Source organism: Pinus tabuliformis, chromosome 4_2 (assembly GCF_031772625.1).
Source record: "Pinus tabuliformis cultivar Carrire ecotype Pingquan chromosome 4_2, CPIR1, whole genome shotgun sequence".
In the NCBI taxonomy this organism is placed as follows: domain Eukaryota; kingdom Viridiplantae; phylum Streptophyta; class Pinopsida; order Pinales; family Pinaceae; genus Pinus; species Pinus tabuliformis.
This window is the reverse complement of record NC_142304.1, coordinates 933,876,320-934,020,498: the sequence shown is the minus strand read 5'-3', so window position 1 is coordinate 934,020,498 and position 144,179 is coordinate 933,876,320.

The following is a 144,179-nucleotide window of genomic DNA, read 5'->3' as shown; positions in this document are numbered from 1 at the left end:
ACCGAACTATTATTGATGAGGAGGCATCTACTTGCATTATGTCCATGAGCTACTGGAAAACACTTGGTTCACCGTCATTGTCACGATCACCGACCACGTTGAAAGCTTTTGATGGAAGAACATATACTCCATGTGGGATTTTGAGTAACCTGCAAATTGAACTAAGGGGAAAAACATTTATTGTTGAAGTTGAGGTAGTCGACGGACCCCTCGATTATAACATTTTACTGGGAAGGCCTTGGGTATATGATATGGCTGTTGTGGTTTCCACGTACTTTCATACTATTGCATTCCCTTTCAAGGGTGGAATCACAGTCATTGATCAGCTAGCCTTCTTTGCTAATAGTTCACATGCTATGGGAAGCATTCCATTGGTACACGGACCCCCGTTTTCACTTCAAAATGTTGGAGTAGGTGTCTTTAAAGATCCTTCCCTAATGGGTACTTTTACCCTACCGTCACCATCTCATTTGGCGGAAGTGGCAAGAGTAGAGACTGGCAACATGATTTCCTCCACCTCATATGATTTAAGGAGGATTACCAACAAAGTTGAAGTTGATAGTAATATTGAGGTGATGCCATTAAGCCCCATTGAATCATCATAGCAATCAATTTTTTGGGCTTGTGTGGCAAACCCAAATCCATACTCAACAATTGTATGGGTAGATCGGTCGTTAGAATATGGTACCTCTTTGGATCCTTTTTCATCTATACATTCTACAGACGAAGGAATCATCCAATCGATGATGATAGGAGAGGGATCATGGGAGGATTATCATCATCGTTACCATCTTCCAGATGACATAAAAGATTATTCAAATGAACTAAACCACCCATCAGTCGTTGATTTCCTATCGAATTCAGTTTTCATAGACACAATTGAATCTCAGCAAAACCTGTCAAATATTGAAGAAATGATTTCTAGTAATATTTCAACCAAGCCTAATACTGTAGAGAACATTCATGTCGGCAAATCTTGTTCTCCATTGGAACACGATAATTACCGTACACTCTTTCATCTATTTATAGACATATTTGCATGGTCTTATGAGGTGATGCCAGGCATTGACCCTAGTATTGTTGAACACAAAATTAAAATGTACCCTGATGTTAAGCCAGTTTGACAGCGGTTTTGACCTGTTCATCCAAAGAAAGCTACTGCAATTAAAGCAGAAGTTGAAAAAATTTTCCGGCCTAGTTTTATTTACCCTGTTCCTCTTACTGACTGAGTTTCCAACATTATTCTTGTCATGAAGAAACAAGGAACAATACGAGTGTGCATCAATTGTAGGGATGTAAATGAGACATGTCCAAAGGACAATTATCCTACTCCTTTCATCAACCAAATTATTGATGAATGTGCCGGATGCGAAATATTCTCATTTATGGATGGATTTTCCGGCTACAATCAAATCAATATACGCCCATAGGACCAATTGAAAACAACTTTTACTTGTCCATGGGGCACATTCGCTATAGGAAACTCCTATTCAGTTTGAAGAATGTTGGGGCCACATTTAAGAGGGCAATGAATTATGCCTTCCATGACATTAAGCCCATTGTTCAAACTTACCTTAATGATTTACCTGCTCATTCACGAAAGCGGGCTGATCACCGACAACACTTGAGAGCAATATTTTTACTGTATCGACACAACAAGATTCAATCAATCCACACAAATGTGTGTTTTGCATTGGTTCTAGTTGCTTGCTTGGATTTGTATTGTCTCATGAAGGGATTTGACTGGATCCTTTAAAGGTTCAGGCAATTCTGGATTTGCATCCACCTTCAAATCTTTTACAGTTATAGAGACTCCAAGGGAAAGCCAACTTTTTGAGGAGGTTCATTCCTAATTACGTTGAAATGTCTAAAGGTTTTACACATCTTTTGAAAAAGGAGATACCCTTTTATTGGGATTAGGTTGCGCAAGCTTCTTATGATGCTCTTAAAGATACCCTAATTAGAGCTTCATTAATGTATTCTCCAAATTACCAAAATGACTATTACATGTATCTCGCCACTGCAGATACAACCATTGGCATGGTTTTAGTCCAGGAAGAAAATGGGATTGAACATCCTATTTATTACATGAGTCATAATCTCAATGATACAGAAATTAAGTACCCTTATGTTGAAAAACTAGCTTTGGCAGCTGTGCAAGATATTCAAATATTTCCCCATTATATCTTGTTACGGAAAACAACTTTCATTTCAGATTGCAACCCTATGACATACATTTTGTCACGTTAATTGCTGGGGGGGGGGGGGGGGGGGGGGGGGGGGGGGAATATTCAAAATGGATAGTTATTCTACAGGAATTTGATTTAGAATTCATCAAGTCTAAATTGAATAAATCTCTAGTTTTTGCTGAGTTACTATGTGACCTTCCCTCGACCTCCATCGATTCAACATCTGAACCATCAATTTTGGATGAGTCTCTATTTCTAATTTTGTCACTTGACGCCTGGTATGGAGATATACTAATTTATCTCCAAACCCAAACCTTCCGGTAAGATACCTCTTGCTCGCAACAACAATGTATTCATTACCAAGCCAAAGATTATCTAATCATTAGCGACACACTTTATCATCATAGTATTGATGCGTTTTTATGGAGGTGCCTCATGCATGAGGAGGCTGAGAAAACATTGAATGATTGCCATTCAGGTGCCTGTGGTGGACACTTATCTAGATATGAAACTGCACAAAGGATTCTTCGTGCTGGTTACTTCTGACCAACTATATTTAAAGATTGTATTATTGCTATCAGAAGCTGTCATGCATGCCAGATATATGGCCGAAAAACTAGATTACCAGTTGCACCATTTCATCCAATTGTTTTTGTTGGCCCATTCGCCAAATGGGGAATTGACTTTATGACATGTAACCCCACCTCGGCCAGGGGGCATCGGTATATTATAGTTGTCATTGACTATTTTACCAAATGGGTTGAAGCGATGCCAACATTGAACAACGGTGGCGAAACGACTGCTCTATTCTTTTTTAACCATGTGGTTGCCCGGTTTTGTGTACAACAAGCCAAAGTTATGGACCATCGGTCGCATTTTGGCAATCACATGATGGTTGAGTTGACTGCTAAGTTAGGACTGTCACATTGTAGTTCTACCCCATATTACTCGCAAGCGAATGGACAAGTTGAGGCCATCAACAAGGTCTTGAAGCAGATGTTGCAAAGAATGATAGGGGTTCATAAAAGAAAATGGCACTTAATCCCGTACTATGCCTTGTGGGCATATCGAACCTTGGTGAGAAATGCGACTAGATTTACACCATTTCAGTTGGTGTATGGTTTGGAAGCAATCTTACTGATACAATGTGAATTTCATCGCTCAAGCTTGCGATTGACCTGTTACCCGACACTTTTGAAGTAGAAGTGCGTTTCTTGGAATTAATCCATCTAGATGAAACCTGTCATGATGCCGCATTGGCTAATGAAGTGCATAATAAATGTATTAAGGTGCAATATGATAGGAATGCCAAGCCTCATATCTTCTCAGAAGGAGACCTGGTCTTGGTTTACGATGAGGAAGCTGATAAACTTGGACCAGGGAAATTCGAACCAATGTGGATGGGTCCTTATGTTTTCAAGTGTGTTTTGGCAAAAGGAGCCTACGAGTTAGTAGATTATGATGGGGTTCCATTGTCACAGCCTCGAAACGAGTTGTACCACAAACATTACTATGCTTGATTAGGTGTAGTAAAACTCACTGTATATGTGCTTTCATTGCATGTGTGTGTGTGTGCGTGTTTTAGAGATTTTTATCTGTTTAGTAATCCGATTTGCATTTATTGCAGATGTTAGAGTCTTCAGAACCTTTTGTTGGTTACGTCGATGGTGCTAGTCATAGTACACAGAATTTGTCTTCTGCAGCATGGGCCATTTTCGCTCCAAGTGGCGAGTTAGTGAGTTTTCAAGGGATTTGTATTGGTCAGTTGACAAACAATATCGCTGAGTATAGAGCATTGATTGAACTACTCTTTGATGCCATTTCACTTGGCATTCGCCGAATCATCATTAGGCTGGACTCGCAACTTGTTGTACTACAACTAATAAACATTTATACTGTCTGAAATCCAACAATTTTTCGTATGTTCCTTAGAGTTCATATTTTGGAAATACATTTTGAACACATTCAATATCAACATATTTCCATAAATCTGAACACATTAATTGATTCTCTAGCAAATTATATGTTAAATAGACATTTGCAACATATGTAAAAGTAATGTTTTCAATTCACATCATCAGTTGAATAGGATTGCATATAACCATAAAAAAAACTATAAAAGTAAAATAGATAGGTGTTTTAAAAGTTTTTACAAAACTTGTGCCCAAGACAAATTTTGTCATCTGACCCAAAATCTCAAAAATGCATACAAAATATCTTAAGTAGATCTAGTGGTGCTCATGGTAACAGGCCACAACCTGTGCTATCACATGCAAAAGCCTATCCCAATGGTTAGGAACACCAATAGTGTGGCACTGCAGCCTCATAGGTAGCTCCACGATCCAGATATCTAGAATACCAAGGGTTAATTCATTTATGTGATCCCGCAACTCTGCTAAGGTCTCGGCCAAATCCAAGTCCTGGAGAACTGCTCTCCTGATGTTTCTCTACACTAGACCACCTACAACCTGTTGGCATACCGTAGGTCGAACAGTACCGACATCGGTATGCATGAGAGTAATTTTAGTTTAGTCTTGGAAACAATAAAAAAAACAAAAAACATGTAGAAAGTTAAAAAATAAAAAAACACTTTGGTAAAAAAACTTACCCATAGCACCCCATTGTGCTCCAACTGGTAGAATCAAATCTAGATCTCCATGATAATCCATCCCTGAGTATGGATGCTTCTCGATAACAACATGTTGTTGTTCAAGCTAACTAAAAAATGCATGGGAGAAAATGATTGTTGACTGACCAGCATGTCGAGCCATCAATTCAACCCACATCTGCATACGTGGATCTTTAGGACCAACCACACTCAGTCATACATGCTGTGGTTGCATCAATGGGATTTTCTCTAAGGAAAAAGTAATCAAGATCGAACCATAGTAGAATTTATTCGCCTTTCCACTTTTTACCTTAGTCAGTTGTTCTTTCAGCAGTGAAAGTACAACCTCGCTCCAGTTGAAAACTTTTGGCTCTAGACACTCCATTGCATACTGCATATAAGATATGTTTGCCAGATGTATTGTCACACTTCCAACCAATTTTTCAATCGTGAAGAGGATCATTCTTAAGGTCAAATCACTTGCATCCTTGATATTTATTTTCCCATCCTTGCTAGGCTGTGTACCTGGCCGACAAAACTGTCTGATGTAATCTCTCACTGATTCACTTCCACGGGCAAATCCAGAAAGTGAGATGGGGCACCTTACCTCGATAGTCCGGTAATAAAGTAAATATCCTCAATAGTAATAGGGACCATCTTGTCCCTAATGTGAAACTTTTGATCTGTCAGATCCCATGCACGAACAAGGAACTGCAATAGTTCTATTTGTTGCCTCATTCCAGACAACTTAAAGTATTTGAGTAACCCGCAATTCCTGAGGGCCTCAACTATACCCGGGTTGTTTAGGGCAACCATGTCTTGTTCTTCATGCTCTCTTTCTTGCCATGTAATCAACATTCTGATCTGATGAAAGCCTGAAACACAATCATAAGCTAAATTAGGATCCTTTCCATGCAAAAAATAGGACAAATTTTGGAGCTAACAGCTAAAACAAACTTGGGAAACTCACCCAGCACAGCCCAGGCACAGAGACAGTGCATTACAGAGCATTTAGCCTTCTATCTGGGTGCTCTTCAGTGCAGTTTTCGATGTGAAAGGCTGCGTTGATCCCAGGGAAAAAGAAATGAAACCCCAGGGGCCCCAAAAAACCCTAAAATTTGCATGAAATGACAAAAGAATGGATTGAAAAGAAAGCAGAGAGGTTTAGTTCCTACCTAGTTCGGACGGCTCGAGAAATGGTCCACAAAATTAGCTCGTGAAGTTTGAGGTAAAAACTGAGCTCAAAGCACAAAACTGAATGGTAAGTTCCAAATGGTAAAAATGTTATGGTAAAAGCTTGTTTTTTGTTTATCTCATGTTAATTAATCAACTAAACATTAGTATTTGCCTATTTTCGCCTATGAAATAGATATTTTTAATCCATTTGGTGATGTTTTGAGCACGTTTTACAACTGATTTGTAAAATTCAATGTGCTCGATTGTAAGTTGTACTTTTGACCACAAAGTACACTTTTATCTCTTTCTCAAGCTTTGTTAAAAATGAAAAAGGAACCACCTTGGAGTCCTCTTTAAGATCTTTTCAGACTCTCTAAACATGAAAAGATTGCCAAGCGCTTGTCCTTTCCAATTCATTAACGGATTGATAAAGATATCTCTCTTGTATTATTTTACTTGAGAGATTAATTTACGAAAATGAACTTGTGGAGTTTTCTTTTTGTACCTTTTCAAACTCTCTAAACATGAAAAGGACCAAGTTATCTTTATCTTTAAACTCATTAAAAACATCAAATAGAGGAAAACTTGTCCATCTAGACAAGACCGCGTTTCACCTTCGCTAGACTCGTTAAAACATCAAATAGCGATGGATTCTCTTGAAGCATGAAATTATACAACAAGCACATTTTATCCTCCTCAGGCTTGCTAAAAGAAAAGAGTTACTGGTCAACAATGACTGGGGAAAATGGAAAAAGGGGAAAACCACTTTATGGTAGCAGGTCGCTCTTGAACATGACACTTTCACTCCATCACCGTGACTATCTGGGTTGGGTTATTAACTTGATGGTTATCATACCATTGGTCTATCATACGATCCATCACTTTGTTTTGGGTCAATGCTACCAATTCACTTTAGTGTCATAAACATGTTCAAGAGAAGTCATCCAGTCAAATCCATCTTTTGCAATACCATAAACCTTCATTTTCATGACCGCCATTCCTGAACCTTGTGTTGTCGGTTAAATTTCATCTATAAAATCACTACACTCATTTCGTGTCATTGATGTGGGATACAGTAAGGCCCTCCTGCGATGAGTTGCTTCTTGTTGACATCAACTCATTATCCAAGAAGTTGACTTAGAAACACCCATTCAGTATCTTGACGCTTGCATACATCAATGGCAGATTTCTCACTTTCGGCGATAGGCATACATCAATGGACTTCAACCAAAAGGCTTTGTATGGTGTTTGACATCAAATCATCCATTCACACCATGCAGAATCTACTGCAGTACCTTCAGGATCATTATCATTATCAGTGATTTCTCTCGCATTTGTTAACAGCTTACATCGTCGGCTGGTAATCAGATGGTGTCTTCCCATGTTCAACTTCAGATCACATATTCACATGGTCAGACTCGTACTTGAGCAAATGGTTGAATGAGATTGAAGACCCCAGATCTAGTTTCATCCATCCGGGTTGCGATATCAGGAGTACTAAATCATATGTACAATGGATTTACATTGATAGTCATTCTGATCATGGGTATATATCTGTATACAACTGTTTATGTACATGTAATGAAAGTTTATAAGCTAAGCATGGGTATGACTTCCCTCAGGAATTCATGTAAAATCAAATATCATGATATATGTATTGTAATTGATGCAGGTCACCTTCCACTTCGATACCTCCTCATCACATCGTAAAGCATTTCATTCGACATTGGACTCTTTCCGACTTCATGCTTTACGAGGCAGTTGTTATAGATCCATTTAAGCACATAAAATCCCAAAATTTAGGTTAGTGTTTTAGGGTTCATCATGTTATCACTCAGGTTGTCCTTAAAGCTCCTTAAAGGATACGGCCGAGGTAACCACAAACCAATCTTTGGACTGCAGGTCCTAGCCTACCTGCAATCAGAGAGGGCTCTCTCTTTATAATTTAGCTTTGTTGAAGATGATATTAGGCTAGCTAATGAGTTCAAGGGGGTTTTTTTTATGTTTGGTGGGATGGGAGATTCTTTCAAACAGAGTTGGGATGCATAGTGTGAGAAGTTCAAACCATTGGGCATGGAGTCGTGGATTAGGCTTGTTGTTGCGTTTTCTTGGTCACAAGAGGAATACAGAGCAGGATAGCTACACATAAAACAATATCAAGCTGGAATAAGGATGGAATGAAGGTCAGTGAATGAAAGGAAACTAAGTAGCTCTCATTATGCTAACAGACGGAAGGTGAATGAACATTTATATAGGAGCAATCAAGGATTCCTAAACAACATTCATATATGAAGGAACTAGTGTAAATATGAGCCAATCAGTATTCATATTCAGTACTAATTCAGAGGAAAACATAGATAAATCACAGAAATTGAGAACAGAATACAACTAAGTGAGCTCTGAACTATTCTTTCTTTCTGCTATTTAGATAGTGAAACAATGATGGCATAAACCATATAAACTATAAACAGAGATAAGAAACACATATTGGGCTATGTAGAAGCATTAGGATTCCATAGTCACTCTTTAGTCATTAAAACACAATAGCCAGTTCATCTCCCAAACATTCCAGTGATCTTTGATTATAGAGACTCTCAGAAAATACAGTGCAAGTCTAGAGAGGAAGTTATCGACCAACCAACCCTTAAAATAGTGCAGAGGGTGGTTTAAACAGAAAATATTTACAAACGTCCCTTGAACAGGTGTCAAGGGAGAAAATATCTCAAAATATATATCAAAACAGATTCAAAGGGATCTATGCAATAATTTCTTCTAATGCTAAGTTGTGCTGGAAATAAATGCAATAAAATATATAAAACAGCTGCACATGAGGGAGCAGCCTCATCAAAAAGGCTCTTTAGGGCTACACAGGGTCCTGTAGCTTCAAAAATGCACTGAAAGAGTGCCTTGAGCCACGCGCTGTCCTCTGTGTGATAACTGCGCAATTAAGGAAGCAGCGCTGCTCCAAAAATATGACTGGGAACAATGTCTCTGCAATAACTCTGCCTTGAAAGCCTTCATCTATGCCTTTAGGTGGCTTTAAGGCAACAAAAGAAGTGTTGGTGAGCCTTAATGGCTAAATGATGCTTTGTTGAATTTGCTGGGCTTGCTTTGCTTTCATCTGCTTTGAAAAACTGGACTGATACTCTTTGCCGCATCCTGATACATTTTGGCACTGAATCTGGGCCTTTTCTCACCGCTGATACTCTTTAAACTGTCCCATCGCCCCCTTCTGCCTTTTAATGCAAAAATAACTGCTGCTAATGTCCTCCATGGCCATTGGAATGCTATTGGCGCTCTGGCCGATCGAAACTAGCTTTAAACTTTGAAAAATGGTGCAAACAGGAGGAAAAAGTCTTGCCGACTGTGCCGAGGCCGAAACTGGCTATCTGAAGCAAAAATGGGCCTTGGAGCGATCTCAGAAAACTTAGGGATGCATGAATTCCCCTATCAGGAGCCGGGCGAGGGCATATATGTGAAAATATGAACAAATGCCTCCTTTTCTTTTACACAAAAAAAGACCAATTTCTATGTAAAATTCGTGAAAAACATAGGCGGGAGCGGCACTGTAGCGGAGATTAAATCCTGGCCGTTGGATCGCACGAAGGCAGATCCAAGGGCTGGCGCTAACTCGCATCGGGGCGGACCATTGGTCCCAACACATAAAACCTCCGAAATGCCACGGACCCGAAATGCTTATATGCCCTTTCTTTATGGAGATCGGGTCCGGCCCATCGGAGCTTTCATATCGGCGGATTTGGTAAAAATGGGTAAGCGGACCCGAAATACTATATGCTGCACTTCATAGCTTTTCGGCTCCGGGATATAGGAGCACACAATGCGGACCCTTCCGGACCCGATATGCCTTTATGCCGTGCTTTATTACTTTTTGGCTCCGCTGGTCGGAGCCATATAGGAGTGATGCGATTAAATATGGGCCGTTGATCTCTGGGTCTGAATGGGTCGCTGAGATTAACTCGGCAATTTGCTATCGGCGGGGTCATGGGGTTGCCACATAAAAACGCTGAAACCCATCGGACCCGATAAGTTATACAGACCCTCTTTATTTTATTTCGGGTCCGTCCCATTGGCGGGACCCAAATCGGCGGTTTTAACAGTGGAATGGGTCTGCGGACCCGAAAACCCTTAACACTGCATTTGATAACTCATCGGCTCCGCCAAATCGGAGCAGTATATGGGGCGATGCAAAGTGGGGGGCCGCGCGACAAGATCTGGATCGTCAGATTTGGGGCCCAAAAATGGATGGCTGCGATTATATCAGGACTTCGGCAATCGGCGGGGTAGAGGGTTGACATATATGTGATCGCCAAACTGCGCGGACCCGATATACTATTACCGGTCCACTTTATATGTTTTCAGGTCCGGCCCATCGGCGCTATGCCCCATGCCTTGAAACTTAGCCATTTTCGCTTATATATGCCACTGCCCCCTCCCGATAGCGATATCGCACCAGAGGGGGTCCAAATGAAACTTTATTATATCGGACCCATGTTTTTGTGAACTGCCAAGCCTTTTGGGAAATCGGAAGGGTTCCTTTATAGTTTGGCATGGATTCTAAGGCATCGGAAGGGGTCCGATAGCCAAAAAGGGAGGATTTTATCATTTTTTGAAGGTTCTTCATGGTTTTTGCATGGTTTTTGTATTCTTATGCCTTGGAAGGAGTCCAAAGGCATTTAGGGGGAAAGTGATGTGGTTTTGAGAGGGGTTTAGTGACCAAAGAGGGTTTCATGCCTCATAAAGGCAAACCAAGGCCAAAGAGATGATTTTTATACATATGAAGGGAAACTATGCAAAGGAATGAGTCCTTATGCATTTGGAAGATGGTCAGAGGGGTCAATGAGGGTTCTTGCTGAGTTTCAGATAAACTTAGCAATTCCCAAGGATGTATATGGTTATTTTTCAACCAAGGGGAGGGGATAAGTATATAGGGGAGTTATAGAGATAGTTTTAGTAGGGGAAGGGAAAAGAGATAGGGAGTTACATAATAAAGTTAGTAGGTAATATGATAATGATGAGAAAAAGCGCTAAGAATGAAGTCTTAGGCTATCAATGGGGGAAAATGACTGATAGAAGAAGTGTGAACATTCCTTTAGTGAAGAAGATCTTCACCAAGGTAGATGATATGGAGAATGATGAATCTAAGAGGTATCAAGTAGATCTTGACCTCTTTAGGGGAAGTTAGTGAGTGATTTGGGAAAGAGGGAGAAGGGGAAGTTAGACATGCATTTCTTGAAGTCCTCCAACTGAAAAATCACCTTCAACTTGTGATATGATAGATATAACACTTGACAATATGAAATGGATCACAAGACATGATTCTGTAACCACAAAGCTACCTACCTGGCCTATTCACCTAGCATTTTCTCTTCTTTTTGGTTTGGGTGCACTTGAAGTAGCATACCCAGCTTTTTGTTCTTTTCTTCTTGCTGTCCTCCTATCTACAACTACACTTATTGCATCCAGGGGCTCAGATTAAGCTGTTGAGAACCCTTGTTTCTCTACCTATTTACAGATCTGCCAAGATTAAACAGTTTGGACAGATGTTCATTCTTTATATTCTACAACAGGAAATTGAAACCTAGGGAGACCAAGATTAAGCTGTTTGGACCTCCCTTAGCTGAAAACTCATCAAAATGGATCAACCATAAAAAATGGAACACAGCAGTGGCACTTAGAATAGCACACTCTCATGAACACATATCTGGCCATTTGTAGCAAATATGGAGCACTGCAGCAAGCAAAGTATGACATATTTGGCATGTAAAAATGTCGATCATGAAAGATGATTAACCTGTTGCAGCAAGAGGCTAACAGTGGCTCCACTTGGGGATGGCTTTTCCTTGTGACAAGCCAAGAATAGTAGGTCAGAATGCTTTGATCCTCTGTAGTTGCTGTTAATTGAAAATATCTTCTGTGCTAACTGCTGAATGACTAAAACTTAATCTTCTGAATGCAGCACTCCTCCTTAACTGAAACACTATGAAAAATAAAGCATCGCCTGCTTTCTTCTGCGTGCTTGATATTGCATACACTTTTTCTTGAGCACTGCCTTGTGAAATTAACACAAAAAAGGGAATAAAACTGGAGCTCTTCTTTTGTTGTCTTTGAAAGGGTGCTGAAGTAAACTGAAAATCCTCCTTTCTTTTTGATACTGTTGACTTGAAGACTACAAGCTACAAACAGTTTCTCTTTAACCTAAATCACTGTGACATGACAGTGCTACTCTTGCTGTTTTGCTGAGATTACTGCAGAGATAGAGCTTAAAAATAGAGGACTTGCATCGGCTGTGTCTTCAAAAACTTTGTTGCTGCTCCTCTAACAATCGGACTGTTTATACAAAATAAAAACAAAAGTGTTGATATATACAAATATCACTGTACAAAGAGATATATACAAAGCTGCGTTATGTTCAACAAAGGGGATCATGATAATGCTTCAGCATACGGCCATTTACAGGGCCTTCTTCAGCAGTGCTGCCCTCTACAGATTTGAGGAAATATGTGTTATTTCCCTGAACAGCAGAAATAACAAATGGCCCTCTCCAAAGGAAATAAAATTTTGCATGTTTTCCCTTGTCTTCTCTTCGTGAGTCCCACCTTAGAACTTTGTTGCCAACACAGAAATTCTCAGCCTTAGTCCTCTTATCAAACATCCTTTTGAGCTTCTCTTGCATAATTTGAGCTTTGTCATAGACCTGCTCTCTTGTCTGCTGCAAATGGATTGTTTGGTTTATCCTCCTTTGTATATCATTTGGCTCAGCTTGAATCTCTTGCAGCAGCTTGATAATAGGAATGCCCAGTGATGAAGGAAATCTAGCCTCCATGCCATATACTAGCTCATAAGGGCTCATCCCAATGGATTTCTTGGTTGACAATCTGTCTGCCCATAGGGCATTTGTGAGCTGTCTATGCCAGTTCTTCTTGTTTTCCTCTAAGATCTTCTTGGTAATACTGATCAGGCTCTTGTTAGATGAAGCGGCTAAGCCATTACCTTGAGGGTAATAGGCTGTGGAATGGCCTAAAGTGATATGGAATTTATGGCAAAAATTGATCATCTTTTTGGATTTGAAAGCAGCGGCATTGTCAGTGATGATCTTCTCAGGGCAGCCAAATCTAGACAAGATATTGCACTCAAGGAATTGGATAATGGTGGTGTCATTGGACTGCCTACATGGAATGGCTTCAATCCACTTGGTGAAATAGTCGGTGGCAGTTAGAATCCACTTATGTTGGCCAGAGGAAGAGGGATGGATTTCTCCAATGAAGTCAAGACCCCATTGTTGAAAAGGTTTTTTGGTTGAGATGAGATTAAGAGGCAAGGGCAACAACTTTCTTTTTCCCTCAAAGATTTGGCATTTGTGACATGAGATAGCAAACTTCTTTACATCTGCAAACAAAGAGGGCCAATAGAAACCAGCCCTTAAAATTTTATCAGCAGTGGACTTCCAATATAGATGTCCGCCACAGTCCCCTGCATGGAATTCTTTCATGACATTATTAGTTTCATTCATGGTCAAACAATTAAGCAATATGCCTTCATGATTTTTCCAAAATAATGCACCATCTAAGCCACAAAATTTCAAAGCCTTCATTCTTAAAAATCTCTTCTTGGTCGTGGACAATCCTGGGGGAGCAAACAGGTTTAACAATACAAAGCATATATGAGCATACCATGGGGATTGCAAAAAGGTGTCACTGACCTGTGGAGTCGCCAACTCCTATTCATTGTCCAGTTGGTTGATGTCTAAGGCTTGAAAGTTTGTTTCAGACATCATTTTGGCTAAACCTTGTCCCTTTATTAGCTTGGTTGGTTTTATTTCTATGTCATACTCAAGAATGTTAGCAATCCACTTGCCTCTTTTGCCTTCTAATCCTTCTTGGGTTAATATGTCTTTTACAACAACATTTGGGACATAGGCAATCATGTGTGAATATAAAATGTAAAATCTGAAGTCTTTGATTACTTTAACAAGGGCATAGGCCTGCTTCTCCATGATTTGGTACTTCAGGGGTGCATCTCTTAAGGCTCGGCTGAAAAAAGCAATTGGCTTTTCATTTCCTTGGTCATCCTTTTGCAATAGGACAGTAGCTATGGTATTATCAGATGCAAATGAAAATATGATAAAGTCCCTATCAAATTGAGGACTTGTGAGGACTGGGGCTTGAGTTAAGGCAACTCTGATACTCTCAAATGCTTGCTTGGTTTCAAGAGACCATTTTACCTTGGCATCCTTCTTTAACATGTTGCTCAACCGTCTTATCAGCTCGGCTAGATTTGAGATAAATCTCCTTAGGAAATTGATCTTTCCTAGGAATGCTTGCAGCTCTTTTATGTTTCTTGGATATGGGATTTGGAGAATGGCTTGGATCCTTTCCGGATCAATTCTAATCCCGTCTTTTGAAATGATATGTCCAAGTAATTTGCCTTCTTCAAGGCCAAATAAAGACTTCTTGGGGTTCAAGGAAATGCCATATTTCCTACATGTTAGGAACACTTGTCTCAAATGTCTTAGGTGCTCTTGATCAGATTTGGAGAAAGGGGTAAGATCATCAAGATAGATAACCAAGAAATCATGGATCTCCTTGGCAAATGCAATGTCCATGGCCCTTTGAAAGGTGGCACCTGCGTTCTTTGGGCTGAAAGGCATTTTCACATATTTGAATGTTCCCCACGGTGTGGTAAAGGCTGTCTTGTCTTGATCATCTGGGTGAACCAGTATTTGATTAAAACCTAAAAAGCCATCTAGCAAAGAGATTCTAGATGACCCCACTACTCTTTGTAGGATGTGGTCCATTTTGGGCAATGGGTAGTGGTGTTTAAGGGAGACATGGTTTAGGTTTCTCAAATCTACACAAAGCCTAATCTCACCTGTTTTCTTTCTTGTGGGAACAAGATTGGATACCCATTCAGAAAATCTAATGGGTGCTATGATACCTGCTTCAAACATTCTTTTCACTTCTTTCTCAATTAAAGGGAGAAGCACAGGATTGATTCTCCTTAGTTTCTGTTTGAAGGGATTTTGATTTGGCTTTAAGGGAATGGTCTGTTGAATAATTGAGGTGTCATAGGACATCAAGTCCTCATAACTCCAAGCAAATACATCTTGGAATTATTTGAACAAATCCACATACTTTGGTTTTTGATTAGGCGGCAAAGATTGAGATAGTTTGATCATTTTGGGCTTCTCTGCTGTCCCAATGTTGTATTCTTCTATGGCAGTGTTTATAGGCTGCATTTTTGGCTTTTTGGGCACATCATTTGCATCAAACATGTCTTCTAGTGGAGTGAGGCCAACCGGGAGAAAATTGTCCTTTAGATCAATGATTTCGGCCTCCGTTTTGGCTATTTCCTCCAAATGCATCTGTTTCAGCTCTTATATGTTTTCTTCATCAAAGATGGTTAGCTGTAGCAATTTTCTAGCTGTTTCAGCTGTTACAGTTTGCTGGATTTGGTTTATTGCTTGCAGTGGATCATCCATAGCATCCATATCAATGTTTAGGCCTGAAAAATCATGCTGTAAGGTAAGAAAATTGTTGATTTGAGCATCATCCTCAAACACTTGCCAATCTTTAATATTGTTAGGGACAACAGGCCTGTGCTTTATCTCAGCAGTAAAGTGGTGATTGGGCTCAAAAGGAAGCTTGCATGTACTAGCGAAAGTGGCTAGGCTGTGAGCATGAATGTTATGATTTCTTGAAATCTTGGCATGCTTGGATTCAATGAATGTATCAAGTATTGCAGTGGCAGCAGTCCTATAAGCTCTTAGCCTTCTATCATTGGTAACAAAGTTGCCTTTCATTTGTTGGATTACTAGGTCTGAGTCACCTAGAATGGAAACTTTGGCAGCTCCTAAAGCTTTGAGCAGCTTAAGGCCTAAAAGGAGAGCTTCATACTCTGCCATGTTGTTGGTGCATCTGAAATTCAGTCTATAACCATGACCCTCTACATGATTGTTATTTGTATTGTGAATCCATATTCCTGCCCCTGCTCCTAACTTGTTAACAGATCCATCAAACTCTAAATACCATGTGATTTCTTGCTTGTGGTTAGTATTAAGAGTTTCAATCATTTTAGGATTGGGCGAACCCGAGTCTTGTGTTTCGGGAGGTTTTTCTTGTGTGCTGGTTGCATTGGCTATTGTAACAGTCTCATGGGTATGTGCAACCGATTCTTCATTGATGTGCGCTTGTTGTACTAAATCCATAGGCTTATCATCAGTTGGAGGACTTGTTTCATCATTAAACAAAATAAAAGAATCCATATCAGAATGGATTGAATAGATAGGGAAATTCTGGGGCTTTTCCTCACTACTTACCACATACTTCATCAGTGTTTCTCTATACAGTCTCTTTGGTTTCCCAAAGACTGAAATAGTGGCATAGGAGAGGTCTAATTGGAGAGATCCTTGGAGTTTTGCCCCCCAAGATCTTGACAACAGCATGCCATACTTTGGTGGAATGTCAGCAACCACCACATCCATGAGGATTGTCTTGTTTGGGTATTGGACTAAGGAGACACACAAGTCTTTGATGAGGCCTAAACATTTGACTTGACTTGAGTCAAAGGAGAATAGATCTTTGTAGGGTCTTGTTACATCAAGGTTTAGCTTCTCCATTACAGCTTTGGGCATAAGGTTGTGTGAGGCACCTGAGTATAACATTGCATTGTGTAAAACTTTATCATGTATGTACAGACTGACATAAAAGGGGAGAACAGCTCCATGTGCTGATTTGCCATCAACTTATGGGCCAAAAAGCAATTCAGGTGTATCATCTAAAACACTCACATCATCCCTATTCTTTGGCATTTGCAGTGATCTTTGGATTTGTTGCCTATACACATCATGCTTTGCAAGTTCAGATAAGGGGATAGAAATCTTAAGTTTGCTTATTTCTGCTTCTAAGTTGAATGGTTTCTCCAATGGAGTCTTTGTGTTGGCAATAGCAGATTTCCCCTTTTCAAGTGTATTTTCTGCGTTTTCCTCTTGATTATCAGTGTTATGGTGAGTGATACCTTGCGGTATTTCTATTTTGGGAAGGCTTTTAGGAGTGCTATTTACATTTTCCTTTGAGGACGAAGGTAGCAGAGGCTGATCATTAGAGGGCTGCATGTCTGGTGTGTCCTCTACAGTCACTTGGTGTGGGTTTGGGACAGTTATATCAGCTGTTTCTGTTATAATAGCCTTGCCTCTAATGTGGTTGGGTTGTTTTCCCTCCTTTGGTTTAACTTTTTCGGGCACATCTATGGTTCTTGTCCTCAGCTTATACTATTTGTGGACTTCATAAACTGCTGAATCATAACCTTGTTTGAAGTCAAAAGACTCACCAGAGTTAGTCTGAAATTGATTTGTCTCATGGTCATCTTGGTCTTCTTGGGTTAGGAAAATTTGTTGCTCACCCTTCAAATCCACCAAGTTCATATGAGTGTCCTCTATGGCATCACTAGATGTGGATGCTTCTATATAATTTTCTTGCAAAGGAGGCCTTATATCATGGTCTGGGCTAGACCTACTAGCGTTTGGATTTTTAGTTTTCCTGAAATTTGGGTTGCTTATGGTGTTGGGCTGTTGCCCTTCCCATGATGATTTCCTCTCAACACTCTCTACTCTATCTCCCAGCCTGTGCATGCCATTGATAATAACATCTAGCTTTTGATCTAAGGCTGAGGGCTCTTCCTTGAAGGTGGTTCTTCTCTCAGTTCTAGCTCTGTTTCTTTTGGCAATTAAATTTGCCTCCACAGTGACGGCCACATTTTGCATGTCTGCAAGGCTGTTAGGGGATCTTTCTTTTAATTGGTAGGCCATATCTGGGTCGAATCCATCAGGGAATTTATATAAGGCAAGGTCAGGTGGGGGCCTTAAGTTTTGTGGGATAGCATTATAAACGCTATTGAACTTTGCACAATAGTCCAAGACTGTTTCTTGTGGACCTCTTTTGATTGTATCATATTCAGCTAGTATGTGCAAGGGGTCTTTATTTTTCTCCCATCTATTGATAAATGACTGGTATAAGGCTTCTGGGTCTGCTATGGAATTAGCTGGGAGTGCTCTAAACCAAGTCCTGACATCGCCTGTCAAACTTTGGACAAAAATCTTCTTTCTTACACCATCATCGTCAATCTCATAGCTTTCAAAGTAATCCTGCATTTTCTTTGTATGCTGAAGGGTTGTGCAGGTACTTGTGCCATCAAAATATGTGATTTTAGTTTGGTAATCCTGAGGCATAGCCTCGGGATTTGCAGGCAGCTGTAAAGGTGCATATCTATTCACCATGTTGGCAGGGATAAATGGAACAACAGGGATAAACGGAATAGCTAGAACAACTGGGATAATAGGAGTAGTAGTGGTAGTATGTGTAGTAAATGGAGGTGTGGAAGGAGTGCTTTGAGAGGTGGATGAAGAACAAGGGGAACTAGGGGTTGAACGAAATAAAACATTGACAGGGGTTGGGCCACAGCGTGGGTGAACTGCTTCAGGACTATTATCAGCAAAATCCTCTCTTCGCTCTAGCTTCATGAGGTTCCTTGGGATTATATTGGGATTTTCAAAAGCTGTTGGGGGATTTGGGTCTGGATTTGACCTTGTATAACGTGAATTCTTTTTGGGAGACAGCTTCTAGCTTGTTTTTTGGGGAATTTCTAAGAATATAAGGGTTAGAAAGAAACTTTTGAATGTCTGGTTCCTTCCCAGTGGAGCTTTCCACCTTGATTTTGTTAGGATATTCCGACACATAGGATATAGTCAAGTTCAACTTGGTCTAGTATAGAGTTAGGTATAGAGTTAGGTAAAGTGTCTTTCTTTACCGTTGTACATTTTGTAACTTACAATCCGACGGTCACGATATGTAGTGATCCGACGGTTCACTCTCACCTCGGTATTACCGACACTTGATCCGTGGCTTGACACCCGATTGGTCCATGAGTTCTATTTAAAGCGCATGGAGGGTCATTGTTCGGGTAATCCGTGCATGAGAGAAGCTTATGTAAATTTTCATTCTTTGATTAATAAATTGCCTGTAGTACCCACGTTGGGACAGGCCGTGGACTGTTTCCCTCCTTGCACTTTGAGGGTTTTAACCACGTCAAAAATACTGGTGTATTGATTTGAGATCTGGTTGTGAGCGGTGTCCTTTTGGTATTCTTTCTGAGGAACTTACCCTGTAAATTCCTACATGGTATCAGAGCTATTTGAGGGCCGCGTCCGTTGGTGATCCAAATCTGAAGCCGGTAGAACTGCATGCGGCTGTCGTTTCCTAGATCTGCTGTTTCTGACTGCTTTCGGGCCGAGAGGACTGCTCTGTTGCGTTCGGAGCATCTGTTCCAGTGAGGAACCCCTTTCGTTTCACGCGAAAAGGTTTCCGGTAGCCCTAGCTGCGTCATTTTTCAGATCGGGAGGTATACAGTGTTTTTTGCAGTTTACTGTTATTTTCTCTCTGCTTATTTCGGTTTCGGTTTATTTAGCCTTTTTTTTAACCGGATCTATACCTTTCATTTCTGCGTATGCTCTTTGCCCTGCGACTCTGTGCGATCTGGGCAAATCAGAAACAGAAAGGAAGGATTTTTCTCATGCGTATGCTCTTTTCCCTGCACCTTAGTGTGATCTCGGAAAATCAGAAACATTGAGAAAAATATTTAGTTTTTCGGCTAAAGCTAACTTTGAGATTTTTTTTTTTTAAATTTCTAGTTTTTTGGCTAAAGCTAACTTCGAGCCGCAAGGTTCGTTTTTCTTTGCATATTCGTGTTGGGTTTTGTGTTTTGTGTTTTGTAGGGAAAAAGAGCTTTCTCAAGGCAAGCACGCAAACCAAGGCCCCCCCCCCCCCTCTCTCTCTCTCTCTCTCTCTCTCAAATTTTTTGTATAGATCAATTGGTTCAAAGCTATTTTAAGAGAGTAGAGGTCTTGGGTTCAAGTCTCCATTTTGTGGGGGCGGATTTTTTCATTCCCGCACATTCGCGCACTTTGCCGGCAACGTCAACAATTTTTTTTCAAAAAGCCATAACTTCTTCATCCGGAAGCCTTTTTCAGAGCCGTTTTTTTTAAAACCGCCTATTTTTTCGAGATCTATCCATTGGAACACTTACTTTCAGCATCTTCAGCTTCAGTTTTTTTAAAAAAAATGGAAAGTCCATGCCAAGTCATTCTTGACAGCACTAACTACTTCCAATGGGTAGCCTACATGGAAGATTTACTTAGAAGTAAAGGTCTCTTCAGAATAGCCACAGACCAAGAGAAGAAACCAAAAGATGAAGACAAGGCTGCAAAATGGGAAAATAGACAAGATCAAGCACGTGGTTTGATAGGGATGTCTATTTCTCCTGATCTTAGATTCCACATTGCAGAACTTGAGACTCCTCATGAAGCATTAGAAAAACTCGCTAAAGTTTTTGGGATTAAAAATGAAATTAGAGCCCATCAACTTGAAAATGAGTTGCTTACTTTGGATCCTAATAATTTTTCTTGCATTGAAGATTTCTTGTCCAAATTCAAGACCCTTAGATATCTCTTGGAAGGTGTTAAAGTTAAGAAAGAAGATGGTAACCTTATTTATTCCATCCTTACTAAGTTGGGACCAGCCTACTCTGTATTTGTTTCCACTTTCCATTCTACAAGGGAAGCTTTCATTTGTCAAGGAAAAGACTACAAGGCCCCTTCCTTTGACTCCTTTTGTGATTCCTTAATAAGAGAACAAGAAAAACTCTTACACCTTGGTCTTCTTAATCTTGGAAACTCTTCCACGAAAGCGTTAGCCGCCCAGCAGCAACCAAATTCAAAGAATCCTAAGAAGTCATATCCTCAAAAGAATGGTCCTAAACCAACTCAGCCTCAAAATGAAAGATCATTTCAGCAAAATGATAAGACCAATAAAAACAAATGGAAGAAGACTGATAGACATTGTAACTTTTGTAATCGAGATGGCCACTTAGAATCTAAATGCTTTAAGAAGATGGAAGCCTTGGAAGCCGCAATGAAGAAACATAACATCCATGTGGAGCCTACTTCAACTTCAACTTCCGGAATGGCACTTTCTGCATGTCGTTGTCAATCATCTCAGTCTGGTTATGCATTAAATGTATCTTCTTCTTCTTCTCATTCTCATGAGTGGCTCATTGATTCTGGAGCCTCTTATCACATGGCCAAAAACCAAGCCATGTTTTCTTCTTTAAATGATTGTAACACCAAAAATATATATGTTGGTGATGATAGATCTCTTAATGTTGTAGGGACTGGAACTGTTCATCTAGACAATGGTCAGTTTAATGATGTATTATGTGTTCCAACCTTATCCTGCAACCTTCTATCTGTCTATCAGATAACTCATTCAGGTGAAGGTAAAATTGTTGAATTTTCACCTCATGATGTTGTAATCAAGGATCTAAAAGATCCTAAACAGATTCTAGCTACTGGTCTTGCTGATGATTCCACAAGGTTGTATAAGTTTCACAACTTTGGGTCATCAAATCTTCCCTCAGTATTTGTTGCTCATAATGATGAAGTGAGCAAACTTTGGCATGAGCGATTTGGTCACTTAAACTATCGCTCCCTTCAGCATCTATGTAAAGAAAATATGGTGACAGGTCTTCCTATGGTATCTTGCAGAGATGGTGTTTGTTCCGGATGTGTACTCGGAAAACATCATCGGGACAGTTTTGACAAACGTGCCTCTTGGCACGCCTCAGCCCCTTTACAGCTTGTGCACAGTGATTTATGTGGTCCTCTTCCTGTTGCTTCATTCTCTGGCTGCAAGTACTTCTTAACTTTCATTGATGATTTCTCCAGACGCACTTGGGTATACTTCTTAAAACTCAAGAGCGAAGTATTTAACACATTTTTGGCCTTCAAAGCCTTTGTTGAAAAACAATCTGGACATCAAATTCTTAAGCTAAGAACTGATAATGGTGGAGAATATGTTAAAAACACATTCATCAACTTTTGCACCGAAAATGGAATTCAAATGCAACATACTGTTCCATACACTCCACAACAAAATGGTGTAGCTGAAAGGAAAAATCGCACCTTAAAGGAAATGGCTAATTGTATGCTGCAATCTAAAGGACTCAGTCTTAGTTTTTGGGCCGAAGCAATTAATTGTGCAAATTATATAATCAATCGCACTCCTACTAAGGTTCTAGAGAATATCACTCCAGAAGAAGCTTGGAGTTCCATTAAACCAGATGTAAGTCACTTTCGTGTGTTTGGAAGTGAAGCATGGGCCCATATTCCAGATGAAAAGCATAAAGCTTTAGAACCTAAGAGTGAGAAATGTACTTTTGTTGGATATTCTGAAGATGTAAAAGGTTATAGACTTATTCCATTTAAGTCCAAAAATGTTATCATTAGAAGAGATGTAAAATTTGATGAAAATAAATCGGCCTGCGAGCCTAGTCCGGCGGATGTGCCACCTCTTCCTATCTCTTCTACTTTTGAAAACATTTCTTCTTCAGATGATGAAAGTGAGGATGATAATCCTCCCCCACCTTCTCAGGATCCTCAACTTCCAAGATGGGTCCGTGCTACTCGGGATGCAGCAGGTGATCTTGCCGGTGATCCTACAGATCAGCGACGTACACGTTCTCAGTTTGAAAGAGCCTCTTCTTTACTGGCTCAAGCTCCAGTAAATCATGATCCTGACACTTTTGCAGAAGCTTCAGGCCATCCACATTGGGAAGCAGCTATGAATGAAGAATATCATTCATTGTTGACAAATGATACATGGGATCTTGTTCCTCTACCAAAGGGACGCAAACTTGTTAGATGTAAATGGGTTTACAGAACCAAGTATGGACCAGATGGGAAAGTTGATAAACATAAAGCTCGTCTTGTTGCTAAGGGCTTTTCACAGGTTGAAGGCATTGACTACACTGAAACCTTCTCCCCTGTTGCCAAAATGAACTCTATCCGCCTTGTTCTTTCCCTTGCTGCCTCTTTAAAATGGGAAGTCCATCAGATGGATGTTAAATCTGCCTTCTTGCATGGGGACTTGCAGGAAGAAATCTATATGGAACAACCCATTGGCTTCATACAAACAGACTCCAGCCTTGTTTGTCGACTTAAGAAATCCCTTTATGGTCTCAAGCAAGCTCCTCGGGCTTGGTATGCCAAAATGGATAGCTTTCTTTTAGAATCTGGCTTTTCTAGGTGTCATTCTGACAATACTGTCTACACCAAGAAAGTGGGCAACTCTCTTATCATCCTTGTTCTTTATGTTGATGATCTTATTCTTACTGGTAGTGATCCCAACCTTATAAACCATGTGAAGTCCAGCCTTAAAAAGAAATTTGAAATGACAGACTTAGGACACTTACACTATTTTCTCGGTCTTCAAGTCTTGCAATCCAAGGAGGGTATTTCCCTTTCCCAGTCCAAGTATGCTTGTGATATTCTTCGTCATTTTCACATGGAAGACTGTAAGCCAGCCCCTTCTCCCTTTCAGTCTGGAGTCAAACTTTCAGTCTCTTGTACTTCTCCTGAAGTTGATGCTACCTTATACCGTCAACTTGTAGGAAAACTCTTGTATTTAACCCATACTCGTCCTGATCTTTCCTTTGCTGTTGGCCTTGTTGCTCGTTTTATGCAAAACCCCCGTGAAAGTCATTGGAAAGCAGCTAAAAGAATACTTCGTTATGTTCGAGGTACAGTACAGTTTGGGATTCATTACAGTGCCAAAGCAGCTCCTCTATTAGTTGGTTTCACTGATTCTGATTGGGCTGGTGACCCTGATGATCGGAAGTCTACTGCCGGTTATGTCTTCACTCTTGGTTCAGGACCTATTACATGGGCTTGTAAGAAACAGGCTGCCATTTCTCTTTCGTCAGCAGAAGCAGAGTATCGTGGTGCCGTGGAAGCTAGTAAGGAAGCCTTGTGGCTTCGTCAGATCCTATCAGAGTTTGGCTTTGAGCAGCAGCATCCAACCACACTTTGGTGTGATAATCAAAGTGCCATTCAGCTATGCAAAGATCCAGTCCAGCATCAGCGCAGCAAACACATTGAACTACACATGCACTTCATCAGAAAGCTCATTCATGACCATGTTCTTGAAGTGCAATATTGTTCAACAGATGATCAGGTTGCAGACATCTTCACAAAGGCTCTCACAGAGGCGAAGTTCACTAAACTTCGATATATGCTTGGAGTTCAGGAAGTTGTCACTAAGGGGGGATAGGCTCTAGTGCCTCCTTCCTTCTCCTATTGTGTCATATTTGTAAATCCTTCAATCCTATCCCAAGTTGTTCTTAAGGGGGGATGTTAGGATATTCCGACACATAGGATATAGTTAAGTTCAACTTGGTCTAGTATAGAGTTAGGTATAGAGTTAGGTAAAGTGTGTTTCTTTACCGTTGTACATTTTGTAACTTACAATCCGACGGTCACGATATGTAGTGATCCGACGGTTCACTCTCACCTCGGTATTACCGACACTTGATCCGTGGCTTGACACCCGATTGGTCCATGAGTTCTATTTAAAGCGCATGGAGGGTCATTGTTCGGGTAATCCGTGCATGAGAGAAGCTTATGTAAATTTTCATTCTTTGATTAATAAATTGCCTGTAGTACCCACGTTGGGACAGGCCGTGGACTGTTTCCCTCCTTGCACTTTGAGGGTTTTAACCACGTCAAAAATACTGGTGTATTGATTTGAGATCTGGTTGTGAGCGGTGTCCTTTTGGTGTTCTTTCTGAGGAACTTACCCTGTAAATTCCTACAGATTTGTGAAATTATCTGAGGATGGTCCCCAGTGGAGTCGCCATTATGTTATCACTCAGGTTGTCCTTAAAGCTCCTTAAAGGATATGGCCGAGGTAACCACAAACCAATCTTTGGACTGCAGGTCCTAGCCTGCCTGCAATCAGAGAGGGCTCTCTCTTTATAATTTAGCTTTGTTGAAGATGATATTAGGCTAGCTAATGAGTTCAAGGGGGTTTTGTTTATGTTTGGTGGGATGGGGGATTCTTTCAAACATAGTTGGGATGCATAGTGTGAGAAGTTTAAACCATTGGGCATGGAGTCGTGGATTAGGCTTGCTGTTGCGTTTTCTTGGTCACAAGAGGAATAAAGAGCAGGATAGCTACACATAAAATAATATCAAGCTGGAATAAGGATGGAATGAAGGTCAGTGAATGAAAGGAAACTAAGTAGCTCTCATTATGCTAATAGAGGGAAGGTGAATGAACATTTATATAGGAGCAATCAAGGATTCATAAACAACATTCATATATGAAGGAACTAGTGTAAATATGAGCCAATCAGTATTCATATTTAGGACTAATTCAGAGGAAAACATAGATAAATCACAGAAATTGAGAACATAATACAACTAAGTGAGCTCTAAACTATTCTTTCTTTCTTCTTTTTAGATAGTCAAACAATGATGGCATAAAACATATAAACTGTAAACAGAGATAAGAAACACTTATTGGGCTATGTAGAAGCGTTAGGATTCCATAGTCACTCTTTAGTCATTAAAACACAACAGCCAGTTCATCTCCCAAACATTCCAGCGATCTTTGATTATAGAGACTCTCAGAAAATACAGTGCAAGTCTAGAGAGGAAGTTATCGACCAACCAACCCTTAAAACAGTGCAGAGGGTGGTTTAAATAGAAAATATTTACAAACGTCCCTTGAACAGGTGTCAAGGGAGAAAATATCTCAAAATATCTATCAAAACAGATTCAAAAGAGATCTCTGCAATAATTGCTTCTAATGCTAAGTTGTGCTGGAAATAAATGCAATAAAATATCTAAAATAGCTGCACATGAGGGAGCAGCCTCATCAAAATGGCTCTTTAAGGCTGCACAGGGTCCTGCAGCTTCAAAAATGGACTGAAAGAGTGCCTTGAGCCACGTGCTGTCCTTTGTGTGATAACTGCACAATTAAGGAAGCAGCGCTGCTCCCAAAATATGACTGGGAACAATGTCTCTGCAATAACTCTGCCTTGAAAGCCTTCATCTATGCCTTTAGGTGGCTTTAAGGCAACAAAAGAAGTGTTGGTGAGCCTTAATGGCTGAATGATGCTTTGTTGACTTTGTTGGGCTTGCTTTGCTTTCATCTGCTTTGAAAAACTGGACTGATACTCTTTGCCGCATCCTGATACATTTTGGCACTGAATCTGGGCCTTTTCTCACTGCTGATACTCTTTAAACTGTCCCATCACCCCCTTCTGCCTTTTAATGCAAAAATAACTGCTGCTAATGTCCTCCGTGGCTATTGGAATGCTATCGGCGCTCTGGCCGATCAAAACTAGCTTTAAACTTTGAAAAATGGTGCAAACAGTAGGAAAAAGTGTTGCCGACTGTGCCGAGGCCGAAACTGGCTATCTGAAGCAAAACTGGGCCTTGGAGCGATCTTAGAAAACTTAGGGATGCATGAATTCCCTTATTGGGAGCCGGGCGCGGGCATATATGCGAAAATTTGAACAAATGTCACCTTTTCTTTTACACAGAAAAAGACCAATTTCTATGTAAAATTCGTGAAAAACATAGGCGGGAGCGGCACTGTAGCGGAGATTAAATCCTGGCCGTTGGATCGCGCGAAGGCAGATCCAAGGGCTGGCACTAACTCGCATCGGGGCGGACCATTGGTCCCAACACATAAAACCACTGAAATGCCATGGACCCGAAATGTTTATATGCCATTTCTTTATGGAGATCGGGTCCGGCCCATCGGAGCTTTCATATCGGCAGATTTGGTAAACATGGGTAAGCGGACCCGAAATACTATATGCTACACTTCATAGCTTTTCGGCTCTAGGATATAGGAGCACACAATGAGGACCCTTTCGGACCTGATATGCCTTTATGCCGTGCTTTATTACTTTTCGGCTCCGCTGGTCGGAGCCATATAGGAGTGATGAGATTAAATATGCGTCGTTGATCTCTGGGCCTGAATGGGCGGCAGAGATTAACTCGGCAATTCGCTATCGGCGGGGTCATGGGGTTGCCACATAAAAATGCTGAAACCCATCGGACCCGATAAGTTATACAGGCCCTCTTTATTTTATTTCGGGTCCGTCCCATCGACGGGACCCAAATCGACGGTTTTAACAGTGGAATGGGTCTGCGGACCCGAAAACCCTTAACACTGCATTTGATAACTCATCAGCTCCACCAAATCGGAGCAGTATATGGGGCGATGCGAAGTGGGGGGCTGCGCGACAAGATCTGGACCGTCAGATCTGGGGCCCAAAAATGGATGGTTGCGATTATATCGGGACTTCGGCAATTAGCGGGGCAGAGGGTTGACATATATGTGATCGCCGAACTACACGAACCCAATATACTATTACCAGTCCACTTTATATGTTTTCGGGTCCAGCCCATCGGCGCTATGCCCCATGCCTTGAGACTTAGCCATTTTCGCTTATATATGCCACTGCCCCCTCCCCATAGCGATATCGCACCGGAGGGGGTCCAAATGAAACTTTATTATATCGGACCCATGTTTTTGTGAACTGCCAAGCCTTTTGGGAAATCGGAAGGGTTCCTTTATAGTTTGGCATGGATTCTAAGGCATCGGAAGGGGTCCAATAGCCAAAAAGGGAGGATTTTATCCTTTTTTGAAGGTTTTTCATGGTTTTTGCATGGTTTTTGTATTCTTATGCCTTGGAAGGAGTCCAAAGGCATTTAGGGGGAAAGTGATGTGGTTTTGAGAGGGGTTTAGTGACCAAAGAGGGTTTCATGCCTTATAAAGGCAAACCAAGGCCAAAGAGATGATTTTTATACATATGAAGGGAAACTATGCAAAGGAATGAGTCCTTATGCATTTGGAAGATGGTCAGAGGGGTCAATGAGGGTTCTTACTGAGTTTCAAATAAACTTAGCAATTCCCAAGGATGTATATGGTTATTTTTCAACCAAGGGGAGCGGATAAGTATATAGGGGAGTTATAGAGATAGTTTTAGTAGGGGAAGGGAAAAGAGATAGGGAGTTACATAATAAAGTTAGTAGTTAATATGATAATGAAGAGAAAAAGCGCTAAGAATGAAGTCTTAGGCTATCAATGGGGGAAAATGACTGATAGAAGAAGTGTGAACATTCCTTTAGTGAAGCAGATCTTCACCAAGGCAGATGATATGGAGAATGATGAATCTAAGAGGTATCAAGCAGATCTTGACCTCTTTAGGGGAAGTTAGTGAGTGATTTGGGAAAGAGGGAGAAGGGGAAGTTAGACATGCATTTCTTGAAGTCCTCCAACTGAAAAATCACCTTCAACTTGTAATATGATAGATATAACACTTGACAATATGAAATGGATCACAAGACATGATTCTGCAACCACAAAGCTACCTACCCGGCCTATTCACCTAGCATTTTCTCTTCTTTTTGGTTTGGGTGCACTTGAACTAGCATACCCAACTTTTTGTTCTTTTCTTCTTGCTGTCCTCCTATCTACAACTACACTTATTGCATCCAGGGGCTCAGATTAAGTTGTTGAGCACCCTTGTTTCTCTACCTATTTACAGATCTGCCAAGATTAAACAGTTTGGATAGATGTTCATTCTCTATATTCTACAACAGGAAATTGAAACCTAGGGAGACCAAGATTAAGCTGTTTGGACCTCCCTTAGCTGAAAAATCATCAAAATGGATCAACCATAAAAAAATGGAACACATCAGTGGCACTTAGACTAGCACACTCTCAAGGACACTTATCTGGCCATCTGTAGCAAATATGGAGCACTACAACAAGCAAAGTATGACATATTTGGCATGTAAAAATGTCGATCATGAAAGATGATTAACCTGTTGCAGTAGGAGGCTAACACAGCAAACCCTAAATTTAGTTGTTTCATGCCCTAAACAAGTCAACCCTTTGAATCCCTCCTTCCTAGATAGTTTCATGACTTGAAGACATCCAAAAATTGCCTCTAGAGGGACTAGCGTAGGTAAGCCCTTATGAAGGTGTGTTGCAAAGCAGTTGAGTCCACTGCTAGGGTGCTCTGCAGAGAACTTAGGCTTCCTTTCACCTGCGCTAGGCAAGAATGAGCGAAATTCACATAGGGTTTGGGGAATATTCTTATATTTTGGAGTTATCTAGAATTTTCCTTATCTTATCAACTCTTATGAGCTCGAAAATGGATGAGGAATGAGTTAAGGAGCATCCTATCCTCTCATCCCTTCCTCCATCGAACTAATTCCAAGTATGGGAGGCCATTCAATGTCACCATTAATGACAAAACCTCCTTTATCTTCTTATAAATTGACCACTCATTTAAGTGATCAGGGGCTGGATTATGTTGAATTGTAAGGAGATAATGTTGCTATGAGACTTGACTTTGGAGCAAATGATGTGATGCCACAAGCTTGCCTTGCTTTTGATGTGATGTGGATGGGATCCAAGCTGGAGGAATGACCTTTAATCAGACACTGATGGTTGTAATTCCTTCTTCTATCTAATAAAGTGTTTTAACCTTTTTCCATATGTTGTATTCTTTCATAATTCTTATATGTATGAATTGCTTCTGATTCCTTTTATTTATATTCAATGGATCGTATGCTTTGATTAGTTGTTGTCTTCTGTTGTGTTTACAAGGTACTTCTCAAGAAGATTAAGTACAGGAAGGAGTGACAGAATCGATACAAGGGAGACAAGAGGAAAGCAAAACTACAAGTAGGCCTTCTATCCTCTCTTCTTATCCATTGCTTATATGAAAAGTATAAAACACTTTAAACTATTGTTCTAGGCACAACTATTTGTCTAGTGAGTTTGTGTTTATCTGTAGATGCTAAATTCTCCAAAACAATAAGACACAAAACTACTCTACTACTCTACGGAAGTTAATTCACAATTTAGAACAAACCATTTAGGCATGCAATAAGAAATAAAACACATGCACACAATATTTTTCCCAGGGAAAGAAATCTTCTAGAAAATGCAATGCCTTCTTGCATCAATCTTATGAATATAGATGTATTACAATTTCGTTACTCAACTATGAGCAACCTGTAAGTGAATAACCTATCTCCCTCCTCACTAAAAAGCTCAAACCCAAACTTTGTCAATTTCTGCCTCTACTTGAGCCCCTATTTCCTTGTGTAATTCCTTGAGGAATTAGGCCCCTATTATTTAGGTTTTTTTCCAAAATGGATTGTGCAATTCCTAAGGTTGATCATGCGACTACATGCAACACCTGTACGCTCAAGACTAGTCTACAACTAATGTTACACTACCTTGGAATCTCCACCATAGTTGGAGAACTCAAATTCTTTGCATGCACTAGATATTTTGGTTTGACTGATCAGTTAAGTAGATGGTCACTACATTTTATGGAAGTCCCACTGCACAACTAGTCTTCCACTAGTTCCTCCAATAGTTAGAAATAGTTTAATTGAAAACAACTTGACATAATTGACTTTGATTGCTACAAATTAGAAATCAAACATTCTTAACTGAACTCAAACTCCTCCAACTCGAATTTATTGAGTAAAATGGGTGACACAAACCATGTCATACAAGCTAATTTCATCCAAGTTGTCTGCTGATGTGGAAATTCATTTTTTCTCAATTTAATCAAGGCAAAATCAAATTGAGAATTTCTTGCTCCATTTTTCAACAATCCTTCAGGCGAATTCAAACCATGTTTCCAATCTAACACAACAATGTGCTAATAATAATAACAAATGGATATAAGTAGCATTCAAAATAAATAAAAAAGTCAAAAAACACATATTAAAACACAATCAATGGAGACCCCGAAAAGTACTCAAACTATGTTACCACCTATTAATGTTCATCGAAAGTGCCTCCATCAATCCTCTCATGATGCGCACCTCTGTTTTAGCCCTCCATCATACGAAATCCCATTAGTTGTTGTCAACCTCCATTATTCTACTTCCCTAAGAACCCATCAATACTATAAAGATGAACCCCTAATCCTTTACCTTTTTTACTAGCGTGTCATATGAAAATTTTAAGACAATATTTATTTTGTCTTTAAAAATTGTCTTAAAATTTGCCTCCATGTATTAGTGTCAAATGCAACGACATACAAGTTGTCTCTAATCGTATTAATAGAGATAAAAGGGATAAAAGAGTAATTAATGTTTGGGGAATATTTCTAGGGAAAGTTTTATGTTCTTCAGAGTCGGCTATGCCCACAAAACGAAGAGCCCAACAAGTCTTTGTCTTTATATAAGATAACATGATTGGAAAGTGAAATAGTAGCGTTGGTATAGAAGTGATATAGTAGTATCCCACAAGGTGGCGGACTTAGGGTGCACCTTCAGAGTCAATTTTGTAGTTGTTAGATAATATTTTCTTAAATTGATATGTTTTTGTCTTAATTGTTAATTGTCTTAAATGGGTTTCGTCCTGAGTGGCCATTGTCTTAAATATAAAGTTGTCTTAAAATATTTTTGTCTCAATATGTTTTTATCTTAAATATAATGTTTTTCCTTAAAATAATTTTGTCTTAAACTATTTTTCTCTTAAAATAAAGTTTTGTCTTAAAATATTTTTGTCTCAAACTATTTTTGTCTTAAAATATTTTTGTCTTAAACTGTTTTTGTCTTAAATATAAAGTTTTGTCTTAAAATACTTTTTGTCTTAAATTGCTTTTGCCTTAAATTTAAAATTTTGTCTTAAAATATATTTGTCTTAAGTTGTTTTTTCCTAAAATATAAAGTTTTGTCTTAAAATGTCTTTGTCTCAAATTGTTTTTGTCTTAAATTTTATATTTAAGATGATTCATTTGATATTAAATTTTAATGTAAAATAATTAAAATAAGATGTGACTTTTTAAAACAAAAGATTTCTTTTGTCTTAAAAAAATTTCTTAAAATTGACCTTGGTGTAGTAGTGCGTAGCTGCGTGCTTGAAGTGTGTCTCTCTATCTCTATTTTTCTCATTTTGTATCAGAGCTAGTGATGTGAAGTGATATTTATTTGTTTTAGCTACTTTTTCAAGGGGAGATGACCCTCGACCTTCTAAATTTCCTGTAGACTTGTAAGCTGTAGTGAAAAATAACTGGGGAGGAGTTTGGAGCTTCTGCTCTATGCTCGGATGCTGCTTCTGGTATCAAATCCAGTTTGTATTTTGTAGAGAGTCAATGTGTTTCTTTCCGTGGATAAGTCGGTGTCTTGTTTTGAATAGTTTCCTGTTATCTTTCTGTTCACATCGATTGAATTGGAAGACTCAGGAGTTCGGTGGAAGAGTTTATGCGAGCTGCAAAGGTTCTTTGAGTACGTCCGTCTTATGACATAACAAAAAATGAACCGGGACAATTCTGTATGAAATTTGGTGAATTGAAGCGATAGTTTGCATTCTGAAAGTGAGGTAAATATGCATTGTGTACACATCTTTCAACATTGTAGATGTTTTTAATCTTGAAGGACAAAGTCCAGTCACATTAATATATTCGCCAGACACTTTTTTTGATCCGTTACATCACAAGGAATCAAGAGTCATTTCAAAAGGGACCAAGGCAATTCGTTGAAGTTTTAACATGCAAAGGTGAAGTGGATAAATTTTTTTTGTCAAAGCCCTTTGTAAATTTTGAGGGGAAAATTGTTTGAAGTCACATTGAAAACATCATATATCCTTATGAAGTTTGTATTTTGAAAAAATGATTTATATGTTATATATATAAAAGATTTATTAAGGGAGTTAAAAGGGTGTTTTAAAGTATTTTTCATATAAGGTTTATTAAGGGAGTTAAAATGGCATTTTAAAGTATATATATATTTTAAAGAGGCCACCCAAAGTATTTGTAGGGTATTTGAAAGTTATTTTTATTATTTTTTATTTTTTCCTTTAGAAGGAACTGAAAGTATTATAGTGTAAAAGTTTTTTTAAATTTTATCTAAAGATTTCAATTCCTTGTGAGAGATGGCATCGAATATCAATACTACCCAGTCAATTTCTATTTTAACTAAGAAAATTTATGATAACTAGTTTATTCGAATGAGAACATTGTTGCATTCTCATTATCTTTGGGGATTTATTACTGATGGGTATCCCGAGCCTGCTAATGAGGCAACAGAGATGGTTATTACAAATGTTGAATGAATGTTGTTGAGAGAGAACAGAAAGAAGGAAAATAAATCTCTTGGCCTTATTCAACAAGGCTTAGATGACATGATACTTTCAAAAGTCTCAAATGCAGAATCTTTGAAGACGATGTGGGACACTCTTGAATCATGTTATCATGGTGTAGCGAAAGTAAAGAACGTCAAGTTGCATAATTTGAGAAGAGATTTCGAGAATCTGAAAATGAAAGATAACGAAAATGTGGATGCTCTTATGACTGAAGTCATGAGTGTTGTTAATCAATGGTGAAAATATGGAGAATACCACTAAAACAAGAGAGTTATTGAGAAAGTCCTTTGAAGGTTTCCGAAGAAATTTTTAGTGATTGTTGTATCGATAGAAGAGTTCAAATGCAAATTGAAGAGTTCACTAGTTCATTTATTGCACATCAATCCAAGATGTCAAGATATGATGATAACACGTTGGAGAATGCCTTCAAAACTCAGCTTCAATTTCATAGAGGAAGAGGCAGAGGAAGATCGAGTAATAGAGGACGAGGCGACATAGTAGTTGGTCAAAGATGTTTGCGAGATAATTATGAACATGAAGAGAAATCTCAACAACCTCCTTCTAATTTAAGGGGGAGTTACAATACAACCTGGCATCGAGGAAATCAAAGGTATGATACGTCTAAAGTTCAATGTTATTATTGAAAAAGATATGGCCATTTTGCTACTAAGTGTTTGAAGTGGCAAGTAGATTTTGGTAAGAAATATGCCCACATCTCAGAAGAATTTAAAGATAGTCAGAACTCAGTGTTTATGACTTATAATGTGACTCAAGAATGTATGAATGGTAGTTTCTTTTCAGATAGTGGCTACAACAATCACGTGACTGGAAAGAAAGATTTGTTTTCCAATATAGGCACCAATATTTAGTCCCAATTCAATTTTGGTAACGATATTAAGGTATGTGTTAAAGGTATAAGATTAATTGTTGTTTATACTAGAGATGGTGATAAAAGAACAAATGATTATGTACATAGCTTGAAATGCAATTTGTTGAGCATTGGACAATTGATAGAGAAAAGGTATAGAGTGTTCTTCATGAATAATGTGTGTACTATCATTGACAAATATCCAAGCAAGTAGTTGATAGAAAGAGTAGAAATGAAAAAGAATAGGATGCTTCTATGTATAATGAGAAATGAATTGTATTCCTCCTTGAATGCCTACAAAACTAAGAATTTTGACGAATCGTGGTTATGGCATTTAAGATATGGTCATTTATATTTTGGTGGTCTAGATTTGTTGCAGAAGAAATAGATGGGAAAAGGGTTACCCAGTATTCAACAACCGACGAGCTCATGTGAAATTTGTATACTTGAAAAACATCATAGAGAGAAATTTGTATCTGGAGTGTCATACAACGCGAAATCTCCATTGTATATTGTTCACAGAGATTTATGTGGACCAATGTAAACACCTTCTTCAGCTAGTGATGTTTACTTTTAGACTTTTATTGATGATTGCAGTCAGAAAACACGAGTTTATCTTCTAAAGCATAAATCTAAAGCATTTTATGTATTTAAAAGAGTTAAATCTATATGGTTGGAAAGGAAAGTGGAAATCATATTAAAATTTTGAGATCAGATAGAGGTGGTGAATATATGCCAATAGATTTCATTGAGTTTTGTCAATTGCATGGAATTAAGAGGTAGTTTACTGCATGTTATACTCCAATGAAAAATGGAATAGCTGAAAGGAAAAATTGAACTATTATGAATATGGCTTGAAGTTTGTTTAAGGAAAGGCATCTGCCAAATGAATACTGGCGAGAAGTCGTAGCTTGTGTTGTTTATATTCTAAACGGAAGTCTGACTAAGAGCATGAATGATCGAGTTCCTGAAGAAGTCTGGAATGGTAAGATTTGTCGTATATCTCATTTAAGAATTTTTTTTCACGTTGCTTATGCACATGTTCCTGAAGAATTGAGAAAGAAGTTAGATGAGAGAAGTGAGAAATATATCTTTATTGGATATATTGAGGAGTCTAAAACATATAGACTTTATAATCCCATCACCAAGAAATATATTATCAGTAGAGATGTTAAGTTCAAGGAAGAAGAGTCTTGGGATGGAAGCATACATAAATCTATTGCATAGATAATTGTATTATCTCATGGAGATGATAATGAAGATGAGCAAGAAGTACAAGGTGCACAACCAATTCCATATACACATGTTGCAAGCACTTCAACAAGCCAATCACCAAGAGAGTCCATTACAATTCAGAACACCGAGAAATCATGAACATGGTGAACCATCAAGCTATGGTCGACAATAAACAATGAGATCAAAGGAAGGCAATGATTCTAATCATACAATAACTACATTGAAGAATAGAATTAAAGGTCAGAAGACTAGAAGATTAAAGTAATTGTATGAGAAGAATGATGAAATAGATCAAGTTTCAAATTTTGCATTACTTGCATATGATCCAGTAAATTTTGATGAAGTTGTGAAAGAAAAAGTTTGGATAAAAGGCATGGATGAAGAAATTGATGCTATAGAAAGAAATAATACATGGGAACTTGTAAATTGGTCTGAAATTAAAAATGCTATACGTATTAAATGAATTTACGAAACTAAATTAAATGCTGAAGATGAAGTTGAAAAGCATAAAGCAAGACTTGTGTCTCAGGGGTTCAGTGAACAACCTGGTATTGATTATAATGTAACTACTGCACCTTTAGCTAGACTTGACACAGTAAGAAGGGTATTAGTTATTGCTACAAAAGATAAATGGAAAATATATCAAATGGATGTTAAGTCAGCATTTTTAAATGTTTTTCTAGAAGAAAAGGTTTATGTGAAACAACCTCGTGGATATGAAATTGATGGTCAAGAAGATAAATTTTAAAAATTAAAGAAAGGATTATATGGATTGAAACAAGCACCCCAAGCATGATATAGTAGAATTGATGAATATCTAAAATATAATGGATTCATCAAGTTCCATGTGAGCCAACTTTGTGTACAAATGTAAATGAGGAAGGTAAAATTTTGATTGTGCGCCCCTCTCAATAGATTATTTTAAGACAAGCATGAAGAAATAATTTGATATGAATAATTTAGGCCTAATGAAATATTTTCTTGGTATTAAAGTAACTTAATCTGAAGATGGTATTTTCATTTGTCAATATTAGTATGAAAAGAATATATTGAAAAGGTTAAGGATGGAAAAATGTAAGCCAGTTGTAACCCCAATTGCAATCGATACAAAACTTAGTAAGCATGACCAAGGTTCAGATATTGATCCAACCTTGTTCAAACAATTGATTGGAAGTCTTATGTATTTGATTGCAACAAGGCTCGATATAATTTTTGGTGTAAGTTTAATTTCCAGATTCATGGACTCTCTTAAGAGTACCCCTTAGATAGCTAGAAAAGGATTTTAAGTTATGTTGTTGGAAAAAGAAATTATGGTATCCTGTATGCATCTGATTCAGATTTTAAACTAAATGGATATACATATAGTGATTTTGCAGGCAATATTGATGACAAGATGTCACATACCCCGTGGGCTGAATTTGGTAGTTACCTACCAGGCTTCCTTTTCTTAAATAACCATCAACTAAAATTAGCTTCAATAGCCTTTGAAGGAATAGTTATTCCAACATGAAAAAATACTAATCATGCAACTATACACATTCTCTGAAAAAATTTACAATATCAAAAGTAATGCACCATATCCCCTAACACCATACTGCAGTCTTATCCCATGCTTTACTGCATGCATGATGGTAATCATTTATATTAAATTATAAGGCTTACATTTAAACTCAACCTTACAATATAGTGGCATCATTCATGGCATGCAACGAATATGATTCTTGATGACTCAACATTAGAATTAATGGAACATTATCTTATCATGCCCATGGATCATGATAACAATCCTGCTAAAACCGTCGAACAAATATGGAAATATACCTTATGTAATACAAGCTTCAATAGATGCATTCCACTCTATAATTCATAACAGAGATGACCTGAACCATAGGCTTACCCAATTCAAGCCTTAGAGCGTAATTATGTATATATAGTATCTCAGGCCTACTATTGACCATCTTAAAAATTGAGATAGCACCTATGTTTCAAGATGTGCCACATAACAATTATTGTATAAAACCCATTTATTAGATTCCTTTACTAAAATTAACTTGGATTACATTTATGTGCAATAATTGTCCCATACCACCACTTATAATCATCTCATAGACATAGTTAACACATGCAATTCTATACATGCTTAGTGATCACATACAATATATCATAGCAAGGACAACTCAAGAAATTTCTCACTTATGCTAAAGAAATTGAAAATATAGAGGGTAGGAATCCAACATACAAAACATTGCATGCAAACCAAATTATCTGAAAGAATGTCACTTCAAAAATCGAGCACTGCCAACCAACCTAAAACTTGATTTCACCAATTCACACATGAGCCAAGAGTTCTTGCCATGGATCAAATGTGTCATGTTGATCTCTTCAATGGGATTTAATATTCTCTTTCATTATATGGTTTCAATTAGCGGTGTCCCACTTTTATGGATCTTTTTTTATCTATTTGCCTAAGATTTTCCTAGAAAATCTCACCTTTCTCTCCCGCGACGCTTTTCCTCATAAAATATTTCCTTTCTCTCCCGCAAGGATTTTATGTTTCTCTTAAACTTAACATATTTTTGCAGCTGAGTAACTTAAGGGATATTTATCTTGTAATCCATTAAGCTTATCTAGAATTGGATCTAGAATTCTTATCATGAAAGAATTATCCCTTCCCATTCAGCAATGGGATTTGGAAAGAATCTCATCTCTTGGTGTCTTGCTTTCCCAAGTGATTAAATTATTTTATTTATTTAATAATCAAGTATTTACTTTTCTTGTTACACATCAAACCTATATTTTCTTAGCTTAGGTTAGTCAAGTTTTATATATAATGGAGGGGTGTTACATACTGCCCCCCTTAAATTTACACTATCCTCAGTTTATTACTACATCTTACAATATTATTTACTCATTCACAGGTAGTTGTCTCTGAATTTACAGGTTCCCATGGCCTTGGAATTTGATGCACATCTTCCAATATATATCGGTTACAAAGGAGCACATCTCCTTCCATTGCTACGTGTAACATTTATTCCAATCAATTGTGTGAGAGATTTTAGATGCAGAAACTCAACTTTGTTTATCACATTTTATGTCATAACTTGATATACAATACTACTATTTGAGTAACTATGGGTTATATTGCCCGTCATTTAAATATGATTCCTCATGTTCATTGTATTTGCAGAAATGAATGTTCTGCCCCTGGATTATTCCAAAGCCTTCGTGTTCTTGCCGAGCACTTGCTTCCAATAGTTTCCTTGCATTAGTCACAACAAGTCAACTAGCACATTTGACTAATCAACGTGTATAAAATATCATATCATGTTAGCTCAAACATAATCATCAAAATCATACCTGATATGTAATCATCATAAGCAAAACCATATGTCATATGTATACTAATACAAAAGAAAAACACAATTATTTATCCTTAGTTTCCCATAGCAATTCCTAGTTTCCATTTTTATCCTACCTCTATACACACTCTGGATCAGTTGCGTTACCAGAAAATTACCCCTTTTCTTCATGTGCACCTTCACATAGTGTGCATTACACACAACTATACATGTCATATATTAGCATTCAATACATGTATCCATAGAGGTACCATATGTACCACTTGTACGTAGTACCACTGTAGAACGTGTACACCATACCGATGTCCATAGCATCACCTCCACAACGTATACTTCATCCACATGTTGCCAACCATGTTAGTGTTATGCTAACAATTCCTTCATCTGCAACGAGAGTATAACTGAATTTTTTTATGTCAAAGTATTCATGTGATTTTACTTAGCTAATCATTTTCATATATCTTGTGGTTGTAGGAAATTTTCAGCAAATGATAACATAGATGCATAATACAACTTTAAAAAACCAATAACTTTGTGTTTTGGGATTAAATATGTCACTTAGACAAGGTTTTAACAACAATGGAATATGACCTCCTCTTAATCATACAACAACTATTGACTATGATACTTAGTCTAGGATGGAATTCCTTGTTATAGTTGAAATCTAAGAACAAATTTAGCTTTCTCTTTAACCAGAAAAATCATCGCTTGGTACTCAAAAGTACTCCATACTTAAACTAATAATGTCATATGATTTACTATTGCTCTTTTTATACTTCTTCCAACACCTTGTTGGCCATGAATAGTTCAGTGTATGTCCAAAAACAATTGAACGAAAAGTGTGCAAATGCATACATTTCCCATGCTTGAGTTATAAATCAAAGTTACAATGTTTTTAATTCCACACCCTCTAAGGTTTTAGGAACTATGTGTACCACGGTGTAAATACATGTTAACACCTCATTTCAACATTAAATCACCCCTGGAAAATAAAAGTATATACTCATTTATCCATTATCAAATTCATTAACAGGAATTCCTGCATCGTTTAGGAAGTACTTGTTATGTTGTCCTATTCATAACCTAACAACACTATTAAGGCAATTTTACTGGCAAACTTCTTCAAGATTGTTTGATAGTGACACAAGATGTGCATTTCATTTTATACAGTTGTCTATATATTGGAAAAAAATTCTAGATACCCCATATCTTTATGTACAATCATCCTGATTACCAGTACCCTCTAATCATCCAATATGTTTAAAGCATCCTATTGTTTCAACAATGAGTTGTTGCATGGTTTTTTCTTCTCTATTTACATTGTCTATAACATTTTATATGTCACACTTTACTTGACGCATGAATTATTTCACTTAGACCATCATAAGTTGCCCTAATGCAAAGCCTTTTGGTTGACCAACAAATTTTTGGTTAATTTATACCATTCATGCTTCGGATCTAGTGTATACATCTGGTTAGTCATTCAGTAGCTCTGAACTACTCTACTTCTAATTCAAGTGCATCTAGCACCAACGTATATGATCTGTTGGTCATTTCATAAAACATGTATACTTTGTTTAAATATATTTTTCCTAACACTTCCCATAAGAAGTACATTTGTAAGTTCTATAATCATTCTACTAGAAGCATCTTCTTCCTACTGCAGGTTCTTATTTGTGTGATATTAACAGAATCCCATTTATATTGGATGATATACGCATCAAGGTTGTGAATTTTAAGGTTGTATAATTTGAGTTGCAATTTCATATTGGAGTTTGAGTGAACTTGAGACTGCATCCTTGAATTTGTCACTAATATTGCTTTTACACTCCATCCTTTATTTAGTCTGAATATACTTTTGGGTGTCGGTCGCCTTGAAATTCTTACTTAAATCATAAAATTATGATGTCTTCTTTAATATGTATACAATATGTTGTATTATATTTATGCACACTCTTCACAACCTCGACCCTGGTTTAGTCTAGATTGCAATATACTTTGTGCCTTTTGCATATCTTAGTTAAAATTATGTACATATTTATTTTCTCAAGAAAGATTTGTAGGGTCAAAACTATGCATGTCTATGCATAACAACCCAGTAATGTTTTGCTTCCTCACTTAATGTGTATTTGGACAATTTTCCCACTAAGGGTGAATTAAACAGTTCAACCAATCACCAATGAACCACATCCTTACCAGTATATGCCTTAATTAACACAAAATATTAAATTGGAAGGCACTTTTAAATTTACATGGTCTCATTCCACATAGAGAGACCTGTCTTTGACTAGCTTAATGATATTTCAGGAGAACTTCCTGAATAAATACAATTTTCTTTAGAAGATCTTCAAAAATTGTTCTAGGATGAAAATTAATTTACCATCAATCTCTTGTTAATGTTGATAGAATGTCATGAGTTTTCTTTCAGTGCTTTATATATATTCCCTCTATATACTTTATCTTTGACTTTTCCCCATGTTCTATGGGAAAATACTTGTTTCTCTCCCTTATCTTTCATCCTTTCTTAAAATCTCTAGGAGTATAAACTTTATTCCATTAAGTTATGTTATTGACTGGACTATCTTTACCTAAATTAGTTTGTAACTCATTAAACTATGTCCTCATAATATAATTTTAATATGAGTAAAATGATATGATGATCATATCACTAAAATCCATCAAATAACTATACTTTAGAAAAAACATATTCACCACCATCATTTATTCATAACTTTCATATCATTTATCATTTCTAGGATGGTTATAGGATTTTACTCCTCTTATGTTGAGGTGTTTAGTATTTGAGCCTTCTCTAATTCCAAGATATAATAACTCATTAACCAGGTGTATGTAGTTTCTAATACTCAATACTTAGGTATATATATATATGTATATATATATATATGTATATATATATATATATATATATATATATATATATATATATATATATATATATATGTATATATATATATGTATATATATATGTATATATATATATATATATATATATATATATATATATATATATATATATATATATATATATATAACCAGTTTATGGTTGACCCTTTTTTACTTATTGAAATAATCAATATGTTATTTATTGTCTTGTCTTTGCATTGCTCGTTTCTCCCCTAGAATTCAACATGACAACATTATTTATTCAAACATAGTTTTTCAGGGTTTCTCCTCTCCCTCATGCTACTATAGTTATCAAAAATACATAGATTTGGGCACTTGCATTGGTTATTCTTAGACTCCTCCCTTGGTAGGGCATCTTGAGTCTCAAGCTTTGTTGTTATTATAAATAGTGGGTTTCATTGGTATACCTAGCTCATCATGAAGACTTTACTTATTAAAGTTGTCAACAGAATCATAATATAGTATCATAAGCTTTTATTTTTCTTTTTTCTTCTTCTTACCCAAGATTTTCCCACATGGATAAGATATTTTTACTTCTAAGTATCATTTAACCACATAACTTCAAAGATTGCATTCACATTTTCATGGGAGGCTTTATGAAAAATAAAAATATAGCTTATGTAAACTTATACACACACATCTGTGTATCTTGGTTATACATACGTTGTACCTTCGACCATGAACACTAATTTTAACATAATTATCTAGCTATGCATCACCAAATACCATAATGCATCCACCATAATACATAGACATGCAAATTTCAAGATCAATAAGCAATGCATAATCATAACTCTGGAATTTTAAACTACCATATCAAGGATGGAAATTATTATCGTGATGCGATAGTGGAGGCACTTCATTAATATAGGCTCTAACGCCTCCTTCCTTCTCCTATTGTGTCATATTTGTACATCCTTCAATCCTATCCCAAGTTGTTCTTAAGGGGGGATGTTAGGATATTTTGATACATACGATATAGTTAAGTATAACTTGGTCTAGTCTAGAGTTAGAATAAAGTGTGTTTCTTTACTATGTACTTTTGTAACTTACAATCTGACGGTCATGATATGTTCTAGACATGAAGTGATCCGACAGTTCATTCTCTCATCAATATTACCGACACTTGATCTGTGGCTTAACACCCGATTGGTCCATGATCTCTATTTAAAGATCATGGAGGGTCATTTGTAGGGTGACCATTCATGAGAGAAGCTTATGTAAATTCTCTTTCTTTTATTAATAAATTGCCTAATGTGGCCGCATTGGCTCAGGTCATGGACGGTTTCCCTCCTTGAGGGTTTTAACCACGTCAAGAATATTGGTGTAATTATATGTGATCTGTTTGTGAGCGGTGTTAAATCTGAGGAACTTACTCTGTAAATTCCTACATGGTATCACAACTATTTGAGGGCTGCATCCATTGGTGATCCAAATCCAAAGCCGATACAACTGCATTCGACTGTTGTTTCCTATATCTACTATTTATGATTGCTTTCAGGTAGACATGATAGATCTATTGTGTTAGGAGCATCTTTTCTAGTGAGGAACCCCTTTCGTTTCACGCGAAAAGGTTTCTGGTAGCCCTAGCTACGTCACTTTTATGATCTGGAGGTATACAGTCTTTATTTGCAGTTCTAGTTATTCATCTCTCTAATTATTTCAGTCTATTTAGCACTCTTTTTTTTATTACCAGATCTATACCTTTCATTTATGTGTATGCTCTTTTCCCTGTGACTTTGTGCGATCTGGGCAAATCAGAAACAGAAAGGAAGGATTTTTCTCATGTGTATGCTCTTTTCCGCTACGCCTTAGTGTGATCTCGGAAAATCAGAAACATTGAGGAAAATATATAGTTTTCAGCGAAAGCTAACTTCAAGCCATAAGGTTTGGTTTTTTTTTGTATGTCCATTTTGGGTTGTGTGGTTTTTTATTTTGTAGGCAAAAAGAGTTTTTTCAAGTAAGCACGCACCCCAAAGCTTCAGTGACTTGAAAAAAAAAAAAAACCTTCCTCTTGTCCAAAAATTACTAACCTTTTAAATTAGAGGTCTTCGGTTCAAGTCTTCTTTTTTGTAGAGTTACTTTTTCAAAAAGCACATGTAACTTATGTTTTAAAGTTACTTTATGTAAAAGTGTTCTCACCCATTATAAAAAGTGAGTCACTTATAATTCTAAAGTCTCTTTATCTTTTATTTAAGTTACAATTTAGTGAGTAGCTCATAAAGTACCATTGTAAAAGTGACTTTCACTTATTTATAACAGTGAGTCACATCAAATCTTTTTTAATGTGAGCAAATTAGATTAAGTTTGTAAAGGGTGGGGGGGATTTTTTTAATATATAACATTCTCATTCACTTCCACACATTCACGCACTTCGTCGGCATCTTCAACAACATTTCTTCAAAAAGCCATCACTTCTTCATTCGGAAGCCGTTTTCAGAGCCATTTTTTTGAATCAACCTAATTTTTTGAGATCTTTCCATTGGAACACTGAGTTTTAGCATCTACAACTTTTGTTTATGTTAAAATGGAAAGTCCATGCCAAGTTATTCTTGACAGCACCAACTACTTCCAATGGTGGTCCTATATTGTGGATTTACGTAGAAGTAAAGATTTTTATAGAATAGCCACAGGTCAAGAAACTAAACCTAAAGATGAAGATAAGGCAACCAAATGGGAAAATAAACTAGATCAATGGATTGATAGGGATGTCTATTTCTCCAGACCTTAGATTCCATATCACAAAACTTGATACCCCTAATGAAGCAATCAAACAACTCACTAATGTTTTTGGAATTAACAATGAAATTAGAGCCCATCAACTTAAAAATGAGTTGCTTATGTTGGACCCCAATAATGTTTCTTCCATGAACATTTTTTTTCCAAGTTCAAGACCCCTAGACTTCTCTTTGAAGGTGTTAAGGTAAAGAAAGAAGATGGTAGCCTTATCTATTCCATTCTTACTAAGTTGGGACCAACATACTCTATGTTTGTTTAAACCTTCCATTCTACTAGAGAAGCCTTTATTTCTCAAGGACAAGACTACAAGTCCCCCTCTTTTTGATGCCTTTTGTGATTCTTTAATAAGAGAACAAGAAAAACTCTTGCATCTTGGTCTTCTTAATCTTGGAAACTCTTCTAAGAAAGCCTTAGCTACCCAACAACAACCAAATTCAATGAATCCTAAGAAGAAGTATCCTAAAAGGAACGGTCCTAAACCAAACAAGGGTCCTAAGAAATTTTAGTCTCAAAATGAAAAATCAATTCAACAAAATGATATAGCAAATAAAAACAAATGGAGGAAGACTGATAGACATTGCAACTTTTGTAATCAAGATGGCCACTTAGAATCTAAGTGCTTTAACGAGATGGAAGCCTTGGAAGCAACAATGAAAAAAAATAGCATCCATTTGGAGCACTCTTCAACTTCAACTTCATCTTCAGGAATAGCACCTTCTGCATGTGGTTGTCAAGAATCTCGGTCTGGTTATGCACTAAATCTATATTCTTCTTCTCATTCTCATGAGTAGCTCATTGATTCTAGAGCGTCTTATCACATGGCCAAAAACAAAGCCATGTTTTCTTCTTTAAATGATTGTAACACCAAAAATATATATGTTGGTGACAATAGATCTCTTAGTGTTGTAGGGAATGGAGATGTTCATCTAGACAATGGTCAATTTAATGATCTATTATATGTTCCAACCTTATCCTGCAACCTTCTATCTATATATCAGATAACTCATTTAGGTGAAGGTAAAACCATTGAATTTTCACCTCACGATGTTGTAATTAAGGACCTAAGAGATCCTAGAAATATTTTAGCTACTGGCATTGTTGATGATTCTACAAGGTTGTATAAGTTTAAAAACTTTGGGTCATCAACTCTTCCCTTAGTATTTGTTGCTCATAATGATGAAGTGAGCAAGCTTTGGCATGAGCGATTTGGTCACTTAAACTATCGCTCCCTTCAAAATCTATGTAAAGAAAATATGGCGACACATCTTCCTATGGTATCTTGTAGAGATGGTGTTTGTTTCAGATGTGTACCTGAAAAACATCAAGGATAGTTTTGAAAAACGTGCCTCTTGGCAGGCCTCAACCCCTTTACAGATTGTGCATAGTGATTTATGTGGTCCACTTCCAGTTGTTTCATTCTTTGGCTACAAGTATTTTTTAACTTTCATTGATGATTTCTCCATACACACTTGGGTATACTTCTTAAAACTCAAGAGTGAAGTATTTAACATGTTCTTGGCCTTTAAGGCCTTTGTTGAGAAACAATCTGGACATCAAATTCTTAAGCTAAGATCTGATAATGGCGGAGAATATGTTAACAAAAAATTCATAAACTCTTACATTGAGCATGGAATTAAAATGCAACATATTTTCCCATATACTCCACAAGAAAATGGTGTAGCTGAAAGGAAGAATCGCACCTTAAAGGAAATGGCTAATTATATGCTTCAATCTAAAGGACCCAGTCTTAATTTTTGGGCAGAAGGAATTAACTGTGCAAATTACATAGTAAATCGCACTCCTACTAAGGTTTTAAATAATATCACTCCACAAGAAGCATGGAGCTCAATTAAACCAGATGTAACTCACTTTCGTATTTTTGGAAGTGAAGCATGGGCCCATATTCCGATGAGAAACATAAAGCCTTAGAACCTAAGAGTGAAAAATGTATTTTTGTTGGATACTCTGAAGATGTCAAAGGATATAGAATTTTTCCACTTAAGTCCAAAAATGTTATCATTAGAAGAGATGTAAAGTTTGTTGAAAATATATTGGCCTACGAGCCTAGTTCGACAGACGTGCCACCTCTCTCTATCCCTTTTACTTTTGAAAATATTTCTTCTTCAAATGATGATAGCAAGGATGACAATCCTCCCCCACCTTCTCAGGATCCTCCTTCACCTCCTCAACTCCCAAAATGGGTATGTTCTACTTGGGATGCAGCAAGTGCTCTTGCAGGTGATCCTACAGATCAGCGACGTACACATTGTTAGTTCAATAGAGCCTCTTCTTTACTGGTTCAAGCTTCAACGAATTATGATCCTGACACCTTTTCAGAAGCTTCAGGCCATCGATATTGGGACGTAGATATGAATGAAGAGCATCGTTCATTATTGGAAAATGATACATGGGATATTGCTCCTCTTCCAAAGGGACAAAAACTTGTTATATGCAAATGGGTTTACAGAACCAAGTATAGACCAAATGGAAAAGTTGATAAACATAAAGCTCATCTTTTTGCAAAGGGTTTTCACAAGTTGAAGGCATTGACTATATTGAAACCTTCTCCCCTATTGCCAAAATGAAATCTATCTACCTTGTTCTTTCCCTTGCTGCCTCTTTCAAATGGGAAGTCCATCAAATGGATGTTAAATCTGCTTTGTTGCATGGGGACTTGCATGAAGAAATATCTATGGAGAAACCTCCTGGCTTTATACAAACAGACTCTAGCCTTGTATGTTGTCTTAAGAAATCCCTTTATGGTCTCAAGCAAGCCCCTCGGGCTTGGTATGCCAAAATGGATAGCTTTCTTTTAGATACTGGCTTTTCTAGGTGTCATTTTGACAATACTGTCTAAACCAAGAAAGTGGGCAAGTATCTTATAATTCTTGTTCTTTATGTTGATGATCTTATCCTTACTAGTGGTGATCCCAACCTTATAAGCCATGTGAAGTCTAGCCTTAAAAAGAAGTTTGAAATGACAGACTTAGGACACATACATTATTTTCTTGGTGTTCAAGTCTTGCAAACCAAGGAAGGTATTTCCCTTTCCCAATCCAAGTATGCATGTGATCTTCTACACCATTTTCACATGGAAGATTGTAAGCCAACCCCTTCTCCCTTTCCTTCTGGAGCCAAACTTTTAGTCACTTGTACTTCCCCTAAAGTTGATGCTACCTTATATCATCACCTTTTAGGAAAACTTTTGTATCTAACCCATACTCGTCCTGATATTTCCTTTGTTGTTGGCCTTAATTCTTGGTTTATGTAAAATCGACATGAAAGTCATTGGAAATCAGCTAAAAGAATACTTCGTTATGTTCGAGGTACAATTTAGTTTGGGATTCATTACAATGCAGAAGCATCTCCTCTATAGGTTGGTTTCACTGATTCCGATTCGGATGGTGACCCTCATGATCGGAAGTCTATTGTAGGTTATGTCTTCACTCATGGTTCTAGACCTATTTCATGGGCTTACAAGAACCAAAGTGTCGTTTCTCTTTCTTTAGCAGAAGAAGAGTATTGTGGTTCACTAGAAGCTAGTAAGGAAGCCATGTGGCTTCGTTAGATCCTATCAGAGATTGGCTTTTAGCAGCAGCATCTGACTATACTTTGGCGTGATAATCAAAGTGCCATTCAACTATGAAAATATCTAGTCCAACATCAGTGCAACAAACACATTGAACTACACATGCACTTCATCAGAAAACTCATTCATGACCATCTTCTTGAAGTGCAATATTGTTCAACTGAAGATGAAGTTGCAGACATCTTTACAAAGGCTCTCACAAAGGCGAAGTTTACTAAATTTTGATTTTTGGCTGGAGTTCAGGAAGATGCCACTAAGAGGGTATAGGCTCTAATGCCTCCTTCCTTCTCCTATTGTGTCATATTTGTACATCCCTCAATCCTATCCCAAGTTGTTCTTAAGGGGGGATGTTAGGATATTTCGACACATAGGAAATAGTTAAATATAACTTAGTCTAGTGTAGACTTAGGTAAAGTGTGTTTCTTTACTATGTACTTTTATAACTTATAATCCAATGGTCATGATATGTTCTAGAAATGAAGTGATCGAACGGTTGATTCTCTCCTTGGTATTACCGACACTTGAACTATGGCTTAACACCCGATTGGTCCATGATCTCTATTTAAAGAACATGGAGGGTCATTTGTAGTGTGACCGTTCATGAGAGAAGCTTATGTAAATTTTCTTTCTTCTATTAATAAATTTCCTAAAGTGGCCACGTTGGCTTAGGTCATGGATAGTTTCCCTCTTTGAGGGTTTTAACCATGTCAAGAATACTGGTGGATTGCTCTGTGATCTATTTGTGAGCGGTGTCCTTTGGTGTTCAATCTGAGGAACTTACCCTGTAAACTCCTACAATTACAAAGCCTACCTTCAATCCTAGCGGCCCTCATATTTCCAATTGCAAAACCACCACGTCTCAATCAAAAAATATCAGCACAAGCTAAGAAAAGGAATCCATCATTACCTTTACTCTGCCATCAAACACTGTAAGCTTGAATCATAATAAATTAAAAAGAGAAGAAACCCGTGTAGAACAAAAATCTATTTGTCCGCTACCAGACATCTTATTATTTCATTCGTATGGAATAAGAATAAGGACCTTCAAATGATATATTCCTGAGCATACAAAAATCAATATTTATGCATCCTTATTGAAACATTACTATCCTACCTCTGCTCTTTATACAGATCTGTGTGAATGTCAATCACGTTCTTATAGCTAAATGCATCTCCACACTTTTTTTTTTTAATTTTAATATTTGAATTAATGAATTGATAATAATATTTAAAATCTACCAGTGATATTTAGAATCTACCAGATTCTTACCTCTTCTTTTCTTGAGAATTTTTTAAGAGCTACCTTGGTCCTCCCAACTATAAGCTGCCTTATTTTCTTCTTGACTAGATCACCCCAAGCTCTACTCCTCCCTATCAAGGAAATATTCTAAAATATTATGTGTTTCCTTTTGAGAAACTGTTATGAAACTAGCTCAAGAAAAGATAGAAAAGATAGATCAACGCCTTAGAATTCAGCCTCTTCGAGGGGGAAACCTCCTTTACATTACATAAATGAACAATTCTTGGATGATTCAAATGACAAAACCTCCTTTCTATATATAGGAGTCTAAGGAGTCACAATATAATCCAGCCGACCTAACAATAATAATATAAAGCCACAAAAATAACAATAGAGGGATTCTATGGGGCACAGAAATAACAATATGGGGGTAATAGGGGCACAACAATATAAATAAGGGGTATAACTACAATAGTAATGGGGTAATCACTAGTATTATAGGGACCCAACATGCCCCTCTCCTTCAAAAAAGTGTTGTCCTCAACGCTTGAGTAGTTCTGGATACTTCTGCATAAAATTCTCATCCTCCCATGTGGAATCTTCAGCGGATAAGTTCTTCCACTTGATAAGATACTCTGAAATTGATCGATTTCGTAGCTGTCGAGTTCTTGTTTCTGTGACTGCTTCCGGTTCCAATATAATTTTTCCTTCCTCGTCAAGTTCTGGCAATATTGTTTGAACTGGGAGCTTGTCGCCTATAACCTTCTTTAAACATGAAACATGGAAAACTGGGTGCAATCGAGAAGCTGCAGGAAGCTCCAATTTGTATGCCATAGTACCAATCTTTTGCAACACCTTGTACGGACCATAATACTTTGGTGATAATTTATTATCCTTCTTAGCTTGCTTTAGGGACATTTGCTTATATGGTTGTAGCCGTAGGAATACCCAATCACCTACATCAAAACTTCTTTCACTGCGATGTTGATCTGCCTGTTGTTTCATTCTATTTTGTGCCAACACGAGGTTATCCTTTAAGAGTTGGAGGACTTGTTGTTGATGTTCGATGTGATGTTCCACTGCCTGAACCTTAGAATTTTCTCTTAAATATGATGTGATGGATGGTGGTTGATACCCATAAAGTGCCATAAATGGGGTCATTTTTGTTGCTGTATGGAAGGAAGTGTTATACCACCATTCAGCCAGAGGCAACCATTTGACCCATTGTGTCTGTTTATCAGATACAAAGCAACGAAGATATCCTTCCAAACATTTGTTTACTATCTCAGTTTGCCCATCAGATTGAGGATGATAAGATGAGCTATGAGCTAACTGAGTACCAAGACAAGAAAATAATTCTGTCCAAAAATTTCCAGTGAAAATGGGATCTCTGTCACTTACAATAATCTTTGGGTTTCCATGTAGCTTTTGAATTGTTTCCATAAATGCAGTAGAAACTGTACTGGCTTTAAATGGATGTGATAATGCACAAAAGTGTGCATACTTGGTAAGTCTGTCAACTACCACCATGATGACACTCTTTCCCTCAGACTTGGGTAAACCTGTGATAAAATCCATTGAAACCTCCTCCCAACGTTGGCTTGGAATGGATAAAGGTTGTAATAGACCCGGTGTCTTAATTGTTTCAACTTTATTTTGTTGGCAAACCAAACATTCCGCCACAAACTTTTGAATATCTGATTTAAGGCCATCCCAAAAAAATTCCTTCTTAACCCTGTGGTAAGTTTTTAAAAATCCTGAGTGCCCTCCTAAGGGAGAAGTGTGCAATTCCATAAGAATCTTTTGTTTTAGCTGGGAATTCTTACAGAGGTATAAGCGATCTTTGTACCATAACGAATCATTTTGCCAGCTAAATGTATCAGACGTACTGGAATCTTGTTGTAGCTTTCGAATAAGTGCCCACACTTCTTCGTCATTCTTCCATTCCTCCCTTGCTTCGTTTATCCAATCTGGTTGGATAATAGAAATGGCGCACAACAATGCTTCCACATCCTCATCCTTTCTTGAGAGTGCATCTGCCACCACATTTTGCTTCCCTTTTTTGTAGATGATTTCAAAGTCATAACCCAACATCTTTGTGACCCACTTTTGTTGCTCTTCAGAGGATAATCTTTGTTCTAAAAAGTATTTAAGGCTATCATGATCCGTTTTTACCTTGAAGTGTCTTCCCATTAGGTAGGGTCGCCATTTCTTAAGTGCATGGAGTATTGCCAACATTTCCTTCTCATAAATAGCTTTGCTTAAAAACTTTCCCTTGATTGGACGACTTTCAAAAGCAATGGGTCTTTCATCTTGCATTAGAACAGCACCAATTCCATTTCCTGAAGCATCACATTCCACAATAAAGGTTTTTGTGAAGTCCGGTGTAGCTAAGACCGGTGCTTGGCACATTGCCTCTTTAAGATGTTCAAAGGCCTTTGTTGCTTCCGGAGTCCATGAAAATGCATCTTTCTTCAATAATGTTGTTAGAGGTGCTGCTATTCTCCCATAATTCTTAACAAACTTGCGATAATACCCTGTCAACCCAAGAAATCCTCGCAGATGCTTTATGGATGTGGGGATTTTCCATTCCTTAATGGCTTTAATTTTGCTAGGGTCTACCTTAACTCCTTCATGAGATACAATATGACCCAAATATTCCACCTCCTGGACTCCAAAGAAACATTTGGATCTTTTTGCATATAATTGTTTCTCCTCCAATAGTTGTAGCACCCTGTCAACATGTTCAACATGATCCTTCCAAGACTTGTTGTAGATTAGTATATCATCAAAAAATACTAACACAAATTTTCTAAGGAATGGTTTGAAAATTGAATTCATCAAACCTTGAAATGTTGAAGGTGCATTGGTAAGGCCAAAAGGCATGACCAAAAATTCATAATGACCCTCATGAGTTCTAAATGCTGTTTTCGGAATGTCTTCAATCTTCATTCTGATTTGATGATATCCTGAACGAAGATCCAACTTGGTGAAGTAAATTGATCCATGCAATTCATCCAGTAATTCATCAATGACAGGAATGGGGAACTTATCTTTAATAGTGAGCTTGTTGAGCTCCCTATAATCCGGACACATGCGCCATGATCCATCCTTCTTGTGCACCAATACTACTGGAGCAGAGAAAGAACTTTGACTCGGTTGAATTATACCAGCCTCTAGCATTTCTGCAACCATACGTTCAATTTCACTTTTTTGGACATAGGGATATCTGTACGGCCTGATGTTTGGAGGAACACTTCCTGGAATCAGATGAATAGCATGATCATGATCACGCATAGGTGGGAGACCTTTGGGAGTCTCAAATACCTTGGAATGATTGTCCAGGACTTTTTGGAGATCTGGAGAAATAGATGATTCCAATGTGGAAACATCTAGCGAACATAATTGTGCAATTACACCTCTTTGCTCCTTTTTTAGAAGCTTTGTCATACCATTAGAGCTGATTATCTTTCCTGGTTTCCCTGCAATACCCCTTAATTCAACTTCCTTTCCTTCCGTAGAAAATTTGATGAAAAGTTCTTGAAAATTAAAAGCTATTGTACCCAAGGATTGTAGCCATTGGACTCCTAGTACAACATCAGCACCTCCCATTGGAATGGAAAGCATTGGGCTAGTCAATACATATTCTCCCATGGATAGCTTGATATTATGGCACTTTCCAGAGCAATTTATTGTTCCTCCATTTGCAATCATCACTTGACACTCTGGTGCTGGATATAGGAAGCAATTCAATTCTTTTGCTACCCTACAATGAATAAAATTGTGGGTGCTTCCTGAATCAATCAACACTATTACCTTTTTCTTCTTGATTTGTCCTTCTATCTTGATGGTTTGAGGAGTGGTAATTCCCGCCAATGCATTACAAGATATGGTCGGATTTATTTGTTCTTCATCTAGGCTTTGTTCCTGGAGTATATCCTCTTCTTTTGACCTTTCTTGCTCCTTTTCTTCTTCCTCTTCACAATCTATGTAGAATAATTTCTTCTCAGCACACTTATGACCTTTAGTGTATTTGCTATCACAACTGTAACAAAGCCCTTTTGCTCTTTTTTCTTCCAATTGTTGTGGTGTCAACCTTATAGGTTGTGGAAGACTAGGGGCAACAACACTTCCATCTTTATAGTTGTGAGTGGTATGCTTCCTGGTTGCCATAATTTTGCTTTCCATTTTTCTTGCTAACCTGAATGCCTTCTCTAATGAATCAGGTTCCCAAAGGCGAACATCATGTTGGATATTATCCTTTAAAGACCCTATGAACACATCAATCCTATGCTCCTCTGGAATATCTTTTACCCTTATGTTCAATTTTTGGAACTCCTCAATGTGCTCCATTACTGAACCCTTTTGTTTGAGACTTATCAATTGGCTAAAAAAAGTGTTGCTTTTTGTATCCTCATAATGTGCTATCAATTCTTCCGTAAAAATTGCCCAAGTGATAAATTGTTTACGAGAGCAAAGCCATTGATACCATACAAACTGATTTGGTTCCAAATATACAGTTGCCATACGTACTTTTTGTGTGTTTTGCACATTATTGAGATCGAAGAATTGCTCCATCTGTAATATCCATGTGGCGGGATCCTTGCCATCAAACTTCCTCATATCGATTTTTGGAATATGGTGAGTCTTCGATCCAACATTAGCATCTATGGAATCATGATTAACATTTCTTTTATTCTCATCATGAGTTTCCTTTAGTACCCTTTCATCCTTAGTGCCCATTTCTTGTAGCAACTTATTCATATTTATCTTCAATTCGTCCATGTCTGTCTTCAAATCTATCTTCAAATCTGCCATGTCTCTCTTCAAATTTGTGTTCGAATCATTCATCTTAGCTTCCATGCCCTTTATCTTAGATTCCACGCCATTTATCTTAGCTTCTGTTAGCTTTTGTGAGCGTGACATTTGTTGCACTTGTTCTTGTAATTTTGATATATCATGTAGCATTTCTTCCTCTTCTTCATGAGTCATGCTAGAGCTTTCAGGTTCCTTACTAGGTGTTTGCATTTTCTTTCCTCGGGGCATCAGTTACCGATAATAATGCTTTACTATGCCCTTTGAATTCCTTCAAACCAAGCTTATGCAAAAAAAAAAAAAAAAACTACACACCTTTTTTCACTTTGTAGAAGCCTGATATTGAATCTGATGTATCTCTGTAATTTTGGATCATTCAGTTCTGAAATTTTGACCTGTAGTAGCCTTCTGAGTCCTCTTTCCAATGCCACAAGTCTGACCCAAATTGGTTTCTCCAAGGAAGAGTTATGCGAAATCTCCCACAGTGACTTGCTTATAGACTAGTTCAGTAGAGCAAACTTGTACGACGTGCCACGAGTCACTGTTTCGACCTATGGATCTAAAAAATGCATAAAAGAAACTACAGTCCGTCCTCTTTCTGTACCTTCTTACGAAATTTCAATCCGATCCTCAGAGAGAAAGTTATGACGATTTTCCCCAGGTCACCTGTTTTGAATGTAATTCAGGAGTCTGCAAAAAGACCAACTTCCTCAGATCATATCTCCGAAAATATCACGCAAAAAGCTCTGAAATTCGGACCCAAGGTTCAGCGCAATTTCTTCTCAAATGGGTTTTTTTTGCGACTTCTGAAACGTCACAGAAAAAAGTTATAGCAAAAATGCCACGATGACCTGTTTGGAGCAGCAAAACCCTAGAATCCAAAGCTCTGATACCAAATGTTATGAAACCAGCTCAAGAAAAGATAGAAAAGATAGATCAACACCTTAGAATTCAGCCTCTTCGAGGGGGCAACCTCCTTTACATTACATAAATGAACAATTCTTGGATGATTCAAATGACAAAACCTCCTTTCTATATATAGGAGTCTAAGGAGTCACAATATAATCCAGCCGACCTAACAATAATAATATAAAGCCACAAAAATAACAATAGAGGGATTCTATGGGGCACAGAAATAACAATATGGGGGTAATAGGTGCACAACAATATAAATAACAGGTATAACTACAATAGTAATGGGGTAATCACTAGTATTATAGGGACCCAACAGAAACTGATTCTCCTTATCCTCTAAAATTTATTTCTTTCTTTCCTTCTGAGGTTCTAACCAATATTTCTCTCCCACTGGTTACAATTATGAATCTTTATCTTTCTCTCCCACAAGATTCTTAAACAGATCGAGAACTATGGAAAGAAAGGATATACATTTCTAGTCTTTCTAGTCTTATTCTTCTCAATAATTCCAAATGGAGAAAATTTCCTCTTTTATTTCTTCCCTCCTATCGGGCATAACTAATTCAAACTGTTTTTCTAATAGTTAGTAGTTATGATCCACTGGACAACTCTTAATGCATTGGCAATAGTGTTAACAACACATTCTTTTTAAATCTACCTAAAAGGTGAGTATTTATATATAAAATAAAGATATTTAGATCAATGACATTTTCTATACTCTTTCATTGTATTCATAACGAAAATATAAAACCATAAAATAAGTCATAGATAATTAACTAGTTGTGTCACAGATAATGAGAGTGACCCAGTTCTCGTAACATCTTGAATCTCTATCCAAACTTACTAGCGATTGAATAGAAGCATTGGTGAGAGTCAAAAAATCCCGATAACATATTTAATATCTATCCAATCTTCTTAGTGATTGAATATAAGTGTTAGCAGAGTTACATGTAGAGGTGGAGTTGTATGTACAGAAATAATTGAAACCAAGCTAGAAATTAGTGTTTAAAATGCAAGCCTAGTAGATCTAGATATACCTAACTTCATACGAATGACCAAATTTCAAGAGTAGTTCACCTTAAAATAATTATTTATTATTCATTGCCTGATGAGGGACTATAACATTGGCCTCACAGTCAAAGAGAATTGAATTTGCATAACTTGTTGTTTTTCTTGAACTTTTCACTGAAGTTTCATGAAAATTATCAATATTCCTATTTTCCTGTAAATTCAAAAATAATTTTGTGATTTTTTTCAAATCTTATTTCTAAGTTTTTATTGCCTCAACCAACTTCGATGGGACACCATTCTGATGATGGAGAAAATTTTATTTTTGGTATTTATCAGTTACTCACAATTCAATTTAAAATTAATAACAAAAAACTAATTTTCTGTGTTGCTAACCTATCGGTGAGTTCTCCAACACTGACATTGTAATGAGTTCTCTGATACTAACACTGATATGCCCGAGCATGATATTCCTCACACTACTACTTCTCTTCCCAACATTACAGGTCCTTTATGTGGTTGGGGGGGGAGGATCTCTACGAAAATCTCTACACACTGGCTTATCGCACATTACAATTCTCCACATAAACTAGTTTTGGAAAAATACTACATCTGTCATCAATATTATTATCTAAGCTATGGAGTTGTGCGAGGACATATTAGCAATTAAAAGCCTCCAAAAAGCTATTATCTTGGAACACAAAGAATCTGCACATTGACTTCCCACACATTACAATTATAAAAGACACAATTGTAACTCAATCGAGCTTTAAACTATATATTCAAATTATTAAAAATTTAATTGTGCAATGTGTGAATGGTTGTGCGGGAGGGTAGAGACAACACATTTCTCTGCAGAATCAAGTTCTCCTCACTACTAGTGTAAACTATATCTTATCCTTTATCACGCCAACGCTTAAGTTTCAAATTCCTTATTATGTTTTTTAATTTTCAAAACATGAGTAAAACAATATATTCAAATTATTAAAAATATTATTAATTTTTAATTTCGAAAACATAAATAAAAATATGTATTCAAATTATTAAAAATATAATTATTTTTTAATTTTAAAAACATAAATAAAAATATGTTTTCAAATTATTAAAAATATAATTGTAACTCAATCCAAATTAAAGAAAAATTCAAATTATTAAAAGCATAATTATATTTTAATGTCAAAAAAAAATAGAACTATATATTCAAATTATTAAAAATGCAATTGTAACTCAGTTGAGCTTTAAACTATATATTCGAATTATTAAAAGCTTAATTTAAAAACAAGTGAAAGGTTTTGTGGGAGTGTAGAGAAAACACGTTTCTTCACACAATCAACTTCTCTACACTATTAGTAGTGCAAACCATATCTTATCCTTTATTATGCTTATGTTTGATGTTGAAAATCATTCCTTTATGATGTTTATTAATATCCTAAACATGAATAAATCTATATACTCAAATTATTAGAAACATAATTATTTTTTAATTTCAAAAATATAAAAAAAAAACTATATATTCATATTATTAAAAGACATAATTGTAACTAAATCCATCTTTAAACTGTATATTCAAATTATTAAAAACTTAATTGCACAACATGACTCAATGGTTGTGCGGGAGTGAGGAAAAAACACATTTATCTTCACACTACTAATGCAAACCAATAACACATTTGTCTTCACTACTAATGCAAACCATATCTCACGATATCTCTAAGACTATTAGTATCACCAAAAGCAAACCATATCTCACGATATCTCTAAGACTATTAGTATCACCAAAAGCATAGCCCTTGAAAATTTCATACAACATTTCATGTCAATTAAACTATTGTTGAAGCTTATGCCCAAAGCTTTCACTATATAGAGATGTTTCTGCGGAAAGCTTTCACTATGTAGAGAGATGCCTATGCGACATATTTGAAATTTGAAATTGGTTATTTTGTTTTCAACCATTTTAACAATGCTTGGGCACAATGAAAATTAAAGCAAAAATATAAGTCGTTAAAGATAAAAATATAAAGAAAACTGTAAAGAAAATATAATAGCTAAAAAAATATAAAGGAACGCGTAAAGAATAGCCAATAGCTAATAATTAATTACCAGTTAATTATGAATCTATAAATGAGAACAACGCAATAGTAATAGAAAAAAAATAACAAAATGAACTATAACTTTTGATAACTTTCATAATTAAACAACAACAATAGTTTGGTGAAATTATTACATTTTTATAATGCTATAGATATTACAAGGAAACCTATTAATCTATAATACTATAGCGCTTAACTACTTTAATTATTAGTTAATAATTAATAATTTAAACTCGGCACTACAATACTTATTACATTAAACTATTATTAACTTGAGAGTTAATAGACTATTATGCATGTAATTATAGCTATTAATTCTCCGTCATTAATTCTTTCTTTCGATAAATATTTTACATGGGAAACTTTTATAATACTATCGCTATTAACTTTTCTTTATTAATAGTTAATAATTAATGAGTTAAACTCCCCACTGAGATAGTTATTACATTTAATATTATTAACTTGACTATTAATAGACTATTGTGAATTTAATTATAGCTATTAATTCTTTGGCATTTTGTAATTTTACATGGACAACTTTAGCGTTAGTGCTTTACGCTTTTCATAATTATTTTTCATGGACAACTTTTCTCCACAATGAAAACACAAATATTACTATTAACAAAAATGTTTACACTTTCATTAATAGTTAATAACTAATGCGTTAAACTCCAATACTTATTACATTTAACTATTATTAACTTGACTACTAATAGAATATTGTGCATCTATTATAGCTATTAGTTCTCCATCATTAATTCTTTTTTTTATAATTTTTTAAGGTGGACACCTTTTATAATACTATAGCTATTAACATTCTTTTATTAATAGTTAATAAATAATTAGTTAAAATCCCAATGCAATAGAAATTACATTTGATATTATTAACTTGACTATTAATATACTATGATGCACTTAATTATAGATATTAATTCGCTCACATTAATGATTTCTTAGTTGGATAATTATTTTATATTCACAAATTTTAGGAACAATGACAACACAAATCTTACTATTAAATAAAAACATTAACGTTTTCATTAATAGTTAATAGTTAATGAGTTAAACTTCCCACTGCAATACCTATTACATTTAACTATAATTAGCTTGACTATTAGTAGACTATTGTGAATTTAATTATATCTATTAAGTCTCCCACATTAATGTTCTTTTCTTTTGACAAGGTGGTGAAAAACTATCTCTGGTGTGGAGCTTTTCGTGTGTGGAAACCTTTGCAAAAGTAATGCCACACACACTACTAACTCTACGCCCATTTTCAATAGCAAAGAACACTCTTTAGCCATTCAACTTTTTAAATTGGTTTTTCTATTTCAACCATTTTAGCAGTGTCCCCAGACCACGAAAATGAAACAAAGAAAATGAAACAAAAAATTCATGATAAAAATATAAATGAAACCATAAAAAATAGATAATATGTATTAATTTATTAGTTGTTTGGAGTTAATTATGAATAGCAAAATGAACTATCACTATTATTATAGTAATAATTAAACAACAACAATAGTTTCCTCAAACTACTACAAATTTATAATACTATAGATATTACAACTAAATGTACAAACCTATAATACTATAGAGATTAAATATTTTCATTAATATTTAATAATTAATGAGTAAAGATCCATACTACAATAGCAATTACATTTAGTTGTTATTAAGTTGACTATTAATAGATATTGTGTATTTGGTTATAGTTATTAATCTCCATCACAAATGCTTTCTTTTGATAATTATTTTACATGAAAAATATTATAATACTATAGCTATTAGCGTTTTTAATAAATAATTAATAATTAACTAGTTAAACCTCGCACTGCAATACTTATTACATATGAAAATGTAATGTTTTTTCAATTTTGAAAAAATAAATAAAACTATATATTCAAATTATTAAACACTTAATTATTTTTTATTTCAAAAAGAGATTTAGAACTATATATTCAATTTTTGAAAGAGTAATTTTAAATCAAACCAGCTTTAAAATGTATTTTCAAAACATTAAAAACTTAATTGCACAATGAGTGAGTGGTTGCACTGGAATGAAGAGAAAATACATTTCTCTACACAATCAAATTCTTTGTACTACTAACCAAAATGATATCTTATGCTTTATTATGCCTATATTTGACGTGAAAAATCATTCCTTTATGATGTTTTTTAATTCCGAAAATATGAATAAAACTATATATTTAAATTATTAAAAACGTAATTGGTTTCTAATTTCGAAAACATAAATAAAACTATATATCCAAATTATTAAAAAACTTAATTGTAACTGAATCCATCTTTAAAATATATATTTAAACTATTAAAAGCTTAGTTGCTAAACAATGAATGAATGGTTGTGCAATAGTGAGGAGAAAAGACATTTCCCTGCACAATCAACTTCTCCACACTACTACAAATGATATCTCTAAGACTATCTTAATTACCAAAAACATACTTCTTGTCAAAAATTTCATGGAACATTTAATGTCAATTAAATTATTGTTGAAGCTTGTGTAGAGAGATTTGTGACTAAAACGTTCACTATGTAGAGAAATGCCTATGTTTAAGGTGTTTGACTTTTAAAAATGGTTATTTCGATTTCAACCGTTTTAAGAGTGCCTCCGCAAAATGAAAATGAAAAAAAAGATTTATTGGACATTGGATAAACCAATGCTCCCAAGAAATAACAGACTCCTATGGATGTTGTGGGTTTTGATCTAACCACAATCATGATTCCCAACAAAATCTCCACACAAAATATTAATGATACAAATACAAATGAATGCATAAGGAATAAGTAATAGCTATTAATTAATTAGTTGTTCGGAGTTAATTATGAAGCTATAACTTATAGCATCACAATAGTAATAGGAAAATTGACTATAATTACCAATAACGGTAACGACTAAACGACATCAATAGTTTCCTGAAACTATTACGTTTTTATAATATTATAGCTATTATAAGGAAACCCAATGATCTGTAATACTATAACTATTAACTAATATCACTAATACTTAATAATTAATGAGTTAAACTCCTCATTGCAATAGTTATTACATTTAAAACTATTATTAACTTGAATATTAATAGACTATTGTGCATTTAATTATAGCTATTAATTCTTCTTCATTAATTTTTTCCTTTGATAATTAGTTTACATGGCCATCTTTTATAATAATATAGCTATTAATTTTTTATTGATTAATAGTTAATAACTAATTAGTTAAAATATGCAATTCAATAGCTATTATATTTAATATTATTAAATTGACTATTAATACATTATTATGCATTTAGTTATAGTTATTGATTCTTTCACATTAATGTTTTCTACTTTTGATAATTACTTTAGATGGAAAAATTTTATAAAAATTCAAATTTTACAATTACACAAACAAGTTCACACTTTTATTAATAGTTAATAATTAATGAGTTAAAATTTTCTTTTCAATAGCCATTACATTTAACTATTATTAACTTGAATATTAATAGACTATTGTGCATTTAATTATAGCTATTAATTATCCATCATTTATGTTTTCTTTTGATAATTGTTTTACATAGAGAACTTTTCTCATCAACGAAAACACAAATACTACTATTAAACAAAAATATTCACACTTTCATTAATACTTAATAATTAATGAGTTAAGGTTGAGTGAAATAGGATTCGGCTCCGAAGATGAACCCTAGCCGCTTTGCTGCCACCTCCTTTCCTTCGATCGCCGTCTGGCCTTCGCTCGGCCCTACCGATGATGGAGATGCACGCTTCAGTCATGGAATGCTGGCTTCTTCCTTCAATGCCAATCTGCATGTTTTCCAATCTCTTCTAAGAGCTCCCCTTCCTCTAATATGTACCGCTCTGGACATTGGTGCAGCTAGATCTCGGCCCTCTGCCGCTGCATCTCGTAACAGCAACCCCCTTCAGATTGCAGATGCAACAGCTAAGGACGAACATGCAGAATATACTCCTGCTTCTCCTCAGGTGGCGGCTCTTGGGAAGAAATATTATGCTCTGGAAGGCTGCTCATCCCTATTAGTACCTCCTCTGTCCCCCCAGAATAGCCAATACTCTGTATTTCATCTTCAGAATTCTTTTAGCTTCCTGGATCTGCCTGGATGGAGCATCTGGGAGCTCTTTTGGGCGGAAAGCAATGACAGACTCAATGACCTTTGGACTCTCTCCTCATCTTCTCACAAGCCCCTGCGGCAAGTTCAAGAAAAGATGGCCCTTCAAAGCACCAGCCTCCTCTCGTCTCAGATTTGCAGAGGAAAGCAGAACTCTGATCTCTCTGCCTCGTTCCAGATCCAGATCTTGCTCATCTTTGGCAAAACACTACTACAATGGGTGAGCTCTTTGAATCTAGTGCAGGACCTCAACAATGCCCTGGAATTCAAGTTGGGGATTCCCTCTGTAGCTCAACGACTCCTCCACGAAGGTAAACAACTTGAGGATCTTTATCCCCTTTCTTTTTACAGCATTAAGAGAAATGCCTCCATTATTTTTACCCTTCGTTTGAGAGGGGGAGCTGTTGGACAGTCATCCTCAGCTGAGGCATTTTCATACAAAGATGTTGTCCATGCTCAGATGCCCAAGAAACTAGCTCCACCAGTTCAGGCTCTGAAACCTCTTTTGGTGCACAAACTAGAGGAAACCCCCTCCATTGAAATAATGCATCCAATGCTAGATGAGCAAACCCAAAAGTTTGCAGAGCATGCCATTATTTGCAGGTTCAATGGGCTTTGGCCTCGCACAACAGACCTCTACCAATGGATTCACTCTAACTGGACCAACAATTACAAGGTTCTTTTATGCTCAAAGGGTTTCTTCATTGTAGTGTTTTCTCTCGGTGAGGACTACCAAAAAGCTTTAACTGCACGCCCATGGTTTTGGGGCTCAGCAGGTTTATTCCTCACCCCTTGGTTCCCAGATTTTGATCCCTCTATAGCAATCATCACCAAGATCCCCATCTGGGTCAGACTTCCTAATCTATCGGCGCATCTATGGCACTTTGCTATATTCCAAGGGATTAGCAATTCTCTAGAGGGGAAAAGGGCTTATACACCTTCGCCAGAATCTATGCAGAAATATACATGAGCAAAGGCCTCCCTGATCAGATCAATCTCAAAATTGGAGACTTCCATTGGACTCAGACCTTGGATTACGAGAACACAACATTTCGCTGCTGAAACTGCCATCACACAGGGCACCTTCAGAGCTCTTGTCCCACGATGCCTGCCCAAAAGAAGAAAGCCAATCCTAAGCAGAAATCCAAAAGTTGGAAGCCTCATGATCCTCCCCCCATAGACGATTTTGATTTCAATTCGGATGAAGAGGAAGAGATGGAGGAAGGAATGGCAACAAAGTTGGCACAAGATCCACCCTCGTCTGGTCATGTGGATTCGTCTGTCCCACCAATCTCACAGAAAAGAACTCATGAATCCTCTCCCTCGGATTCAGACAAGGAGACCTCTCCGTCAGCCCAGCTCAGTTTGCAAATCATGCCAGTTCAGCAGAGTCCTCTTGGTTGGGTCAAAGTTGGTAAAAAGAAAGGGAAGAAATGCCGAATAGTTGATTCTACCCATGTTGGGTAGAATCCTCTGTTTTGCTCTTGCTCCTCTGTTCTTCTTGTTTCTTCTTGCTCAGCACTGCTCTATTCTCTTTTTCTTTTAGGGGCCGAGGTGGATAGCCTATCCTTTCCGGCTACCTATGTTCTTGCTTCTCTTGGTTGTAACTTCATTTTGTACCATACGTCCTCTTAATAGAATTAGTTTTTACTGAGAAAAAAAATAATAATTAATGAGTTAAACTTTCGACTGCAATAATTGTTACATTTAATTATTATTATTATTATTAATTTAATTATAGCTTCTAACTGTCACATGTTGATGTTTTCTTCTTTTGATAAAGTGGCCACAAGCTAAATGTTTGTGGAGCTTTTTGTGTGCAGAAAGATTTGCAAAAGAAATTCTCTACACACTACTATCTCTATGTTTCTTTTTAATGCCAATGCATATTCTTCATCTATTAGACTTATTAGACTTTTTGAATTGGTTATTTCGATTTCAATCGTTTTAGTGGCCACAAGCTAAATGTTTGTGGAGGTTTTTGTGTGCAGAAAGATTTCCAAAAGAAATTCTCTACACACTACTATCTCTATGTTTCTTTTTAATGCCAACGCATATTCTTCATCCATTAGACTTTTTGAATTGGTTATTTCGATTTCAATCGTTTTAGCAATGCCTGCACACAATGAAAATGAAAGAAAAATCAACAAACAAATATAAATGAAAGTATAAAGAATAGGTAACATTTATTAATTAATTGGGTATCGATAGTTAATTATGAGGCTATAAATGATAACTACAAAATTGTAATAGAAAGATGAACTATAACTATTAATAATTGTAATAATTAAACAATAACAATAATTTCTTGAAACTATTCAAATTTTATAATACTATAGCTATTACAAATAAACCTACTAACATATTATAGTGATTAACTAATTTAATTAATAGTGAACATATAACGAGTTAAACTCAATACAATAATTGTTAAATTTAAATATAATTAACTTTAGTACTTCAGTGTTAAGAGATTATTGTTCATTTCATTATAGCTATTAATTCTTAGCCATTAATTCTTTTTTTGATAATTATTTTACATGGACAACTATTATAATACCTTAGCTATTAGTTGTTCTTATTAATAGTTAATAATTAATTATTTAAACCCCACATTGTAGTATCTATTACATTTAGCTATTATTAACTTGGCTATTAATAAATTATTGTACATTTAATTATAGTCATTAATTCTCTCACATTAATGCTTTATGTTTTTCATAAATATCTTACATGGACATATTTTCACACTTAAACAAAAATATTCACACTTCCACATAAAGAAAACACGAATATGTCTCTTGATATAACCCATAAGTTGGACTTTCCATAACTTCTTATTTTATTTAATTATTGAAAAATAAATAATATTGTACTCGATAAAGTGAGATTGGTAATGTACGATCCTACAGATTTAGTTCCACACAATAAGCTAACTTTCACACAATAAGTTATAATATCATTTTATTAATATCATTTTTACTTTATTTTATTATTGAAAAGGGAATACATCATTATCAAAAAACAATTAATAAACAATTAATAACTTTTGTGTAGAAACTTTAGGCTTATAAATATCATTTGTTTTTATATAAATATATTATAATATGATATAGATATCTAAAACAATAGTTATAATTTTATTAATAAAGAAAAATTATAATATAATAAATTAAAATAAATTATTAATTTTTTTATTTTTATTTTTTTTAATGGATAAAATCTTATGTTTTATTATAAACGATATATGATATACCTTTTCATTATAATAAATCAATCCACCATTTTTAAAGTGATATTATTAATTTTGCTTTCAGAGATACTTCAAATTAGTTTGGTCAATGTTATTCAATCGTCTTCTACCATATCTTCTGGTGTTTAACGTTTTCATTTTTATTTGGTCAAATTAAATAAAGGTAAACAATAACATAAAATTAATAAATTAGTAATTAAATTAAAATAATTAATTTATCATTTATAGTTTTTGAACTCTAAATTTTAAATATAATATTTATATTTTTTAAATAAAATTAATTGATTTTTATATTAAAAATAATACTTGTTATTCTTTAAAGTGAAAATTTTATTTTTAAAAAAGAAAAAATACTTCTAAAATAATTACAGCTTTTTACTTTACACAACTTTTTACTTTACACACTAATGATCCAACCTTAACCCTAATTAGGGTTTCACATTTGCTCACACAATATATACTTATTGATTATCTTATATTTGGTATTTCATATCTCCATATTCGTGGGTTGAGGTGGAGAGACAACAAGTGAACGTAGCTGTTCTCTCCATCATGACCACACAATTTGTTTAATAGTTAAGTTATCAATTAACCATAATTTCTCAAAGGAAAAATAACACCTTCAATTCATTTGGATGGATAGTTAAGGTATCAATTAACTATAATGTTGGAAAAGAACACCATCAACTCATTTGGATGGATTGAGAGTATGGAAAGTGGTGAAATCTGACTTAACTAGAAAATAATGGTTGTGGCAAGAGTGGGTATTTTCAAAATGACGTGGAAACATGAAAAAATTATTAATATTCTATTTTGATTGGGTCTTTTACCATATATTTTCAGATATTTCAAGTTAATCTGTAGTCCTAAGAATGTGTGATTTTCGTATGGGCTATAGCTAAGGCAATAATAACACCTAGTGTTAGGTCACCAGAATTGGTAATATTTTTTTGTAGTAAAATAAAAGTAGTTATTACAACAAACTATCTCCATCCAAGTATTTTATCTATCCAACAATAGACTAAATGTCACACCTAAACACACACATAAAAAAAAAATTCATTTGTATACTTTACTTTTACCATTTGCTATATGACATTTAGCAGTCAACCTTGTTATGTGCACGAACGATTACATGGTGCTATGCAAATGTTTTCGAGTTCACAACAGTTTTATGGTATGGTTTGATCATTGTTTTAACCCCGGGTATATGACTACGTGGCCATACCACTCTGCCACATTGCTTTGTCATACGGTGGTTGTGTAAACTTTGACTTCATGCACGAGCCAGCTCTTATCCCACCAGTTCTACAGTGACTATTTTAATGAGCCTCGGGCTTGGCGGTTCTGCCGCAGCCTCTGCAGATGCCAGCTCACTCCTACCTTAATTACTTCAGTCCTCGGTGGGGCAGGTGGCAAAGCCTGGTTGTTCGGCCCATGTGAACTCTCGAACATAGGAATCTCTACTTCCCCGCTTTGGGTTCCCGCCTCGAATGGACGATCAGGATTTCTCTTCTGGATCCAAGGGCTGAGACATGAACAAGGGTTTAAGTCTTTACAAAACCCATCTCCGCGATCTCAGGGTTTAGTCATTTGCTCGGCCCTGTCTGGCTCCGTCTCGGTGTTCATTCTTTGGTTCGACTCAACCAGTGTTGCAACATTCACCTGCAGCTCCTCCGAAGTCCGAAAAACCCTTGGCATAGGTTCTGTACAGGTAATGAGTCACGCATATTAAGTTTACAGCTCTTACTTATGTGTTTACAGTGTTATTCAAGTAACGTTTTTCTTATGGTAGGTTCTCCTTTTGTTTGCAGGGCACACAGCCGGGTTACCTGAACCCCTCTGGTGGTGCCAGGGCAGATACACACTATGCTCCCACCCTCTCGGCGGTCACAGGTATGCCACAGAACATCGTTTCACTTCTTGCTCACGAGAGCCCGTGGATTTTTATTAAGTTGTTTCCATGTTGGATACGCAGACCGTCGTATGGACGAGGGTCTCTTTGCACCGGATAACGAGGTATTCTCCACTGAGAACCCTCACCGATTGTGTCTAGGTTTTACTTTGTTCTCTGGTCGAAACATGACCCGTTCTATGGAATTACTTTTCCACGGCGATAATCTTCTGAGAGCTGTTGTAGGTGTTTATGAACTTATATTTAGTTAATGCAATCTTGAGGCATACTTAGCCTACTGGTTTATCATATCCATCCCTGGATATATGCCCTCGGACCTGGCTGTAACATACATGTTTGATACGGTCCAGGTTCGTTTTGGGGTTTTCTTATTGTTAATGTGTAACAGACATTCGCTCTACAGTTCGGCCTTCGGGCTTTCTTTTGTAATTTATGCACAGGATCTTTATGCTGTCTATATTTTCATGGCAACAGAACTTATATTTTATGCCAGCATTCTGCATGTCTACAGTTCTCCGAGAATGTGTGAACGATGTTCATAATACACAGGTTCTGTTTACGGTTTTCGGTTCCTCTGTCTGCCGTTTACTATATAGTTCTTGTTTTAATGAACTCGTTCAGATTGCTTTGTTTAGAACGGGTAACCGTTTCATGCATCCTCCTTTCTTTGTCATAGCCGTAGCTTATATCTGTATATATTTCAGAGTTGAAATCATATTATGTTCAGGGTTAAATGAAGGGTTTCTAGCTTTCCCTTATTGCTCTGTGTTTTCTTGTTAATATAAATATATATATCAACGAATGTTCACATTTCTTGTAACACTAATGCGCTCGAAGGAATTATAGTTCTTGCTCTCTGTTTCATAGTTCACTTATAAGGGTTTCCAGTCGGGATGGTTCATATGTCTTTCTTTCCATATTAACAGTCTTAATGTAACAGCAGTGATTCTCCTTCCGTCAATGTGTAGGAATCCGACCACTGTCGGCGCTTCCACACAGACTTGGCGTGTTCTGATTCGTGCGGTTAACACTTAAAGGCATTGCTTGCCGCATGCATGGGCCTGCACTATTGATTTTATTGCTCACTGTTCTGATATCAGTGCACTGTCTCTATTCTTTTTCGATAAGGTTATGACATATTAATGTTTGTTTAATATCCGGTTTCCTTCTGGCTTATTTCTAACCAGTCTTTAATTTAACTGTATTTTCTACATTTTCAATGTACTATAAGGGTTTGCCATACGGCTAGTCTGCTTATATCCCGAGTGGTAACAGACCTTTCGTTCACCACCACCCTTATGCAGTGTTTAATAATACAACAGTGTTTAGGAATATATATTCTTACTGTAAAGTCACTATCTACTATGACAGTATTTAGGCAAGTAAACACAGTTCTTATTCACATGTTGTAATTTCATTATATATCCAGCAATACACACAGTCCTTTAACATACTGTAAATCTCACTGTATGTCTAGCAAATAATATAGTCTTTACTTGCATACTGTAAATTTCTCTGTATAGCTTATATTTATTCAGGGACATGCAACTAGAAACCGTACCTGGTTCACCAGTATCAGAAATGGTTTCTGCAAGCAAGTCACCTGTGTTTGCTTAGGCTCTTCCTCCCAGCCATGAGATCCATCCCTCAGACGGAATTCTCCCCCTGAGCCATCTTGCAGACCTCAAGTCCTCAACAAGATTTTACGCACTCTCTGTGCCTGGTTATCTGGTCCTAACCAGACTTAACCACTATATTTTTTCCTTTCTTCTTGGAAAAAGGTTTTTCTCTTCTGTCTGTCCTCACAGCACAGAATCCCCCCTCCCCACAGCCAGGACTTTTCCTGTTCTGGGAGGTAGTTTTCATCAATTACTATAACTGAACTCTTTCTTTTAAATATACCTCTTAGAGGCTGCCAGCATTTCAAGAAATACTTAAATTACTTTAATTAAAAGAAATAGTTTGTCACAGTTTTGTCTAAAACATAACAACAACTGTATTACTGTCTTTTACCACAGTAAACTTTCACAATTACATATCCTGGGGTCATTACATCTCCCCCTCCTGTGATTGGACATCGTCCCGATGTCTGTCACCCTTAAACAAATTCGGGTAAGCTTCTCTAAGGAGTTCTTCATCCTCCCAAGTGGCCTCTTCAGGCCCATAATGTTGCCACTGCACCTTAGCTTGGGAAATAACCCGTTTCCGCAGCTGTACTTCTCTCCGGTCAAGAATGGTCAGTGGTTCGACCAGAACCTCGCCTTCCGGCTCGACCTGCAATCAGCAACAGATTAAGTTATTTCCTATTTAGGAACATAGCTTATTTAGAATGACCAGATCAATTCTTACCCGAACATTCTGCCATTGAATCACATGTTTAGGATCGTAGACGTATTGTTTTAATACGGAAACGTGAAAAACATTATGGATCCTAATATGGCTTGGTAGGGCGAGCTGATAAGCTACCGGCCCCACCCTTGCCAGGATTTGGAAAGGCCCAAAATAACGAGGTGCAAGTTTGGCACACCCGCTCCACTGCAAGGTACTCCTTCTGGGTTGGATTCTGACAAACACATGGTCCCCAACTTGAAATTCTTTGAACCTTCTCTTTCGATCAGCAAAACTTTTCTGTCTATCTTGAGCGGCTTTTAAGTTGGTACGCACCCTTTTTACCGTTTCTTCCATTTCCTTGAGCATTTCAGGACCAATTCGTAACCTGTCCTCAGGTCCACCCCAACTTGAGGGTGTGCGGCACTTCCGCCCATACATGACCTCGAAAGGACTCAACTGTGTTGAGGAGTGATATCCATTGTTATATGCAAATTCGACCAGGTGGAGATATTCTTCCCATTGGGTTGGCTTCATCATAACACATGCTCTCAGCATGTCCTCCACAACCTGATTCACTCGCTCCGTTTGGCCATCTGTTTGGGGATGATAGGCTGTGCTAAAGTTCAGCTGTGTTCCTAGTTCAACAAACAATGTCCTCCAAAAGGCTGATGTAAACTTAACATCACGATCAGAAATGATCACCTTTGGAAGTCCATGCAATTTGAATATATTTTGCATGAAAATATGAGCGATTTGCACAGCCTTATATGTTGATTGCACAGGTATGAAGTGTGCTGCTTTACTCAACTTATCCACTACCACCATAATGGAATCATTATTCTTCTTCGTCCGAGGCAATCCGGTTATAAAATCCATGGAGATAGTCTCCCATTTCCATTCCGGAATGGGTAGGAGTTGTAGCAGCCCTGCTGGGTGCAAATGCTCCGCCTTGATTTGTTGACATTCTAGACATCGTGCTAGATACTCAGCTACCTCCTTCTTCATTTTTGGCTAGTAATATTCTTTTCGAAGAGCGGTAACCATTTTCTGGTATCCTGGATGCCCGGTGTAATGGCTGATGTGGAATTCGTCCAGAATCAACTTCTTAAGACTGTCTTCATTGGGTACATACAACTTTTTATTAAAGTACAACATTCCGGCATCATCTAGTTCATACCCTTGTTGTATTTCCTTACCAGATTGTTGCTGTATTTGCTGTTTAATTTGCTGATAAACAACATCTTGTTCAGCTGCTGTTTTTATCTTTTCCAACAGAGTACTTTGCCATTTACTGACCGAAATCTTGCACACGTACTATACCTTTCGACTTAATGCATCCGCTACTCGGTTCTCCTTCCCTTTTAGATGCTTAATTTCAAAGTCGAACCCGCTTAAGAAGTCAGCCCAACGAGCTTGTCTCGTATTTAAGGTGGGTTGGCTGAAATAGTTCGTTAGGCTGTGGTGGTCTGTTAGCAACAGAAATTTTCTGCCCAATAGGTAGTGTCGCCACATTTTCAGGGCATGAATGACAGCTGCCAGCTCCAAGTCGTAAGCAGAGTATTTCTGCTCATGTTCTTTCAGCTTCCTAGATTCATAAGCAATGACTCTTCCTTCTTGCATCAGCACTCCTCCCACACCTTCTTTACTTGCATCCGTGCAAACCACGTAATCCTTATTAGGATCAGCTATACTTAATACAGGTGCGGTGGTGAGTGTGTGCTTGAGCTGTTCAAAGCTCTTCTGGCATTCTGAGGTCCACTTAAATACTTTTCCCTTCTTTTGTAAGGAGGTGATAGGGTATGCTACCCTCGAAAAGCCTTCAACAAATCTTCTATAATAACCCGCTAACCCCATAAAGGACCTAATATCTGCCACGTCCTTTGGTATGGGCCACTCCATTATAGTTCTGATCTTCTCAGGATCTACTGTGATTCCTTCCTTTGTGATTACATGCCCTAAGTATTGTATCTCCTCCTTGAAGAAATCACACTTACTAAACTTTGCATATAATTGATGTTCTCGCAAAGTTTGCAACACCAATCTAAGGTGTTCCTCATGCTCCTTTCTTGATCTGCTGTAAATCAAAATGTCATCTATGAATATTAGCACAAACTTGTCTAAAAACCGGTGAAACACACTGTTCATCAAACACATGAAGGTAGCAGGTGCATTGGTCAGACCAAAAGGTAGCACCACGAATTCATAATGCCCATACCGCGTTCTGAAAGCGGTCTTAGCGATATCCTCCTCTTTAATTCTGATCTGATGATAACCAGATCGCAAATCGATTTTAGAGAATACCGTCGCTCCCTTCACCTGATCAAAAAGTTCGTCGATCCTAGGCAGAGGATATTTATTTTTGATCGTGAGCTTATTCAGCTGACGATAATCGATGCACATCCGAAAGGTGCCATCTTTCTTTTTGACAAACAGCACTGGGGCTCCCCAGGGTGATACACTGGGACGGATGTAATTTTTATCTAACAGCTCCTGCAGTTGCATTTTTAATTCTGTTAGTTCTGGTACACTCATACGGTATGGTGCCCGTGATACAGGTGCTGCCCCCGGAATCAGTTCAATGGTGAAATCCACATCTCTTTTAGGTGGTAATCCCGGTACCTCCTCGGGAAAAACATCTGCAAACTCCTGCACCACCGGAATGTTACCCAACGTGGCAGTTTTATCCTTCTGATTAGCGTAACCCACCTGAATAGCATAGATTTGACATTTCTTTCTGATGCATTTAGCTAACTGAGTTGCTGTAATGGGTCGAATCTGTACAGGATGTCTGATTCCTTGCAACTCCTGCTGCTCCCCACAGTCATCCTTATAGTAAATAGTTTTTGTCTTGCAATTCACTAAGGACCAGTGCTTCTCCAGCCAATCCATCCCAATCAGGATGTCATAGGAACCCAACGGTAGTATATTCAAATCTGCCACTATTGGTTGTCCTGCTATGGTTAAGGAACAATTATTTACTTTGGCCAAGACTCGTCTCTTGGCTCCTGTAGCTAATTGGACCAGCCACGGATTCCTGAACTTTTCAGCTTGCAGTTTACACTGTTCTACTATTTTTGGGCTAACATAACTTAAAGTAGCCCCTGGGTCAATAAGAACAGCTATAGAGAGGTTTGAAATTTTACCTTCAAATTCAACCATAGATGGCTAGTACTCCGCTTGACGGTCCTCCAACGCTGCATTGATTCTGGGTACACTACGTGCCACGTCCCCAACAGTCGATGCTTCATGAATCTGGGATATCTGGTCTGTCCCCTTTCGCTGTGGGTAGTTTTTAACATAGTGAGGCCCTCCACAGCCCCAGCATTGAACTGGAGGTCTGGTCATCCCCTCACCTTCTGGTCTATCAGGCTGCTCACTAACTCTGTTTTCACTTCCTGATCTAGTTCGGGGTGCACTTCTTGTTACAGATCTGTTGTTTAATCCTTTACCAGCTCCCTTGCTTCCATTGCTGCGACCTCCCTTGCCGCTTCCAACCACCCGACTGCTCCTTTTTTCGTTCCATCTTTTGTTTGAAGTATCCCCCTTCTGCTTACTCTGCTGATAGCAGATCCTTGCTTTACGAATAGCCTCATCCATGGTCCTAGGATTGTCAAACTCAATCCTCTCCCTTATATACGCAGGTAAGCTGCTCACAAACCTTTGGACCTTAGCTTTCTCCTCCTTGATGTAAGGTACATAACGTAGCAGGGAGGTGAAACGATTAATGAACTCGTCCATGGTCTGCTGCCCTAATCTTAAATCATGAAATTCCCTTGCCTTCTCATCATAGAAGCGCTCAGTCAGGTACCTTTCCTTGAAGTATTTCTAGAACTTCTCCCATGTAATGGTCCGTTCGCTGACCCCCTTGACAATCTTGATTTCCTCACCCCACAACGTTGCCTTACCTTGTAACTGGAAGATTGCTAGTCTTGCTTTCAAGTTATGGTCATACTCATACAACTGAAAATATTTATTCATATTTATTAACCAGGCTTCAGTAGCTTCCTCCTGTTCGCCATCGAAATGTGGGGGTTTAATCTTCCGGAATTCTCCCTGCAGTTCCATCCTCTGACGTTTTGAAGTTTGCTGCTCTGGTACATTGTCTGAATGATCCTCTTTGCCCTCGGAAATTTCAGGTTCCATCTGATAATTTTGTTCCTCTGTCATCCTCTGCTGCTCCGCACTGGGATTAGATGGAGGTGGATTCTGCCTGTCCGACAAGCTCTTCAGAATCCTTTCTTGTTCAACTGTTAAACGCGCGTTGTCCTCTCGCAACCGTGCCATCTCATTCTTCAATTCTTGAACCGTTTCCAGTATTGCCAGATTGGTGCTTCGTGTTGCCTCACCCAACTGTACCCACAGCTCCGGGTTCTCCTGAGGATTACTGCCGGGTCCTTGCATTTTGTCTCCTCACTGCCTTAACTTTTAACTGTTGTAATTCTGTATTTGTCCCTTCATAAACAGAACAATAGTTAGATGAATTATTAACTTACTTCCATATGCATGGTGTAGGCTTTCACAGTGAAACATGTTTGCCTGAGGCCACAGTGTTGAAACTGGGCTCTGATACCAATTTGTCACGCCTAAACACACACATAAAAAAAAAATTCATTTGTATACTTTACTTTTACCATTTGCTATATGACATTTAGCAGTCAACCTTGTTATGTGCACGAACGATTACATGGTGCTATGCAAATGTTTCGAGTTCACAACAGTTTTATGGTATGGTTTGATCATTGTTTTAACCCCGGGTATATGACTACGTGGCCATACCACTCTGCCACATTGCTTTGTCATACGGTGGTTGTGTAAACTTTGACTTCATGCACGAGCCAGCTCTTATCCCGCCAGTTCTACAGTGACTATTTTAATGAGCCTCGGGCTTGGCGGTTCTGCCGCAGCCTCTGCAGATGCCAGCTCACTCCTACCTTAATTACTTCAGTCCTCGGCGGGGCAGGTGGCAAAGCCTGGCTGTTCGGCCCATGTGAACTCTCGAACACAGGAATCTCGGCTTCCCCGCTTTGGGTTCCCGCCTCGAATGGACGATCAGGATTTCTCTTCTGGATCCAAGGGCTGAGACATGAACAAGGGTTTAAGTCTTTACAAAACCCATCTCCACGATCTCAGGGTCTAGTCATTTGCTCGGCCCTGTCTGGCTCCATCTCGGTGTTCATTCTTTGGTTCGACTCAACCAGTGTTGCAAAATTCACCTGCAGCTCCTCCGAAGTCCGAAAAACCCTTGGCATAGGTTCTGTACAGGTAATGAGTCACGCATATTAAGTTTACAGCTCTTACTTATGTGTTTACAGTGTTATTCAAGTAACGTTTTTCTTATGGTAGGTTCTCTATTTGTTTACAGGGCACACAGCCAGGTTACCTGAACCCCTCTGGTGGTGCCAGGGCAGATACACACTATGCTCCCACCCTCTCGGCGGTCACAGGTATGCCACAGAACATCGTTTCACTTCTTGCTCACGAGAGCCTGTGGATTTTTATTAAGTTGTTTCCATGTTGGATACGCAGACCGTCGTATGGACGAGGGTCTCTTCGCACCGGATAACAAGGTATTCTCCACTGAGAACCATCACCGATTGTGTCTAGGTTTTACTTTGTTCTCTGGTCGAAACATGACCCGTTCTATGGAATTACTTTTCCACGGCGATAATCTTCTGAGAGTTGTTGTAGGTGTTTATGAACTTATATTTAGTTAATGCAATCTTGACGCATACTTAGCCTACTGGTTTATCATATCCATCCCTGGATATATGCCCTCGGACCTGGCTATAACATACATGTTTGATACGGTCCAGGTTCGTTTTGGGGTTTTCTTATTGTTAATGTGTAACAGACATTCGCTCTACAGTTCGGCCTTCGGGCTTTCTTTTGTAATTTATGCACAGGATCTTTATGCTGTCTATATTTTCATGGCAACAGAACTTATATTTTATGCCAGCATTCTGCATGTCTACAGTTCTCCGAGAACGTGTGAACGATGTTCATAATACACAGGTTTTGTTTATGGTTTTCGGTTCCTCTGTCTGTCGTTTACTATATAGTTCTTGTTTTAATGAACTCGTTCAGATTGCTTTGTTTAGAACGGGTAACCGTTTCATGCATCCTCCTTTCTTTGTCATAGCCGTAGCTTATATCTGTATATATTTCAGAGTTGAAATCGTATTATGTTCAGGGTTAAATGAAGGGTTTCTAGCTTTCCCTTATTGCTCTGTGTTTTCTTGTTAATATAAATATATATATCAACGAATGTTCACATTTCTTGTAACACTAATGCGCTCGAAGGAATTATAGTTCTTGCTCTCTGTTGCATAGTTCACTTATAAGGGTTTCCAGTCGGGATGGTTCATATGTTTTTCTTTCCATATTAACAGTCTTAATGTAACAGCAGTGATTCTCCTTCCGTCAATGTGTAGGAATCCGACCACTGTCGGCGCTTCCACACAGACTTGGCGCGTTCTGATTCGTGCGGTTAACACTTAAAGGCATTGCTTGCCGCATGCATGGGCCTGCACTATTGATTTTATTGCTCACTGTTCTGATATCAGTGCACTGTCTCTGTTCTTTTTCGATAAGGTTATGACATATTAATGTTTGTTTAATATCCGGTTTCCTTCTGGCTTATTTCTAACCAGTCTTTAATTTAACTGTATTTGCTACATTTTCAATGTACTATAAGGGTTTGCCATACGGCTAGTCTGCTTATATCCCTAGTGGTAACAGACCTTTCGTTCACCACCACCCTTATGCAGTGTTTAATAATACAACAGTGTTTAGGAATATATATTCTTACTGTAAAGTCACTATCTACTATGACAGTATTTAGGCAAGTAAACACGGTTCTTATTCACATGTTGTAATTTCATTATATATCCAGCAATACACACAGTCCTTTAACATACTGTAAATCTCACTGTATGTCTAGCAAATAATACAGTCTTTACTTGCATACTGTAAATTTCTCTGTATAGCTTATATTTATTCAGGGACATGCAACTAGAAACCGTACCTGGTTCACCAGTATCAGAAATGGTTTCTGCAAGCAAGTCACCTGTGTTTGCTTATGCTCTTCCTCCCAGCCATGAGATCCATCCCTCAGACGGAATTCTCCCCCCGAGCCATCTTGCAGACCTCAAGTCCTCAACAAGATTTTACGCACTCTCTGTGCCTGGTTATCTGGTCCTAACCAGACTTAACCACTGTATTTTTTCCTTTCTTCTTGGAAAAAGGTTTTTCTCTTCTGTCTGTCCTCACAGCACAGAATCCCCCCTCCCCACAGCCAGGACTTTTCCTGTTCTGGGAGGTAGTTTTCATCAGTTACTATAACTGAACTCTTTCTTTTAAATATACCTCTTAGAGGCTGCCAGCATTTCAAGAAATACTTAAATTACTTTAATTAAAAGAAATAGTTTGTCACAGTTTTGTCTAAAACATAACAACAACCGTATTACTGTCTTTTACCACAGTAAACTTTCACAATTACATATCCTGGGGTCATTACACTAAATCAATGTAGTGTCTAGATACACTTGCACAGATCTATATTGGACTCCATTTATTGAATAGTAAAAGGCTAGAGTCAGTAAATTTTTTATTTTTCTTATTAATTTGTTTTGATATGTTTTGCATGATTTCATTGGCATCTTGAAGTTAACATGAGTAAAAACAGTGTTTAGATAAATTTTTCTTATTAATTTGTTTTGATATGTTTTGCATGATTTCATTGGCATCTTGAAGTTAACATGAGTAAAAACAGTGTTTAGATAAAATAGCTTAGGTCCTAGATTTTTTTAGTTCACTAGTATCAAAATAAGATTTTTACTAATCTTGGATTTAGTAAAGACTAATTGGAATAAAATCTCTAGTAAACCGTGATTAGATAGATTTTTTTCGTTCACTAGTATCAAAATAAGATCTTTAATAATCTGGTCCGCTTGGGGTGCCTCAAGTGGCAATCGTCGTGGAATGAAGTCTCACCAAAGCAGAGATCTTGGGTTGGAATCTTATGCTACTCTCCCCCGTAGCAAGGTGAATAATGGACATGTAAACTCAAAAAGTAGAGAATCCTACCAAGCTTACAACAACAAAAAAGATCTTTAATAATCTTGGATTTAGTAAAAACTAATTGGAATAAAAGATATAGTAAATAGTGATTAGCATAAAAGTTGTGGGAAACCTCATAGTCAATAGTATTTTGAGAGCTTAGTTATAATGTGTTTACGTTTATTAGATAGTTAATTAACATAAAATAAAAATATAAAATTAATAATTAAACTAAACTAATCTAGATTTATTTTAATTGGGGATCCACTAAGAAAATGTGTTGAGATTCAAACCTATTTTAAAATGAAAAGAGAATTAAAATAAATCTACCTCTTATGCCAAAATTAATTAATAATTATAAATAATAATAATAATAATAATTGTGTTGATGCGGATATAAAAAATGGGTTGAATTTTAAGTTAGAGAGAGTTGATTTCAAAACAAAGGTTAAGGGATTGAGGCCCCAGGTAATAATTGCAAGTGAGAAAAAAACAAGAGATGGTGACCTCAAACGTTAAGAATTTATTTGTGAGAAAGATTTACATTTAGAAAATTGTTGTTATAGAAATTTTGGAAGTTGTAAATCTTAAATTTGAGTAAAAGAAGAATCTAGGTAAAATAATGCGTGGAAGAGAAGTAATAAAATTAAAAGACTTAAGTAGAATTATTAATATGAAATATTAAAAAAAGTTGATAATAATATATTAAACTTCTTAAGTACAATACTAAATCACTTTTACTTTCTTGTTTATATTTACATTATCTTTTTAAAATAATCTTAAATTCATTCTAAAAATTATATAATTAGATAATATCATTTTGATTATTTTTTCTATTAAATTATTTTATGATTATATTTTAAAATTAAATATAATTTTTTTTTATTAATTTAAATGAATAAAATGACCTATTTTTATAATTAACCAGTAATATTATCTTTAAATGGGTATGTTACCATATGCTAAATGATAAGTAAGATTACTGGCAATATGAGTGCATCGAGTTTTGAAAATTATCTTTACATTCACATATACTTGCATATGAGCTCGTTACACTTCAGTTTAAGCCAAATCTGATCCAATTCTAGTTGCATTTGCCAAAAATACACCATACGGTGCCTTTGAAGTTTCTATCGATTTCCTGTTTCCAGTTGAAGTACAAATGGAAGTGCGAACATTTTTTTTTTTTTTCCCAAAAATATCAACAATCTGCCAAAATGAAAGTGCGAACATTTTTTTTGTCAAAAATATCAACAATCTGCCAAAATGAATCGACGAAGCCTGAAATTTGACTTGATGGTGTATTATGTATTCAGGGACGTAAGACTGGAAGTTGACGTCATGGTGTATTATGTATTTAGGGATGTATGAAATTGATATATAAAAAAATAATATTCAGATGTCATAGATGTGTTATGTAGTAAAAGTTGTGAAATTTTTTTGATGTGATAGATTATTATGTATTAGATGTTACGATAGTAGTAGGGTTTTTTTTATTTTTCGTTTTTTATTTTTACAATTTAATATTAAATTTTTTAAAATTAATCATTCCAGATAAATCAAACAATGAGAAAATAGAAATTTAAATTTAAAAAATAAAAAAAAATAAATCAAAACTCTTTAACCATAAACCAAAATCGAGGTCTGTTGTATTAATTATTTCACGTCCTCTACTGTCGCAACGGCCATGACATTTCAAGCGCCGAAGAGTCGCCGCCGACTGATCACGGGAGAAATTACTTATCTCTCATCTTTGTCTTGGTACATAAAGTCATTGTAAATTATGATGAAAATTGAAATGATGAAAATTGAAATATTTATTTAAGGTAAACATTGATTTATTTTTATTATTTTAATTTTTTATTTTGCTTATTTTTATTATTATTATTTTTTATTTTACTTATATATATGTATTATTTTATTATTTTTAAATGTAGAGCATTTGTTGGGTAAAGAAAATATATAATTTAATTAGTCTAAATTAAATTCTAACTTTAATATTGAACTTTTTCCTTCTTTAAATTTCTAAATAAAAAATAAAATTAAAATCACTCCATAGTGTAGGGACACTGCTTGTAATTAATTTAATTGGGATTGTCTATTTATTATACATTTTGGAATTTTTGTTCAGAAATCCTTTTTTTTTTTTGTGAATTCTTCATATTTGTTGTTTAAACGGGTGTTTTTTTTAAATATATATATATATATATATATATATAAATTCAGCAATCTTAAACACTAAAACTATTAAAAATTCACTCAAATTTAAAATTTCAACAAATCTCTTCGAAACGTTTTTAACCAACCCAATTTTTTTTTCAGAAAACATCTTACCAATAAACTACTGCTTTCGTTTTAGTATCATATTTACCCAAGTTTCGGCTTCGATTTGATATGCGATTTTGTGCCCATGTTTCGAGTTTGATTTTACAGTCAACCATGGTGCCATGTAGGTTCGATCGCTCAACTTGGCCAAGTAGTTTTCTTTTCAAATTTACCCATCTTCTTATTATGTTTATCTTGCAGGTTCATGCGTAGCTTCGCCCACGTTCGATTGCCAAAGGCGTTTCGTTTTCATATTACACAACCTCGTATTAGGTTTATTTTGAAATTTTTCATCGTGCAGGTTTCGATTTGCGGGTTTTTAGGAGTTCACAAGCAAAACAAAACACGCATGAAAATATCTTTTCCGTGGCGTTCTATAACAACCTCAACTTAAATTTCCTTTGTCATATTTGTCATATCCGTGGCGTTCTATAACAACCTCAACTTAAATTTCCTTTGTCATATTTGTCATATTGGAAGAACGGAGAAATTTGTCGAGGTCCATGCTTACCTCTACACAGGGAATGGATGGAACGACACTTTTCATATCAACGCTTTTTTCGGAGTAAGTCCAGAGCTATACTTATCAATTATCAATTTGCAAGAAGTTGATGAAGCTGATAGAACAGCTTCTGGATAACTGGGGTGGAGGTTGGAGCTTATGCTCTACGCCCGGATGCTGCTTCTGGTATTAAAGCCAGTTTGCAGTTTGTAGAGTGCCGCTGTGGTGTTTTGCGTGGAGAAGTCGGCGTGCTGTTTTGAATAGTTTCCTGTTATCTGTGTGCTAACATCGACTTGGAATACTGAGGATTTCGGAGGAAGAGTTTAGGCGAGCTGCAAAGGTGTTTCGAGCCGGTCTGTGGTGTGTCAGACCACACGAACGAACCAGGACAGTTCTGTATGAAGTTTAGATAACTGGAGCCTCAGTTTGCATTCTGCGAGTGAGGCATGTTAAGTGCGAAGCCCAATTCATGCAGGATTCTAGATCCTTCTACATGGTCATGAGTTTCTAGATCTCCATCTAAATCACATGCAGGATTCTAGATCCTTCTACATAGCCATTAGTTTCTAGATCTCCATCTAAATCACATGCAAGATTCTAGATCCTTCTTGAGCCTCTATAAATTTGTAATTTCTCTGGCCAAGGAAATCAAGCCAAGGTCCTTTTTATCTATTCCGTTGTTTCTCATTGAGTAATCCTATTGTTTCTCCATTTGTCAGTCTCTGAAATTATTCTTTGGTATTGCCATCTAAGTCTCCGAGTGCAAATCTGTTGTGTATTATATATGCTTTGAACTAACAACTGGTTGATGTATGCTCTGAACTAACAACTGGTATCAAAGCTAGGGTCAAATATCCACTGTGCAAGCCACTCAGTGCCATGGCCTTACTCTAGTAGAGTTCATTAAAACGTTGGGTGTTATCTATCCAGGAAATCGAAAATTGTTGCAAAGAAGACAGTCCACAAAAAGGATCTGTTTAGGAAATAGCTAAGGAACTAGCTGAGGAACGTTAAGACAGTTGTTGCAAGAAATAAAAAGGCCGTGGGCATATGGTGAAACGTGACATGAAGCCTAAAACGTGGAGTGTGTAAGTGCTTTACGTGGAGTTCATAATTTTTTTTACATCAAGCTTGCACGTATATGTCAAGTTTTTTTTTTCAAACCAACATATGTATGTGTAAAATGTGAAAAGGTTAAAACATTATATATGTTTTTTATATTTATTATGAAACATATATAATTATATGTTGGAATTTTGAAAATTATATTTTAAAAAGGAGAAGGAATTTTGAAAAGGGTATCTTAAAAGGAGGAAGGTCATTATTACAAACTTTTAAAGAGTAACAATTAAAGTTTTATTTTTTAAGTGGAGTTTTTGTTTTTGGGCATCAATATATTGAAAAGGGAGACAGTAGTTATAGATATGGAGAAGTTGAGCGGGGCTAATTTTTCCCTATGGAAATCACAGATGGAGGATATATTGATTTTGAAGGATCAGTATTTGCCGATTGAGGGCACAACAAAGAAACCCTCATCGATGACAAATGAAGAATGAAATAAGTTAGATAGAAAGGTGCTTGCAACAATCCACCAATATCTAGCAAAGAATATGTATTTCAATGTGTCTGGAGAAAAGATGGCTGAATGATTATGGAAGAAGCTCCATGATCTATATGAGAAGAACACGGCATCAAACAATGTGTTCTTGATGAAGAAGCTTTATAATCTCAAAATGAAGGAGGGTGCTTCAGTTGATGAGCACTTGAATGCATTTAATATTATTACTAATCAGCTTGCCTATGTTAAAATCATTTTAGATGATGAAGTTAGAGCTATTTTGCTAACGTGTTCTATGCCAGACAACTAGGAAAATTCAATTGTAGCTATGAGCACTTCAATAACTGCAGGGACCTTGAAGTTTGATGATGTCAGCATCAGTTTAATGAATGAGGAACTGCGACGCAAGTCAATTGCGGACACCAGGGAGAAGAAGCTCCAGCTCTAGCTGATCATGGTAGGAGAATGGATCAAGGCCAGCAAGGGTGATCAAGATCGAGAGGCCGATCAAAATCAAGGAGAGGAAGGATCATCTGCTTTCATTATGGCAAACCCGGGCACATGAAGAAATAATGTCGATTTTGGAAGAAAGGACAAAAGGATCAGAGACCGTCTAATACAAATCACAAGTCATCTAGCACAAATGAAGGTGAGACTACTGTTGTAGCCACAAATGGTGATGTGTTGTTTACTGTTTCAGTAGAGGATGCATGTGCATATACATCTAGTATTAGCTTTGATTGGATCCTTGACTCTGGGGCATCTCACCATGTAACCCCATGCAAAGATAGTTTTGTTTCATATAATCCCGGTGATTATGGTAGAGTGCATTTGGGGAATAATCATTTTTGCAGTATTATTGGAGTGGGATATGTCTAGATCAAGATGAAAGATGGACAAGATATATTGTTGAAATAGGTCAGGCATGTACCAGAAATTCGCATGAGTTTAATCTCTATGAGACGACTGCATGATGAAGGCTATTTTGCAAGCATTGGAAAAGGAGGCTGGAAAATTAGCAAAGGAGCATTGGTCATGGCCAAAGGACCCAAGGCAGGAACATTATACACATTGAAGACACTGATAGAAAAATCAGATTTGGCTGCTGTCACAAAAGAAGGAAATTCAACAGATCTGTGGCATAAGCATTTGGGTCACATGAGCGAGAAGGGCTTAAAAATCCTTGTTGGTAGAAATTTATTGCCAGGTTTGAAATCCTACAATCTTGATCTTTGTGAGCATTGTATATATGGTAGACAAATAAGGGTTTCATTCCTTAGAGGTGGCCATGACAGAAAGAAAAATGTGTTAGAATGGGTACACTCAGATGTGTTTGGGCCTGTTAACATCAAATCATTAGGAGGAGCATCATATTTTGTAACATTTATAGATGATGCATCCAGGAAGGTTTGGGTATATCCTATGAGAAGTAAAAGTGAAGTGTTTGGAATATCCTATGAGAAGTAAAAGAAGGTTTGGGTATATCCTATGAGAAGTAAAAGTGAAGTGTTTGGAATATTTCAAAAATTTCATGTTGTTGTTGAAAGAGAGACTAACAAATTGCTTAAGTGTTTAAGAACAGATAATGGTGCACAATATTGCTCAAATGCATTTAAGGAATATTGTAACAGGTTTGGCATAAATCATGAGAAGGTTGTGACTGGTACTCCTCAACAGAATGGTATCACAGAAAGGATGAATCGCACCATTATGGAAAAGGTGCGAAGTATGTTGTCCAATTCCGGTTTGGAGAAGAATTTTTGGGCTGAAGCAGTCAGGACCGCTTGCTACCTCATAAATAGATCCCCAACTACAGCCTTGGATGGCGGTATCCGTGAAGAAGTTTGGACTGGTAAGAATTTGAATTATTTTCACTTGAAAATCTTTGGATGTGAGGCATTTGTACATATTCCCAAAGAAAATAGAGCTAAGCTAGATGATAAATCTATGAAACACATTTTTTTGGGATATGTGGATGAAGATTTTGGTTATCGTCTATGGGATCTAGTCAAACATAAAATTATTAGAAGCAGGGATGTTATATTTAATGAGTCAGAAATGTTCAAGAGGACTGTAGGTGAGTTGGAGGTCAAGAAGGTTATTGACAGGTTTGAAGAGCAGTAGGAAAACATACCACCAATACAAGAAAATGAACAGCAAATTCAGGAGCATGAAGAACAACAAGTGGAAAATGATGAACAACAAGAAGAAGGAATCTTGCAGGAACCTTTAACAGGAGAATCAACTTGATAATGCACCACCACAGTTGGTTCGCAGATCTTCTAGGCCTCATAAGCCTTCACAAAGGTATCCTCCTTCAAACTATATTTTGTTGACTGATGAAGGTGAGCCTAATTGCTTTCAAGAAGCTTGTAAAGTTGAGCACAGTGAAGAATGGAGGAAAGCAATGGAAGAAAATATGAACTCTTTGCTGGAAAATAAAACTTGGGAGTTGGTAAACCTCCCAAAAGGTAGAAAGGCTCTACAAAACAAATGGGCTTATAGGATTAAGCATGAAGGTGACGAAAAGAAGGAGAGGTATAAAGCAAGGTTGGTGGTGAAAGGTTTTGCCCAAAAAGAAGGTATTGACTTCACTGAAATTTTCTCACTTGTTGTTAAAATGTCATTCGTTAGAGTCATTCTTGGTCTAGTTACTTCTTTAGACTTAGAATGTGAACAGTTAGATGTAAAAATTGTTTTCCTTCATGGTGAATTGGAGGAAGAAATTTATATGGAGTAGCCAGAAGGCTTCATAGAAAAAGGCAAAGAAGACCTTGTTTGTAGGTTGAAGAAGAGTCTCTATGGGTTGAAACAAGCACCTCGACAATGGTATAAGAAATTTGATTCATTCATGTTGGAACATGGTTTTCAGAGGTTGGAAGCTGACCATTATGTCTATGTCAAGAGGTATGATCAAGGAAAGTATATCATATTATTGTTATATGTGGATGACATGTTCATTGTTGGCATAATAAGAATAAGATCAATAGGTTGAAGAAACATTTGGGTAGAAAATTTGCAATGAAGGATTTGGGACCAGCACAACAGATATTGGGCATGCAGAATATGTGTGACAGGGAAAACAAAAGGTTGTCGCCATCACAAGGAAAATATATCAAGAAGGTGCTTGACAGATTTAATATGAAGGATGCCAAGCTAGTTGGTACACCCCTTGCAGCCCACTTCAAGCTGAGTACTGAATTATGTCCTAGTGATGACAAGGAGAAAAAGGAGATGAGCAAGATTCCTTATGCTTTAGTAGTTGGCAGTTTGATGTATTCCATGATATGCACATGACCAGAAATTGCATATTCAGTGGGAGTAGTGAGTAGGTTCCTTGCCAATCAAGGCAAACAACATTGGCAAGCAGTAAAATGGATTTTGAGGTATCTCAAGGGTACTAGTCATTATTGTTTATGTTTTGGTCATGATGAGACTATGTTTGAAGGATTTACAGATGCAGATATGGCTGGAGATATGGACACAAGAAAGTCCACTACTGGTTATTTGTATACATTTGCAGGTGCAGTAGTATCTTGGGTGTCAGGGCTACAAAGAATAGTAGCCCTCTCTACAACAGAAGCAGAGTACATTGCTACAACAGAAGCTTGTAAAGAGATGTTGTGGATGTGGAAATTCCTAGGAGAGATAGGAATAAAGTAGGACAAGTATGTGTTATATTGTGATAGTCAGAGTGCCATTCACTTGGCGAAAAACCAAGCATTTCATTCAAAAACCAAGCACATTGACTTAAGGTACCATTGGATCCGACATGTGTTGGAGGAAGAACAGTTATCCTTGGAAAAGATCCATACAGATTGGAACCCTACTAATATGCTCACTAATATTCTACCATGAAATAAACACGGGTTATGTAGGGGCATGGTAGGACTCAGTGTGACTTGATTCATGACTCTTATTTGGCTTCAAGTGGGAGAATTTTAAGTGTGAAGCCAAATTCATGCAGGATTCTAGATCCTTCTAGACTGCCATTAGTATCTAGATCTCCATCTAAATCACATGCAGGATTCTAGATCCTTCTACATCGCCATTAGTTTCTAGATCTCCATCTAAATCACATGTAGGATTCTAGATCCTTCTTCAGCCCATATAAATTTGTAATTTCTCTGGCCAAGGAAAGCAAGCCAAGGTCCAGGCCTGTTATGTAATGCAAAGTGATTTCTGTTCTCCAGTGATTGTTTTATCTATTCCGCTATTTCTGATTGAGTAATCTTGTTGTTTCTCCATTTTTCCGTCTCTGAAATTATTCTTTGCTATTGCCGTCTAAGTCTCTGAGTGAAAATCTGTTGTGTGTTATATATGCTCTGAACTAAAAACTGGTATCAGAGCATAGCTGATGTATGCTCTGAACTAACAAGGCAAATCTGCACTGTGTACACATCTTTCAACAGTGTGGATGTTTTTAATCTTGACGGAGAGAGTTCGGTCACATTAAGAGATTCTCTAGCCATTTTTTTCGATCAGTTACATAACAAGGAATCAAGAGTGGAAGTGACAAGTCTTATTTCAAAAGGGTCCAAGGCAATTCCTTTAAGGTCTAACATGCAAAGGTGAAGTGGATAATTTTTTTCTTTTGTCAAAATCCTTTGTAAAGTAGGAATCAAGAGTGGAAGTGACGAGTCTCCTTTCAAAAGGGTCCAAGGCAATTACTTGAAGGTCTAACATGCAAAGTTGAAGTGGATAATTTTTTTTTGTTGTCAAAATCCTTTGTAAAGTAGTAATCAAGAGTGGAAGTGACAAGTCTCGTTTCAAAAGGGTCCAAGGCAATTCCTTGAAAGTCTAACATGCAAAGGTGAAGTGGATAATTTTTTTTTTGGTCAAAATCCTTTGTAAAGTTTGAGGGGAAATATCATTTGAAGTCACATTGGAAACATCGTATATCGTATATCCTTATGAAGTTTGTATTTTGAAAAGATGATTTATATGTTGTATACATAAAAGGATTATTAAGGGAGTTAAAAGGGTGTTTTAAAGTATTTTTCATATAAAGTTTATTAAGGGAGTTAAAAGGGCATTTTAAAGTATATATATATATATATATATATATATATATATATATATATATATATATATATATATATATATATATATATATATATATATATAAAGAGACCACTTAAAGTATTTGTAAGGGTATTTGGAAGTTATCTTTAATATTTCATAGTTTATTTTTCTTTAGAAGGAATTGAAAGTATTATAGTGTAAAAGTTTGTTTAAATTTTATGTGAAGATTTCACTTATTTGTGAGAGATGGCATCAAATACCAATACTACTCAGTCAATATTATTTTAACTTAGAAAAGTTATGATTCTTGGTTTATTAGAATGAGAACATTGTTGAGTTCTCATGATCTTTAGGGATTTGTTAATAATGGGTATCACGGGCCTCCTAATGAGGGAGCAGAGATGGCTATTACAAATGCTTAACGAATGTTGTTGAGAGAGAACAAAAAGAAGGACAATAATGCTCTTGGACTTATTCAACAAGCCTTAGATGATGTGATACTTTCAAAAATCTCAAATCCAGAATCTTCGAAGAAGGCATGGGAATTTGAGAAGAGATTTCGACAATCTGAAAATGAAAGATAGTGAAACTGTGGATGCTTTTATGACTCAAGTCATGAGTGTTGTTAATCAATTGTGACAATATGGAGAAGATCTCTCAAACAAGAGAGTGATCAAGAAAGTCCTTCGAAGTTTGACAAAGAAATTTGAAGCGATTGTTGTATCTAGAGAAGAGTTCAAGGACACAAGTCAAATGAAAATTGAAGAGTTGACTCATTCATTGATTGCACATCAATCTAGGATGTCAAGATATGAAGATAGCATGTTGGAGAATGCCTTCAAAATAGAGTAGTTGATCAAAGATGTCAGCAAGATAATTATGAACATGAAAAGAAATCTCAGCAACGTCCTTCTAATTTAAGGGGAAGTTACAATAGAAATTGGCATTGAGTAAATCAAAGGTATGATATGTCTAAAGTTCAATGTTATTACTGCAAAAGATATGACCATTGCTACTAAGTGTTTGAAGAGGCAGGTAGGTGTTGGTAAGCAATCTGCACACATCTCAAAAGAATTTGAAGACAACCAGAAGTAAGTATTTATGACTTGTAATGTGACTCAAGAATGTTCGAATGATATTTGGTTTTTAGATAGCGACTACAACAATGAGATGACTGAAACAAATATTTTTTTCCAATCTAGACATGACTATTCAGTCTGAAGTCAAGTTGGATAACAATATTAATGTATGCGTTAAAGGCACAAGAGTGATTGTTGTTTATACTATAGATGGTTATAGAAGAAAAAATGATGATGTGTATGATGTGCATAGCTTGAAATGAAATTTGTTGAGCATTGGAAAATTGATGGAGAAAAGGTATAGAGTGTTCTTCAAAAATAATGTGTGTACTATCATTGACAAATATCGAAGCAAGTAGTTGATAGAAAGAGTAGAAATGACAAAGAATAGGATGCTTCCACTTATAATGAGAAATGGATTGGCTTCCTCCTCAAATGCCTACAAAACTAAGAATTTTAATGAATTATGGTTATGTTATTTAAGATATGGTCCTTTATAGTTTGGTGGTCTAGATCTGTTGTAGAAGAAATAGATGGTCAAAGGGTTACCCAATATTCAACAACCAGCGAGCTCGTGTGAAATTTTTATACTTGCAAAACATCATAGGCAGAAAATTGTATCTCGAGTTTTGTACAAGGTGAAATCTCCATTAGAGATTGGTCACACAGATTTATGGGAACCAATGCAAACACCTTCTTTGGCCAGTAATTTTTACTCTTTGACTTTTATTGATGACTACAGTTGATAAACATGGGTTTATCTTCTGAGGCATAAATCTGAAGCATTTTTTGCATTTAAAAGATTTAAAGCTATATGATTGAAAAGGAAAGTGGAAATCATAGTAAAATTTAGAGATCAGATAGACTTGGTGAATATATGCTAATAAATTTCATTGATTTTTTTCAATCGCATGGAATCAAGAGGTAGTTTACTACATGTTATACTCCACAAAAAAATGGAATAGCTGAAAGGAAAAATCGATATGTTATGAATATGGCTCTAAGTTTGTTGAACGAAAGGGATTTACCAAATGAATATTGGGGAGAAGTGGTAGCTTTTGTTGTTTATATTCTTGATAGAATTCTGACTAAGAGCATGAAGGAGTGAGTTCCCGAAGAAGTATGGAATGGTAAGAGTTGTCATATATCTCATTTAAGAATTTTTTGTTGCGTTGCTTATGCACATGTTCCTAAAGAATTGAGAAAGAATTTAGATGATAGAAGTGAGAAATGTATCTTTACTGGATATAGTGAGGAGTCTAAATCATATAGACTTTATAATCCCATCACCAAGAAATATGTTATCAGTAGATATGTTGAGCTCAAGGAAGAAGAAGCATGGGATGGAAGCATAGATAAATCAGTTGAAGAGACAATTGTATCATCTCATGGAGATGATAATGAATATGAGCAAGAAGTACAAGGTTCACAACCAATTCCATATGCACCTGTTGAAAGCAGTTCAACAAGAAAATCACCAAGATTTAGTCCATTACGATTCAGAACACTGAGAAATCATGAACATGACGAATCATCAGGTTATGGTAGACAACAAACAATAGGATCAAAGGAAAGTAATGATTCTAATCCTCCAATAGCTACATTGAAGAATAGAATTAAAGGTCAATAGGCTAGAATTTTAAAGGAATTGTCTGAGCAGAATGATGAAATAGATCAAGTTTCAAATTTTGCATTACTTGAATATGACCTAGTAAATTTTGATGAAGCTGTGAAAGAAAAAGGTTGGATAAAATCTATGGATGAAGAAATTGATGCTATAGAAAGAAATAATACTTGGAAACTTGTAAATTTGCCTGAAATTAAAGATGCTATAGGTGTTAAATGGATTTACAAAACTAACTTGAATGCTGAAGGTGAAATTGAAAAGCATAAAGCAAGACTTGTAGCTCAGGCGTTCAGTCAACAACCTGGTATTGAATATAATGTAACTTTTGCACCTGTAGCTAGACTTCACATAGTAAGAGTGGTATTAGTTATTGTTGCACAAAATAAATGGAAAATATATCAGATTGATCTTAAGTGGGCATTTTTAAATGGTTTTCTAGAAGAAAAGGTTTATGTGAAACAACCTCGTGGATATGAAATTAATGGTCAAGAAGATAAAGTTTACAAATTAAAGAAAGCATTATATGGATTGAAACAAGCGCCCCGAGTATGGTATAGTAGAATTGATGAATATATAAATAACAATGGATTCATCAGGAGTCCAAGTGAGCCAACTTTGTATACAAAAGTAAACAAGGATGGTAAAATTTTGATTTTGTACATGTATGTTGATGATTTGATTTTCACTAGAGATCTCTCAATGGATGATTTTAAGACAAGCATGAAAATAGAACTTGATATTACTAATTTCGGCCTAATGAAATATTTTCTTGGTATTAAAGTAACACAATCTAAAGATGGTACTTTCATTTGTCAATATAAGTATGAAAATGATATATTGAAAAGGTTCAGGATGGAAAAATGTAAGCCAGTTGTAACTCCAATTGCAATTGGTACACGACTTAGTAAGGATGACCAAGGTTTAGATATTGATCTAACCAGGTTCAAACAATTGATTGGAAGTCTTATGTATTTGATTGAAACAAGGCCTGATATAATGTTTGGTGTAAGTTTAATTTCCAGATTCATGGAATCTCCGAAGAGTACCCATTGGCTAGTTGGAAAAAGGATATTAAGATATGTTGTTGGAACAAGAAATCATGGTATACTATATGCATCTCATTCAGATTTTAAACTAAATGGATATACAGATAGTGATTTTGCAGGCAATATTGATGACAGGATGTCACATACCCCCTGGGCCTAATTTGCCAATTACCTACCAGGCTCCCTCTTCTTAAATAACCACCAATTGAAATTAGCTTCAATAGCCTTTGCAGGCATAGTTCTTCCATCATTTCTTGAAAAAATACTAATCATGGAACTATACACATACTCTGACAAATTTTACAATATCAAAAGTAATGCACCATATCCTCAAGCACTATACTATAGAATTCTGCTATGCTTTATTGCATACATGATGCTAATACATTTTATCCAATTATAAGACTTACATTTCAACTCAACCTTACAATATAGAGGCATCATTCATGGCATGCAACCAATATGATTCTTGATGACTCGACATTAGAAACAATGGAACATTATCTTATCATGGCCGTGGATCATGATCGTAGTCTTTCTCGCACCGTCTTAAGAAAACGGAAATATATCTTATGTAATACAAGCCTCAGTAGATGAATTCCACTCTATAATGAATAAAATAGATTACCTGAACCATATGCTTACCCAATTCATGCCTTAAAGCGTAATTATGTATATATAGTATCTCAATCCTACTATTCACCATCTTAAAAACTGAGATCGCACCTATGTTTCAAGATGTGCCACATAACAATTATTCTATAAAACCCATTTATTATATTCCTTTACTAAAATTAACTTGGATTACATTTATGTGCAATAATTTTCCCATACCACCAGATATAATTAGCTCATTGAAATAGTTAACACATGCAATTATACACATGCTTATTGATCACATACAATATCTCATAGTAAGGAAAACTCAAGCACTTTATCACATATGCTAAAGGAATTGAAAATACAGGGGTAGGAATCCAAAATATAGAACATCGCATGCAAACGAGATTATCTGAAAGAATGTCACTTGGAAAACTGAGCACCACCACCCAACCTAGAACTAGCTTTCACCAATTCACCCCCGAGCCAAGAGTTCTTGCCATGGATCAACTGGCTCTTTTTTATCTCTTCAATGGGATTTAATAAGCTCTCTCATGATATGGTTTCCATTAGTGGCATCCCACTTTTATGTATCCTTTTTATCCATTTGCCCATGATTTTCCGAGAAAAGCTCGCCTTTCTCTCCCGCGAGGCTTTTCCTTATAAAAGTTTTCCTTTCTCTGTTGCAAGGCTTTTATTTTTTTCTTAACTTAGCATATTTATCCAGCTAAGTAGCTCAAGGGATATTTATCTTTAATCCATTAAGCTTATTTGGAATTGGATCTATAAGTCTTATCATGAAAGAATTATCCCTCCCCATTCACCAACGGGATCTGGCAAGAATCTCATCTCTTGGTGCCTCACTTTTCAAAGTGATTAAATTATTTATTTATTTAATAATCAAGTATTTTTCTTTCTTGTTACACATCAAACTAACTTTTCATAGCTTAGGTTAGCCGAGTTTTATATATAATGGAGGGGTGATTAAATTATTTTATTTATTTAATAATGAAGTGTTTTCTTTTCTTGTTAAACATCAGACCTAACTTTTCTTAGCTTAGGTTAGTCGAGTTTTATATATAAAGGAGGGGTGTTACATACTACCCCCCAAAATCTACACTGTCCTTGGTGTATTACTACATCTTACAATATTATTTCCTCATTCACAGGTAGTTGTCTCTGAATTTACAGGATCCCATGGCCTTGCCATCTAGTGAAGATCTTTCGATATATATTGGTTACGAAGGAGCACATCTCCTTCCATTGCTACCTGTAACATTTGTTCCAATAAATTTTGTGAGAGATTTTAAATGTAGAAACTCAACATTGTTTATCACAGTTAATGTCATAATTTATATACATTACTTCTATTTGAGTAACTACCGTTATATTGACCACCATTTAAATATGATTCCTCATTTTCCTTGTACTTGAAGAAATTCATGTTCTTCCCCTGCATTATTCCAAAGCCTTTGTGTTCTTGCTGAACACTTGCTTCCTGCAGTTTCCCTACATTAGTCACAAAAAGTCAACTAGCACATTTGACTAATCAACGTTTATAAAATATCATGTCATGTTAGCTGAAACATAACTATCAAAATCATACCCCATATGTAATCATCATAAGCCGAACCATATGTCATATGTATACTAAGACTGAAGCAAAATACGGATACTTATCCTTAGTTTCCCATAGCAATTCCTAGTTTCCATTTTTATCCTACCTTTGTACACACTCTGGATCAATTGGCTTACCAGGAAATCACCCAGTGTCTTCATGTGCATCTTCACATAGTGTGCATTACACATAGCTATAAATTTCATATATTATCATGCAATACATGTATCCATACAGGTACCATATGTACCGCTCGTACATAGTACCACATGTACAACTTGTACACCATACCGATGTCCATAGCATCACCCACATGCCATATATTTCATCCACATGTTTCGAACCATGTTAGTACTATGCTAACAATTCCTTCAACTGCAACTAGAGTATAACTGAAATTTTTTATGTCAAAGTGTTCATGTGCTTTTACATAGCTAATAATTTTCATATATCTTGTGGTTGCAGGATTTTTTCAGTAAATTATAACATAGATGCATAATACAAATTTACAAAACCAATAACTTTGAGTTTTGGGATTAAATATGTCACTTAGACAAGCTTTTAACAACAACGAAATATGACCTCTGTTTAATCATAAAACAAATATTGACTATGATAGTTAGTCTAGCATGGACTTCACTGTTATAGTTGAAATCTAACAACAACTTAAACTTTGTATTTAACGAATAAAATGATCGATTGGTACTCAAAAGTACCCCGTACTTAAACTAATGATATCATATGATTTATTGTTACTCTTTTTATACCCCTAACAACACATTGTTGGCCATGAATAATTTAGTGTATGTCCAAAACCAATTGAACAAACAGTATGCAAATACATATATTTCCCATACCTGAGTTATAAATGAAAGTTACAATGTTTTCAATTCCACACCTTCTAAGTTTATAGGCACTATGTGTACCAGGGTGTAAATACCTGTTAACACCTCATTTTAACATTAAATCACCCCTGGAAAATAAAAGTATATACTAATTTATCCATTATCAAATTCATTAACATGAATTCCCGCGTCGTTTAGGAAGTACTTGTTATGTGGTCCTATTTGTAACCAAACAACACTATTAAGGCAATCTGACCGGTAGACTTCTTCAAGATTGTTTGATGGTGGTAAAAAATGTTCATTTACCTTTATACAGTTGTCCATTTATTGTAATAAATTTCTAGATACCCCATATGTTTGTGTACAATCATCGTGACTACTAGTACCCTCTAATCATCCAATATGGTTAAAGCATCCTATTGATCCAACAACGAGTTGTTGTGTGGCTTTTTATTCTCTCTTTTCATTGTCTAGAACATTTTATATGTCACACTTTACTTGATGCATGAATTATTTCACTTAGACCATCATAAGTTGTGCTAATGCAAATCCTTTTGGTTTACCAACAATTTGTTGATTAATTTAGATCATTCATGCTCTGGATCTAGTGTATACTTTTGGTTAGTCATTCAGCTGCTTTGAAATGCTCTACTTCTAATTCAAGTGGATCTAGCACCAACGTATCTAATCTGTTCGTAATTTCATAAAACAGGTATACTTTATTTAAATATATTTTTCTTAACACTTCCCATAAGAAGTATATTCGTAAGTTCTATAATCATTCTACTAGAAGCATCTTCTTCCTGTTGCGGGTTCTTATTTGTGTGATATTAACAAAATCTCATTTATATATGGATGATATATGCATCAAGGTTGTGAAGTTTGAGGTTGTATACTTTGAGTTGAAATTTCATATTGGACCTTGAGTGAACTTGAGAATGCATCCTTGAATTTTTCACTAATGTTGCTTTTACACTCCATCCTATATTTACACTAAATGTACTTTTGGGTGTCGATCCCCTACAAATTCTTACTAAAATCATAAAATTATGATGTCTTCTTTAATATGTATACAATATGTTGTATTACATTTATGCACACTATTCACAACCTCGACCTTGGTTTAGTCTAGATTGGAATATACTTTGGCCCTTTTGCATATCTTAGTTACAATTATGTAGATATTTCTTTACTTAAGAAAAACCTATAGGTTCCAAACTATGCATGTCTATGCATAATAACCCGGTAAGGTTTTACTTCCTCACTCAATGTGTATTTGGACCATTTTCCCACTAAGGGTGAATTAAACGGTTCAACCAATGACCAATGAACCACATCCTTATTGATAGGTGCCTTAGTTAACACAAAACGTTAGGTTGGATGGCACTTTTAAATTTGACTAGTTTAATGATATTTAAGGAGAACTTCCTCAATAAATATAATTTTGTTTAGAAGATCTTCAAAAACTATTCTAGGATGAAAATTAATCTACCATTAATCTCATCTTAATGTTGAGAGTATGTCATGAGTTTTCTTTTAGTGCTCTATATGTTTTCTTTTAGTGCTCTTTATGTTTGACTTTTCCCCATGTTCTATGGGAAAATACTTATTTCTCTCCTTTAGCTTTCATCCTTTCTTAAAATATCTAGGAGTATAAACTTTATTCCATTAAGTTATGTTATTGACTGGACTATCTTTACCTGAATTAGTTTGTAATGCATTAAGCTATGTCCTCATAATATAATTTTAATATGAGTAAAATGATATGATGATCATATCATTAAAATCCATCAAATAACTATACTTAAAAAGAACATATTCACCACCATCATTTATTCATAACTTTCATATCAATTATCCTTTCTAGTGCTGGTTATAGGCTTTTACTCCTCTTATGTCGAGGTGTTTAGTATTTTAGCCTTCTCTAATTCCAGGATATAATAACTCATTAACTCGGTGCATGCAATTTCTAATACTCTATAAGTAGGCCTATATATATATATATATATATATATATATATATATATATATATATATATATATATATATATATATATAGATATAGATATATATAACTAGTTTATTGTTGACCCTTTTTTACTTATTGAAATAATCAATATTTTATTTATTGTCTTATTTTTGCATTTCTCATTTCTCCCCTACAATTCAACATGGCAGTATTATTTATTCCAACATAGTTTTTCAGGGTTTCTCCTCTCCTCATGCTACTATAGTTGTAAAAAATACTTAGATTTGGTCACTTGCATTGGTTATTCTTGGGCTCCTCCCTTGGTAGAGCATCTTGAGTCTCAAGCTTTGTTGTTATTATAAATAGTGTGATTTATTGGTATACCTAGTTCATAATGAAGACTTTAATTATTAAAGTTGTCAATAGAATCATAATATAGTATCATAAGCTTTTATTTTTCTTTTTGCTTCTTCTTACCCAAGATGTTCCCGCATGGATAAGATAGTTTTACTTCTAAGTATCATTTAACCACATAACTCCAAAGATTGCATTCACATTTTCATAGGAGGCTTTATAAAAGATAAAAATATAGCTTATGTAAACTTATACACACACATTTGTGTAGCTTGGTCATACATAATTTGTATCTTTGACCACAAACACCAATCTTAAAATAATTATCTACCTGTGAATCTCCAAATACCGTAATGCATCCACCATAATACATAGACTTGCGAATTTCAAGATAAGCAAGCAATGCATAATCATAACTCTAGAATTTTAAACTCCCATATCAGGGAGGAAAATTATTACAGTGATGCGATAGTGGAGGCGCTTCATCACGAAGCATGCCTTCAATCCCAATGGCCCTCATTTTTGCAATTGTGAAGCAACCACGTAGCAACCAAAAAATGTTAGCACAAGCTAAAAAAAGGAATTCATCATTACCTTTACTCTGCCATCAAACACTATAAGTTTGAATCATAATAAATTAAAAAAAGTAGAAACCCATGTAGAAAAAACCCCTATTCGTCCACTAAGAGACATGTTATTATTTCATTCGTATGGAATTAGAACAAGGACCTTCAAATGATATATTCTTGAGCATACAAAAATCAAGTTTTATGCATCCTTATTGAAAAATTACTACCCTAGCTATGCTCTTTATACAAATTTGTGTGAATGTCAATCACGTTTTTATAGATGGATGCATATCGACACTTTTTTTTTAATTTTTATATTTGAGCTAATGAATTGATAATGATATTTAGAATCTACCAATGATATTTTGAATCTACAAAATTCTTATCTCTTCTTTTCTTGAGAATTTTTTAAGAGCTACCTTGGTCCTCCCAACTATAAGCTTCATTTTTTTTCTTCTCGACTAGCTCACCCCAAGCTTTGCTCCTCCCTATCAAGGAAATAATATAAAATATTTTGTGCTTCCTTTCGAGAAAGTATTTCTCCTTATCCTCTAAAAGAGATGTCTTGCTTTTCTTTTGAGGTTCCAACCAATCTTTCTCTGCCACTGGTTACAATTAGGAATTTTTATCTTTCTCTCCCACAAGATTCCTAAACAAATCGAGAACTATGGAAAGCAAGGATATACATTTCTAGTCTTTCTAGTCTTATTATCCTTAATAATTCTAAATGGAGAAAAATTCCTCTTTTGTTTTTCCCCTCCTGTTGGGCATAACTAATTGAAACTTTTTTTTTGATAGTTAGGAGTTATGATCCGAACAACTTTTAACATATTTTTTTTAAATATACCTAAAAGATGAGTATTTATATATAAAATAAAAATATTTACATCAACGACCTTTTCTATACTCTTTCATTGTGTTCATAATGAAAAGATAAAACCATACAATAAGTCATAGACAATTAACTAGGTGTGTCACAAATAATGAGAGTGACCAAGGTCTGGCAACATCTTGAATCTCTATTCAAGCTTCCTAGTCATTGAATACAAGTATTGGTGAGAGTCAACAAATCCCGATAACATCTTTAATATCTATCCAATCTTATTAGTGACTGAATATAATTGTTAGTGGAGTTACATGTAGAGGTGGAGTTGTATGTACATAAATAATTGAAACCAAGTGAGATATTAGTGTTTAAAATGCAAGCCTAGTAGATCTAGATATACCTAACTTCATACCAATGACCAAATTTGAGGAGAAGTTCAACTCAAAATTATTCTTTATTAGTCCTTGCCTCATCAAGGACTATAACATTGGCCTTGCGGTCAAAGAGCATTGACTTTGCATAATTTGTTATTTTGCTTGCAATTTTAACTGAAGTTTCTTGAAAATGCTCAATATTTCTATTTTCCTATAAATTCAAAAATAATTTTGTGATTTTTTTTTTAAATCTTATTTCTAAATTTTTATTGGATCAGCCAGCTCTGATGGGACATAATTCCCATGGTGGAGATAATTTTATTTTTGGTATTTATCAGTTGCTCACAATTCATTTTAAAATTAAAAACAAAAACCTAATTTTCTGTGTTGCTAACCTGTGAGTGAGTGCTTTGATACTGACACAATTATGCCTAGCCATGCTATCCCTCACACTGCTACTACTCTTCCCAACATTGCAGGTCCTTTATGTGGTGGGGGGTTTGGGGGGTGGGCAGGAAGAACTGAGAAAATCTCTACACACTAGCTTCGTGCACATTACAATTCTCAACATAAACTAGTTTTGGACAACTACTATATCTACCCTCAATACGATTATGCAAACTATGGAGTTTGTGTGAGGAAATATTAGCAATTGAAAGCCTCCAAAAAGCTATTATCTAAAGAATATGATTCAAATTATTAAAAATTTAATTACGCAATGAGTGAATGGTTCTGTGGGAGTGTAGAGACAACACATTTCTCTACACAATCAAGTTCTCCCCACTACTACTGCAAACTATACCTTATCGTTTATCATGCCTATGCTTGAAGTTACAAATGATTTATTATGTTTTTTTTATTTTGAAAATATGAATAAAACTATCTATTCAAATTATTAAAAATATATATATTTTTTTTAATTTCGAAAACATATATAAAAATATGTATTGAAATTATTTTTGCTAAGGCAAGTATGGATCCTTCTATTTCAAAAAACCGAAAAAATAATGTACAAATTTACAAGAAAGGAGGACAAGATCCCTAGGTCAGAACCAAAAAGTCTTACAAAGAAACCCGAACCCACAGAAACTCAACAAAAAAAGCCACCTGGCTTCCGGAGAGCTCGTGAACAAACCGACACTCTCACTTTAGGAAAACCTCTGATCATCTGAGCTATCCAATAAAAACATTAAGATCAATGGTCGAGGGGGATATCGCTCTGTCAGAAAGTCCGAAGTATAACCCAAGATGCTCGAACCGATGTAGCCGTAGATCACTGTTGACTAAATCCAATGGATGATGTTGATATCGTGCGGGATAAGAAGGGTCGACATTAGTGAGCAGGGAAGAGTGGTTTTTAGACCCCTCTCCCTGCCACCTGTCAGAGGAAGAGTGGCATGCTGCCAAATTAACAAAACAACTTCCCAACGGAAAGCGGTGCGCTTAGTCATAAAACCGACTAGGGGCTGTAAACCGTGCCGAGACTCCAAAATTTTAAAGGACCATTCGCTAGAAGAAGCAGGTCTCTGTCTATGCTTGAGGATCTCCCTTGCCTGATCCTGGAACACTGAATAGGTGAGGGATGCGAATCGTTCACTGCTATAAACAAAGATCTTCCTCTCGATTACCCTAGGAATGTGAGCGACCAGATTAGGCATCTGCCACGCCACAGAACCGCCAATACGAAATTGATGACACAAGCTGATGTTGAAAGCAAAGGTTGAGTCAATTTGATCCCTGGTTCCAAGCTCTGTTTTTATACTCCAACTTATCATTTTCTGCATGTTTCTGTACAATTGTCTTTAACCTGCTCTGCGGTAGCTCATGGCAATTTGATGCCATTCTAATCTCTGTGCTACTAACACCCTGGTTAGCAAGCAAATTAGCCAATTTGTTCTCCGACCTGCGGACATGCTTAAAGCCAACAGTATGGAGGCTTTGAAGGTGGCGTTGAATCCATTGGAATCCCTAAATAAGTCTCCAATTTTTTGAGACTTTTTCTGGCTTAGAACCTTCATTGATTTTCTTGACTGAATTGATAGCAACTTCAGAATCAGCTTCCACTATCACATTTTGCCTATTTTCCTGACTCAGGAACTCTAAACATTACTCCATGGCCATCAATTCCGCCAAGTTATTAGTAGCCTTTCCCAGATGACAGTGGAATATGAAGAGGACCATACCATTCTCATCGCGAAGAACCCCTCCATAACTAGCTATACCCGGGTTGCCTTTTGAAGCTCCATCTATGTTGTATTTCAGATAACCCTTTGGAGGAGGATGCCAGAAATCCTGTGCGTCCCTCAGGGCAGTTAGATTTCTGTCCAGACCCTAAGGAGAGATGTCTTTCAGGGCCAGATCACAGAGAATTCTCAGGTCGGCAGCCGAAGGCTGGTGCTTGGGGAGGTTTCGCACAATGGTGCTAACCGTTTCCTTGAGCTGTTTTAATATCAGCTCCAAAATGCTTTGGGAAGTTCTCTTTACCTCTTTAAAGATTCAGTTGTTCTGCTCTTTCCAAACATTCCAAACAATGAAGCTCGGAAAGAGGGCCCAAGCTGTGGCTAGAACTTCATTGTTTGAAAAATATTTTCTCCAGTTGGTTAGGGTGTTGCAGATGCTATGTTTGTCCCAATCCGTCTGATGGAAAAAACAGGCAAAAGAGTCCCACAGACTAGAGGAGAACATACAATATTGAGAAGGTGCTCCATGGTTTCCTCATGCTTCTCACAAAGTTGACATCTGGAAGGCCCCAGAATGCCCCTCTTCCTAATATTGTCCCAAGTTAGAATTTTCCTGTGCTGAACGAGCCACATGAAAATTTTAATCTTCATCTAGCCCTGGTGTCTCCAAAGGGCAAGCCAGGTTTTGTCTGGAGGTTGAGAATTAAGGTCAAGGAGAATGAGCTTTGCTTGAGGTTAAAACCCCCCTCATTATTGTTACCCCATCTCAGTTGATCATGGCCTTCAGCTTTTAGAATCTTCCTTTGATCTAACTCTTCCTTAAGAGTTTCTGCTTTAGCCTTCAGGGTACTATTATCCCTAAAATTAAAATTCCTCCAGATTCTCCATTTATCATTGTTATTGGTTTGCTCCCAAAATTCTTTCACTTTAGAAAGTCTCTTGCTATCCGTGAATTCCTTGAGATCCCTTAGGTCTTCATTTAATAGTATAGGTTCTTGTTGCCATCTTTCCTCCCAGAACAGGCTGAGATTTCCTTCTCTGATTTCCCAGAAGCTGTTTCCTTGGATCAAACCCCGGTTATCCCAAGCTTTGTTCCAAATGTGTGAGCCCTTTCTGTGACCTGACATTCTAATTAGATCATGGATATGCCAGGTGCTAGCATATTTTTCTCTCCAAATGGTTGCCCATTGAGTCTCTGGCTCTTTAACCCAACGCCACCATAATTATTAAAAATATAATTATTTTTAATTTCTAAAACATAAATAAAAATATGCATTCAAATTATTAAAAATATAATTGTACTCAATCCATTCTTAAATATTCAAAATTATTAAAAGCATAATTATATTTTAATTTCAAAAAAAATTGAACTATATATTCAAATTATTAAAAATGGAACTATATATTCCAAAGATTAAAAGCTTAATTTCAAAAAAAGTGAATGGTTATGTGGGAGTGTAGAGAAAACACATTTCTTCACACAATCAACTTCTTTGCACTACTAATCCAACTTTAAACTATATATTCGAATTATTAAAAGCTTAATTTCAAAACAAGTGAATGGTTCTGTGGGAGTGTAGAGAAAACACATTTCTTCGCACAATCAACTCCTTCTAGTAGTGCATACAAAATCTTATCCTTTATTATGCCTATGTTTAATGTTGAAAATCGTTCCTTTATGATGTTTTTTAATTTCGTAAACATGAATAAATCTGTATACTCAAATTATTAAAAACATCATTATTTTTTAATTTTAAAAATATAAAAATAAAAAAAAACTATATATTCATATTATCAAAAAACATAATTGTAACTCAACCCATCTCTAAAGTATATATTCAAATTATTAAAAACTTAATTGCACAACATGACTCAATGGTTGTGCTGGAGTGAGGAAAAAACACATTTATCTTCACAATACCGCTTGAAAATTTCATAGAACATTTCATGTCAATTAAACTATTGTTAAAGCTTGTGCCAAGAGCTTTCACTGCATAGAGATGTTTGTGCGGAAAGCTTTCACTATGTAGAGAGATGCCTATGCTTGACATATTTGACATTTTAAATTGGTTATTTTGATTTCAACCATTTTAGCAATGTTCGGGTACAATGAAAATGAAAGAAAAAATCTCAGCACAATGCATTAACCATAAATATAAAGGAAAGCGTAAAGAATAGCTGATAGATAATAATTAATTACAATATATAAATGAAAACAACACTAGTAATAGAAAAATGAATAACTAAATGAACTATAACTATTAATAATAGCAATAATTAAACAACAACAATAGTTTTGTGAAAATATTACATTTTTATAATATTATAGATATTACAAGGAAACCTAATAATCTATAATACTATAGCAATTAACTACCTTAATTAATATTTAATAATTAATGAGTTAAGATCCACACCGCAATAACAATTACATTTAACTATTTTGACTATTAATAGATATTGTGCATCTGATTATAGTTATTAATTCTCCCTTATAAATGATTTCTTTTGATAATTATTTTACATGAAAATCTATTATAATACTATAGCGATTAGCTTTTTTTAATTAATAGTTAATAATAAATGAGTTAAGCTTTGCACTTCAATAGTTGCTACATATGAAAATGTAATGTTTTTTTAATTTGGAAAATATAAATAAAACTATATATTCAAACAATTAAAAACCTAATTATTTTTTTATTTCAAAAAGAGATTTAGAGCTATATATTCAGTGTTTTGAAAGAGGAATTTTAAATCAATCCAACGTTAAATTGTATATTCAAAACATTAAAAACTTAACTGCACAATGAGTGAGTGGTTGTAGGGGAACTCACAATCAAATTCTCCGCACTACTAATGAAAATGATATCTTATCCTTTATTATGCCTATACTCTACCTGAAAAATCATTCCTTTATGATGTTTTTTAATAGAGAAAATATGAATAAAACTATATATTTAAATTATTAAAACATAATTGTTTTCTAATTTCGAAAATATAAATAAAACTATATATCCAAATTATTAAAAAACATAATTGTAACTCAATCCATCTTTAAAATATATATTTAAATTATTAAAACTTAGTTGGAGAACATGAATGAATGCTTGTGCAATAGTAAGGAAAAACACATTTCTTTGCACAATTAACTTCTCCACACTACTACTGAAAATGATATCTCTAAGACTATCATAATTACCAAAAACATACGTCTTCTAAAAAATTTCACAGAACATTTAATGTCAATTAAACTATTGTTGAAGCTTGTGCAGAGAGATTTGTGCCTACAACCTTCACTATGTAGAGAAATGCCTATGTTTGAGGTGTTTGACTTTTTAAAATGGTTATTTCGCTTACAACCTTCACTATGTAGAGAAATGCCTATGTTTGAGGTGTTTGACCTTTTAAAATGGTTATTTCGCTTTCAACCCTTTTAGGAGTGGCTCCAGACAATGAAAATGAAAGAAAAAATCTATTGGACATTGGATAAACCAATGTTCCGATTGTGTTTTGTGACAAGGAATAACACTCTGTGGATCTTGCGGGTTTTGGTCTAACCGCAATCATGATTCCCAGCAAAACCTCCACACAAAATATTGATGATAAAAATATAAATGAATGCATAAGGAATAACTAATAGCTATTAATTGATTAGTTGTTGGGAGTTAATTAAGAAGCTATAGATGATAACATCACAATAGTAATAGCAAAATGGACTCTAATTATTATTAAGGGTAATTATTAAACCACATCAATAATTTCCTGAAACTATTACATTTTTATAATATTATAGCTATTATAAGGAAATGGAGTGATGTGGAGTTAATTAAGAAGCTATAGATGATAACATCACAATAGTAATTACAAAATGGACTCTAATTATTATTAAGGGTAATGATTAAACAATATCAATAATTCCCTGAAACTATTACGTTTTTATAATATTATAGCTATTGATTTTTTTATTATTAATAGTTAATAATTAATTAGTTAAAATATGCAATTCAATAGCTATTATATTTAATATTATTAACTTGACTATTAATACATTATTAGCATTTAGTTATAACTATTGATTCTTTCACATTAAGGTTTTCTACTTTTGATAATTATTTTACATGGACAACTTTTACAAAAACTCAAATTTTACAATGAAACAAACAAGTTCACACTTTTATTAATAGTCAATAATTAATAAGTTAAACTTTGCTTTGCAATAGCTATTACATTTAATTATTATTAACTTGAATATTAATAGATTATTGTGCATTTAATTATAACTATTAATTCTCCATTATTTATGTTTTCTTTTGATAATTATTTTACATGGACAACTTTTCTGATCAACAAAAACACAAATATTATTATTAAAGAGAAGTATTCACACTTTCATTAATAATTAATGAGTTAAACTTCCCATTTCAATAACTTTACATTTAACTATTATTATTGTGAATTTAATTATAACTTTTAACTGTTTTTTGCTTTTGATACCAACTAACGGTTTGCGGAGCTTTCCGTGTGCAAAAAACTTAAAAAAAATGCTTTACACCCTACTCTCCACCGTTTTTATTAATGCCCAAGCATACTCTTCAGCCCTTCGACTTTTTAAATTGGTTATTTAGATTTTAATCGGTTTAGCAATGCCTCCACACAATGCAAATGAAAGAAAAAATAAACTATACAAATATAAATAAAAGTATAAGAAATAGGTAATAGTTATTAATTAATTAAGTATCAAGCTATAAAAAAATAACAACATTAAACTAGAATAATTAAACAATAACAATAGCTTCTTGAAACTATTAAAATTTTATAATACTATAGCTATTACAATAAACCTACTATCATATGATACTAAGTGATTAACTAATTTCATAACCGTACTAACATATAATACTCTAGCGATTAATAAATGTTGTCCGTGTCATTGGCCACGTAACTCCATGCAACTGTGGGTCTCTAATTAAAGTTGCGGATTTGAGTATGAGATACGTAGAATATTTCCATTCTTTTTTGTTTTTTTGAAAAAAAAAAAAAAGCCATGTCGGTTTGGAGTTATATGTAAAATATTTCCATCTTTTATTTATTTTTCATGAAAGAAGCCGTGTCGGTTTGGAGTTTGTCGCTGTCGGCCTGTGGTCACTGAAAATGTTGTCATGCAGACATTGTCACATGATGTCACGTTCCCACGTCGGATAGTTTGTTGCGCACAAATGTCATATGCGTGGCGGAAATAACTTGGCGATAGTACGAGTATACCTATTTGGAAGCCGATACCCGAGAAAATGAGAGAACGCCAAATTGACCACAACTAAATTTGGTGGTTGAACGCTATTGTTTCTTGGTAAAAACAGTGTTACTCGTTTAGTTAGCGCTAACTTTGATGGTGTTTTTTTTAATTATTTTTTTAAATAAATATTAGCTTAAATTTTATAGGCATGAATTTCCAAATCAGAATTATTACCTGCATTACTATATACCCTAATTATCAAATTATCTATAGAAAAAATCTTAATATTCGTCAATTGATTCGATCCGTTTTACCATGCAGAGATGATTAAGCTGGAGGATGGGGTGATCACAAATTTGTTTCTCCTCATAGCCTAGAGAAAGGAATTAGCTAGCAAGTTAAACCAGCAGGCATGTTAGAAGTAAATTTTGGTAAATTTTAAATTTTTCGAATTAATTATTTTTATATTATATCGTATTCCAATTTAAATTCGAATTCGAATGTGATAACTATCTTATATACATCAAAAAAAAAATTAAATCTTTAAAAAATACGCTGCTCATAAAATTACTCCGTGGCAATTACTAGGTATGCATGTTTACAAATCCGTCAACGTGAGTTCCATCTACTTAGTGTTCTTGCACCACGAAAATGTGAGTGGGCGCTGTCCCTATTCGATGTAGCAACTCAGTGTTCTTGCACCACGAAGATGTGAGTGTTCGCTGCCCCTATTCGATATTGCAACTTTAACCAGAGCAACACAAACTATCTAATTTTAACGAATTGAATCAGTGATAAGATCCATATTCTATATAAGTAAAATATGTTTTAGTTAATTTTAATTAAATACGTTAGAATATAAAAATTATATAGTTCCACAAATATTTACTCTAGCTTTAATTTTTGTATTTTTCTCACTTACAGAAATACATACCAAAACATTCCATAATATCAAGACTACCTGTGTAACATTCAAATTTATTTGGGTGGTTGATATATGTCATTTGGTTTGTATTTATTTATTTAGAAATTTAAAATGTGCATAAATATTAGCAGTAAAAGCATTTACAATAAGAGCATTTATGAGTAAATAAATTTAATTAAAATTTTAGATATTTAAAATCAATGTTATTTGGTATTGATAATAGCTATGAATAGGTGAATGAGATTGAATCTATTTCATTTTATTATACTTGAATAAATTTGATAAAATTTTCTATATATTTATGAAGTTTTGTAGTTATAAGGATAAATGTAAAAAAATAAATAAATAAAGTAAATATAGAAAATAGATTTAAAAATACAAAAAGGTAATAGTGAAGATTCATGACTATAACAAAAACCATTTTCGACACTCGAATACATTATAATGATTATTTTAAATGTAGTTGAAATAACTATTTCAACAAATATTCTCGTTAACAAAATTAAATGTAATTGATTATAATTTTCCTTATGGTGTATTTATGGACCCATCAACAAATGCACATTGCAGCACGGTTAGATTTTACCACCCATAATTATTGTATTTTTTTTTCTTTGCTAAGACTAACCTACGCACCCACTAGGATTTGAACCAGTGACCTATCGCAAGGAGTGCCTTAACAGCGCACCCATTCACCGTCAATCCAAAGCCCCATGGGCTACCCATAATTATTGTATTAAATGTTATAAGTTGATATGAATTCAAAGAGTGGGAGTTGTCTAAGTTAAGAATAGAATTCGATTTAACTCAGGTGACAACACTTATCACTAAGTTAAGAACAGTTAATTTGATTTTATGAGTTGAAGTTCACTCTACTTGAGTTGATTCCTAAATTTTAGAATGTTCAATAGTGTGCAGTGGTTTCCTAAATTTTAGAATGTTATGTGGTTGAGTTAATTTCAGTTGTAGCAATTTAGTTCAGTTAACTTGAGTTATAGTCAATTAAACTAGTTCTAACTTTTAGAGGAACTAGTGGAAGGTCAAGTTGTGGAAGTGGAACTTAAACCACACTCAGTGATCAACTAGATAACTAATAAATAACTAATAAATGAGTCTATATTAGTTATTCAAGTTACCTAGTTGATATGGAGACTCCAAGGTGGTGTTCTATCAGTTGTAGAGTATTTCAAGCTGTACACATGGTGCATGCAGTAAGAGGAAGATCTTGAAGGAATCACGCAATCGAAATGAGGGAATTTCCTAATTAATAGGGGCCTAATTCCCAGAGGACCAGCACAAGGAAATAGGAGCTTGGGAAGGCTTAAAATTGGCTAAGTGTTGGACTAAAATTAGTTACCCAAGTAGAGAGATAGTCCATACAATTGCATGGTGTGCTCATGCTTGAGCTAGCAATGTATTACTTCTCTATTCTCTGATTAATGCAATACAAATAGTAAGGGGTTTTGAGTAGTTTCTTTCCTCTAGGTAAGTCTTTGTGCATGTGTGATGTTTCCTTTTTTATGTTTATGATTCTTGTTTTAGATGGTGAATTAACTTCCATAGATTAGTAGATTGCTTAAAGTCTTATGATTTAGTAAATTTCATGAGCAATATTGAATCTACACATTAATTTCTACAGGAATGCAGTGTTCTTTAAATGGTTTGTTCTCTCTAATTGCAGTTGGAAAGATGGGAATAACCAATTGTTTGCAATGAATTTCAATGAACAGAGTGGGCATGTGACAAAAGAGATTCCACTGAAACAAAAACTCCATTAGCTAAGTACAGTATGCATGAAAGGAGCTGCTAAATTCATAAGGTCATGTATAATGAAGCATATTTTTATAGGGAGGATGTACTATCATAGTAGCTGGAATAGAAAGATGAAGTTTTATATAAATTATTTTTTTGTTAGTAGATAATTTTTAGAAATATTGTATCATTTGAATCTTGTTTCTTAGATTGTAGCCTTGATCAATGGTGGTGATATAATTTCACATCATAGAACTAAATATTTCCATTAATGTTATTTGGTATAGGTAATACTTGATGGTTTTCAGGTGTTTTCTATACTGCCACCACTATGGATTTCGATTCTATGATCTCAACATCCAAGGAATATCACTTATGTATGCTTGACATATCCTTTATAGCAATTTTCTTCTACGTTTTATCCTTGTTCAATTATTTCTAAATAATTTTAATTAAAATTAGTGTTAGATGGATGAAGTGTTTGGTAAGGTAGTGATATTGGCATCCATGTGCGCAAAATGATATAGTTCATCCCAAGTCAAATGGGATGTAAGGATGTTGATTGTTTTAAGATAGGAAAAATATATGTTTGTAAAGTAAGTTACTTTTATATTAATGTTATTGATTATTGTAGATATCTAGATAATAACCACTTAAATATTAATATAAAACAACATTTACTTGATTAATTATTGTGAATTAATAAACATGCTTCCTCCTATTTGTGTAATCTTGGTTTATTGAATTTTGATTTCCAGAATCATGAATGGTGTGTAGATCCTTGATGTCTATTCTATTGACCTAGGTCACCCACATCGACTATCTAGGAGCATAACAGGAAAATAGAGGGAAAGGCTTCCTGATATTATTATGTTCGATTGAGCTTCCATTTAGAAGATACCTTTCTTTACATGAGAAATTAGTGGTGTAATGTTTAATAAGAAGTAATTTAATATGATTCTTCATGGTGGCAACAAGCTAGATCTTGAACCTGTCAAGATCTCTTTCCCTAGGTGTGCAGTTGGAAGTCATGGAGAAAGCCCAATAACATGTAAAAGTATAGACAATATTTCACCCTATAAAGTAGAGGGTTGTAACATCTTGGTTCCACCATCCTTTAGATAAGTTGTCACAAAACCTTAAATATCTAAATAATTTTTAGTCAAAATAAGTCATTATCAGTTGACATGTTATACATCACTAGGCAAATAATAACATAAGTCTAAAAGGTTAGAATTCCTTGAGGATGCTAGATGCCCTTTAGTAAATTCATTTAAGAGAAGAAAATATTCAACCAAGTGCAAAGGTATAAACAATCTCTCTCAATATAGAAGGGGTAACATCCCTAGTTGGTTGCCCTCATAGTAGTTGAGAATATAATGTAATTTCTACTAAGAGTAAATGAGAAACCTCTTACATTAATCCCATGGTAATACACCGTCCTCATGTGCCAAAAACAAAGTGTAACTCCCTCATTTAGACACATTTTCACTATTATAAGGAAATAGAAGTGTAACCACTTCTAGAAATAGATATTTGACAAGCCTGAAAATGGCCACAAGAGTGCCATGAAGAGAAAAATTAAAAACTGAGCCCTCTAATTTTGTAGAAAACTTCTCTCTAGTTAAAAACAAAATCCAATGCGGAAAGTGAGAGTTCCTTCTCATCAGGAAATTTGATTGTATTTTCAACAATCTTGGTCAATCCATAATAGGGAAAACCTAGTAGAGACATTATTCACCATGCATGACTCTTGGATCTCGGTAGAACTTTTCTCATGCCTGATATTTCATCCAGATTATTAAGATATCTACAACCAAAAATAGGATCTATTTGCTAGAAGATCAACTTACTCCCATAAAAATCCCAAAGGTTGTGCACACTCCATTAAAGTGTACTCCATAAAATATCATCTTACTCAGCTAAAGATGGTGCACTCGTCATTGAAGTGTGCTCCTCATTGATATTCATAGGTGTTAGCCACATAATAGCATTTACTTATTGTCATACATTTATTGTCAGATCTAAACTAATAGCAAGGGAGTGCACCCTAATGGTTGGAATTACTCAAGCAGATAATGACTTTCCAGTAAGCCACCCTAATGTAACACCACATTGAGGGTGCCCTTCATGTAATTAATAAATCTAACTCTCTCAATTCTCTAGTCAACCTGTAATGCTGATTGTGAATAATTATAGCGGAAGGATTACAAATCCAAAAAAAATTGAAATAACCATATGACGTATTGTGAATTGATATCCTGTCATAAATGAATGTATACATGCCCAAAAGTAGCATCAAATCAACACACTTCCTCTATTATTAAGTTCTCGCTGTTGCTAGTTAGAACTCCCATCACGAACACACCCAATTTCTTAATGTAGATATTGTGTTTGGGCTTCAAAGAAATGCCCCATACCCTGATATATCTCCTCAAAATAAAACTCCAGATTCTGAACATAACCCACACCCACATACTTTTAATGCAATGCCCTATCTTATGCAAATATTCCTTGAAAATAATGTCTGACATGCAAGAATATGGCACAAAGTCCATGACTAAACTGCCCACAGCTCAAGTTTAATTTTTCTTGAAAGGTATTATCGTGAGAGGTACTTCAAGAATTTTCACCCTTAGTAGAATTAATGAAGGAGATTCCATGCATTTATTTTTAACATACCCTTAGTTAATATAGGTGTGGAAATAAGTTGAACAACATACCTCACTTCATCAATTTGTGGAATAAATTGATCGTGGAAGATTGCTTTCACAAGTACTTTAGTAAAAGAGAGATGAAGGAATATCGAACACTTGCATACTCTTTTTCATGGGGAAATTGGTTTGTGAGAAATGTCAAGCCTTTTAAGGATGTCTAGGTTCCCATTTTCAAACTTTCATTATAAATGCTTTCATGATTTTCTTCTTATAAGCCTAGTATAAATCCAAAACTCACTCATAGATAGGAGAGGTGACTATGAACAAGGATTATGCTTGAAGCTACTTTGATGGAGTCTTCTAGGGTCTATAACACTTCTGAAGTCTAGGTGTTGTGTTATTTATTTCTAATGATCACAAATTCATTAGTAAGGAAAATATGGTTATTGGGACCAATAGTTAAGGTGAATTTAGAACATTATGTTTCCTATTGAAGTGTCTTATGGAGAAAAATATGGTGCAATTACAATATTTTGGATACTCAGCTATGACTAGCAAATGGATGAATAATACAATACAACGTACAGTGGCTTTGAAGTTTCTATCGATTTCTTCATTTTAGTTGAAGTACAAATGGAAGTGCGAACATTTGTAGTAAAAAATACCAACAATCTGCCGAAATGAATCGACCAAGCCTGAAATTTGACTTGATGGTGTATTATGTATTCAGGGACGTAAGACTGGAATTTGACGTCATGGTGTATTATGTATTTAGGGATGTATGAAATTGATGTATAGAAAAAAGGGTTTCCAAGCAGCAAGTCCCTACCAATGCAAAAAGTCAGCAAAAAGTCCTGCAGGAATGAAAGGAATGGTTCAGCTTCATCTGTCCGAGTATCAGTCATTCTGACATCTTCGACAACTTCCTGAGTAATGATACCTGTTGACATCTCTGACCACTTCTTGAGCAACGATACTAGATGCTGCTACCAAAGAATTAATGAGAGTGGATTTTCCTACAACACAAAAAAGCACCGAGCGCATAGTCAAACATTTTGAAAAATAAGATGCATACTCAGTAGAGGTCAGACATTTTGAAAACTAAGATGCATGCTCATTTAGAGGGAAACAAGCAAAGCCCAAATAGAGTTATACCATGGTCAACATGGGCAGTAACAGACATGTTTCGAATGTTATGCTTCCTGTCCATGATTTTACGAAGCTCTTTAGCCATGAACTTCACCTAATTGATCTGAAAACCTAACAAAAACAGTACCATATTTCGAGATTTGTTAGGATATCTAGCATATAGAATATACTTTTATAAAGAAACCACCTCCTCATGAAATCATCTGCACATACAATGAATTTTCAAGTGCTCAATACAGATCCTATTGCCAATAAATTAATAAGTTTTATCAATCGAAATTCAAACAAGATAATTAATATTTTATATTGAAAGTAGTGAATATGAGGGCTCTAAATCTTCATTAGGTCTGCAAGAATGTTTAGCTGTATTTCTTTGTACATTATATGAATTTTATAAAGGATCCAGTGTGTATGCTTTATTTACTATTTTAAAAGTTGTATTACTAATGTGTATAGGAAAAACCCCGGACCAGTGTTACATCTCCTAGACTGAAGCTATACTCTTACTAGCATAGTTTATGTTCTCGGTGAGTCTAGATTGTTCTCAATCTAAAAGGTCATATGGTAGTCTAGTTGTTAAAAAAAAATCATGCAAAAACATTGGAATATTGGTTAGAGTGGTGATTTAAACCTTAAGTACTAGGCCCAAAATCTATGACTATCTTTTTCTTTTTTTCATATGATCTATTTGGTTAATGACTATGCTAATGTTTTGATTTTGGTTCCTACTATAGGTTATGAAAACTAGCAAATGAAAACAAACTCTTCTATTAATACGTTATAAATACATTAAGCCTCAAAAGGAAACTAAGCTCTAATGAGCACAACTTCTAGGATTGAGATTAACTTTTGGTTTACACAAGCGTTGAAGAATGTGTTTTCCATATTTGAATGTCCCAGATTCCAGCCTGGGCATGCGAGACTCCGTGCGAGAAAGGGTGATCTTCCTACTCCACGCTGCGATGACAGGTTCGATGACAGGTGGTGAAGAAGATACCTCATAAAAGTACCACAACCCTCAAAGCAAATTTAAGAAATCACCTTCAACAAATGTCATATATGGCTTGACACTTGGTCAATATGCATTCATATTCCCATGCAGGCTAGCATCAATGCTTAATTTTATACTTTTGGTCACGTTTCAAGTCTTTCAGTTTTACATTCATATCTGAGTGGTCTCATATGAATTAGATAACGGGAATTGTTAGTCTAATCTTTTGAGACATTGATTGTTATTAGATAACGTCGAAAAATAGTTGAAAGATACCATTAAATAGATGGCAGGGAATTATAAAATCTTCAAACGCAGTTTCAGGGAGTACAAAGGGAGTTGGCCGTCAAAGAAAATTCCTATACAAGCGGCCATTCAGTGCAAATTGGAAACAGAAAAAGCTCAGGATAGTAGAAAACCTTCAAACAAAGTTTCAGGGATTAATATTAGAAAGGGAATTGGCCCTCAAAGAAAATTCTTGCACAAGTGCGGACTGCCAAGCCGGAGGAATAGAGGAACCAAGCAGAATTTCATGGTGTTCTAGGTATATTTCTCAGTGCCTACATAGTAACTACACTTTTGTTTAGAGACATTTTTCTGTATTCAGTCTGTTAATATTTTGTGCGGCATTAACTGCAAGCCCCCACTTGGTTCCCTGGTTATTCAATGGGATACGGAACTACGAGCTTTGGATCTGGGGATGAACATTAAAGAGGGCTAACGTAAGGGTAGAATCGAGGTTGGAAGAGATAACTTGGGAAGGTGGATGTGCTTCTCAATTAGGAAAATAAGCGAATGTTAGTTGGCAGTTGATTGAACTCGCATAGGTTGGCTCAACGGCTAAGAAAGCAAAAGCGTGGGTTCCATTTCCAGGTCCAAAGACAGTTCACCTATTACCTGCAATTATACCTCTGGGCCATCGAGCTACCGAGGGTCAATAGCTTGTAGTGGACATTGCATATGAAACAGAAGATGAAATGGTGTTCTCGAAGCATATATCTCCCAGGCAGGGGCTGCCGAAGGAGCGAAATCCTCCTAGTCTCTTCAAGGATTTCTGTCAGGTATCTTGCATTTGCTCAGTCTCTTCAAGGTTTCTGTCACCATGCCCAAAAACCAATGCAGTGTCATCCGATCTCAATTACCAGTAATCACCAGTTTAATTAGTTTTTTTCTCCCAAAACCATGATAGCAGTTTAACTAATTTTTTCCCCAAAACCATGATAGCCTGTTATGGTAATCGAAAATACCTGAAATTTTAATTCGCAAAACGTACCACCTCTGCACCATCACTTAATATTCCTCCCACAATGCCTGTAGTGTATCACTGTGATATTGCTGGTGAGAAATTTATTTAATGAAAGCTAAGACATTACAATTCTTAGCTACAGTGTTGTGTTTGATCCCTAATTCCAGGGAAAACATCACACAACTTTGATAATGGACTGTTGTCCAATAGCTAGCTTTAGATTTCGAAAGAATCAGTGGGTGTTTTAAGACATCTCACATTGAAGAAAGCATCCATATAAGAGATAGGGATGGTTGAATGTTACAATTCTTCTCTATTTTGTTGATGCTACTTTTTCTTCTCTATTTCGTTCGTTGATTCTACTTATGATTTCTGTAGACGATGCAAGGCCAAACTGGATGCCTGTCAAAGTCGCCTGCAAGAACTGAGTAGCTTCTTCCATCTCTAGATGATGCAAGGTAGAACTGGGATTCCTGTCAAAGTCGCCTGTGGGAACCTAGCTTCAATCGAAAGGACCCAGTCTTAATTTTTGGGCAGAAGGAATTAACTGTGCAAATTACATAGTAAATCACACTCCTACTAATGTTTTAAATAATATCACTCCACAAGAAGCATGGAGCTCAATTAAACCAGATGTAACTCACTTTCGTATTATTGGAGGTGAAGCATGGGTCCATATTCCGATGAGAAACCTAAAGCCTTAGAACCTAAGAGTGAAAAATGTATTTTTGTTGGATACTCTGAAGATGTCAAAGGATATATACTTTTTCCACTTAAGTCCAAAAATGTTATCATTAGAAGAGATGTAAAGTTTGTTGAAAATATATTGGCCTACAAGCCTAGTTCGGCGGATGTGCCACCTCTCTCTATCCCTTCTACTTTTGAAAATATTTCTTCTTCAAATGATGAGAGCGAGGATGACAATCCTCCCCCATCATCTCAGGATCCTCCTTCAGCTCCTCAACTTCCAAAATGGGTCTGTGCTACTTGGGATGCAGCAGGTGCTCTTGCAGGTGATCCTACAGATCAGTGATGTACACATTTTTAGTTCGATAGAGCCTCTTCTTTACTGGCTCAAGCTTCAGCGAATTATGATCCTGACACCTTTGCATAAGCTTCAAGCCATCGATATTGGGACGTAGCTATGAATGAAGAGCATCGTTCATTATTGGAAAATGATACATGGGATATTGTTCCTCTTCCAAAGGGACAAGAACTTGTTAGATGCAAATGGGTTTACAGAACCATTTATGGACCAGATGGAAAAGTTGATAAACATAAAGCTCATCTTTTTGCAAAGGGTTTTCACAAGTTGAAGGCATTGAATATAATGAAACCTTCTCACCTGTTGCCAAAATGAAATCTATCTGCCTTGTTCTTTCCCTTGCTACCTCTTTCAAATGGGAAGTCCATCAGATGGATGTTAAACCTACCTTGTTGCATGGGGACTTTCATGAAGAAATCTATATGGAAAAACCTCCTGGCTTTATACAAACAGACTCTAGCCTTGTATGTTGTCTTAAGAAATTCCTTTATGGTCTCAAGCAAGCCCCTCGGGCTTGGTATGCCAAAATGGATAGCTTTCTTTTATATACTAGCTTTTCTAGGTGTCATTCTGACAATACTGTCTAAACCAAGAAAGTGGGTAAGTATCTTATCATTCTTGTTCTTTATGTTGATGATCTTGTCCTTACTAGTAGTGATCCTAACCTTATAAACCATGTGAAGTCCAGCCTTAAAAAGATGTTTGAAATGACAAACTTAGGACACATACATTATTTTCTTGGTCTTCAAGTCTTGCAAACCAAGGAATGGATTTCCCTTTCCCAGTCCAAGTATGCATGTGATCTTCTGCACCATTTTCACATCGAAGACTGTAAGCCAGCCCCTTCTCCCTCTCATTCTAGAGCCAAACTTTTAGTCACTTGTACTTCCCCTAAAGTTGATGCTACCTTATACCATCACCTTTTAGGAAAACTTTTGTATCTGACCCATACTCGTCCTGATATTTCCTTTGTTGTTGGCCTTATTTCTTGGTTTATGCAAAACCGACATGAAAGTCATTGGAAAGCAGCTAAAATAATACTTCGTTATGTTCAAGGTACAATTCAGTTTGGGATTCATTACAGTGCAGAAGCATCTCCTCTATAGGTTGGTTTCACTGATTCCGATTGGGCTGGTGACCTTGATGATCGGAAGTCTATTGCAGGTTATGTCTTCACTCTTGGTTTTGGACCTATTTATGGGCTTGCAAGAACCAAAGTGCCATTTCTCTTTCTTTAGCAGAAGAAGAGTATCGTGGTGCACTAGAAGCTAGTAAGGAAGCCATGTGGCTTCGTCAGATCCTGTCAGAGTTTGGCTTTTAGCAGCAGCATCCGACTACACTTTGGTGTGATAATCAAAGTGCCATTCAACTATGCAAATTTCTAGTCCAACATCAGCGCAACAAACACATTGAACTACACATGCACTTCATCAGAAAACTCATTCATGACCATGTTCTTGAAGTGCAATATTGTTCAACCGATGATCAAGTTGCAGACATCTTTACAAAGGCTCTCACAGAGGCGAAGTTTACTAAATTTTGATTTATAGTTGGAGTTCAGGAAGATGTAACTAAGGGGGTATAGGCTCTAATGCCTCCTTCCTTCTCCTATTGTGTCATATTTGTACATCCTTCAATCCTATCCCAAGTTGTTCTGATGGGGTGATGTTAGGATATTCCGACACATAGGAAATAGTTAAGTATAACTTGGTCTAGTGTCGACTTAGGTAAAGTGTGTTTCTTTACTATGTACTTTTGTAACTTATAATCCAATGGTCATGATATGTTCTAGATATGAAGTGATCCAATGGTTGATTCTCTCCTTGGTATTACTGACACTTGATCTATGGCTTAACACCTGATTGGTCCATGATCTCTATTTAAAGAGCATGGAGGGTTATTTGTAGTGTGACCATTCATGAGAGAAGCTTATGTAAATTTTCTATCTTTTATTAATAAATTTCCTAAACTCGCCGCGTTGGCTCAGGTCGTGGACGGTTTCCCTCTTTGAGGGTTTTAACCACATCAAGAATACCGGTGGATTGATCTGTGATCTGTTTGTGAGCGGTGTCCTTTGGTGTTCAATCTAAGGAACTTACCAAGTGTAAATTCCTACAATTATGAAGCCTGCCTTCAATCCCAGTGGCCGTCATATTTCCAATTGCGAAACCACCGTGTCTCAACCAAAAAATATCAGCACAAGCTAAGAAAAGGAATCCATCATTACCTTTACTCTACCATCAAACACTGTAAGCTTGAATCATAATAAATTAAAAAGAGAAGAAACCCGTGTAGAACAAAAAACTATTTGTCCACTACGAGACATCTTATTATTTCATTCGTATGGAATAAGAATAAGCACCTTCAAATGATATATTCCTGAGCATACAAAAATCAAGATTTATGCATCCTTATTGAAACATTACTACCCTAGCTCTGCTCTTTATACAGATCTGTGTGAATGTCAATCACGTTTTTATAGCTAAATGCATCTCCACACTTTTTTTCTTTAATTTTAATATTTGAATTAATGAATTGATAATAATATTTAAAATCTACTAGTGATATTTAGAATCTTCCAGATTCTTATCTATTCTTTTCTTGAGAATTTTTTAAGAGCTACCTTGGTCCTCCCAACTATAAGCTGCCTTATTTTCTTCCCGACTAGATCAACCCAAGATCTACTCCTCCCTATCAAGGAAATAGTCTAAAATATTATGTGTTTCCTTTCAAGAAACTAATTCTCCTTATCCTATAAAATTGATGTCTTTCTTTCCTTCTGAGGTTCCAACCAATATTTCTCTCCCACTGGTTACAATTCTGAATCTTTATCTTTCTCTCCCACAAGATTCTTAAACAAATCGAGAACTATGGAAAGAAAGGATATACATTTCTAGTCTTTCTAGTCTTATTCTTCTCAATAATTCCAAATGGAGAAAATTTCCTCTTTTGTTTCTTCCCTCCTGTCGGACATAACTAATTCCAACTGTTTTTCTGATAGTTAGTAGTTATGATCCACCGGACAACTCTTAATGCATTGGCAATAGTGTTAACAACACAATTTTTTTTTAAATCTACCTAAACGGTGAGTATTTATATATAAAATAAAGTTATTTAGATCAATGACATTTTCTATATTCTTTCATTGTATTCATAACGAAAATATAAAACCATAGAATAAGTCATAGACAATTAACTAGTTGTGTCACAGATAATGAGAGTGACCCAGTTCTCGCAACATCTTGAATCTCTATCCAAGCTTCCTAGTGATTGAATAGAAGCATTGGTGAGAGTCAAAAAATCCCGATAACATATTTAATATCTATCCAATCTTCTTAGTGATTGAATATAAGTGTTAGCAGAGTTACATGTAGAGGTGGAGTCGTATGTACATAAATAACTGAAACCAAGCTAGAAATTAGTGTTTAAAATGCAAGCCTAGTAGATCTAGATATACCTAACTTCATACCAATGACCAAATTTCAAGAGTAGTTCACCTTCAAATTATTATTTATTAGTCGTTGCCTAATGAGGGACTATAACATTGGCCTCGCAGTCAAAGAGAATTGACTTTGCATAATTTGTTATTTTTCTTGCACTTTTAACTGAAGTTTCATGAAAATTGTCAATATTCCTATTTTCCTGTAAATTCAAAAATAATTTTGTGATTTTTTTCAAATCTTATTTCTAAGTTTTTATTGCCTCAACCAGCTTCGATGGGACATAATTCCCATGATGGAGAGAATTTTATTTTCACTATTTATCAGTTGCTCACAATTCATTTTAAAATTAATAACAAAAAACTAATTTTTTGTGTTGCTAACCTATCGGTGAGTTCTCCAACACTGACATTGTTATGAGTTCTATGGTACTTACACTAATATTCCTGGGCATGATATTCCTCACACTACTACTTCTCTTCCCAATGTTATAGGTCCTTTATGTGGTTGGCGGGGGAGAGGTTTGGGGGGGGGGGAGGTCTCTACGGAAATCTCTACTCACTGGCTTATCGCACATTACAATTCTCCACATAAACTAGTTTTGGAAAACTACTACATCTATCATCAATATGATTATCTAAACTATGGAGTTGCACGAGGACATATTAGCAATTAAAAGCCTTCAGAAAGCTATTATCTTGGAACACAAAGAATCTGCACATTGACTTCCCACACATTACAATTATAAAAGACATAATTGTAACTCAATTGAGCTTTAAACTATATATTCAAATTATTAAAAATTTAATTACGCAATGCGTGAATGGTTGTGCGGGAGGGTAGGGATGACACATTTTTCTGCAGAATCAAGTTCTCCTCACTACTAGTGTAAACTATATCTTATCCTTTATGATGCCAATCCTTGAAGTTGCAAATTCCTTATTATGTTTTTTAATTTTCAAAGCATGAATAAAACTATATATTCAAATTATTAAAATTATTATTGATTTTTAATTTCAAAAACATAAATAAAAATATGTATTCAAATTATTAAAAATATAATTGTAACTCAATCCAAATTTAAAGAAATATTCAAATTATTAAAATCATAATTATATTTTAATTTTAAAAAAAAATAGAACTATATATTCAAATTATTAAAAATGCAATTGTAACTTACTATATATTGGAATTATTAAAAGCTTAATTCAAAAACAAGTGAATGGTTTTGTGGGAGTGTAGAGAAAACACATTTCTTCGCACAATCGAAAATCATTCCTTTATGACGTTTATTAATATCCTAAACATGAATAAATCTATATACTCAAATTATTAGAAACATAATTATTTTTTAATTTCAAAAATATAAAAAAACCTATATATTCATATTATTAAAAAACATAATTGTAACTCAATTCATCTTTAAACTATATATTCAAATTATTAAAAACTTAATTGCACAACATGAGTCAATGGTTGTGCGGGAGTGAGGAAAAAACACATTTATCTTCACACTACTAATGCAAACCATATCTCATGATATCTCTAAGACTATTAGTATCACCAAAAGCATAGCCCTTGAAAATTTCATACAACATTTCATGTCAATTAAACTATTGTTGAAGCTTGTGCCCAAAGCTTTCACTATATGGAAATCTTCATGCGGAAAGCTTTGACTATGTAGAGAGATGCCTATCCTTGACATATTTGAAATATTAAATTGGTTATTTTGATTTCAACCATTTTAGCAATGCTTGGGCACAATGAAAATGAAAGCAAAAATATAAATCATTAACGATAAAAATATAAAGGAAAGCGTAAAGAAAATCTAATAGCTAAAAAAATATAAAGGAAAGCGTAAAGAATAGCTAATAGCTAATAATTAATTACGAGTTAATTATGAATCTAATCTATAACACTATAGCGATTAACTACTTTAATTATTAGTTAATAATTAATGAGTTAAACTCGGCACTACAATACTTATTACATTAAGCTATTATTAACTTGAGAGTTAATAGACTATTATGCATGTAATTATAGCTATTAATTCTTCGTCATTAATTCTTTCTTTCAATAATTATTTTACATGGGAAACTTTTATAATACTATAGCTATTAACTTTTCTTTATTAATAGTTAATAATTAATGAGTTAAACTCTGCACTGAGATAGTTATTACATTTAATATTATTAACTTGACTATTAATAGACTATTGTGAATTTAGTTATAGCTATTAATTCTTTGGCGTTTTGTTATTTTACATGGACAACTTTAGCGTTAGTGCTTTATGCTTTTCATAATTATTTTTCATGGACAACTTTTCTCCACAATGAAAACACAAATATTACTATTAAAAAAAATGTTCACACTTTCATTAATAGTTAATAACTAATGCGTTAAACTCCAATACCTATTACATTTAATTATTATTAACTTGACTACTAATAGAATATTGTGCATCTATTATAGCTATTAGTTCTCCATCATTAATGATTTTTTTATAATTGTTTGAGGTGGAAACCTTTTATAATACTATAGATATTTACATTCTTTTATTAATAGTTAATAAATAATTAGTTAAAATCCCAATGCAATAGAAATTACATTTGATATTATCAACTTGACCATTAATATACTATTATGCACTTAATTATAGATATTAATTCTCTCCCATTAATGATTTTTTATTTGGATAATTATTTTATATTCACAACTTTTCGGCACAATGACAACATAAATCCTACTATTAAACAAAAACATTAACGTTTTCATTAATAGTTAATAATTAATGAGTTAAACTTCCTACTACAATACCTATTACATTTAACTATTATTAACTTGACTATTAGTAGACTATTCTGCATTTAATTATATCTATTAAGTCTCCCACATTAATGTTTTTTTCTTTTGACAAGGTGGTGAAAAACTATCTCTTTTGTGGAGCTTTTCGTGTGTGGAAACCTTTGCAAAAGTAATGCCACACACACTGCTAACTCTATGCCCATTTTCAATAGGAAAGAACACTCTTCACCCATTCAACTTTTTAAATTGGTTATTTCGATTTCAACCATTTTAGCAGTGTCTCCACACAACGAAAATGAAACAAAGAAAATGAAAGAAAAAATTAACAATAAAAATATAAATGAAGTCATAAAAAATAGATAATATGTATTAATTAATTAGTTGTTTGCAGTTAATTATGAATAGAAAAATGAACTATCACTATTATTAATAGTAATAATTAAACAACAACAATAGTTTCCTCAAACTACTACATTTTTATAATACTATAGATATTACAACTAAACGTACAAACCTGTAATACTATATAGATTAAATATTTTCATTAATATTTAATAATTAATGAGTTAAGATCCATACTGCAATAGCAATTACATTTAGCTGTTATTAACTTGACTATTAATAGATATTGTGTATTTGGTTATAGTTATTAATTCTCCATCATAAATGCTTTCTTTTGATAATTATTTTACATGAAAAAATATTATAATACTATAGCTATTAGTGTTTTTTATTAATAGTTAATAATTAATGAGTTAAACCTTGCACTACAATAGTTATTACATATGAGAATGTAATGTTTTTTTAATTTTGAAAAAATAAATAAAACTATATATTCAAATTATTAAACACCTAATTATTTTTTTATTTCAAAAAGAGATTTAGAACTATATATTCAATTTTTTGAAAGAGTAGTTTTAAATCAATCCAACTTTAAATTGTATTTTCAAAACATTAAAAACTTAATTGCACAATGAGTGAGTGGTTGCACCTAAATGAAGAGAAAACACATTTCTCTTCACAATCAAATTCTTTGTACTACTAACCAAAATGATATCTTATGCTTTATTATGCCTATATTTGACGTGAAAAATCATTCTTTTATGATGTTTTTTAATTCTAAAAATATGAATAAAACTATATATTTAAATTATTAAAAACGTAATTGGTTTCTAATTTCGAAAACATAAATAAAACTATATATCCAAATTATTAAAAAACATAATTGTAACTGAATCCATCTTTAAAATATATATTTAAACTATTAAAAGCTTAGTTGCTGGACACTGAATGAATGGTTGTGCAATAGTGAGGAAAAAAGACATTTCCATGGACAATCAACTTCTCCACACTACTACTACAAATGATATCTCTAAGACTATCTTAATTACCAAAAACATACTTCTTGTCAAAAATTTCATGGAACATTTAATGTCAATTAAATTATTTTTGAAGCTTGTGCAGAGAGATTTGTGACTAAAACGTTCACTATGTAGAGAAATGCCTATGTTTAAGGTGTTTGACTTTTTAAAATGGTTGTTTTGATTTCAACCGTTTTAGGAGTGCCTCCCAAAAATGAAAATGAAAGAAAAGATCTATTGGACATTGGATAAAGCAATACTCCCAAGGAATAACACACTCCTGTGGATGTTGCGGGTTTTGGTCTAACCACAATCATGATTCCCAAAAAAATATCCGCACAAAATATTAATGATAAAATTATAAATGAATGCATAAGGAATAAGTAATAGCTATTAATTAATTAGTTGTTTGGAGTTAATTATGAAGCTATAACTTATAGCATCCCAATAGTAATAGGAAAATGGACTATAATTACTAATAACGGCAATGACTAAACGACATCAATAGTTTCCTGAAACTATTACATTTTTATAATATTATAGCTATTATAAGGAAACCCAATGATCTGTAATACTATAACTATTAACTAATATCACTAATACTTAATAATTAATGAGTTAAACTCCTCATTGCAATAGTTATTACATTTAAAACTATTATTAACTTGAATATTAATAGACTATTATGCATTTAATTATAGCTATTAATTCTCTTTCATTAATTTTTTCCTTTGATAATTAGTTTACATGGCCATCTTTTATAATAGTATAGCTATTAATTTTTTGTTTGTTAATAGTTAAGAACTAATTAGTTAAAATATGCAATTCAATAGCTATTATATTTAATATTATTAAATTGACTATTAATACATTATTATGAATTTAGATGTAGTTATTGATTCTTTCACATTAATGTTTTCTACTTTTGATGATTATTTTACATGGACAACTTTTATAAAAATTCAAATTTTACAATTAAACAAACAAGTTCACACTTTTATTAATAGTTAATAATTAATAAGTTAAATTTTTGTTTTCAATAGCCATTACATTTAACTATTATTAACTTGAATATTAATAGACTATTGTGCATTTAATTATAGCTATTAATTATCCATCATTTATGTTTTCTTTTGATAATTATTTTACATAGAGAACTTTTCTCATCAACGAAAACACAAATACTACTATTAAACAAAAATATTCACACTTTCATTAATACTTAATAATTAATGAGTTAAACTTCCGACTGCAATAATTGTTACATTTAATTATTATTATTATTATTATTATGAATTTAATTATAGCTTCTAACTGTCACGCGTTGATGTTTTCTTCTTTTGATAAAGTGGCCACAAACTAAATGTTTGGGGAGCTTTCTGTGTGAAGAAAGCTTTGCAAAAGAAATTCTCTACACACTACTATCTCTATGTTTCTTTTGCTTTGCAAAAGAAATTCTCTACACACTACTATCTCTATGTTTCTTTTTAATGCCAATGCATACTCTTCATCCATTCGACTTTTTGAATTGGTTATTTCGATTTCAATCGTTTTAGCTTTGCAAAAGAAATTCTCTACACACTACTATCTCTATGTTTCTTTTTAATGCCAACACATACTCTTCATTCATTTGACTTTTTGAATTGGTTATTTCTATTTCAATCATTTTAGCAATGCCTGCGCACAAGGAAATTGAAAGAAAAAATCAATGAACAAATATAAATGAAAGTATAAAGAATAGGTAACATTTATTAATTAATTAGGTATCGATAGTTAATTATGAGGCTATAAATGATAATGGCAAAATTGTAATAGAAAAATGAACTATAACTATTAATAATTGTAATAATTAAACAATAACAATAGTTTCTTGAAACTATTCAAATTTTATAATACTATAGCTATTACAAATAAACCTACTAACATATAATACTATAGTGATTAACTAATTTAATTAATAGTGAACATATAATGAGTTAAACTCAATGCAATAATTGTTAAATTTAAATATAATTAACTTTAGTACTTCAATGTTAAGAGATTATTGTTCATTTCATTATAGCTATTAATTCTTCGCCATTAATTCTTTTTTTGATAACTATTTTACATGGACAACTATTATAATACATTAGCTATTAGTTGTTTTTATTAATAATTAATAATTAATTATTTAAACCCCACATTGTAATATCTATTACATTTAACTATTATTAACTTCGCAATTAATAGATTATTGTGCATTTAATTATAGTCATTAATTCTCACGCATTAATGCTTAATGTTGTTCATAAATATCTTACATGGACATATTTTCACACTTAAACAAAAATATTCACACTTCCACATAAAGAAAACACGAATATGACTCTTGATATAACCCATAAGTCGGACTTTCCATAACTTCTTATTTTATTTTACTATTGTAAAATAAATAATATTGTACTCAATAAAGTGAGGTTGGTAATGTACAATCCTACAGATTTAGCTCCACACAATAAGCTAAATTTCACACAAGTAAGTTCTAATATCATTTTATTAATATCATTTTTACTTTATTTTATTATTGAAAAGGGAATATATCATTGTCAAAAAACAATTAATAACTTTTGTGTAAAAACTTTAGGCTTATAAATATCATTTGTTATTATATAAATATATTATAATATGATATAGATATCTAAAAAAATAATTATAATTTTATTAATAAGAAAAAATTATAATATAATAAATTAAAATAAATTATATATTTTTTTTAATTGATAAAATATTAGGTTTTATTATAAAGAATATATGATATACCTTTTCATTATAATAAATCAATCCCCCGTTTATACTTTTTCATTATAATAAATCAATCCACCATTTTTAAAGTGATATTATTAATTTTGTTTTTAAAGATACTTAAAATTAGTTTGATCAATCTTATTCAATCGTCTTCTACCATATCTTCTGGTGTTTAACTTTTTTATTTTTATTTGGTTTTTTTCAAATTAATAAATTAGTAATTAAACTAAAATAATTAATTTACCATTTATAGTGTTTGAACTCTAAATTTTAAATATAATATTTATATTTTTTAAATAAAATTAATTGATTTTTATATTAAAAAAATATACTTGTTATTCTTTAAAGTGAAAATTTTATTTTTAAAAAGAGAAAATACTTCTAAAATAATTACAGCTTTTTACTTTACACAATAATGATCCAACCCTAATCCTAATTATGGTTTCACATTTTCTGACACAATATATACTTATTGATTATCTTGAATTTGGTATTTCATATCTCCATATTGGTGGGTTGAGGTGGAGAGACAACAAGTGAACGTAGCTGTTCTCTCCATCATGACCACACAATTTGTTTAATAGTTAAGTTATCAATTAACCATAATGGCTCAAAGGAAAAAAAACACCTTCAATTCATTTGTGTGATGACCCCGGGTAACTTGTAAATATGGATTAATTATTGTGGTAAGAAATTATTATGAGTGGTTACTTTTTGTTACTGAATAACATTATTTAATTCTGAAAGTTAATATATTGGTTATATATATACATCTTGAAATGCTGGCAACCTCTTGGTGGAGGATTTTCTATTAAAAGAATAGAATCAGTTATGCAACTGAAAAGGAACTACCTCTCACTCAGGAAAAGTCCTGGGAAGGAAAACCCCTGGTCTGTTGGGACAGAGAGGGGAGGAAGATTCCAAGAGAGAGGAGAGAAAGAAAAGACAGGGTTAAGTCTGGTATAGACCAGATAACCCAAGCACAGAGGTGCATGAGTCTTGTTGAGGGCTGCAGGCCTGCAAGACGGCTCGGGGGGAGAATCCAACGTGATGTGGATCTCATGGTTGGGAGGATAAGAGCATATATGAATGCAGGTGCATTTTCTGAAGTCAGAACTCCAGTAACGAATTGACCAGGTACGAGCTCTGATAAAAATAGACAACAGTAACAGCATACTGAAATTCATAAATAGATTACTGTGACTCTGAGTCTCTTTTAGCTAATTAGATGCAAGGAAAGATAACAGTAGTTGTCTGTAAACAGAGACGGTGTGTGCAGTTCAAATAACTATCTGGTAATCAGTTATTTAGTACAGTAATGAGTCATTTAGTTGCTGTAGATTATTAAAATATTTGCATACATATAACAGAGCAAAACCCTGAGTGGGTCTGTAGTACCATCGTGATCATTCTAGATGATTATGTACAGAACAAGTAATAGTATGACACGGCACTTAGCCAGAGCCGAAAAGGTGCATTAGAAACTGATAGAGTAGCTGTACATTCAAATAACAGTAATAAATAAGGATCTAGCACCTGCTGTAAATGATGAAACAAAATAGAATCTGGCTAAACCCTGTATCGAGGGTTTGAACCTATATGATAACAAAACCATGTGCAAAACCATTAACCGTGCTTATGGCTACGCCAGTTAGATGCACCAGAGAAACCTCACATCAATATCTGAATATTAACTATGGATTCTATATAGAAAACGACACTGTCACAAGTAAAGGGTTGCGTACCCGAGGGGCAGTATATATATGTATATATGGAAGCAACAAATCAAACATACAAATAAAGAAACAGTGCATAAAGATAAAGAAATAATGCATATGGGAACATATAAACCCTCTGTTGAGCGAATGCCTACGCTGTATAAAAACGCTGTATCGATTCAAAGCAGCAAATGGTGAATAAACCAAGTAACGCAAACATGCATGGACCATGTAGCAAACCCATAGCAGAACAAGTCATATTACATCAGGAAGATAATAACAAATTAAATATCAACCGAACCAGAAGCATACAACTAATGGCATATAAGAAAGGGCCGCCATCGTTACAAACGGCAAGCATGGAAAGTAAATAGCGTTACATTGGGGAAAGTAAAGAACATTCAATAACATTAGAACCAGATGGTTGAGCCTAATGGCACAATAAAGCATCATGTATTAAAACCTGAGAACCGGCAGGCACTGTACAAGTCTTTATAAACATAGTGACGAATGGAGTAGCCTTGCTTGACATTAAATCATGAAAATAACTTAACAATATACAGTTATCAGATAAAACATTACAGGCACGAGGCCGTAAACCCTAACCAGCTATACTTCTATCAGTCGACATGTGTGCCAAAAGCCACAACTACCCAAGCCCTAACAAACTAAATGAATATGGGTCTCGGCGTGTTGTGGCCGACTGCAAAACCTGTGCCATAAAACCGAGAGCGTCGTGAGACATTTCTCTGACCAAAGGCCGATACATATCTATCTACCGTGTAAACCCTTAACGAAAGCCGAGAGCCATTAACCATTGGTAACAGGCATACCTGGGCATGCGTGGAGCAGCATACGTATTTGAAGCAGTGGAAGGCCGGCCATATGAACCTTGTGCAAAACAAATGCACAGCCATGAGCTTATGAATGGTCAAGCAAACCCTTAAGTCTTGTGAAACAAAAGCATCGTATTACTGTAAACCAGAGCTGAAGGGTAAACAATAGTCATAGCAATCGTTGTATATTACCTGAGGCAGCAAGTAGAACCGGATGAGTGTTGCAGAGGAGAGATCGCCGGCCTGAGAAGATATTCGGCCTCTCCGTGTTGCACAAATGAACCAAAACCCCAAGACTCGGAGGTATATGTGTGACACATCAAACCCTCAAATAAACCTGAACCCTTCGATGCCGAGATCGGATCTCCATCATCCATTTGAGCGGGAGCCTGGCGCGAAAACCCTCGGCGGGTCAACCGAGGATCACATGGCTTCGCATGAGTTATGCCACCTGGCGAAAGGTTGGTGAGAAGGGTTAAGTCTCCGTCCCCACCTGGCCGGAGCTAGTTAATTTATGACCGGTGATGTGTCAACCCAGAACTCCGCATTAACATCCAAAGTATTATGTCAAACCTCATAGAACCGTATCCGTGAGTAATATGTGTGTAAAGAGTGATGTGTGCAGTAATAAGGTTGGTAAAGCATATATGAGTATTATTAAGGGTTGGTTATAGTGTAAAGGTGCATAACCTGTAATGATGCCGAGGATGCATAAGCCCTTGGTTGAATAGAGGGTCGGATTGAAGTCAATAACCCATATATAAAAAAAATAAAATTATTATCATATATATATATTTCCGATGAGATCGTGACAATGTGGTATCAGAGCAGAGGTTTCAAAAATGTGGCCTCTGGAGCAGTAAGATCCAGCTGCATGGAGACATATCATATGGTACATATATGAGGAAAAAAATAATTCAGCTAATTGTTTTCTTGTTTATCAATTAGGAGATAAATACAGAAACAACAATCCGCTAACAGTCAACAATCAAGATGGAGGAAATGCAGGGAGCTGACGGCATTCCTCGGGAAAATCCAGAGCTGTGGGTACAGCTTGGTGCAGAGACACGCAGTACCAATCTGGTGATACTGCAAACTGTGCAAGAACTAAAAAATGAGATGGCGCGTCTGCGAGAAGACAACGCGCGATTGACAGTGGAGCAGGAAAGAATATTGAAGAGTCTGCCGGACAGAGAAAATCCACCATTAGCCAACCCCAGTACAGAGCAGCAAAGGGCAACAGAGGAACGAAATTACCCAACTGCACCTGAAATTTCAAAGGAGAAGGAGGATCATTCTGACAACGTGTTGGAACAGCAAACATCAAAACGACAGAAAATGGAATTACAGGGGGAATTCCGAAAAATTAAACCTCCACATTTCGATGGAGAGCAGGAAGAAGCGGCAGAGGCTTGGTTGATTAACATTAACAAGTATTTCCAGCTGTATGAGTATGATCAGAATCTGAAGGCGCGGCTGGCCATCTTCCAGCTACAAGGCAAAGCAACCTTGTGGTGGGAAGAAATTAAAATTGTAAAAGGAGTAAGTGAGCAGAACATAACCTGGGAAAAGTTTCAGAAATACTTCAAGGAGAGGTATTTAACCGAGCGTTTCTATGATGAGAAGGCACGGGAATTCCATGATTTACGACTGGGACAACAGTCTATGGACGAGTTCATAAACCTCTTCACTTCCCTGCTTCGCTATGTGCCATATATCAAAGAGGAGAAGGCTAAGGTACAGAGATTTGTGAGCAGTTTACCAGCCTATATAAGGGAACGAATTGAGTTCGAAAATCCCAGAACAATGGATGAGGCGATTCAGAAGGCAAGAATCTGTTACCAGCAGAACAAACAGAAAGGAAACATTTCAAGCAAAAGGTGGAATGAAAGAAAGGGTAACAGAGTTGCTGTTAATAATAAAGGGAGTCGTGGTAATGGCAGCAAGGGTGCTGGTAAGGGGCAGATTAACAGAAATATAACTAAGAGTACCTTCCGGGCTAAGCCAAGTGAAAGTAGGGTCAGTGAACCACCTGCCAGGTCAGACCTTGAAGGGATAACCAGACCTCCAGTCCAGTGTTGGGGTTGTGGAGGACCGCACTATGTTAAGAACTGCCCTCAGCGTAAAGGAGTGGACCAAATATCTCAGATCCAAGAAGCATCGACTGTTGGAGATGTGGCGCGCAGCATGCCAAGAATCAACGCAGCTTTGGATGACCGACAAGCGGAATACCAGCCGACCATGGTGGAGTTTGAAGGTAAAATCTCAAATCTTTCTATAGCTGTTCTTATTGACCCAGGAGCTACTTTAAGTTATGTTAGCCCGAAAATAGTAGAACAGTGTAAATTATCCTCTGAAAAGTTCAGGAACCCATGGCTGGTGCAGCTAGCCACAGGAGCTAAGAGACGAGTCTTACCAAAAATTAGTAACTGTTCTTTCAGCATAGCAGGGCAGCCAATTACAGCAGACCTGAATGTACTGCCATTGGGGTCCTACGATATCCTGATTGGTATGGATTGGTTGGAAAAACATTGGTCGTTGGTAAATTGCAAGACCAAAACCATCTATTACAAGGATGAATTGGGGCAGCAGCAAGAGTTGCAGGGGATTAAACACCCTGTACAGATTCGACCTATCACTGCTTCCCAGTTAGCTAAATGTCTCAGAAAGAAGTGTCAGATTTACGCCATTCAAGTTGGTTATGCAAACCAGAAAGACAAAATCTCTGCACTGGATAATATCCCGGTAGTACAAGAGTTTGCGGATGTTTTTCCTGAAGAGGTACCAGGATTGCCCCCTAAAAGGGACATAGATTTTACTATAGAGCTAACACCAGGAGCAGCACCGGTGTCACGGGCACCATATCGAATGAGTGTTCCAGAGTTGACAGAATTAAAAATGCAGCTGCAAGAGCTGTTGGATAAGAATTATATCCGTCCCAGCGTATCACCATGGGGAGCTCCAGTATTATTTGTTAAAAAGAAAGATGGAACTCTCCGCATGTGCATAGATTATCGTCAGCTAAATAAGCTCACGATCAAGAACAAATATCCCTTGCCTTGAATAGATGAACTCTTTGATCAAGTGAAAGGGGCAAAAGTATTTTCCAAGATCGATTTGCGATCTGGTTATCACCAGATCAGGATTAAAGAAGAGGACACTGCCAAAACTGCCTTCAGAACACGCTACGGACACTACGAATTTGTAGTGTTGCCTTTTGGTTTGACCAATGCACTTGCCACCTTTATGTGTTTGATGAACAACATGTTTCACAGGTTTTTGGACAAGTTTGTGCTGATATTTATCGATGATATTCTGATATATTCTCGTTCCCAAGAGGAACACGAAGAGCACCTTAGGTTGGTATTGCAAACTCTTCGAGAACATCAGCTATACGCTAAATTTAGTAAATGTGATTTCTTCAAAGAGGAAATCCAATATTTGGGCCATGTGATTACTAAGGAAGGAATTGCGGTAGACCCAAAGAAGATAAAGACTATTATGGAATGGCCCATACCCAAGGATGTAGCTGATATCAGATCCTTTATGGGATTAGCCGGCTATTACAGGAGATTTGTGGAAGGTTTCTCAAGGATAGCCTACCCTATCACCTCATTACAGAAAAAGGGGAAGATATTTAAGTGGACGCCGGAATGTCAGCAGAGCTTTGATCGATTGAAGCACTTACTCACCACTGCACCCATCCTGAGTATAGCTGATCCTAATAAGGATTACGTGGTGTGCACCGATGCAAGCAAGGAGGGTGTGGGAGGAGTATTAATGCAGGAAGGAAAAGTAATTGCGTATGAATCAAGAAAACTAAAAGAGCATGAGCAGAGATACTCTACTTACGATCTAGAGTTAACAGTTGTTATTCATGCGCTCAAAATGTGGCGACATTACCTCCTAGGGAGGAAATTTCTGTTGCTAACAGATCACCACAGTTTAACAAATTACTTCAGCCAACCTACCCTGAATGCGAGACAAGGTAGTTGGGCAGATTTCCTAAGTGGGTTTGATTTCGAGATAAAGCATTTAAAAGGCAAAGAGAACTGAGTGGCTGATGCATTAAGTCGAAAGGTTCAATGTTTATGTGAACTTTCAGTCAGCAAGTGGAGGAGCTCGCTGGTTGAGCAAATAAAAACAGCAGCAAGTCGCGATGCTGAATATCAACATTTAAAACACCAGGTACAACAATCTGCTAATGAAAAATTACAGCAAGGGTACACACTAGATGGTGCTGGAATGATATGTTTTAATAAGAAATTGTATGTACCTAATTCAAATGATCTTAAGAGACTGATTTTGGACGAGTTTCATATCAGACACTACACTGGTCACCCAGGGTACCAAAAGATGATCACTGCACTTAAGAAGGAATACTATTGGCCAGGAATGAAGAAACATGTAGTCGAGTATTTGGCGCGGTGTTTGGAATGCCAGCAGATTAAGGCAGAACATCAGCATCCAGCAGGGCTGTTACAGCCTTTGCCTATTCCGGAGTGGAAATGGGAAACCGTTTCCATGGATTTCATAACTGGATTGCCACGAACAAAGAAGAGCAATGATTCTATCATGGTAGTGGTTGATAAGTTGAGTAAAGCAGCGCACTTTATACCTGTGCAGTCCACCTATAAGGCGGTACAAATTGCTCACCTCTTTATGCAAAATGTATTCCGATTGCATGGATTGCCGAAGGTAATTATATCAGATCGTGATGTAAAGTTCACATCCACTTTTTGGAGGACATTGTTCGCTGAGTTGGGTACTCAGCTAAACTTTAGCACGGCCTATCACCCGCAGACCGATGGTCAAACTGAACGGGTAAATCAGGTGTTGGAAGATATGTTGCGGGCGTATGTGATGCTGAAACCAAACCAATGGGAGGAGTATTTACATCTGGTCGAATTTGCATATAATAACGGATATCACACGTCAACACAGCTAAGTCCTTTTGAGGTCCTGTATGGGCGAAAGTGCCGCACACCCTCAAGTTGGGGTGGACCTGAGGACAAGCTGAGTTTGGGTCCGGAAATGCTTGAAGAAATGGAAGACATGGTGAAAAGGGTGCGTGCCAATTTAAAGGCTGCACAAGACAGACATAAAAGTTTTGCTGATAGGAAAGGAAGATTCACAGAATATCAGGTTGGTGACCATGTGTTTGTGAGGATTCAAGCAAGGAGAAGCACGTTGCAGTGGAGCGGATGCCCCAAGCTGGCTCCTCGGTACTTTGGACCATTTCAGATCTTGGCTAGAGTGGGGCCGGTGGCCTGCCAACTCGCCTTGCCAAGTCATATTAAGATTCACAATGTGTTTCATGTTTCTGTTCTAAAGAAATATGTATATGACCCTAAACATGTCATCAGGTGGCAAGATGTTCGGGTAAGAATTAATCCGGTTGTTTTGATTAATGCAGATATACTCAATGGAAACTGACTGAAGGTATTGGTTGTCTGCAGGTCGAACCGGAAGGCAAGGTTCTGGTCGAACCACTGAGCATTCTCGACCGGAGAGAAGTGCGGCTGCGGAAACGGGTTATTACTCAAGTTAAAGTGCTGTGGTAGCACTATGGGCCGGAGGAGGCTACATGAGAAGACGAGGAACTCATTACAAAAGTTTACCCAGATCTATTTAATGGGAATAGACATCGGGACGATGTCCAATCCCAGGGGGGGGAGATGTGATGACCCCGGGTAACTTGTAAATATGGATTAATTACTGTGGTAAGAAATTATTATGAGTGGTTACTTTTTGTTACTGAATAACATTATTTAATTCTGAAAGTTAATATATTGGTTATATATATATATATATATATATCTTGAAATGCTGGAAACCTCTTGGTGGAGGATTTTCTATTAAAATAATAGAATCAGTTATGCAACTAAAAAGGAACTACCTCTCACTCAGGAAAAGTCCTGGGAAGGAAAACCCCTGGTCTGTTGGGACAGAGAGGGGAGGAAGATTCCAAGAGAGAGGAGAGAAAGAAAAGACAGGGTTAAGTCTGGTATAGACCAGATAACCCAAGCACAGAGGTGCATGAGTCTTGTTGAGGGCTGCAGGCCTGCAAGACGGCTCGGGGGGAGAATCCAACGTGATGTGGATCTCATGGTTGGGAGGATAAGAGCATATACGAATGCAGGTGCATTTTCTGAAGTTAGAACTCCAGTAACGAATTGACCAGGTACGAGCTCTGATAAAAATGGACAACAGTAACAGCATACTGAAACTCATAAATAGATTATTGTGACTCTGAGTCTCTTTTAGCTAATTAGATGCAAGGAAAGATAATAGTAGCTGTCTGTAAACAGAGACTGTGTGTGCAGTTCAAATAACTATCTGGTAATCAGTTATTTAGTACAGTAATGAGTCATTTAGTTGCTGCAGATTATTAAAATATTTGCATACATATAATAGAGCAAAACCCTGAGTGGGTCTGTAGTACCATCGTGATCATTCTAGATGATTATGTACAGAACAAGTAATAGTATGACATGGCACTTAGCCAGAGCCGAAAAGGTGCATTAGAAACTGATAGAGTAGCTGTACATTCAAATAACAGTAATAAATAAGGATCTAGCACCTACTGCAAATGATGAAACAAAATAGAATCTGGCTAAACCCTGTATCGAGGGTTTGAACCTATATGATAACAAAACCATGTGCAAAACCATTAACCGTGCTTATGGCTACGCCAGTTAGATGCACCAGAGAAACCTCACATCAATATTTGAATATTAACTATAGATTCTATATAGAAAACGACACTGTCACAAGTAAAGGGTTGCGTACCCGAGGGGCAGTATATATATGTATATATGGAAGCAACAAATCAAACATACAAATAAAGAAACAGTGCATAAAGATAAAGAAATAATGCATATGGGAACATATAAACCCTCTGTTGAGCGAATGCCTACGCTGGATAAAAACGCTGTATCGATTCAAAGCAGCAAATGGTGAATAAACCAAGTAACGCAAACATGCATGGACCATGTAGCAAACCCATAGCAGAACAAGTCATATTACATCAGGAAGATAATAACAAATTAAATATCAACCGAACCAGAAGCATACAACTAATGGCATATAAGAAAGGGCCGCCATCGTTACAAACGGCAAGCATGGAAAGTAAATAGCGTTACATTGGGGATAGTAAATAACATTCAATAACATTAGAACCAGATGGTTGATCCTAATGGCACAATAAAGCTTCATGTATTAAAACCTGAGAATCGGCAGGCACTGTACAAGTCTTTATGAACAGAGTGACGAATGGAGTAGCCTTGCTTGACATTAAATCATGAAAATAACTTAACAATATACAGTTATCAGATAAAACATTACAGGCACGAGGCCGTAAACCCTAACCAGCTATACTTCTATCAGTCGGCATGTGTGCCAGAAGCCACAACTACCCAAGCCCTAACAAACTAAATGAATATGGGTCTCGGCGTGTTGTGGCCGACTGCAAAACCTGTGGCATAAAACCGAGAGCGTCGTGAGACATCTCTCTGACCAAAGGCCGATACATATCTATCTGCCGTGTAAACCCTTAACGAAAGCCGAGAGCCATTAACCATTGGTAACAGGCATACCTGGGCATGCGTGGAGCAGCATACGTATTTGAAGCAGTGGAAGGCCGACCATATGAACCCTGTACAAAACAAATGCACAGCCATGAGCTTATGAACGGTCAAGCAAACCCTTAAGTCTTGTGAAACAAAAGCATCGTATTACTGTAAACCAGAGCTGAAGGGTAAACAATAGTCATAGCAATCGTTGTATATTACCTGAGGCAGCAAGTAGAACCGGATGAGTGTTGCAGAGGAGAGATCGCCGGCCTGAGAAGATATTCGGCCTCTCAGTGTTGCACAAATGAACCAAAACCCCAAGACTCGGAGGTATATGTATGACACATCAAACCCTCAAATAAACCTGAACCCTTCGATGCCGAGATCAGATCTCCATCGTCCATTTGAGCGGGAGCCTGGCGCGAAAACCCTCGGCGGGTCAACCGAGGATCACATGGCTTCACATGGGTTATGCCACCTGGCGAAAGGTTGGTGAGAAGGGTTAAGTCTCCGTCCCCACCTGGCCGGAGCTAGTTAAGTTATGACCGGTGATGTGTCAACCCAGAACTCCGCATTAACATCCAAAGTATTATGTCAAACCTCATAGAACCGTATCCGTGAGTAATATGTGTGTAAAGAGTGATGTGTGCAGTAATAAGGTTGGTAAAGCATATATGAGTATTATTAAGGGTTGGTTATAGTGTAAAGGTGCATAACCTGTAATGATGCCGAGGATGCATAAGCCCTTGGTTGAATAGAGGGTCGGATTGAAGTCAATAACCCATATATAAAAAAAAAAAAATTATTATCATATATATATATTTTCGATGAGATCGTGACAATGTGGTATCAGAGCAGAGGTTTCAAAACTGTGGCCTCTGGAGCAGTAAGATCCAGCTGCATGGAGAATTATCATATGGTACATATATGAGGAAAAAATAATTCAGCTAATTGTTTTCTTGTTTATCAATTAGGAGATAAATACAGAAACAACAATCCGCTAACAGTCAACAATCAAGATGGAGGAAATGCAGGGAGCTGACGGCATTCCTCGGGAAAATCCAGAGCTGTGGGTACAGCTTGGTGCAGAGACACGCAGTACCAATCTGGCGATACTGCAAACTGTGCAAGAACTGAAAAATGAGATGGCGCGTCTGCGAGAAGACAACGCGCGATTGACAGTGGAGCAGGAAAGAATATTGAAGAGTCTGTCGGACAGACAAAATCCACCATTAGCCAACCCCAGTACAGAGCAGCAAAGGGCAACAGAGGAACGAAATTACCCAACTGCACCTGAAATTTCAGAGGAGAAGGAGGATCATTCTGACAACGTGCTGGAACAGCAAACATCAAAACGATAGAAAATGGAATTACAGGGGGAATTCCGAAAAATTAAACCTCCACATTTCGATGGAGAGCAGGAAGAAGTGGCAGAGGCTTGGTTGATTAACATTAACAAGTATTTCCAGCTGTATGAGTATGATCAGAATCTGAAGGCGCGGCTGGCCATCTTCCAGCTACAAGGCAAAGCAACCTTGTGGTGGGAAGAAATTAAAATTGTAAAAGGAGTAAGTGAGCAGAACATAACCTGGGAAAAGTTTCAGAAATACTTCAAGGAGAGGTATCTAACCGAGCGTTTCTATGATGAGAAGGCACGGGAATTCCATGATTTACGACTGGGACAACAGTCTATGGACGAGTTCATAAACCGCTTCACTTCCCTGCTTCGCTATGTGCCATATATCAAGGAGGAGAAGGCTAAGGTACAGAGATTTGTGAGCAGTTTACCAGCCTATATAAGGGAACGAATTGAGTTCGACAATCCCAGAACAATGGATGAGGCGATTCGGAAGGCAAGAATCTGTTACCAGCAGAACAAACAGAAAGGAGACATTTCAAGCAAAAGGTGGAATGAAAGAAAGGGTAACAGAGTTGCTGTTAATAATAAAGGGAGTCGTGGTAATGGCAGCAAGGGTGCTGGTAAGGGGCAGATTAACAGAAATATAACTAAGAGTACCTTCCGGGCTAAGCCAAGTGAAAGTAGGGTCAGTGAACCACCTGCCAGGTCAGACCTTGAAGGGATAACCAGACCTCCAGTCCAGTGTTGGGGTTGTGGAGGACCGCACTATGTTAAGAACTGCCCTCAGCGTAAAGGAGTGGACCAAATATCTCAGATCCAAGAAGCATCGACTGTTGGAGATGTGGCGCGCAGCATGCCAAGAATCAACGCAGCTTTGGATGACCGACAAGCGGAATACCAGCCGACCATGGTGGAGTTTGAAGGTAAAATCTCAAATCTTTCTATAGCTGTTCTTATTGACCCAGGAGCTACTTTAAGTTATGTTAGCCCGAAAATAGTAGAACAGTGTAAATTATCCTCTGAAAAGTTCAGGAACCCATGGCTGGTGCAGCTAGCCACAGGAGCTAAGAGACGAGTCTTAGCCAAAATTAGTAACTGTTCTTTCAGCATAGCAGGGCAGCCAATTACAGCAGACCTGAATGTACTGCCATTGGGGTCCTACGACATCCTGATTGGTATGGATTGGTTGGAAAAACATTGGTCGTTGGTAAATTGCAAGACCAAAACCATCTATTACAAGGATGAATTGGGGCAGTAGCAAGAGTTGCAGGGGATTAAACACCCTGTACAGATTTGACCTATCACTGCTTCCCAGTTAGCTAAATGTCTCAGAAAGAAGTGTCAGATTTATGCCATTCAAGGTTGTTATGCAAACCAGAAAGACAAAATCTCTGCACTGGATAATATCCCGGTAGTACAAGAGTTTGCGGATGTTTTTCCTGAAGAGGTACCAGGATTGCCCCCTAAAAGGGACATAGATTTTACTATAGAGCTAACACCAGGAGCAGCACCGGTGTCACGGGCACCATATCGAATGAGTGTTCCAGAGTTGACAGAATTAAAAATGCAGCTGCAAGAGCTGTTGGATAAGAATTATATCCGTCCCAGCGTATCACCATGGGGAGCTCCAGTATTATTTGTTAAAAAGAAAGATGGAACTCTCCGCATGTGCATAGATTATCGTCAGCTAAATAAGCTCACGATCAAGAACAAATATCCCTTGCCTTGAATAGATGAACTCTTTGATCAAGTGAAAGGGGCAAAAGTATTTTCCAAGATCGATTTGCGATCTAGTTATCACCAGATCAGGATTAAAGAAGAGGACACTGCCAAAACCGCCTTCAGAACACGCTACGGACACTACGAATTTGTAGTGTTGCCTTTTGGTTTGACCAATGCACTTGCCACCTTTATGTGTTTGATGAACAACGTGTTTCACAGGTTTTTGGACAAGTTTGTGCTGATATTTATCGATGATATTCTGATATATTCTCGTTCCCAAGAGGAACACGAAGAGCACCTTATGTTGGTATTGTAAACTCTTCGAGAACATCAGCTATACGCTAAATTTAGTAAATGTGATTTCTTCAAAGAGGAAATCCAATATTTGGGCCATGTGATTACTAAGGAAGGAATTGCGGTAGACCCAAAGAAGATAAAGACTATTATGGAATGGCCCATACCCAAGGATGTAGCTGATATCAGATCCTTTATGGGATTAGCCGGCTATTACAAGAGATTTGTGGAAGGTTTCTCAAGGATAGCCTACCCTATCACCTCATTACAGAAAAAGGGGAAGATATTTAAGTGGACGCCGGAATGTCAGCAGAGCTTTGATCGATTGAAGCACTTACTCACCACTGCACCCATCCTGAGTATAGCTGATCCTAATAAGGATTACGTGGTGTGCACCGAGGAAAGCAAGGAGGGTGTGGGAGGAGTATTAATGCAGGAAGGAAAAGTAATTGTGTATGAATCAAGAAAACTAAAAGAGCATGAGCAGAGATACTCTGCTTACGATCTAGAGTTAACAGCTGTTATTCATGCGCTGAAAATGTGGCGACATTACCTCCTAGGGAGGAAATTTCTGTTGCTAACAGATCACCACAGTTTAACAAATTACTTCAGCCAACCTACCCTGAATGCGAGACAAGGTCGTTGGGCAGATTTCCTAAGTGGGTTTGATTTCGAGATAAAGCATTTAAAAGGCAAAGAGAACCGAGTGGCTGATGCATTAAGTCGAAAGGTTCAATGTTTATGTGAACTTTCAGTCAGCAAGTGGAGGAGCTCGCTGGTTGAGCAAATAAAAACAGCAGCAAGTCGCGATGCTGAATATCAACATTTAAAACAGCAGGTACAACAATCTGCTAATGAAAAATTACAGCAAGGGTACACACTAGATGGTGCTGGAATGCTGTGTTTTAATAAGAAATTGTATGTACCTGATTCAAATGATCTTAAGAGACTGATTTTGGACGAGTTTCATATCAGCCACTACACTGGTCACCCAGGGTACCAAAAGATGATCACTGCACTTAAGAAGGAATACTATTGGCCAGGAATGAAGAAACATGTAGTTGAGTATTTGGCGCGGTGTTTGGAATGCCAACAGATTAAGGCAGAACATCAGCATCCAGCAGGGCTGTTACAGCCTTTGCCTATTCCGGAGTGGAAATGGGAAACCGTTTCCATGGATTTCATAACTGGATTGCCACGAACAAAGAAGAGCAATGATTCTATCATGGTAGTGGTTGATAAGTTGAGTAAAGCAGCGCACTTTATACCTGTGCAGTCCACCTATAAGGCGGTACAAATTGCTCACCTCTTTATGCAAAATGTATTCCGATTGCATGGATTGCCGAAGGTAATTATATCAGATCGTGATGTAAAGTTCACATCCACTTTTTGGAGGACATTGTTCGCTGAGTTGGGTACTCAGCTGAACTTTAGCATGGCCTATCACCCGCAGACCGATGGTCAAACTGAACGGGTAAATCAGGTGTTGGAAGATATGTTGCGGGCGTATGTGATGCTGAAACCAAACCAATGGGAGGAGTATTTACATCTGGTCGAATTTGCATATAATAACGGATATCACACGTCAACACAGCTAGGTCCTTTTGAGGTCCTGTATGGGCGAAAGTGCCGCACACCCTCAAGTTGGGGTGGACCTGAAGACAAGCTGAGTTTGGGTCCGGAAATGCTTGAAGAAATGGAAGACATGGTGAAAAGGGTGCGTGCCAATTTAAAGGCTGCACAAGACAGACATAAAAGTTTTGCTGATAGGAAAAGAAGATTCACAGAATATCAGGTTGGTGACCATGTGTTTGTGAGGATTCAAGCAAGAAGAAGCACGTTGCAGTGGAGCGGATGCCCCAAGCTGGCTCCTCGGTACTTTGGACCATTTCAGATCTTGGCTAGAGTGGGGCCGGTGGCCTACCAACTCGCCTTGCCAAGTCATATTAAGATTCACAATGTGTTTCATGTTTCTGTTCTAAAGAAATATGTATATGACCCTAAACATGTCATCAGGTGGCAAGATGTTTGGGTAAGAATTAATCCGGTTGTTTTGATTAATGCAGATATACTCAATGGAAACTGACTGAAGGTATTGGTTGTCTGTAGGTCGAACCGGAAGGCAAGGTTCTGGTCGAACCACTGAGCATTCTCGACCGGAGAGAAGTGCGGCTGCGGAAACGGGTTATTACCCAAGTTAAAGTGCTGTGGCAGCACTATGGGCCTGAGGAGGCTACATGGGAAGACGAGGAACTCATTAGAAAAGTTTACCCATATCTATTTAATGGGAATAGACATCGGGACGATGTCCAATCCTAGGGGGGGAGATGTGATGACCCCGGGTAACTTGTAAATATGGATTAATTACTGTGGTAAGAAATTATTATGAGTGGTTACTTTTTGTTACTGAATAACATTATTTAATTCTGAAAGTTAATATATTGGTTATATATATACATCTTGAAATGCTGGAAACCTCTTGGTGGAGGATTTTCTATTAAAAGAATAGAATCAGTTATGCAACTAAAAAGGAACTACCTCTCACTCAAGAAAAGTCCTGGGAAGGAAAACCCCTGGTCTGTTGGGACAGAGAGGGGAGGAAGATTCCAAGAGAGATGAGAGAAAGAAAAGACAGGGTTAAGTCTGGTATAGACCAGATAACCCAAGCACAGATGTGCATGAGTCTTGTTGAGGGCTGCAGGCCTGCAAGACGGCTCGGGGGGAGAATCCAACGTGATGTGGATCTCATGGTTGGGAGGATAAGAGCATATACGAATGCAGGTGCATTTTCTGAAGTTAGAACTCCAGTAACGAATTGACCAGGTACGAGCTCTGATAAAAATGGACAACAGTAACAGCATACTGAAACTCTTAAATAGATTATTGTGACTCTGAGTCTCTTTTAGCTAATTAGATGCAAGGAAAGATAATAGTAGCTGTCCGTAAACAGAGACTGTGTGTGCAGTTCAAATAACTATCTGGTAATCAGTTATTTAGTACAGTAATGAGTCATTTAGTTGCTGCAGATTATTAAAATATTTGCATACATATAATAGAGCAAAACCCTGAGTGGGTCTGTAGTACCATCGTGATCATTCTAGATGATTATGTACAGAACAAGTAATAGTATGACATGGCACTTAGCCAGAGCCGAAAAGGTGCATTAGAAACTGATAGAGTAGCTGTACATTCAAATAACAGTAATAAATAAGGATCTAGCACCTGCTGCAAATGATGAAACAAAATAGAATCTGGCTAAACCCTGTATCGAGGGTTTGAACCTATATGATAACAAAACCATGTGCAAAACCATTAACCGTGCTTATGGCTACGCCAGTTAGATGCACCAGAGAAACCTCACATCAATATTTGAATATTAACTATAGATTCTATATAGAAAACGACACTGTCACAAGTAAAGGGTTGCGTACCCGAGGGGCAGTATATATATGTATATATGGAAGCAACAAATCAAACATACAAATAAAGAAACAGTGCATAAAGATAAAGAAATAATGCATATGGGAACATATAAACCCTCTGTTGAGCGAATGCCTACGCTGGATAAAAACGCTGTATCGATTCAAAGCAGCAAATGGTGAATAAACCAAGTAACGCAAACATGCATGGACCATGTAGCAAACCCATAGCAGAACAAGTCATATTACATCAGGAAGATAATAACAAATTAAATATCAACCGAACCAGAAGCATACAACTAATGGCATATAAGAAAGGGCCGCCATCGTTACAAACGGCAAGCATGGAAAGTAAATAGCGTTACATTGGGGAAAGTAAAGAACATTCAATAACATTAGAACCAGATGGTTGAGCCTAATGGCACAATAAAGCTTCATGTATTAAAACCTGAGAACCGGCAGGCACTGTACAAGTCTTTATAAACAGAGTGACGAATGGAGTAGCCTTGCTCGACATTAAATGCATGAAAATAACTTAACAATATACAGTTTTCAGCTTTAACAGTACAGGCACGAGGCCATAAACCCTAACCAGCTATACTTCTATCAGTCGGCATGTGTGCCAGAAGCCACAACTACCCAAGCCCTAACAAACTAAATGAATATGGGTCTCGGCGTGTTGTGGCCGACTGCAAAACTTGTGGCATAAAACCGAGAGCGTCGTGAGACATATCTCTGTCCAAAGGCCGATACATATCTATCTGCCGTGTAAACCCTTAACGAAAGCCGAGAGCCATTAACCATTGGTAACAGGCATACCTGGGCATGCGTGGAGCAGCATACGTATTTGAAGCAGTGGAAGGCCGACCATATGAACCCTGTACAAAACAAATGCACAACCATGAGCTTATGAACGGTCAAGCAAACCCTTAAGTCTTGTGAAACAAAAGCATCGTATTACTGTAAACCAGAGCTGAAGGGTAAACAATAGTCATAGCAATCGTTGTATATTACCTGAGGCAGCAAGTAGAACCGGATGAGTGTTGCAGAGGAGAGATCGTCGGCCTGAGAAGATATTCGGCCTCTCTGTGTTGCACAAATGAACCAAAACCCCAAGACTCGGAGGTATATGTATGACACATCAAACCCTCAAATAAACCTGAACCCTTCGATGCCGAGATCGGATCTCCATCGTCCATTCGAGCGGGAGCCTGGCGCGAAAACCCTCGGCGGGTCAACCGAGGATCACATGGCTTCACATGGGTTATGCCACCTGGCGAAAGGTTGGTGAGAAGGGTTAAGTCTCCGTCCCCACCTGGCCGGAGCTAGTTAAGTTATAACCGGTGATGTGTCAACCCAGAACTCTGCATTAACATCCAAAGTATTATGTCAAACCTTATAGAACAGTATCCGTGAGTAATATGTGTGTAAAGAGTGATGTGTGCAGTAATAAGGTTGGTAAAGCATATATGAGTATTATTAAGGGTTGGTTATAGTGTAAAGGTGCATAACCTGTAATGATGCCGAGGATGCATAAGCCCTTGGTTGAATAGAGGGTCGGATTGAAGTCAATAACCCATATAAAAAAAATAAAAATTATTATCATATATATATATATTTCCGATGAGATTGTGACAATTTGGATGGATAGTTAAGGTATCAATTAACTATAATGTTGGAAAAGAACACCTTCAACCCATTTGGATGGATTGAGAGTATGGCAAGTGGTGAAATCTGACTTAACTAGAAAAAAATGGTTGTGGTAAGGGTGGGTATTTTCAAAATGACGTGAAAACATGAAAAAATTATTAATATTCTATTTTGATTTGGTCTTTTACCATACATTTTCAGAAATTTCATATGGGCTATA